The sequence below is a fragment of the Sorghum bicolor genome, chromosome 2 (assembly GCF_000003195.3).
Source record: "Sorghum bicolor cultivar BTx623 chromosome 2, Sorghum_bicolor_NCBIv3, whole genome shotgun sequence".
NCBI classification, from domain to species: domain Eukaryota; kingdom Viridiplantae; phylum Streptophyta; class Magnoliopsida; order Poales; family Poaceae; genus Sorghum; species Sorghum bicolor.
Window position 1 is genome coordinate 438780 of NC_012871.2, and position 138617 is coordinate 577396.

Below are 138617 nucleotides of genomic sequence, written 5' to 3' on the forward strand. Positions count from 1 at the left end.
AAGTCAGAGCATGCCTGGAGTAGTAGGACGGACCAGCGCATATGTATTCACTTCTATGCACACATCATTGGTAATTGCAAATGAAAGAGTTTTAACTCTGCGCTTCCTCATTATTCGTTTTCTCAGTTGATTAGCCATATCCTCTAGCCTTTAAAGACAAATGAAAAATTGTGGTTTCCTCAGTTGATTAGTCATATCCTGTAGCCTTTAAAGACATCAATAAAAAATGTGGAAGGGAGGGAATTTAAACTAAAACATCCATTCAGAGAAATACAAACTTCCCAAATGATTAGAGATCAACAGACCAGCAGCATAGCAAAGCATAAAAGACCAAGCAAGACACAAACATATGGTATAATTTTTAACATACTCCAACATAGCTCTATAGCTGGAGTCTACAAAACCTCTATAGTATAAAACAATCATTTTTAATAGATGCACTAAACACAAATAAGTAATTCATGTTCTACTATTGGATAATGGATAGTGACACAAGAAACCCACAAAATATTGTATCATACTATCATATAACATCAAATACATGGATAACTCTGGCCAATTTTTTATCAAACACGGAGGAGAGCTGCATATTTTATAATAAGAAGATTAGAAAAAGGGGAGGGGGTAAGGAGCCCCCACAAAAGAAGGCGCGGCCCATACCCAACAAAAAAAACCCTACAACAGACACAATCACAAAACTCTGTGCAAAAGTGCCCTCCATGACAGACTTTTTGATAGAGGTCAAGAACAAGTCTACATGAGATACTGCTATGAAGCTGTGGTGCATAGTGGTTTGTGGTTGGTGTTTATTCCCAGTGTGTTCAATTAATTGCAAAGCTCTTGCCCTCTGTTCAAAGAAGAAAAGACAAGTCCAAATGGAAACAAAAGAGAGGCAACTGTGATTAGATAGTGCTGTTTGGTTGTGCCTCCAGGCAGAGTTGCTTGGCCAGGCAGCAACCCAGGCCGTCGATTTTGAGCACCTGGTGGCTGGGATCACTGCCTTGCTGGCACCCTGCCTGCCAGGTCGCAATCCAAACAGCCCTGCTATCTCCATTCATAACTCAAGTGTGAATGTTTGATTTATTTATGCTAGGAGCTTGTAAGAATAAAGTACCATTAAATAAATATCATCTAAATCCAAAAAAATGCATAAGTAATATTGATGTTCCAGAATAGTACTTATCACCAGCAGATGGCAAATACTCGGTTATCTCATCTCCATCCAGGCCAATCAAATCCTGGGCAATTGGAGCTGTTCAGCAGTTAGCACATAGAGAAGAGAAAAAGGCAATTATGGATACTTACTGCATAAAATAGGGACATGTCGAACTGCTCATCAGGCTGGCTAAGTGGAAGAAGTTCAATAGACAGGCCAAGATCTTGTGCATCCTGGAGAAAAGAAAGTATTGTTATGGTAAACATAGGGCAAAAAAACATTTTGGGATGTGCTGGCAGCATGCAGCTTTAAATAGAAGAATTGCCTTTGCACGTTGAATTGTTGTCCTAATCATATCAGTTTTCACTGCTCCTGTAACAGTACCAAAAGGATCATCTTCATTGGTGAATATAAGAATTCGTTTACTGACGGTCTTCACAGATCTGAAAAGTTTCAAATGAGGAACATGGAATGACTAGATTCAAAAAGGCATCAAGTGGTCCAATTGAAAGAAGACAAAGCACTACTCACATGCTACGTTCACTGTATCAATCAAATAACTACACAAACTGATGCAATCTAGTTTGCATAATGTGAACAAATTTTAGCTTCACTGAGTGATCCTACATGAAAGGTTGATGTACAAAGGCTACATAACATGTCAATAGGCATTAGGCTATGCCCCCACGAAACAACAATTTGTTATCTATATCTATATACCTTATAAAGACAAACTCCACTAAGCTAATTCTCTTGCACCTCCTTGCGCCACGTCATCCTCCACTTCTCCTGCTGCCGCATGCAATTAAGTGCCCACTCACAAATGGTTTCAGTAGTGGATGCAACTACCTACACATGACCACGCATGCATACTGCTAGCAATTATTGTCTCACCTCTCACGTGACATCCTCTCTTTCTCTTCAAAAACTAACTACTAAAACTATATATAGCCGACTCAATAGACTACAGTGAGGCCATATTTATATTCCCCCTTCATACCCGCGGCAACTCGTGGGGAATCCTCCTAGTTGGATGCAAATTACATGACACCGCTCAAAGGCCAAAAGAAGGGAAGTAGTCATACCCCTTGCGCAGCAGCGCCTGAGCAACCCAAAGAGCATTATACAGGGTATTCTCCCGAGATCCAGCTGTTATTCCAAATCGACTTCCAATGGTGCTCATAAAAGAATCTGCATTAGTCGAAACAAGGTTTATAACCAGAGAAGAAAACAGGATTGCTGACTTTTTCCCTATACATACATAGATATCTCATTGAATTAATCAATCCAGACTAAAACAAAATTTATATCTATATATCTTTTAAAAGCAGTCCACACTACATATCTATCTCTCATTCTCTCCATGCAAACTATCCATGTCTGCAACTCGCTAGCATGCAATTACGAAAGCTATGTCTCCATGCAATCTATCCACATCAGCAAGGCACAACACCTGTTAACATGCACTTAGTTGTCCACATCAGCGAGCCACATCATACAATAACATTCATTTATGATAATTTACCCCTTCATGCAAGCTTTCCATACTAATAAATCACATAAGCCAATAACTATACACCGTCCCATTTTCATTCCAAACCATCTGCGATCCCACAGCAATGTGTGGGGGTATCCTTCTAGTTAACAAGAAAACCTGATGAGTATGATAATCTAGCCAGTATATACTATTACGCACTACACAGTGTCGAATTTGAGAACATGAACCAGACTGATGAGAAACTATAATGAGATTTGAGATTTATTTTTTAATTAAGTCTATATGTCTTATTTTTAGGCATGGAAGTTTTGTGCACGGGTTATGAACTAAAGTTACAGCATAAAAGGCATAAACTTTCTGTACTTAAGAAAGTGAGTGGAACTTGGAAGCAATATTAGTGACATGGGAAAAACAGGGAGACCCAAATAAAGACACACTGCACCGAAACGAAATCAAGGATTCTACTGGACAATAAATGATTTTAGCCAAAAATATTATCCACGAACCACATTGTACTGAAAAAAGTTGAGCATGCATATCCCTCAAACTTTGACCATGTGCCACCAAGGAACAATTCGTTTAGTGGGTATTACCTTCTATGCAAGAAAAATCTTTGATGAGTTTTGCAGTGGGTCTATCAAGTTGCTCTCTGTCTCCAACATTATAAACATAAACACCAGCTGAGTCCTGTAAATTCTTCTTCTCTTTCTGCGAGTTGTGAGCAAACCAGATCAAGCAACTGGGCACTATGCGCTTAGCAATATCTATGCAATGGTTCTACTTTAAATGCTATCAATGCATAGTTCATGAATAGTGCAAGGGACCTAAGCAGGCAAAGTTGAATATTTGTTAGAAATGACTATAATAACTAATACAAAAGGGACGTTTGCATAGTTAGCTCATTATTTCACTTTTAGGAAAATAAGCAAAATACTGCAACTCATCTACATCTATATTACAGAAACTGTCATTCCTGACACCGACCCTCTCACTTAAACTGTGTTATACTACTATTTAGCCTTCAAGTTCGCTCCTTATTCATCAAGCTGGTGCCCTAGCGTGCTCTACACTCATAGGCAAAACAAAACTGCAAACTAGGAAAAATTGCTAGAAGCAGAGGTGTATGCTTACTGATTTGATAAAGAGCTTACAGTGTTAAAGAAACATATTGCGACTTCATCATAAGATCTACCAATAATTTGTGTCTTGAGAGACTCTGTGATGCAGTTAACAATGGTATGAAAATATGTCTCCTGCTTTTCATTGTCCTGAAAAAAAAATGTTACATTGTTATTTAGCAATGATGTAAGCCCCTAAAAGAATGTCAGGGGCCACAGAGACTGAATAATTAGATAAGGGGAAACTAACAAAGTAGTAAATTTAGCATTGCATTACCTAAAGGCTAGAACTAGAAGAGTAAGCACCAGTTGCTTTGTCTTTAAAATCCTATATGGCTATGGATTGTAACAGACAAACAAACTAGTTGCAAAAATCCAGAACAAACTTAATGAGCCAACTTCAGACTAGGTCTTAATTTCGAAATAGAGACATAAAAAAATGATACCCATAAATAATGTCAAAATAAGTGGCGTAGACTGACTAGTTGTGGCTCACCTGGGTGGTAGCAGGGGTGAACATTTTGGGCGAGGCGTCGACAAGGTAGACAACCATATCCTTGTTAGCCTCCCTCTCCTGATTCCACGAGCAAGCAAGCCAGTACCCGCGAAGAATGCGGTGCCACAGCAGGGTCAAATTACTTTTTTCAGAACACTGATGCTCCAATAATAAAAGGGGGGAAAGAGGCGGTACGAACCTGGACGTTGTCTTCGTCTTCATCGCTGTCGTCGCGGAAGATGCCCTCGGGGTCTAGGTCCATGGCGCCGGCTTCCGAGCGAGGGGTCGGGCTTCTGGAAGGTTCTAGAAACTCGCTAGGGTTTAAGGCAGAGAAAGAGCAAGGGACGGAGGGAACTGCTCCTCTGTTTTCTCCTGCCAGGGAAGAAAGGGAAGCGAAACCCAACTGGGCCTACGGCGCAGGCCCGAAGCTTCAGATATGGCCCATGAGCTAGCCTACTCGCTTTGCGCCGGCACCCCGCAGCCGCCGCATGGATTCGCTGTCGCAGGACAGGAGGCTGCGCAACCGGAACTCCATCGGAACAGGAGAATTTGTGGAATGTTTTTTTTTTTTTTTTGCGATAAGGAATTTGTGGAATGTTGGGTAAAGTGGATGGTTGCTAGTCCTTAGATGGAAATCTAGCTGCCCACAGAAAACAAAAGACAAAAAAACGGGCAACTCCACAATAGACCTGTAGTGGATAATTTAGATGCAAGCAAACTATATAATATATATATATATATAGGCTATTTTAAAAACCTCTAAAGAACTGAGAACTGAGTTGGACTAACAAATCTCACTCACTCACTCACCCTTATGAACACCAGAGTTGACCGACAAATCCTATGAGCACCTCCAAAGAACTAAACTCAAATCTCGCTCATTCACCCCTTATGAGCACCTAAGCTAGACCGACAAATCTCGCTCGCTCACCCTTATGAGCAACTCTGAATCGAAGAACTAAGTTCGTTGTTGACAAACACGTCGTCTACCACTTAAAAAATAATAAAGTTGTTAAATCTTAGAATAAATTAAAATAAATATGAGTACTCATGTTAAATCAATGTCTTAAATATAAGTGAGCAAGTTCCATCAAAAAAAACCCACCAGTTGAGCTCTGCTTGGTTTGCTTGTATGATACTATGATTGCTATTTGCCAACAATGTGTAGGTTTACAAAATGGACCAGTAGATCCTTCTCTTTTTTAATGTATAAGATTTAATATTTCTCTAGCACACTAAGGCCTTGTTTAGTTCCAAAAATTTTTGCAAAATGAACACTGTAGCAATTTCATTTGTATTTGATAAATATTATCCAATCATGGATTAAGTAGACTCTAAAGATTCGTCTCGCAAATTACGGGTAAATTATACAATTAGTTATTTTTTTATCTATATTTAATGTTTTATGCATATGCCATAAGATTCGCCGTAAGATTCGATGTTACAAATAATCTAGAAAAATTTGTAAATTTTTTTAGAACTAACAAGGCCTAATAGGAGGCCGAACCATATGATTGCACATGATTGTGTTGATGTGTTTGAAACTTTGAACGGTGACCATGTGGTTAGCTAGCTAGGGTCAAGCGTGGGAAGCCATGCATCTGGATGGATCTACGTTTGCGATGTTCGTTGGCCACTCTGCCACGAGGAGCCTACCTAGCTACTGTGGTTAACTCGTAGGATAGGATATACTCACTCCGTTTCTTCTTCTAATTATAAGTCATTCTTTTTTTTTGAGAATCAAAATTTCTCATGTTTAAATAAAATTATAGATAAAATTATAAAAAAATTATGACATGAAAATTTGTTTGACATTATAAATATTATTATTTTATTATATAAATTTGGTTAAACTTGAAAGCTCTATCTCTATAAAAATTTTAAAATAACTTATAATTTAAGATGGAGAGAGAGAGAGAGTATGTCCGTTGTGCTCAACGTTCAAAGGCCGCAGATGTATTATGGGCAAGGCATGGCCTCAAATATAAAAAGTAATATAATAGAATAACTGAACATGAATGGGTCCCTCGCCGGCTCGCCCATGATACTGCAGTGACCATGAAGCAACAAGCAGGCAATCTACTGTTACTTTCTATACTACGGGTGTCGCCAAATCACATGGTCGAGGCCCATGATTCTAGGCTATGCAATTAGCAAGACGCGTGGTCGACGAGTAGAAGAAGGTATTAGCTGTTTGTGATGTCCTCCATATGCACGCATTTGCTGTCAGAGACCTTACTCTGGTCTGTCCACTCATCACAAAGTCCATCACAACAGTGTAGTTACCTGGAGAAAACCTGTCAGAAGCTAATGAAGACACATATAGTCAAAGTAATCCCAGAATCACCGGCCATGCATCATGCCATGCATGCCAATGGAGAGGTCGGCGTTGGCGCGCGATGCGAAGATTCTCTACATGCTAGCTTAGCAGCAAAGTCAACCGAGCCCTTCGCTAGAATCGAAGACGCAGCAGCAGATACTAAATTCAGTTATAATTTAAAATTTGATGATGCTTACTCTGCCTGCCAGCAGTGCCCAAAATATATCCCAGCTAGCTCAAATGGTGCTAGTATATGAGCATGGGCATCCATCTTCCATGCTGCCCGTTGGAGCACAGCCACTACAGTAGCAGCTGGCAGCAGCCAGAGTGCTTCGATCACTTTGCAGCGCGCAACACACTGCTGCCTGGCTTCGAGCTAGCTAGATGGCCGCGGCAGCAGCGGCGACCACCGCCACCACCAGGACTGCACCTCGTCCCATGGTGGCCGTAGCAGTGCTAATAGTCGTCCTGTGTGCTACATCAGTTGCCGGGCAGGGGCAGCTCCAGCTCCAGGTCGGCTACTACAACAAGACGTGCCCGGCGGCGGAGCAGATCGTGCGCAACGAGACGACGGCCGCCATCCAGGCCTCGCCGGACCTCGCCGCCGCGCTCCTCAGGCTGCACTACCACGACTGCTTCGTCCAGGTACACCGTTGGCGTGGCATTGGGTACTACTGCTGGTCTGCTGTCATCATATATATATGCATCTCTTGCATGCGCTCATCACTGTGATCTGTGACTGCATCGATCTTTCAGGGGTGCGACGCGTCCGTGCTGCTGGACTCGACGCCCAACAACACGGCGGAGAAGGATTCGCTGCCCAACGGCAGCCTCCGCGGCTTCGACGTCGTGGCGCGGGTCAAGGACCAGCTGGAGACGGCGTGCCCGGGCACCGTCTCCTGCGCGGACATCCTGGCGCTCATGGCGCGCGACGCCGTCTCGCTGGCCAAGGGCCCTACCTGGCCCGTCGCGCTGGGCCGCCGCGACGGCCGCACCTCCAGCGCCGCCAGCTGCGGGGAGCTCCCGCCGCTGCACGGCGACATCGGGCTCATGGTGCAGGCGTTCGCCGCCAAGGGCCTCGACGTCAAGGACCTCGCCGTGCTGTCGGGGGCGCACACGCTGGGGAAGGCGCACTGCTCGTCCTACGCCGACCGCCTCTACGCCTCCGCCAGCTGCGCCACGCCCGACCCGGCACTCGACGCGCGCTACGCCGCCAGGCTGCGGATGCGCTGCCCCAGCGCTGGCGACGGCAACAACGCTACGGCGGCGTCGGAGCTCGACCCCGGCAGCTGCACCACCTTCGACACCAGCTACTACCGCCACGTCGCGCGGAGGCGCGGCCTGCTCCGCTCCGACGCCTCGCTGCTGGACCACCGCTTCACCAGGGCCTACGTGCTGCAGGTCGCCTCCGGCAGGATCGACGGCCACTACTTCCACGATTTCACCGTCTCCATGGCCAAGATGGCGGCCATCGGTGTGCTCACCGGCGACCAGGGCGAGATCAGGAGAAAGTGCAACGTCGTCAACTGAACATCAATCTATTCTTTTCCTAGTAATCCATAATCCTCTAGCTCTTCTGTTTATTACTATCCTAGTAGTAATAGTAGCCGCCTATAGCTATATCGATGATATGATCCCTGCCTGTCATGATGAACTAGCAATTGCATTATTGTTTGTATTTTACTGATCGATGATATGATGAACTAGCTAGCTAGGAGATATATACACATTTTATTTTGTTTCTCTTTTGGGTACTATTAGTATCGATCGTCTCTCATGGGAGCTAGCCAGTTTTCACATAGTTGCTATTCGATCAATTTTGTTTGATGCGTTATATATATACTGGCCATGACCATTCAGTACCGTACCTGGGATTTGATGCATGAGTTCTATAGTTGCTATTTGATTGCATTTCAAGTTAGCTAGAGCCGTTTGGCTTGGTGTTTCTTAATGAAATCGTGCCTGCCACGTTCTCGAATCTCGAGAGAAGGTCCTCCTCGCTTGCATTGGGTTTTATATTAAAATCTTTCTTCAAGATTACTCATTCGTCCCTGCAAACCTATGTGGCTGGCAGAGCTTTAGCTTCTCTACAAATGGTGAAATCAGAATCAGAATAGACTAGCATATCGCAGTGTTCAGGGAGGCTTAAGCTTATTTCATATCTTTGTGGTTCTCGACTAAGGGCCTGTTTGGCATGACTCTTTTCCGACTCCGACTCTAGCTTCTCCAAAAAACCTTTGTCAAACGTTTTTCTGGAGAAATTATGGTTTCTTCAAAACGGCTCTAACTCCTCTAGAGGAATCCTGCCGAATAGACCCTAAGGCGCTGCCATGGTGAATTGTAAAAAAGAATTCTCTCTTTCTTAATACAAAGACGTGCAAATATTTTTTTAAAAAAGAAAAGACTATATTTTCAGTGGCTTCGAATTCTAGATCAAAATAGCTCTAGGTTCACCATTTTTTTAGGGATAATTGGCTGTGTGACATGTAGAATGGTGGCCATTTGCCAGCGGACACTAAGAAAAATTAGATTGCTCAAAGACACTCTGTTTCTTGTCAAATTTGTTGGCGGACACTACGTCTAATCAAATATTATTACAAAATAGATATAAAATCATATAAGTGCTAGAAAATTATACTATAAATTTTATTACACTCTACATGATGAGAACTATAGTGTAAAAATATTGTTTAGTATTTTTAGTATCTTACTAATATACTAACTAATTAACCATAGTTATCTTTGTCTATTTATGAAGAGGGGCAAAATGGTCACTTCAGTGCAAAACAATATTTTTACACTATAGTTCTCATCATGTAGAGTGTAAATAAATTTATAGTATAATTTTCTAGCACTTATATGATTTAATATTTATTTTGTAATAATGTTTGATTAGACGTAGTGTCCGCCAGCAAATTTGATAAGAAACAGAGTGTCTTTGAGCAATCTAATTTTTCCTAGTGTCCCCTGACAAATGGCCACCATTCTGCATGTCCCACAGTCAATTCTTCCTTTTTTTTTTTATTGGTTTCACAGGTTGTTTTCGCATGTTAGTGTTTGATAGGGCTTTTTCCAATAAACCACGGAAGCTTTTGTACCAGAATTTGTTCTGTAATTAATAAACCACAGTAGGGAATAAAAAAACGCTCCTGTTTTTGATAAAAGAAATGCCAAATCTCTTTTTTTTTGTTGCCAAGGTACATCTCAAAATACATCTTGCACCAATCTCGCCGTAAACGAGGATTCTCGGTATCAAAACTCGAGGGAATTCCAATTTGGGAAGAAAGAGCAAACAAGCATACATCTGATGGTGAGGGTCGGGAGCTGGTGGTTTTTTATACCACCATCCGGCCCATGGGCCACCATACGACCAGCCCAATAACAACCTTGCTTTTATCTGACTTCAACGGAAAAAACCTATTTTTCCTCTTTCTACTTTTGCGAAAAGGCAGTTTTTTTTGTCTGAACTCCAAAATCGAGCAAAATATCTTTCTTAACTTTAAAAACCATATGTTTTACCTTGCTGGCCCGGTTATAAGCGGTTTTGAAGACGGTTTTGTCCTTTTTATTTATTTTGATTGAATCTTTGAAAAAACATAGTAAATCATAGAAAATCATAAAATAGAAAATCTAATTTTGTTGGACTCTACATGAGTAGAGTAGTTCTACACAATGAACATATATATATGGTATGCTTCAGCACAAAGTTTTTGTTGTATAACTTAGCTATACATAATTTAGGGTTTATGCTTGTTAAATCTAATTAAATCTATAACTAAGTTATACATTATCCAATGAGTATAAAATTTTTACTACAGTTTAAGGATTCAATAATTAGGCCACTGTAGAAATTTTACCATAATTGAACCATAAAAATTGCAGCTATGAATTATTCTAATTAATTACAGAAAAGAATAGATCAAAATCTACAGCAAAAACTTTATACCAAAGCATACCATATTATATGTTCACTATGTAGGTGTACTCATGTGAAGTCCAACAAAATTGGTTTTTCTATTTTATAATTTTCTTTGATTTACTATGATTTTTAAAGATTCAACCAAAATATAAAAAAAGAATTAAACTGCCTTTAAAACCGCTTATAACCAGGCCAAAGAGGTAAAACACAGTCTCAAAAATTGAGGAAGGTGGTTTACCCAATTTTAAAGTTTAAGGAGGAAAATAGACTTTCGCAAAAGTTAAAGGAGGAAAAGTAGACTTTTTTGAACTTAATCTACGTCATGTTGCTTCCTCTTCGGTCACTTGTTGTGGTATTTGTGTTCCTAATCTAAAAAAGCTACAACTTGTTGTAGTATTCATGACAAACGCCAATCCAAGAATGCCAATTTGATGCTGCAGCTGCTAGCGCTCCTCTTTGTTGGCACCAGACACAAGCACTGTGTTCAGTTTCTCATGGAATACAAAGTAAAAAATAAAAATACCAACTATTTTGAAACGATGAAATGTAAAATGCCAATTTTTTTATGGATGTTTAGTTCTATCCAAAATGCCAAAATTTCCAAGGTCCAAAATCCATGAAGTTGCACGTTTGGTCTTTTTTTGGGCTATTGAGGTCAAAATCTAGATCGTAAAATGACAACCATTTTACCAAAATTTTTTGAATGATATTTAGTTCCATTTTGCAAAATGGTAGGCCAAAACCCAAAACTTTTTGGCCTAAATGAGGATCTAAACATGCCCTAAAAGGGGAACAAGATGTCAGAGCGAGAAAGAGAGTAAGAGACGGAGATTATTGTCCATTTGTGCTGATGATATATTCTCTTTGATATATATAGTAGGAGTGCACGTATGTATGTAGTCAAGTATATATGACACACATCATTGTTAGCGGAAAAGAGAGGAAGACTGAAGCTGATCCACTTAATTTCATACCGAATAAAATAACCTACTTCAATTGGAGTATGATGCATTATCAATTGGCAAGATTTTTTTTCCTTTTTGGCGGCGGATGAAGATGTCCGCGACTCGGATTACTGCAGCAGGGATATATATATCCATGATTCAGAATGCACAGCCATATATAATTAATGGCCACTGAAATGTACATACATATACTTCCTCTATATAGGATTTAGAAGTTGTTTAGGACAACGGCATAGTCTTCAAAACATAACTTTGATCTCTTATTTTTATAAAAATATTTAGCAAAAAATAATATATGTATATTTTTATAAAAGTATTTTTCAAGACAAATCTATTCATATAATTTTTACATTTACAAACTCAACAATTTAAAAGTTATTGATGATTTATTTCAAATGTTTAACTTAAACTTTGTCCAAAATAACTTTAGGGAGTATAATAATAGCCCAATGCAAGCGACCTGTCTCACTCTCACCCACCCTCCTAATACTGTATATGCCATGTATATATATGCACTATAGTCTTTGAATTTTATGCATCGGCAAATGCTCACTGATATTCAACATAATACTATTATGTTCTTGTTGGCACTATATTAGGTAGCTAATATACAACCTTATCTCCAGACAATTTTTCTATGAATTTAATTGAGAGGCGTTGACATTCTCTGGCCCCTTCATATATATCGTATCGATCGTGTAGTACAAACGCAGCAGCAGCTAGCGCAAGTACGTACTGTATATACTCGTGTCTTGTTGTACTTGTTCTTGGCGAGCAGCTGTATATGAATTTATATGTGTGTTTCTGTCAACGACGTACTCGTCTCTGTTCGATTACGATGACATGCGTGATGTACATGCAGTACGCATGTAGTATGTACTCAGAGGTACACTAGCAGCTATATATACATGTAGATCTGTAGTGTATACTTCTACTACTAGCCAGCTATCTTATCTAAAGCCAAGAACTCAAGACACGATCGATATGATGGCCAGCGTCACCGCAGCAGCAAGAGCAGCGGCGGCGGTGCTGCTCCTGGTTGTGGCGGCGCCGTCGGCGGACGCCCACTTGGCGATGGGCGCGTACAACAAGACGTGCCCGCAGGCGGAGGACGTGGTGTTGAAGGAGATGACGTCCATGGTGGCCAAGTCGCCGGACGTGGCGGGCGCCGTGCTCCGGCTCTTCTCCGTGGACTGCTTCGTGGGCGGCTGCGAGGGCTCCATCCTGCTCGACTCCACACCCGGCAACACCGCCGAGAAGGACGCGCCGCTGAACCAGGGAGTCCGCGGCTACGAGGTGGTGGACGCCATCAAGGCCAAGCTCGACGCCGCTTGCCCCGCCGTCGTCTCCTGCGCCGACACGCTCGCCCTCGCCGCGCGTGACTCCGTCAGGCTGGTAATAATTAACGTAACTCATCATCCAAGCATCATATGCTTCATGATAGATAGATAGATAGATAGATAGATAGATACTAGATACTATCAGTAAGAAAGAATTACTAGTACATACTGTGAAAATAGAGAGTTATTATTTGTTTCTCTGACGGCGACGACGACGACGACGATGCATATATGGGCAGACGAAAGGCCCGTTCATCCCGCTCCCGACTGGCCGGAGGGACGGCAACAGGTCGGTGGCCGCCGACGTGGCCCTGAACTCGCCGCCGCCGGGCGCCAACATCACCGACATCATCGCCCTGTTTGCTACAAAGTTCAACCTCACCGCCAAGGACGTCGCTGTCCTCTCCGGTATATATGTATCATTGTTGCCTGCTCGGCCATCATCGTGCATAAGAAGGAATTGAATGCTAATAAATCCTTGACGTACGGTTTTCAGGCGCACACACAATCGGGAAGGCGAGGTGCTCGACGGTGTCGCCGCGGCTTTACAACTTCGGCGGGCAGAACGGCGCGTCGGACCCCACGCTGGACGCCAACTACACGGCCACCCTCCGCGGGCAGTGCAAGCCCGGCGACAACGCCACCCTCGTCTACCTCGACCCTCCCACGCCGACGACCTTCGACACCGACTACTACGCCCTCGTCGCCGGCAACAAGGGCCTCCTTTCCACCGACGCCGCCCTCCTCCTCGACGCCACCACCAGCGCCTACGTCGCGCGCCAGGCCAACGCCACCGCCACCGCGGCCGCGGCGAGCGAGTTCTTCGCCGACTTCGCAACGTCCTTCGTCGCCATGAGCAAGCTCGGCGTGCTCACGCACCACAACGGCGAGATCAGGCAGGTCTGCTCCAAGGTCAACCCGCCGTCGCCGTCCAGCAGTACCAGCACCGCTGCTGCCCAGCTGACCGCTACCGGTGGGTTGGCAGTGGCACTACTCGCTCTCGCTGTGGCTCTCGTGCTCTAACTCTGACACGGACTCTGCAGTCTGCATGACCCCTGCATATACGACAGCCAGCGCATTGTGGTTGCTAGCTGCCTGTTTATTATGATTTGTTTCAATTGGTGATCTAATTACTTCTGATTTGTGTTTGCCTTACTTGATGTGTTGGTTTGCAAGATTTCTCCTTTGTGAATTGCATTGGCCAACAAGTCCAGTTTGTATTATGAATCCTCAAATAAAATGAACAGGCACCGCATTGGCCAACAAAAAGCTCTGACTCACCAAGAAATAAACTACAAACTAAAAAAATATGTTGAAAACAGCCTTTTCGATTTTTTCATGTGCGAAGAAGCTATAAATTTATTACAAAACCTTTAGCAAAAAGACGAGAGCTGAAGCTAAAAGTCAGAAAGGCCTCTTTTGAGTTGGCCACGTCATTCATTTGGCCTGTACTGAGACTAGAAACTATTCCAGCTAATCAATCTTAATACACATAAGTGTATCATTCAAGTAGGAATGTTCGAGGGAAACCGTTCAAACAAGCCCAAAAGCTCAAAAACTATAGTTCAAACAAACCCAAAAGCTAAATGGAACAATGTGTAGTGCATAATTTCTCAAATGCTTTAAATAATCAATAAAGTATATTGTTAGTTTTCCACTTTATATCTGATTTTACCGTAATCAACAATTTGAGGTGACAAAGTAATAAAACAGTCGAAGTAAAAAAAATCCATACCCGTATGCACGCTCCGACAAATAGGAAAAACATCTTCCACTACAATAAAAACACCTTCGCATGCATGGAAGCCATATGAGGTGCCCAAGAACAGTCGTTGAGCATTACCTAAATGTAAAACCCAGCTCTAAACCAGCCAAGCAATGCCTACGTCATTTCGATGACCATAAGCAACCTTGCCATATCCATTAACGAAGGCAACCTTGCCATCTTCATAAGCAGTTTGGAAATTTGAACCTCATATGGAAATGTAAGAGCATCTCTAACAGTTATGCAATTGGAATTTACCATTTGTTGGAATTTGCCAAGTCCCTAAATGTTTTGCCAAATGAAAAATAAGTCCATCTCCAAGTATTTGGCATATTTGACTTGGCATTTCCCAAAATAGTGGACCCAACTATTTTTGTCCGGGATCTTTTTTTGGTTGGCGTGCTTCGCGCGAGATTTTTCCTCTGCGCGGGAATTTCCGTCGCCCGTCGCCGCCAGTCCACGAAGTCGCAAGTCACCGCCGTAATCTCTGATTTTTCCTATGCGCAGGAATCCTGATTTGTATTTATATGGAAGCACCATGATGATTTAGTTTATTTTGTTATCATTGTTCTTTATAGTGTGTAATGAATTATAAAGAACAATTTTGATTCTTATTTGTGTAATACTTTTACAAGTACCTCTGTCTCCTCTGTCATTTTCTGAAGACGCCACCTGCTCCTCCAATCAGTAAAATGATCAGGCAATAATCAGTACTACACACAGCACCTGGTCGGCCACACCTGGTCCTCCAATCAGTACACACAGGCAGCAGCATCTTCACCTCACATCGACAACAGTAGCCGGCCAATGATGAACAAAGGAAATGGTATTTGCCGGACGTCGCAGCTAGCAGGACAAAGGACTCCACGAAACTCGAGATATCAAAATTGCCAAGTCATTGTGCTTATGCAAAAATGCCAAGTTTGGTATATCAAATGCCAAGTTTGACAAAATGCATAAGTCAAATGCATAACTGTTTGAGAGCAATTTTAAAGGTTTTTAGCAAATTTCTAGAATGCATAGTCTAATTGCATAACTGTTGGAGATGCTCTAAGGGGTGGAAAATGTTTCCCTGTCGCCGTTCTTCATTGCCCCGTCACTAGTTGGTTTCTTCTTTGACTCGAGCCGACCTCTTTGACAAGCATCCCCACCCCCTCATCCTTCTCCCTCTAGTGAGCTTCTAATTAACCATATCCACATCCCTTTCATATTCTCAATAAAAACTGACGCAAAAAAATCCATGCAATTACAAAACATAAAGGTCTTAATCCTAACAAAAGATATCTTTATCAACATCTAAAATTTTGAGTTCAATGAAAAAAATGACTCCATAATATCAAATCATTCTAATATCTTTTCATTTTTTATTTTATATGAATTTTAATGTTTTGTTGTGTAAAAATATTGTGAAAATTAAGGAGTCAAATAATGTGAATAACTTCACTCAGTTTATAAAAAATCAATTAATTTAATGAAAACCATTATTATACCATTTGCTTTTTGTCATCTAATATAAATAAAACATGATAGAAAGCTATATATATTTTGTAAAATCTATCTCCATTCTACGATCTGATTCTTTTGTTTTTAAGAATTACACGGTACTACAATGCAGACTCTCAACCCTATAAACACATATACACAAATTCTATCTCTATGAGCACCTCCAGAAGACTAGGCTGGTACATTATGAGATTCACAAAGTCACCCTAGACACTTTAGACATTGCTTACTACAAAGCATTTCTGCAATAAAGTTCCTGCCTAGGATCCCCATGTAACTACTCCCTCCGTCCCTGAAAGAATCAATTCCTAGGATCCGTGCCAGTCAAACTTTTTAAAGTTTGACTAACTTTATGGAAAAGAGTAACAACATCTATAATATAAAATACACATTATATGAAAATATATTTTATGATGAATCTAATAATACTAATTTGATACTATAAATCTTAGCATTTTTTTCTAAAAATTTGGTCAAAGTTTAAAAAGTTTGACTTAGGACAACTCTAGAAATTGATTCTTTCAGGGACGGAGGGAGTAGTATCTTGCTTGCAGTGCAAAGGCAGCTGGTAGTGCTATAAATAGACCTAGCTGTGGCCAAATATGATGAGCCAATTCAATCTTGGCTGCTGCCTAGCTCAGCCGTCATTCCAGATATACTCCTCCTTAAGCCAGTCATAAACAACAATCAATAGCCAGGAACAATCCCCAATTGCAATTCCCCATCAGTCAAGAGCCGATCAAGATCGGGCCGCCGCAAGAGCAAGAGCAATGGCAGCAGCAAGACCACTGCTGGGTCTTGCAGCGGCGGCCGCGGAGGCGGCCGTGCTCCTCCTCCTCCTAATCGGTGCGATAGCGGTGCCGGCGGCAGAGTGCCAGGTGCTGGTGATGGGCGCGTACAACGAGACTTGCCCGCAGGCGGAGGACGTGGTGTTGAAGGAGATGACGGCCATGGTGGCCAAGTCGCCGGACCTGGCGGCCGCCGTGCTCCGGCTCTTCTCCCTCGACTGCTTCGTGGGCGGCTGCGAGGGCTCCATCCTGCTCGACTCCACCCCGGCCTGGCAACACCGCCGAGAAGGACGCGCCGCTGAACCGGGGCGTCCGTGGGTACGAGGTGGTGGACGCCATCAAGGCCAAGCTCGACGCCGCCTGCCCCGGCGTCGTCTCCTGCGCCGACACGCTCGCGCTCGCCGCGCGAGACTCCATCAGGCTGGTGCGTGCATCACTACAAGAGCTAGCATTTATATTTTTATTTACAACAAAAAAAAAAACAATGCCATGGTGATGGATTTGCTGTTGATGAAACATGTACATGCATTGTCTTGTGGATGGACAGACGAAAGGGCCATTCATCCCGCTCCCAACCGGCCGGAGGGATGGCAACCGGTCGGTGGCCGCCGACGTGGCCCTGTTCTCGCCGGCACCAGACGCCAACATCACCGACATCATCAACCTGTTCGCTATTAGGTTCAACCTCACTGCCAAGGACGTCGCCGTCCTCTCTGGTATGCTCGTCGTTGCTTCATCATCATATTTTCCCATTTGTTGTTCTGTTGAAGAAATAGGTAATTTTATCATTGTTTGATTGATTTTTCGGTTTGACTGATTTTATCATTGTTTGGTCTGTTTCCATAAATTAAAGAGGAGTCTTTTTTGTGGTAGCTTGAGGTGACCCATCTTTTGTACAACGTCCATCAGAGCATTAATTCTCTGTGACTAATAATGCAACATATAGGCTGCTCTCCTGTCATCTGCAATTCTCTCTCAAGTCAAGTGTTAGCTTTGAAAACAGACCATTTTAGGTTATTCACAAATTGGTTGCTTTAATTTCTTTTTTGCAAAATTGCCACTTGCCTTAAGAAACCATGTTGAGTGCATATACCAAGGAAAAAAAAATAAAAGTTGTAGTCTCTCCATTCTATGGGCCATGTACTCTACTTTTCTTGGGCTGCTGGCCACTCTCAGGCTAGGCCCTCTATTTGAGAGCTCGATGGGCTAAATAGTAGGCCCACTATCATCAGTACTATTTCTATTTGCATCATGTGATGGATGTGTGTCACTTCACTCTTTTTTTTTCCAGGCGCGGTGCTCGACGGTGTCGCCGCGGCTGTACGGCTTCGGCGGCGACAAGGGCGCGTCGGACCCGGCGCTGGACGGCAACTACACGGCGACCCTGCGCGAGCAGTGCAAGCCCGGCGACAACGCCACGCTCGTCGACCTGGACCCCACCACCCCGGCCACCTTCGACGCCGACTACTACGCGCTCGTCGCCGGCAACAGGGGCCTCCTGTCCACCGACGCCGCGCTGCTCCGGTACCCTGCCACCCGCGACTACGTCGAGCGCCAGGCCAAAGCCGCCTCGCCGGACGAGTTCTTCGCCGACTTCGCCGAGGCCTTCGTCGCCATGAGCAGGCTCGACGTGCTCACGCACCACAAGGGCGAGAGAGATCAGGAAGGTCTGCTCCAAGGTCAACCCGCCGTCAGAGTCAGACAGCCCGCCGGTGGTGGTGCCGTCCCCGTCGTCCAGCGCCGGCGACGCTGCCGCTAGAAGCTACCAGCTGGCCGCCGCCACCGTCACCGGCGGGTTATTGGCCCTCGCTCTGGCTGTGGCTCTGGTGCTCTGACTATCGGACACTGACAGACTAGTCCAGCTCTGACTCTTTGTGATTTTTTGCTTCGATTAGAGGTTGTCTTTTCACCTGATTTCTGCTTGCCACACTTGGGCCCTGTTTAGTTCTCCATCCAAAATTTTTTTTATCCACCCTATCGAATTTTTGGACACATGCATGGAACATTAAATATAAAAAAAATAAACTAATTACACAATTTGGTTGAAAATCGCGAGACGAATCTTTTAAACCTAGTTACTCCATAATTAGCATTAAGTGCTACAGTAACCCATATGTGCTAATAATAGATTAATTATGCTTAATAGATTTGTCTTGCAGTTTTCTGATGAGATATGTAATTTGTTTTTTTATTAGTTTCTAAAAACTCCTTCCGACATTCTTCCAACACATCCGATGTGACACCAAAAAAATTTTCATCTCCAATTTAAACAGGACCTTGGTTATGTTCGTGGGCTTGCATGGTATTGCTTTGCGAGTACAAGTAGATTTCTCTCGTGCATTTGGGCAAAATTGTGCTCGCATAGCATAGAGGGCAGAGGCCTACAGTGGGCTGGCTAATTTAGACATCCAGTCTGATAGCTAGGAACTAGGATGGAGCTGGCCTACCACACTGACCAGTGACAAGCAAATTTGCGTTGATGGCCCCATTGGCTGTTCAGTTCACAAACTAGTACAAGGACATGAATCTTAAGCGTCATTTTTTTTTCTGGATGGAAGGAGTTCATGCTATTCAAGTGCAAATAAGGACTTGGCATTCCAACAAGTTCTTCCGTCTATTAAGTTTGCAAAGGGAAAACACTTTTAGGACCTTTGATCTTCTAGGTGCTCTAGTGTTTCCTCCCACCTTAATCTTCTCTCGCCACATGACCCTTCTTCTTCCTGCTACTTCTTGTTGTGCCACCCCAATCTTAATCTTTTATATCAGAAATTTTAAACTTTTAGAGCAAATTAATTTGTTCTTTTTAATTATTATCTCCCATATATGTTATTTGAAATCCAACTTCGAACCAAATCTAACAAGCCAAGCTAAGAGCAACTCCACCGAACTGGCTACGAACATTTTTTTGATAAGTCAATGGGAGAGAGGGGGGGGGGTGTTTGAGAGTCCCCCACCCGATTGATTAATTGATAGTGGCTCTCAACTACCCATATAAGTTTACAAAAAACTAAAAATAAGTACCTTTTCCAATAACAAGCAATTAAGGAGGTTGAGCAAAAAAAATACATGTTCCACTAGATCCTCTTTCTCTAGTCTTTTCAATACCTTAAAATTATCCCCCTCTATGTTAGAAAGGGAAAACAACACTGGATTTTCTCAATCCTCTTTCTCCCTTTCTCTCTCACTGATGTTTGGGCCTATACTATTGACCTAGGTAAGCATGCAAGCGTCATGCCGCCACCACCTCTTTATCACGCCCCACGCTAAGGCCTAAGGGCCAGCCCTGTTGTGTGTACCCCCCCATACTGCCATGCCACGCTCCAAGCGTCATGCCGCCACCACCTCTTTATCACGCACCACGACTCTATATCAGGCAGGTCGTTGTGCATGCCACAACAAAGAGCGACCGAGGACCAAGAGGCATCTTACATTGGGTAGGCGAGCCCTCCACCACCACACTTCAGGCAAGCGAGCAAGCATGCCGCCACCGCAACTGTGGCACCACATGCCCCGCGCTGGGCAGGCCATAACCATTTTTTATAAAACAGGAGGAATTTCCTCCTACCGAACTTATTAAAATAAATTTGAAAGTAAAGGTGGCCATAGTCGTGGCACCACGTGTTGGGCAAGAGAGTCCTGCCCCAGGTAGGCCTATGGCATTTGGAGAAGAGGAAGCAACGGGAGAAGGGAGAATGGGACGAAGGGAAATTTTTTTTTACATGTAACATGTAGGTCTCATGGATTAAGGGGTTGAAGCTTTCTCAATCCGCTGGAGCAAGTGTGGCACCTATACTCTCCAATTAAGTTCTCAATCCCCTAAATAGATTTTAAGAAAAGGGGACCGGTGAAGTTGCTGTGAGACAAAAAAAAAAGCAACTAATTTTGATTTTAAAATCTGTTCAATTTTGAAATAACCACCGACATTTTCTAAGTGCCAGGTGCGAGGGATACAACCCACAGCATTTCCCTTTGAAGAAACCGTGTTTGCTCATTCAGCAACAAGTGAAGCCTGATGGAGATGAACAATTGTTTTGCCAGGCACGCAGCCACGCAGACAGACATACCAAAGTCAAATGCTACTAGCTAGTTTCATAAAAAAAGAAGTCAAATACTACTATACTAGACCTGTAGCAGCTGAACAAGATGCATGCAGGGTCCTCTCTCCTCTGTGCCCCGGCCCATTCATCAAGGGCCTCGTCAGCTGAAAGATTATATTGGAAGCCGATCCAAATGTGTAGCAGCAGTGCATATTGTAAGTCTGAAACAAAAGACACTGCACTGCACGCACGCAAAAGGAACACGCAATTCAATCCTTTGTCCTGCGGGCAAGAATAAAGTGAGAACATGCATAGGAAGAAGAATTGTCGTCGAGAATAACAAGCGAGATTTAATCATTGGCAATAATTCGTGTGGCCACTACTGTGTTTAGTAATACCCCTCACAATTACAAGTCCTAAGTCCTAACGCATTTGCATATTGGTTCATCCCCTCCGATCCACCATCCATATCCAGGCTACAGCTACGGGCGGGTCTCGTCTTCTCATCTGTCGCCGTTTGTTGGGCACATGGCAATGGCAGGCACGTCGTCGACGGTGGTGCCAGTGCCAGTGCCAGTGGTGGTGGTGGTGGTCATGTCATGCCGACCATGAACTGCGCACATCTCCAGGTCAACTCGCGCGCGGCTGCCACCGCGGACGAATCAACATTCTTCTTCTTGATTTTGATTCCCCAGCCCTGTTCGATCTCTCGCACGTCCATCTCCACGTTTCTTTATTTCTTGTAAACAAATCAACATCGCCCTTCCAATCCTTCTTGTTATTTCATGGATAATTAGCCTAGCCTATAAATACACACATCATAGTCATCATCATCACCGTCACCATCCAAGAAAGAAGCAAGCAGCAGCCCACTTCTCGATCACCACGACGCCCGCCATGGCCTCCTCCAGCCTGTCGTCGTCGTTCCGGAGGCTGGTGGTGCTCCAGCTCGCGGCAGCGGCGGCGGCGACCCTGATCCTAACCCTGGGCGGCGTCGCGCAGGCGCAGCTGCAGTACGACTACTACAACTCGACGTGCCCAGGCGTGGAGGACCTGGTGCGCAACGCCCTGCTGGCCAAGTTCGCCGACGACATGACGCTCCCAGCGAGCCTCCTCCGGCTGCACTTCCACGACTGCTTCGCCGCCGGGTGCGACGCCACCATCATGCTCAGGTCGCGCAACGGCACGGCGCAGCGCGACGCGGACCCGAACGCGACGGTGCGCGGGTACGAGGCCATCGAGGAGGTGAAGGCCACGGTGGAGGAGCAGTGCCCGCTCACGGTGTCCTGCGCCGACATCATGGCCATGGCGGCCCGCGACGCCGTGAACTACACCAAGGGACCGGCGTACCAGGTGGAGACGGGGCGGCGCGACGGCAACGTCTCCCGGAAGGAGGACGCGGTGCGGTCCCTTCCCCCCGCCGACGGCAACGTCACCGTGCTCACGCAGTACTTCGCCGCCCAGAACCTGAGCATGAAGGACATGACCGTGCTGTCGGCGGCGCACACCATCGGCGTCGCGCACTGCTCGTCCTTCTCGCAGCGGCTGTACAACTACACCGGCGCCGGCGACCAGGACCCGTCGCTGGACACGGAGTACGCCAACAATCTCACGGCGGTGTGCGGGCCGTCGAGAATGGTCAGCGTGCAGCCGCTGGACCCGGTGTCGCTCAACACCTTCGACACGGGCTACTTCCAGTCCGTGTACAGCCACCGGGCGCTGCTCGCCTCCGACGCCGCGCTGCTCAATGACAGCTTCACGGCGCCCTACGTCACGCTCATGGCCACCAACGACTCCTACGCCCCGACCTTCTTCCACGACTTCAGCGTCTCCATGGTCAAGATGGGAAGGATCGCCGTGCGCACCGGCAACGACGGCGAGATCAGGGCCACATGCGCCATCTACGTCGACTGACGACCACCGTCGCTAGCTTGTTGCATCCATGGCATGCTCATCTCTCAGATTTTCATTCCATTCTCTACTCCTACCTAGCTTCTTCTTTCTTTTTTCATTTTAAGTTCGTCCTTGCACTCGATCTCATGTCGATCAGTCCTTACATGCATGGCATACATTTTGATGAAACATCGAATTGGCTCGATGGTTCATTGCTTGTTATTTGTGGTAAAGCAAAACAATTTGTAATTAACTTAATTATTACATGATGATGACTCTTGTTCTCAACTTTATTTATTCCCCACCATCACTGGGCTTCCCTTTCTTTTTAAAAACGTTCCCTATATATGGTTGGGCTGCTGGGCCTTTTTACATTAAAAACTCTGATCGACAGCACTCTCCAGGGGAATGCAGAAAAGCTCGCTCTCTATATCACTGGGGAATTCCATTCAAATGATGATATTGGGCTTGCTTGTTCTAGGCCCAACTGGAGTCCATGTGGAATTGTGCAAGAGATACCAGCTTGCTCTTGAACCCAAGGTCAAGCTTGGTACCGTGGTTAAGGATCTTCAAACAGCTTCCTAATTCCCCTACCTCATTTTTTTATTGACAAATTTTGCTTTAGTCACTCAAATTGTGCCGCTTCCCAGAAAGGATATACCAAACAGGGCCTTTAGTGATTCTATGGATAAATGGATATAGAGCTAAACAAAAACTAGAACCGTTAAGATTTTTTATTAAAAGGAAATATAACTATTTTTTATAAAGGAAGTTTTTATTAAAACCTCGGAAGCAATACATCGAGTTGATACAGAGCCAAAGAGAACAACTACCGGCCTCTGCCTAAGACGAGGCACACAACCAAAGAAAGAGAAGAAACCTGGTACAATCTAGTGCCTATCAATTCATAAACTAAACCGTCACCTATGTGCCTAGGAGAAAAAATCCTTAGCCACCTGCGTCAACTATTGTGATACTACTACAACTATTTCCTACAAATCCGGCTTCTGCAAAATAGCCTAAGTACATATTCAGTGGGTAACCAAATAGATAGTAGGAGCCTTTCCATCATCTAACGCTGCATATAGTTGTTAGTTAGATTTTTCGCGGTATAACCTTTTCACCAGGATTTTAGTCGTCTTCAACTTAGCATGGATGGTCTCATCTTCAATATTGAGACGTATGAGGCATTGTTAATCTCAGTGTCTGCCGGCCGTATCCCTCGCTTAGTAGTGCATGTACGAAGCATTGCCCTTACCCATGAGCTAATGAATTACTCCCTCCGTCCCTGAAAGCTTCAATTCCTAGAATCCGTGCCAGTCAAACTTGTTTAACTTTGACCAATTTTATAGAAAAGAGCATCAATATGTATAACATAAAATGAGTATCTTTTGAAAATATATTCAATGATAAATCTAATGGTATTAATTTGGTACAATAAATCTTAGTGATTTTTTCTATAAATTTGGTCAAAGTTTTAAAAAATTGACTTAAGACAACTCTAGAAATTGCAGCTTTCAGGGACGGAGGGAGTAGTCACTAGTCAATCTTGGAAGAAGCAACGGCACAAACAATGGTACTATTACTCACAATCTTGGTCAGCACCTCCGCTCGTTGCAATGCAAAGTTATGCACAAGCTAGCTGTGGATTGATTGAAAGATCACAAATCAAAGCAAAGAGGGTTAGCACATGGCGTGGCTCGAAAGTAAGTAGTAACCACTCCCACATGCACATAAACAAATTAAACATATCAAATTCATAGGCAGGCAGGGGAGGCAGGTGTATGCGACGTACGCGCGTTCGAGTAGGAGCACAACTTTCTCATTTGCATCGATCCACCAGCTAGCCTTGTCATTCATTTGTTAACAATCTCTGAGATCGATCACGAATCTTGCGGCCCCACAAAAACGCATGCCCAAACAACGTCTCTGTTTCAGAGTCACACTGTACACGGAGCCAATAATTCACATTCTCCATTTTAGACCATGGCTAAATACAACCCACTGCTAGCTAGTTGCATGTTCATTTACAGCTGGCTCATATAGTAATCGAGTATTAGAACATACTTTATCATTAAGACATGATCATTTTTCTTTTCTCATAATTTTTTTGAGCTTATGCGCACCAGTTAGCTATAATAAACTTATAATACACTTCTCTTATGTCTTTTCCTCCTCACTCTTCCTCATGGGGATGGCCCCCTCCCTCCCTCTCCCTCCTATATGCTCGCCAGGTCCTCCCTTTCACTCCCTCACAGGGGCAGCGTGAGGGCGCAAGGACCACACGGGGCGGCTCCCCTCCCAACGATCGACAGTGACCTAAATTTGGGCAAGCAACGACAATGAAAAGGCACAAGCTGTCACCAAGGGCCTTGGCCGAAATTTGGGCGAGTGGCGGTGCAACCATGGGAGGGAGCGAACTCGAGCAGCCGTGGCACACGGATGCAAGGAGCATTGCTCCACTAATTTTCCCGTCGGCTTCAATTGAGCGGACATGGACCTCCCCCATCACCGCTAAATAATATCATTGACTCAAAAAAATGACGGCGATGGGGGTTTGCGAGCCGACATTATTAGTGTAGTGGCATACAATGCTCGGGTCTAGGAAGCATATTTCCTGATGGGATGTGTCAGATCTGTCTACCTCAGAACCAAACACCATCTCAAATCAGGATATCCCACCTATGATACCCTGGTCCTCGAACCAAACACTAGCTTCAGTGGAAGGACCACTAAATAGTAATTGATTTTGGCTTTCATTACCACTCTCTCTATTCCAAATATAGTTCATCATAGTTTTTCTTGGAACATTCTTTTTAATTACTATGCACCTAGATACAAGCTATATTTATATACATAATAAAAACTATGTATGTAGAAAAGCCAAAACAACTTATAATTTGAAACGGATTGAGTATTATGATTATGAAGATATAAAATATATTTTCCAACAGTTGGAATGGAACGTTGAGACATGGTGGTCTAGAGTACAACGATAGTACCAGTATATATATGACTAACCAAAGTTGAATGCTTCAAACTGTCAATAGATATATGCCTTGACGAAGTGCATTTTATTTTTTGTGTTTCCCGGGCGGCCGGGATGATGCATGCATCATAGGTGCTCTCCCTTTTCCCTGGGTGCACACGCCTAGCAGCTGCAAAACGGCAATGTAAAGCAACATCATCATACACCAATGCTTAGTGTGTGGAAGCCATGACCACACACAGCGAGTATATAGTTTGCCGTACTTTTCGCCCTGCAAGTCGCCAAACTAACGTGGAGACCAAACTATGCCCAGCCAACCGACGACGGATGGATTACAATATGCATATATATACTAACCATATTAAACTAGTACTAGTAGTAGAGCTGATGATCGATGTACGTGTACGCGGAAGGGCATAAGGAATCATTGTTAATCAGCGCTAGTGTTGGGTTAGTTCACATTCATTCACATTATTATCATGTATCTGCACTGCACATGGACATGGACATGGACATCCATCCCTCCCTCTTCTTTGCAATGCAATGCAAGCCAAGCAAGTACTATTGCATGGCGTGCCCAATTCACAACTTTTTTTGTTGTTGGCAATAATATATGGCGGCAGAGGAAGCAACATACAGGAAGGAAGAAGGGTAGTTGAGTTGAAGTTGAACCCCAACAGCTCGCAGCTGCAAGGTCAAAAGAATTGCCGCGTCTGTCCGGCCACCAACCCCGGCCGTCAACCATGGTGGCCTGTCTCTCCCTGTCAATCAGTGAGTAGATCAGTCAGTGAGGCTCCATCATCAGGCTCTAACGACGACCACCGCCAGTTTGCTCCATCTATCTATCTGTCTATATAAGCGAGGCCACGCAGTGTGCAGGAGCCATCAGTCGTCCATTACCACAAGTCTCTCTACTGCATTATATTGCACCAGATCTGCACCAGGAAGCTAACAAGAAGAAGATCAAATTATCACATAGAGATAATGGCAACAATGTCCAAGGCCGCCATCCTCGCCGTCGTGGTTGCTCTGGCGGTGCAGCTCGCCGCCGCGGCGGACCACCCCGTGGGAGGCGACGGCTCCTGGGACGCCAGCGGCAACGGCTACGACGCCTGGTCCGCCAAGCAGACGTTCAAGCAAGGCGACACCTTGTGTAAGAAAACAAAGCACAATACTGTACATGCATTTCTTCCTCTTATATATGCTGCATTTGTCAGTTGTCATTGTGAAGCAGTAGCTGATGCTGATCCATGCTTCTCGTGCTGGGATCTGCAGCGTTCAAGTTCGCGTCGTCGCACGACGTCACGGAGGTGACCAAGGCCGGCTACGACGCCTGCTCCGGCGGCAGCAACGCCGTCAAGTCCTACACCGGCACCAGCGCCACCGTGAAGCTGTCCGCGCCAGGGAAGCGCTACTTCATCTGCAGCGTGCCGGGCCACTGCGCCGCGGGCATGAAGCTCGAGGTCACCGTCACCGCGCCCGCGCCATCGTCCAAGAGCAAGCCCCGCCACCAGAGGAGCGTCGCCCCGACCCCGGCACCCGCGCCGGCCACCGACGGCGAGCTGCCCAACGTGGCCTCGCCCGACGCCGCGCCGTCCCCCAAGTCGTCGGACGCCGCCACCATCGCCATGCTCGGAGGCAAGGCTGTCGTGGGGCTCGCTGTCGCCGTGGCCGCCGCCTTGGCCATGTGAGAGCGAGTCGTGACATGCATGCATGATTTTTGCAGATAAATATATACAGCCCATTCATTATTGCATTGTGCGGCGCACCGACGGTTGTTGCTGAGAAGTTTGTTGACAGCCTTGACTTTTGATTCGATTACTATATATATGTACTAGTAGTACATTACTACTTATTAGTGTATACAATGTATTTGTTGTCACTGTTGTTCGAATAAAATTATCATTATTCTTCAAACACACTTGGTATTTGGTGATCACGACCTGTATTTTTAACAGGTCTGAATGATATGCATGTGTGCGTGCTCAGAGTTCTTAAATGATTAATACTACTACTACTGGTACCGAACAATTTTTTTTTTTAAAAAAAATAGCTCAAGATAAAACCTGGATTCAAATCAAATCAAATCAAATAGTTGGAAGTCCGGGAAGGAAGTGACGAGTGTACTCGGCAGGCTTTTGATTTGGTGCACGTCGCCGCTTTGGCAGCACGGAACGGAAGCGCGAGAATGAAGCTAGCCGAGCCGGCCGGCGGTGGTCAAAGCAGTTGCGCGGCGCGGCGCGGTCACCAGAAGCAGGGCGACACCGAATGATCCATGCATGTGTAAGTGTATCATCCCCGAGCCCGTCAAGTCCTACACTGCTGCCTGCACTGCAGGCGCCTACCATGGCGGCCGGCCCCGAGCCCGAGATCGTTTTGTGCGACGAGCATTCGCGTGTTCGAGGCTTCACGCTCGCCGTACGTCAGGATGCCCAAGGTTCTCCACACTCTTTCAGCGTTAATTCGGTTCTGCTGATGCTTGGCCATTTCGCATTGCTGAGTTCAGAGCTCATCTGACAGCTACTCTAGTCCAAATACAAAACAGGCAGCATGCGCCTCCAGAGAAGCTACCTGAACCTGAAGCAAACGACACTCTGCCCTCCCGGCTCCCCCTCCTGTCATTGTCCTCACGCATGTCGCAGTTCCGATGTGGTGTAGCAAGCCTGTTGCTCTGTTTTCTTTTCCCCTAAAGATGACAAAGGCACAATCATGGGCTTGGTATGTGGCGACAGGTAAGGAATGCTGAATATGTATGTTTTTTTCCTTGGCTAACCTGCATCTGCATATGTATGTTTTCAGAACATAATACCAGTATATAATACAGAGCTGTGGTAGCTTTTCTTCCTTCATTCACAGGTTGCGAGAAAAGAAAACTCATCCTGATTCCCCACATCTCAGCATATCCCTTACTCTGGCTGTTTACTTTCTTCTGATTCAACCTTTTTCCAAGGTTAGCCACACCTTTGCCCTTTTGCACCATGCAGCAGCAGCTTTTGTTGGTTAAAAAAAAAAAGAACTGAACTCCTTAAAATGTTCTAATAATGAAAGGAGCTCTCATTTTTGTACTACAAGTGCTGTTGAGCTCTTTTAGTTAAATGATGATGAGCTGCTGTTTCATAAAAGTGGAATGGAATCTAGTAGCCGCCTTGCATTTCTTCAGGTATTGCAGGTACTCCTAGTCCGCTACACATGTTCATGCTATTGCATTCTTTAACTTTTTTTTTTTTAAAAAAAAAAACAACAACAACTGGGAGTGATTGAGTAAGCTGTAGCTCTGTGCATGTCACACTGTGCACAATTCTCCAAAAAATCATGCTAAACAACTGGGAGTGATTGAGTGAGCTGTAGCTCTGTGGATGTTGATGTTGAAACATCACCCTGCACAATTCTACTACGAAGATCATTGGGTACTTGTACCAAAGTACTCCTCTTCTCTTCACTCTTCTATAGCAGAATATTTCTGGGCAGCTCCTCTTCTCTTGTTTCTTTTCTAGCTGTTCTCTTGTTTCTTTTGCTGCAAGTGGAGGCGCTAGAGATCAAATTAGAGAAGCACTGCTGTCATGTGTGCTTTGGTAGGTTAGATGCAGAGTGGTGGGTAGATCTGTGGAGTGAAGGAGCCGAGGAATCTGTCTCTGTCAATCTCATACAATCATATACTCTCATCCAACCCACCAAGGTGGTCAACAGAAGTCAAGACCATGGACGCATGCATCTGTTGCTGTCAGACACTCTATGAGACCATAACCAGACCATGGTCAATTCATGTCAACCCAGTCGACATGCAGGTGTGAAAAGCAGTGATTCCTAGTACTGCTACATAACTGAATTTCGCGAGAAACAGTATAGGACTTTGCAGCAAAGAATGCAGATTCTGCACATTGCAACAAATGCAAAGAACACAAGAGATTTTTGGACAAGAGAGACGCGCGCAGACTGATTTTGTGAGATCCTGACGGTGACGATGAAAATTCAACAAAATTCCAACTGAATTATCAGACAAACTGAACAAGCACAAGCAGTGAGTACATCAACGGCAGCTAACTCCTCTAATAAATCCACCTCTCCGTCTCTCTGTGCAGCAGCAGCTCTACCCTGCTCGTCGGCGTCGAGGATGAGTCAAGACGCCGTCGGGCTGGGCGCCTCTGGGGCGGCCGGCGGCGCATCAGGCGAGGACGGCAACGCAGGTGGCGTTGGAGGCGGCGGCAGCAGGTCTGGCGGTGGCGACGCGAGTGCGGGCGGGGGCGACGCGATCTCCGCCGGTGGCGGCGTCGGTGACGGGAATGCCGGCGGGGGCGGCACGACTGGTGCCGGCGGGGGCAGCTGCTGCTGAGGAGGTGGGAGCACGGGCACCGGCACCGGCGACGGCGGGGGTTGTAGAGGGGTCTCGGGCACAGGCGTTGGCTGCGAGGGCGGCGGCGGCGGCGGCGGCCAGGTGGCGGCGTCCGGGGAAGGAAAGGTGGGATTTTGAGCGGGCGTGGGCGGTGGGCGGGCGGCCGTGGCGGGTTGCTGGACGGTAGGGTCGGTGTCGGGCAGGACGGGCTGGCACGCGTCGGCGGCGGCGCACGCGGATGAGGCGGAGTTTGAGCTGGACTTGGCGGCGGCGCGGTGGAGGACGGCGCGGAAGGCGAGGACGACGCCGACGACGGCGAGGGCGGCGAGGAGGGCGAGGAAGATCTTGGTGGCCTTGCCGACGTAGCAGCCGCCCCGCATGGCCGCTGCCGCTCAGCCGTCCAACTCGTCCTGCTTGGTGGTAGTTGACTGGGGGTGGTGGCTGCCGGCCGAGTGCTCTCACTCTCAGCAGTGCAGTGGTCCGGTGGAGTTTACTCGTGACGTCGCACAACACAAGACCGGTTCGGCTGGTGGGGATCAACTATTCAACTGTGCGGTCCAGATTGGAATTGGAAAATCACACACACCTTACTTCCACCCAAAAACTCAATTTTTTTAAAAAAATTTCGAATCTTTAGACGCATGCATATAGTATTAAATATAGATAAAAAAACTAACTGTACAGTTTGATCGAAATTGACGAGACGAATCTTTTAAGCTTAGTTAGTCTATGGTTAAATAATAATTACCACAAACAAACGAGACCGGTCCGTAGAGTGGCACACCTCCTTGGAGAGAGGCACCGCAGTAAATGAAGCACTCAAAAAAAGAGGCGAAATAAATGATTACCATAGTAGTACTCCGCCACATGGTACAGCGCTTCCCCTGAACTTTGGTTGTTTTGTTGGTATAAATTTTGTGCACATAGCGAGTGATGGATGCAAATCATGCGAGATTTGACCATAGGCAACAAAGTTATGACACTCCCTACTTAAGTTGCTGTCTTCTGGTGGCGTGGCAGTGCTGTTATTTCTTTCAATATAAAATCCATTTTCTGTAGAGCAAATTGGTGTACAATGCACTACTAGAAAGGAGTGATGCAAGATCTGATCATAGGCAACAAAGTCATTAATAATCAACTACAGCTTAAGGCCCATTGGGCGCTTCAGAAACTGACCACAAACGTAACACGGACTAATATGAGCGAGCCCAGTAATAAAACCCAATATAAGAAAACATTACAGCCCAGCCCAAATTTCCTAGATGCAATGCAGGCAAACCTCATCCGAACGGAAGGGTGTCGAAACGGCCGGCAGCCGCTTTCTTCCTTTTTTTTTTTCCCCTCCTTTTTCTGATCTGATGAATCTGATGATGCCGTCGCCCGTCGCCCGCTCTATCCACACTCCCTCCCTAGTCCCTCACTCACTCCCCCCAGACCCAGAGTCGTCCGTCCACATGGCGACTTATCTCAACGCACCGCCGGCAGCTACCACCATGGCTGCAAGCTACTGCCATGCCTTCTCCGGCGGCAGCCTCCGTCTGCTCCGGCCGAGCCGACCCACGCTGCACGTGACGTGCCAAGCCTCCTCGTCCTCCTCCCAGCAGCAGCCGTCCCCGTCCAGGAGGTCAGCCTGCCTCGGCCTCGGCCTCAGCTTCGCGTGCGCCGTCCTGCTCCGCCCACGCGCCGTCGCCGCCGCAACCGACGGCGGCGACGAGGAGCCGGCCAACAACGGCTGGTGGCTCACCGAGTTCCCCTTGCCAACGCCCAAGATCGTCAACAGTAAGCCGTCCTAGCTGCTTCTCACCTGCAGACCGACGATTGTTCATTCAGTAATAAACACAGTACTGACCAGCTTCATGAAAAATGGAATTGGCAAAGCAGAGGAGATCAACAACGCCGAGACAGGGACGCGGTCCTTCATCAAGAACGGCATCTACATGGCGGACATCGGCCCCAGCTTCGCGGCGCACGCGTACCGGCTGCGCAGCACGGCCTTCGACCTGCTGGCGCTGGAGGACCTGCTCGGCAAGGACGCCTCCAACTACGTCAACAAGTACCTCCGACTCAAGTCCACCTTCATGTACTACGACTTCGACAAGCTCATCTCCGCCGCCGACGACAAGCCCACCTTCGTCGACCTCGCCAACCGCCTCTTCGACAGCTTCGAGACGCTCCAGGAGGCCGTCACCGCCAAGGACGACGACAGGATAAGCGGCCGCTACGCAGAGACCAAGGTCATCCTCCAGGAGCTCATGGCGAAGATGGCCTAGCTAAGCCATTTCAGATTTCATTCATATATATGATATGATGATATGTATAAATAATCCCATACTTCAATCTTAGGAGTATATCTGTCTACAAGCAGAATTTCCAGAGCAGGAAAAATATAACTATCATATCACGCTGTGAGACTCAAGCTCAGCAGCCTGTGCCTGTCAGACAGTGATACAGTAGATATTGCCCAGCCCAGCCCAACCCAGAGGGGCATTGGCACTTGGCAACAACAAATCAAGACTAAGAATGAAAGCAAAAAGAAAATGGAAGAAACACAAGCTAACATACAAATCAGATCAGGTTAAGATTAAATAGGCCAGCACACCGCTGCCAGCCGTCAGCGCAATCAACAAGGCCACAAGCCAAACAAATTGGCAACTCACACCACCTCCAAACAACGGATGCAAATGATCGGTTGCATCACCAAATTAACACAAACATACACTGCCACACAGCCCACAGGCAGACGGAACCTCCACAGGCAAACAGACTTTGCCATAGTTCGTCATTGTGAGCTCCGCGTTTGGGTTTGGCGCCGGGGGATCCCGATCTCGCAGGAGTTCACCCTTGCAGCAAACCGGAGTGAGCAAAGAGACTCCGCAGCCGATGATACTTCAGGAGCCAGATTCACAAACATCAGCGTCTTGGAGTCCCCTCCGAGACACGGCTGTGTTGGAAAGGGGGCAAAAGGATCGGTTAATACTTGATACATTTAAACAAGTCAATTACTGAGGAAAAGGGAATACCTGAAGCAGATATGTCAGTTTTGAGTTCCTGAACGGAACATGTTCCTCTTTCTTTGCAATCGAGAAGATGACATCACTTAAGCATGACAAGCTTTTATTGATAGCCTATGTCGGAACAAGACCATGCTTATCCGTTATTACATACAGAATACATATATAAGTTAAAACACAAACAATGCTAAGGAACCGGATGGCAAATTACCAGAGTTTCTTTCAGCCGATCACCAGTGGCACCACTTTTGTTCAGACGCTCACTGCCTGCTAGATCTATAAGATTGAGCACTCCTTGCACTTGTTGATCCGTTCCCTGAAAAGAAAAATGGTCAGTTATAGACAAAAAAGACAACATGCCAATCAACGTTACATGTGAACAAGATATACCTCATTTACATGTTCAAAAAAAAAAGATATACCTCATTTACACCGAATATCCGAAGAGTGAAAACACAGTGACTTCTGGATGATTCTTCATTCATTTGTGTTCTCCCAACTGATCTGAAAACAAAATGAACAAAATAGCTGTTTTAGGTCCAATGCACCAGAACCGACTCATCCTGCAGCACTCAATTCTCAAATGTAGAACTCAAAAAGAAGTTTGAGAACACAATTGCAGTTATATTATCAAAACTTGAGGATATTACCATACAGGTTTAAGAAAATTAGCATCTGTGCTGAAAAGACAAAGTAGTATGGAGTACACAGTGAAGTAGATAGTGAAGAACTTAAACCTGAGCTGATTATCTTCAGCATACAGATTTACTTTTTGCTTAAGAAAATATCAATTGGTACCATGTTTTTTTTTAATATTTGAGAGTTGATCACAACCATATAATGGGTATCATCAAACAAATGACACGCCTGAAGTTTAAATACAAAAAACGATCCAATGAATACTAAAGTCTTGTCATGATGACAGTCAACAGAATATAATGTAGTTACTTCCTTACATAGCTACATCATATAACACATCTTCTTCTGCCTAATAATTATAGCACACAAATGAACACTAATGATCAGTAGAATTTTCCTACTATATACTCTTTCGACCAAATACTTAATGCTGAAACTTTGAAAATAAATAAGCGTATAACCTGCTCTGAGCAGCCCGCCTGAGGAGAGAAGAAACTTCGTTGATAGTAGTTACATCAACGACTGTAAGGTCTGACACGATTGTGTTACCATTGGCATCATGCTTGATACTGTACTTTGTAGGACCACCATCCTGAGCAGCCATGCGATTTGTCACAAGCAAGTCGCGTATGGTCTCATTGTAAATCTCCAACATTGAGGCCTGAAAGTTTAAAATACACCATGATAACAGTTACAGAAAACTTATTCACTGGTTAGTTCAATTAAATAAGTAAATTACCAAAAACACACCTGCATCTTATATCTCCAACCCTGTGAGTTAAGTGCCTGGCTTGCTTGAAAAATCTGCTCCAGAGATCGAGGTATCATTCCTTTTTGATCTTCGAACTCAGGATTGCCCATCATTGTATATGTTTTACCGGAACCAGTTTGCCCGTAGGCAAATATGCAAACCTAAATGATTTACCATTTTTTAGTTGCATTCTAGGAAAACTAGATATTGGAAAAACAAACCAAAAACATTTTTTTCTGGAGTTATAGCCATCCAAATGCTGTACCTTATAGCCATCTAGGGCACTTTGGACGAGTTGAGATATTTCTATGAACACGTGTTCTTGTGATGCTGAATGATCAAATACTTTATCAAAAGTAAATGAATATCCTTGTGCTGAAATGACAAGAAATGCAGCTAGATCATAATCAATATTCTAAATACACTATATCAAAGTCTAAAACTACAAAAATGAATGTAAACATGACTCTTACCATTATGTAACAACTCAATGCCTCGGCCTAAGTTTTCTCCACTCTTTGGATATGAGACCGCTCCTGATTCATTTGGCAGCAAAGGCCTTACTCTACAAAATACCCTGATGTTTCCCTTCAACTCCTGCAAAGAAACAAATTCAGGAATAGCCAAATAGAATATATGTATATATACTGGATCTTTGAGAGCTTAAGAGAATTCCTTACAAGAATTGTGTTATGTAACTTTTTCCGTAACTTCTCTCCATCCAGAATTGTTTGCTCAGCCTCTTCAAGGCGTGACAGAGCACTCTCCAACATTTTCTTCATGTTCTCATACTCAGTCATGGTTTCTGAGGCCGTCATATCAGACCTCTGTACAGTTAAGAGAAGGTTCAGGAAATTAGACATCTATGCAATATTTTCCCTACACAATGTGACACTTGATACTGTAAGAAACGTATAGATAAACTTGTACGTACTGAGATATAACACAACATCATTATATTTCATGATTAATGAAGAAATAGGCATGTACACACCTTTAACTTTTCATTGGCAGCTGCAAGCTTAATTTCCAATGTCTCTATCATCTTTCTTTGGGACGAACATGTTTCCTGTTTCATTGAGAACGTGTTAGCCAGTTTCAATTATCTAGATAATGATCAAATTATCTAGACACATAGTCATACCTCGAGAGCAGACGTTTTGGCCATGGCACTGTCTAACTGAATGGCAGTTTTTCCAGTCTTTTCTTTGTAAGTTCCAATTTCAGCCAGCAAAGAATCTACTTGAGCAGATTTAGTGTCACGTTCCTCCCTTACATGCTGAAGCTCCATTCTAAGACTTTCAACTTCCTTCAATAAATCGGTCTTTTGCTTTGCAGCTTCATTTTGCAAAGACTAGAAAGACAACAGCATAATCAAGACATCAGGATAATTCTCTATAAGCAAATCCAATAAAGAAGCATGGACAAAGAAAGGGCATACTGACAGGATGTAACAGAGATTTTACCTTTGCAATGTCTAGTTGCATTTTTACCGAGTTAGCATGATCTTTCAGACCATTCATTGTCTCAACCATAGTATTCTTCTCCTTTTGCAACTTTGCTATTGTTTCAGCATTCTTTGTTGCATCTGCTTGGAGGTTGCTATTGTATTGCTGCAAGCTTGTGTTATATTCTTGAAGCCTCTTATTTGTGTCCTGAAGCATCTTAATCTAAGGATAACAACGAGCAAGCAAAGCATAAAGAGTAGCAAATGAGGATTGCATTGTTGATAAATGATAATTCAAAGGAGTTTTTTTTTTATGGAAGGGGGGATTCACAAAAGGCATTAGCTTATACCTGGTCAGTAAGGCGTTTCTCCTCCAACTTCACCCTGTTCAGATCTTCCAAAAGTCCATTCCGCAAAGATTCCACACCCATCCTTGCTTCCCTTTCATCTCTTAGAGAGCTCAGGGCATCCTGCATTTTTAATGAAACTGAGAGTGACGCAAGAAGAGTAATAAGATGATATTAAGCCACAAGCACGAGTCACCCACCATTTTTTCGGCCTCCACTATCTTCAGAGCCTCTTGTAGAGATGCACATTGTTTTTGAAGTTCCTCGTATACTGATTTTGTTTCTTCAATATTATTCTCCAAGTCAGCCACTATATGAAGCAATAAAAATTCAGTCAGAAGAATGTAGAAGAAAGCAAGTATCCATGTCACGATTATTTCAAAAGGTTGGTATCCACCTATCTCAGAATGTTGTTTGTGTGTCGCCTCAAGCTGACCATTGATCCTCTTGATTTCAGCAAGATTTATGTCTTCCCTCTCAAGAAGCCATCTGATACAGGCTCGAACCTTCTTGATGTATTCCATCATCTGCTCGCTCTTCCCCTGCGCAACCAGGGAAACCGAATCACCAAAGGCAGGACGTCATTATAAATAAAATGGTGAAGTCAGACCTAAAATATCAGATGTCAAAACATTGCAAAGGTCCTAGGAGCTAGTTTCAGTACCATGGGTAGAAACTTATCATTTTTATGTTTAAATTAATAAACATCTCTGGTTTTACAGGTTGGAACCTTTACTTTCTTCTTCCAAAATACAGTTTGTTATCCAATTCACCGAAGCTTACATGTCGAAAGGAATAGTGAATGGACTGAAGTTGCTGGTGCCATTTTCTGTGGTTTCAGTAGTCCAGAAACACTGCTGCTACGCTAAGCAGCTCACAGCACGCATGAGAACAGTGTGTCAGAGCTGGCAAGTTACTAGTACAGTCAGCTAAGGGGGGGCATGCAGGTCATTAACCTAGCGTCAGAATTGAAGTGGGGAATGAGCATACGCCTGAAATTAACACAGCCAGTTCACATGACCGCAGGCAGAGGAACACGCGAGCAGGTATTTGTCTTTTTTTTTCCCCAAAAAGTAGCATCTATACAATCTGTCGAGTTTGAATCGATGCATCGACGAGTATGCTCACTGGATGTACACAGGAACAAGCGACGGGAAGGTAGTAATGGAAGCACGGCATCCAGGGACAGGAGGAGCGACAAACCTTGTAGTCCATCTTGTTCTTCCCTTTCATCTTCTCGTTGAGGAGGGCTTCGACGTCCTCCCTGCCCGCGAACACCATGGGCTCCTCCGGCGGCGGCGCGGCGGCGAGCGGCGCCCTCCCGGTCCCGGCGGTGCGCTGGCGCTTCCCGGGCTGCGCGTCCGCCGGGTTGTTCTCCTTGTGTTGCAGCACCCCCGGGCGCACCCCTCGCGCGGACATGGCGGGCAGATCTAGGGTTTGAGGAGCGGGGGTGAGCGGTGGTCGGCCGGTGGAGGCGCCTCTCTCTCTCTCTCTCTCTCTCTCGATTCGGATGGAACAATTGGAAAGAATGGGAGCGCAGCGCAACGGAGCCAAGCCGATGGGGGGAGGAGAGGGAGATTTGAAATCGTTCGAATTTTTGGAGGGACCCACCGGGAGGCGCTCCCCGAAGTTGGTCTGGGCCTGCCGTTGGTGTGGTGCCCTACGCCAGTTCAGCCCAGTTTATTTATTGTACGGAGGCCCATGACGTACTCGTAGCGGATTGGGTGGGCCCGTTGTGATCGGACAAGCTGGGTGCGCGTTGGGTGAGCCTTGGGCCAAAGATTTTGGTCGGATTATTTGTTCAGCGCTTGATTAGGTCCATGATAGAGACTGTCCAAAGCAAAGTAATGTTTTTCTATTATATATACTTTTTCTCCTAAATTAAGTTTTCTTTTTTTACTTTATTTAGCTTCATTTTTCTTATCTTATACCTGTCATTCTCCTCCTGCTCCCTAATAATATTAAAGTGAAAGAAGGTTTTTTTTCATCCAACGTTTTTTACTTCCACTTTACTTTTGTGGCCCAAGAAATACCTCTATTTTTTATTAGCGGTGGGTAATGTCACCTGCCTCTATAAATGCTACTTTAAGGTGTTGTCATCATTTTTCACCATGGAAACAAATTTCTAGGGGGTGGTTGGTGTTGCACATATAAAATCATAACTTTTTTTCCAATAAAATGTAGAATGAAGAGAAGATTTATATCAAAATTATAGAGGTCGATGAGATCTAAAAACTTTATAGTTGATTATATTTTTTATTTCATCATTTTGTTATCTAAATATACATTTTAGTTTCTTATATTTTGAAATGCATTTTTTTTAAAATGGAAACTGTAAATGACCCCGAACTAGACCTAAAAGTTTATAGTCGAAACTCTTTTTCATAAGATCTTTTCGGGACTGAAATATTAAATGAAATTAAGACTCATGTAAGGTCAATATGAAAGAATATCATTGTATACTTACCACACCATGGAGGGTAAGATGGGTTCAAAGTGTAGAGAATGTATGCAGGAAAATCACGTGTTTGGTTAGTGGGCTTCTCCCGGGATCAAAAATAAATTATGAATGCTTTTTAATCTCTTATTAAGCAAGTTTATTATTTCCGAAAAACGATCTTAATTTAGAGATATGTTGTGTCATGGATCATCATCCTCTAAAATCGATTTATATATGGGTGATTGGTGTTTCCGGGATGCTAGAAATGCATGGTTGATTCCTAGAGATGATTGGTTTGGAAGAAGAAGCTTTTAAGGCATATATATAGCTGGACAAAGCGAATTGTTCCAAACGTAACAACACACTGCTTGCTGTCGTGGGCAACACGGGAAAGAAACGAACGCACAGGGCAAAAGAGGAAAGGGGTCGGGGGCATTGCTCATCAGCGACTCATCATGCTGCATGCTATTGGTGGATATTAGCAAGTGAGGCCTTGTCTATTCCTTGCCTAAGTTTCTTCCATATGATATATGGACACATACATGAGGTATTAAATACAATAAACTAAAAAAAGTAATTAATTGTACAGATTGTGAATATTGTGCGAGATGAATCTTCTAAGCCTAAGAGCAACTCCAACACTACCCTATATGCATTTGGCAAATCCTAATTTTTGGCAAAACATGGAAAAAGCTCCTCCAACACTATCCTATATGCACTTGGCAAAATAGGATGCTTGGCAAATTTAGGAGCGTTGGGAGCGCTTGGCATCCTGCCTACGCGGTGGGACCCACACATTCAACATGCACGCATGCCTTAAATAGATTGCAACTTTTGTATAAAAGTCCCTCTGATTTTTTCAGGAATCACAAGATAGTCCAAATTTGCCAAAAAAATAGCTAACTGTTGGAGAAGCCTCTTTTTTTCACTTGGCATTTGAGCTTTACACTTGGCAAAATCCAAGATTTGCCAAGTGAAGTTTAGGGTAGTGTTGGAGTTGCTCTAATTAGTCTATATTTTCATAATATGATGCTACAATAAAGCTGCAGTAAATATGTGCTAATGATGAATTAATGAGACTTAGTAAATTTGTCTCGCAAAATACTAAATACTTTTATAACTTATTTTATTATTACTATCTAGATACTCTCATATTACACTCAAAAACTTTAAGCCCTGGTCTGAGTATATATGCCTTGCTCACATTGCAAGCAGGGGACACTGCAGCATGCATGCATGACTTTAATTTGCCGTACATACTACTACACTACTGATACTCCCTCCGTCCACGAAAGAGTCAATTTCTAGAGTTGTCCTAAGTCAAACTTCTTAAACTTTGACCAAATTTTTAGAAAAAACGCTAAGATTTATAGTATCAAATTAGTATTATTAGATTCATCATAAAATATATTTTCATATAATGTGTATTTTATATTATAGATGTTGTTACTCTTTTCTATAAAGTTAGTCAAACTTTAAAAAGTTTGACTGACACGGATCCTAGGAATTGATTCTTTCAGGGACGGAGGGAGTACTATACATAGAACTTAATTTGTTTCCCTCTCCTTAACTATATATTTATATATGCTTCTTTTATAAATATAAATCACCTCGTGCATGCAGCATGCATGCCTTGTGATGCACACCGATGTGATATTATTCTTTTTTGTCTGATCATGTGAGTGGTCCTACATACTACTATTAATACACTGATTACTTTCACTTTCTTCTTTTACTTTGGCAGAGAGAGAGAGAGAGAGAGAGAGAGAATAAATTGAAAGACACTTATTCCATGTGTTGGAGATCGAGTAACCGAGATCGATGGACCAGCAGCAGCAGGCCACAGCACTGCTACTCACAAACCAGTAGGACACACGCACACCACACACTGCAACACCAGTAGCAGTAGGGGGCGAGCAAGCATATAGAGAGGCCAGGCCGACCGCCTGGATGCATGGCCGTCACTTTGCTGCATTACACAGCATGCTCATATACTAGCACATACAGGCATATCATATATACGTGCATGCGTTGGAGTTTCAATCTCCTAGTCCTAGCTAGCTAGTACACATCAATTTATTTGGATCAGCGGAGCTAGCTAGGCGCCAAATTCATTCACCGGCAACCGCCAGGTGCAAAGAAACTGACAGGTACGGTGCGCCGCCACTTCTCTAGCTCTCACTACACACATGTGCGTGTTTTCTTATTTTATTTATTTCACAAATCATTAATTAAACAAGTGTTGTTTGGACTAAATTTGTTCATGTCTTGTCTCTTGCATTGGAAGCCAAAAGATTCATAAAACGCCAATGAATTGTTCATCATCATAACCTTTTGCGTGTGCTCTTCTTCTAAGTATAATTAATCTGCGTGCAAACACACAAATGAGTTGAGTACACATAAACCCGGCCGGTCCTTGATACGTTTTTTTTTTTTGAAAAAACATAAAACATAGACATTCATATACATGTACACAAACTCATCTATATAAATGCACGGACCTTAATTAACTTGAAACACCATTTTATAATTATAAGTAATCCAATTAGCCGACCTACACGCATTGCTCTTTGTTTTTCTTATTTATCATGTAATCTAATTTGTTTGACACATACTATTAGCTAGTGGTATTAATTTTTTTTGACTGACAAAATCTCAGTCAACTGAGTTGTTCTTGACGTGAAGAAAGAATCTCAGTCAGCGAAGTGGACTATTATATAGCAAAATGTATACCAGTCATGCATGCATACGTTTAAGGGAGTTATTATACCTGCATGGTTCTTGACTCTTTTAGAAAAATTCAGGATTTTTTTTACACAATCAACTAGTATAATTAAAAACAATAGTTCACAAAGGAAAAGTATAATTCTTCCTATAGTCAAATAATGACAAAATTGCATGGTCACTGAACAGTACTATATCATAACAACCGAGATATAGGAGAAGTGGATCACAGTAAGTACAGACATACTGTTGGCTGCATCGACCAATTGCTGATGAATATGCATGCATGTCCAGCTAGTAGCGGCGGCCGGCGGCGTCGACGATGGGTTTCAACCCTCCGGTGCCGCAGCAGGACAGCGACTGGGAGATCCGGGCGGCGGTGCAGGTGAGCCTGCTCCTCCAGGTGTTCCTCATCTTCGTGGGCCCCATGCGCAAGCGCTCCTCGTCTCCGACACCCCGCTTCATCGTCTGGTCTTGCTATCTCCTCGCCGACTGGGTCGCTGACCTCGCCCTTGGCCTCCTCCTCAACAACATGGGCAACATCGGCGGCGGCGGCGGCGGCGGCAACTCGTCCTCCAGCTTCGGCCTCAAGCGCGGCGGCGGTGGCGGCACCGCTGGCCCTGGCAGCAACAACAACAACAACAACGCTGCTAGCAGTAGCGGAAGCAGTAGCCCCATCATCTTCTCGTTCTGGACGCCGTTCCTGCTGCTCCACCTTGGCGGGCCGGACACCATCACCGCCTACTCGCTGGAGGACAACGAGCTGTGGCTCCGCCACCTCATCGGCCTCCTCTTCGAGCTCTTCTCCGCCTGCGTCATCTTCTTCTGTTCCCTGCACGGCAACCCGATGATCCACGCCACCGTGCTCATGTTCGTGGTCGGCATCATCAAGTACGCGGAGCGCACCTTCTCCCTCTACTCCGGCAGCGTCGACGGCTTCCGCAACAAGATCCTTGACCCGCCGGAGCCTGGTCCCAACTACGCCAAGCTGATGACGGAGTTCGACTCCAAGAAGAAGGCCGGGCTGGTGGTGGAGATCGACATAGCCAACGGCGAGGCCGAGCAGGCACACAAGGAGATGGAGAATCAGGAGACGACGCGGCTGGTGTCCAAGGAGAAGAGCGTGGAGGCTCGCGCCTACGACTTCTTCCTCGTCTTCCGGCGGCTCTTCGTCAACGTGATCCTGAGCTTCAAGGAGCGGCGGCAGAGCCAGGCCTTCTTCCTGGAGCGCGACAACATGAAGGCGAGCGAGGCGTTCGAGGTGATCGAGGTGGAGCTCAACTTCATCTACGACATGGTGTACACCAAGGCGCCCGTCGCCTACACCAGGACCGGCTGGGTGCTCCGCTGCATCTGCTCCGCCTGCCTCGTCTCCGCGCTGCTCATCTTCTTCTTCCTCGACAAGCCGGCGCACCACATCCAGCCCGTCGACGTCGGCATCACCTACGCGCTGCTGCTGGGCGGGCTGGCGCTCGACGCGGCGGCGCTGCTCATGATCTTCTTCTCCAACCGCGCCCAGGTGTACCTGGAGGAGCCCCGGCGGCGGCTCGGCTGGCTCAAGTGGCTGAGGCAGGCCACCAAGCGGTGGCGGACGCGGCGCTGGTCGGGGAAGACATCGCAGCTCAACCTCGTCGAATACTGCCTCGGCAAGCCGGGAATTTACAGTAACAGAGGTGGACGGCGGTGGCTCCACAAGATGGCCGAGAAGATGCACGTCGACGAGATCGTGGACGACTTCGTCTTCATCCGCCGCGTGCCGCTACGCAGCAAGCAGGAGGAGGAGGAGCAGGAGTCCCCTCTTCTCCTCGATTTCATCTTCGAAGGCCTCAAGCCAGCGGCGGAGATGCTGAAAGCCAAAGGAAAAGGGGAAATCATGGAGATGTGCAACTGCCGCGGTAAGCGTGTCGTCCAGCGCCACGCCGCGGAGATGAAGAAGGCCATCGAGGATAACGAGGAGGCGAAGCGCCTTGCCATGGATAGAATCAGCAAGTCCCTCGAGGAGAAGGACGAGGCGAAGCGGCTTGCCATGGACGACATGGACAGGATCAGGGCCGAGGTCGCGGAGGAGAAGATGGAGCTGATCCTGAACAGCGTGGTGCAGAGTGACTTCGACGAATCCCTGCTGCTGTGGCACATCGCCACCGACCTGTGCTTGCTCAGGGACTACCAAGGGCCGATGCCTCAAGACATCTCACGGAAGCAGGTCATCTCCGAGACCCTGTCGGAGTACATGCTGTACCTGCTCATCAAGCAGCCGGAGATGCTGGCGGCGACGGCGGGCATCGGCCTGCTCCGCTACCGGGACACGTGCGAGGAAGCGCGGCGGTTCTTCGGATCCATGGAGGCGTGGATCGACGACAGCAAGGATGCGCGGAGGATGCTGCTGAGCGTGAACACGTCCAAGAAGCCGTCGGAGGTGAAGGGCGACCGGAGCAAGTCGGTGCTGTTCGACGCGGTCATCCTGGCCAAGGAGCTCAGGAAGCTGGAGGAGGAGCTCATGTGGAAGGTCATCACGGGGGTCTGGGGGGAGATGCTCACGTACGCAGCGGGAAAATGCCGGGGGAGCATGCACGTCCGGCAGCTCAGCCGCGGCGGCGAGCTCATCACGCTCGTCTGGTTCCTCATGGCGCACATGGGGCTCGGCGACATGTACCAGATCCAGGAGGGAGACGCCAAGGCCAAGCTCATCGTCAAAGACCAGTAGTCGTAGCTAGCAAAAAGCTCAGCCCGGCCCTCAGCTCGATCGCTCATCGTCGTCGTCTATGAACCTTCTTCATTCCCTGCTCATCCCATCGTTGCTAGCTCATTTACCGATCGTTGGGTATTTATATTATCACACTGATTATTTGGTTGTTTGTCGCTATCTAATCCTCAGCTAGCACCCTAATAAAAGCTTGTTTCTTACTCCCATATGTATACTACATTCTATTATTTTTTTTCTCTCGAATACGCAAGAGGGTTGCATATTTTGTATTAAGAAGTGAGAAAAAATTCGGTACAACCCAGGCTGAGGCCGAGCACCCCATAGATTACATTGAATGACGAGTGGCAGCTAGCTACCCCCGACGCTAAACACCACAGATTTTTGGCGCCTGCATTCGCCCACTGTTCTACCTCCACCTTGATCATCATTAGGAGCTCTGGAATCATGGTGGTGGCGTCCAGCGCGCGTCCAACACGAAGAGGGAATCGAAGCCCTTCCTCAAGTTCCCTGTAAGTGATCCTCAGACGAGTCCACCAGGCTATGATTGAATTCCTCACGGCAGACAAAGGTCACCCAAGGGCCTAGCACAAGTGATGCCATACCTCTCTTATGAATGGGTAGGTACAAAGGATGTGGTCAATCGTCTCTGAAGATTGGTTGCAGAGGTAACACTCCTCTCTGGCCTCTAGTCCATGGCGTGTGCGTCACATGTTTGTCTAGTGTCGTCTTCGGAAGGACAACCAGAGGAAGATCTTTACCTTCAAAGGGGCTAAGGCCTTCCAAATTAGTTTGTGTCCACAAAAGGGATTTGCACCAGTACGCATCATCTTGTATGCGGATGTTGCGGTGTACTTGTCGTCTAGCGTCCAGCGCCATACGGTGCGGTCCGGCTGCGCCCTTAGTTGGATGAGCACTATTGTCTGCTAGAGGTCGAGGAACTCAGCAATTTGTGTGATGTTCATGCTGCCGGCGATCCCTCGAGTCCAGAACCTGTTGTCAAGCCCCTACCTAGCTGTGTGCAGACCAACTTGACCAGGTTGGACACTATGTCTGATGGCATCCTTCCCTTGATCCAGCGATCATCCCAAAAAAGTGTGTCGTTCCTATCACCGAGCTCGGTAAAAGTGGAAGCCCGGAAGAAAGCATGAACTTCACTATCCATGTTCAGAGGCAGAGAGCTCCAAGCCCTGCCGTTGTCTATCTTGTGCAACCATAGCCAGCAAGTTTGCAAGGCAAGCCCAGCTAGTCGCAGATTGGTAATGCCTAGCCCCCCCAGCTCGGTCGGCCCGCAAGCAGTCTTCCAGGCCACCAAACATTTGCCTCGAATAGGTTTCCTTGCCAACCCACAAGATTTTTCTATAAATGGCATCGATCTCCCTGATTGCCCAGGCAGGAGGTTGTCCACCATCATGGAGAGTAGACTGGCACTGCATGTAGTACAGATTTGATCCACACTAGGCGTCTGCTACGGGCCATCAGTGTGTCGTGGGGTTATGGCAGCTTGCATGTGACGGCCTCGGCGATAGAGTACACCTTGGCCTTGGCGATCTTCTTCGTTATGAGTGGTAGTCCCAGGTAGCGGATGGGGAACGCTTGAACTTGGCAGCCAAGAATCCCGACTATGTCATACTACATCCTATTATATGTGCTAAACTAGAAATGTGACTAACACAATTGTTGCTTAACTGTACGACCATCTTTATTCTTTTCACACTCATGTCCTGCTCTCAAATCAATGTCTTTGTTAGTGTTTATTGTAGCCAAAAGTAGTTGTTCCACCCATAAGCAATATTTCCATACACAGAGCTCTATTCTTATGTGAAGAACAAAAACTTGTCAGTCTTCTATGCATGACATGTTCCATCTCCCCCCTTACAGAGGAGGCCTTTCACCAATATCAGTACTTTAGTCTAACTTTAAACTCTGTCAGGTTAATTACTCATGAGTCAGACAAATAGGTTTATGAGGTTATGCCTAGGATTCTAATCTGTTCTCTTCTCATAGGGTTTATAAACATCTTGTAGGTCATAGACAAATTCACCCTGTTTTTTGGTGGATGTGGAAGTCAATCTGTCATAGTCAAATTCGCCCTGTTTTCGGGTGGATGTGGAAGTCAATCTGTCAGAACAAAAGGAAATTTTCTTGTGGCTTCTCCTCAAGGACAACGTTGAGCACAAGGGAAATTCTCAGGCGCAAGAATATGTATTTGCAAGATTACACTTTCTTTGTCAGCTGGGGTTTGAGGAAAATCTAACCTATCTTTTCTTATGGTGACTGTGTCAAATCAATGCTAGAGTCTACTACAATTGGACATGGCAGTTTGGCTGATCTATTTTCTATTTTACTGTGCTTGAAAACCCAACTGAATGTGCCTTTCTTCATGGAAATTCTAGCATCTTTGTCCTGGGCGATTTGGACCATCCGCAACGACAATATTTTTTCATGGAAGATCATTCTTAGTTCTAAGATGCAAAGTTATCTTCAAGGAAAATTTTTCTCGAGCTATCCTCGTAGCAAAAGAGAAATTCAAACACTCACTTCATTTATGGTGGAGCAGCACCATGATAGATCTAGGATGAATCGTTCGAGATATGTTTTTTTGTAGAGAGCCAGAGCTCCCCAAAACAAGGACTTTATTTGGGCTTCAATCATCGGATCCGTGGCCAGTGGGAGAATGTGTTTATATCAAAGGTGGTCCGAATCACACAATAGAAAGGACATTGGACGCCCGGGCCGAAGAACACAACGAGAAAAGGGCATATTTTGACAACTTTACAAATAGACAATTTTGGTTGTCAACAGAATGATAAATTGCTTGCAGTGCAAGGTTGTTGATGCACACTTTAGTGCCCTTTCTCCGCTCCGTCTCTTGCAAGAGGCAGAAAAAGCTTTATTCTTGCATCGAATCGAAGCTAGGACTAGGAGTGTCGACAACAAGCGAATTGCAATGCATCATGCAGACACACACACACACGTAACGTATTATTCCATTTCCTGCTACCCCACACACCTACCTAAAGTGCCTACTAACGATGGAGACACACAAACACAGCAGCAGCAGCAGCAGCAATACCACCAAGTCACCAACCAAGCACACAGACAGCGTGTGCATTGTGCTTCTCGTAGGTATCGGCGGCGGTGAGGTGAAAGGTGTACGTTTCAACCCTCCGATCGATCGATATATCCATGTCGTCGCAGCAGGACAGCAACTGCTGGGATGTCCAGGTGGCCGTGCTGCTGAGCTTCCTCCTCCAGGTCCTCCTCGTCTTCCTCGGCCCCACGCGGCGGCGGTCCTCCGCCATATGGTCCCGCCTTACCCTATGGTCCTGCTACCTCCTCGCCGATTCCGTCGCCGTCCTCGCCCTTGGCCTCATCCTCTACAACATAACCGACGGCGCCGGCATGACGCTGGCGGCGTTCTGGACGCCGTTCCTGCTGCTACACCTAGGTGGCCCGGACACCATCACCGCCTACTCCCTCGAGGACAACGAGCTCTGGCCCCGCCACCTCCTCGGCTTCCTCTTCGAGCTCTTCGCCGCCGCCGTCATCTTTTTCTGCTCCCTGCAGGCCGCAGCCGGCATCCCCGCCATGACGATCCACGCCACCGTCCTCATGTTCGTCGTCGGCATCATCAAGTACGCGGAGCGCATCTACTGCCTCTACTCCGGCAGCATCTACGGCTTCCGCAACAAGATGCTTGGCCGCCCTGAACCTGGGCCCAACTACGCCAAGCTCATGACCGAGTTCGACTCCAGGGAGAAGGCCGGCCTGGCCGTCCAGATCGACATAGCCAGCGGCGGTGAGGCCGCCGAGATGGAGAATCAGGAGACGACGACGCGACTGGAGAAGAGCGTGGAGGCTCGCGCCTACGCCTTCTTCCTCATCTTCCGGCGGCTCTTCGTCAACGCCGTCATCCTCAGCTTCAAGGAGCGGCGACTCAGCCAGGCTTTCTTCCTCAACCGCCAAAACCTCAAGCCCAGCGAGGCGTTCGAGGTGATCGAGGTGGAGCTCAGCTTCATCTACGACATGGTGTACACCAAGGCGCCCGTCGCCTACAGCACGCGCGGCTGGGTGCTCCGCTCCGTCTGCTCCGCCTGCCTCGTCTCCGCGCTGCTCGTCTTCTTCTTCCTCGACAAGCCGGCGCACCACATCCAGCCCGTCGACGTCGGCATCACCTACGCGCTGCTGCTGGGCGGGCTGGCGCTCGACGCGGCGGCGCTGCTCATGATCTTCTTCTCCGACCGCGCCAAGGTGTACTTGGAGGCTTCCCGTTCCCGGCGGCTGCACTGGCTGGCGTGGCTGCGGCGGGTCACCAAGCGGTGGCAGACGCCGCGCTGGTCGGGGAACACCTCGCAGCTGAACCTCATCGGCTACTGCCTCGGCAAGCCGGGAAATTACAGTAGCAAAGGTGGACGACGGCGGCGGTGGCTCCACAAGGCCGCCGAGAAGCTGCACGTCGACGAGATCGTGGACGACTTCGTCTTCATCCGCCGCGTGCCGCTACGCCGCAAGCAGCAGGAGGAGTCCCCTCTGCTCAAGTTCATCTTCGACGGCCTCAAGACAGTGGCCGAGAATCTGAAAGGGAAGCAGGAGGACACCATGGAGATGTGCAACTGTCGTGGCAAGCGTGTCATCCAGCGCCATGCCATGGAGATCAAGAAGGCCATCAATGGGAACAACGAGGTCGTTGAGGACAAGTTCAAGGTGATCATGGACAGCGTGGTGCAGAGTGACTTCGACGAGTCCGTGCTGCTCTGGCACATCGCCACCGACCTGTGCCGCTACGGCGGTGCCAACGACGTCATCGTGCCAGCGGCGGCGGCGGGCGGCGGCGCAGCAGGCGGAGAAACAACCATGTCCGTGCGGCCTGTGGGAACTAGTCTAAGCCAGAAGACCATGGAGATGCAGGCCATCGGCGAGACTCTGTCGGAGTACATGCTGTACCTGCTGGTGAAGCAGCCGGACACGGTGGCGGCGACGGCGACGGCGGGCATCGGCCTGCTCCGCTACCGGGACACGTGCGAGGAAGCGCGGCGGTTCTTCGGATCCATGGAGGCGTGGATCGACGGCCACGACGACGCGCGCAGGATGCTGCTGGGCGTGAACACGACGGAGAAGCCAGCGGTGGTGAAGGGCGACCGGAGCAAGTCGGCGCTGTTCGACGGGGTCATCCTGGCGAAGGTGCTCCGGGAGCTGGACGAGGAGCTCATGTGGGACGTCATCACGGGGGTATGGGGTGAGATGCTGACGTACGCGGCGGGCAAGTGCCCGGGGAGCATGCACGTCCGGCAGCTCAGCGGCGGCGGCGAGCTCATCACGCTCGTCTGGTTGCTCATGGCGCACATGGGGCTCGGCGACATGTACCAGATCCAGCAAGGGGACGCCAAAGCCAAGCTCATCGTCAAAGACCAGTAGTACGTACTACGTAGGAATGAAGCAGCTCGCTCTCATCATCTATATATGCATGCATGTTCATTCCATTAATTACCTTCCCTTCCCATCGATTGCTCATTCTTACCAAGCGTTTTTTTTTTTTTTGGAATACCTGATTTACCAAGCGTTGAGTACGTATTATAACACAAAAGTGATTATTTGGCCGCTGTTTGTCGCTAGTCATCCATCAGCTAGGACCATAATAAAAGTTTGTTTTCATATACATCCTATATATTATGTTAAACTAGGAATGTCTCACACAATTGGACGGCCACGATCGAGCATATATATGTTGTTCAGCTCTTATGCGGTTTATAACTTGCACCATCTTCATTCAAGGCAATACTCCTACATTTGGCTTCGTTTTTGGGCTTGGTTGGAGCACACTGAGGACCAAATGGAGGCTATCACTAGTGTAGAAAGGGGCTTCCGATTTTCCAACTGGGACAATGAATCCGGGACTAAATGCCCCTATTTTATCTTGGGCCATGGACCAGGATTGAAAGAGGAAGTGATCTCGATCGAGCCTTTGCCGGTGCCGGCACATTTAGTGCCAGTTCCATTCTAGTGAACGTTAAGTAGAAACTAATCCATCCAACGATCCAGACAGCGTCTTCCACTCCGCGACATTCCACTGACGTCGTTAAAAAATACAAATCATTTATTTTAAATTGCTATAACTTTCAAATGGTTTATCCAATTTTCATTCCGTCTGCACCATTGTATTCTTCGCAACGAGACGAACAAAACTAGATCCCACTTACATATATTAAAAAGATTTTTTTCATGTAGAAATTTATATGTGTTAAATTATGACATATAACTTTACAACTTATGCACATAAATTGTATTGATTAACTTATATACACAAGTTGCATGGAATAACTTATATACACAAGTTGGCTTTCATGACTTTTTATGTTTGTAAGTTTTGATATAAGTTAATTTGTTTCTTTGTGTGATAATAATTTTTGTGTTTGCAAGTTTTGAAATAAGCTATAACTTAGTTCATTCCTTTTACGTTTAATAACTTTTTATAAATAAAATGTGTTTCATAACTCTTGCGTTTTCAAGGTCTCGTATAAGTTATAGGTTATACATTATAAGTTATATATTCTAAGTTATATCTGATTATTTGGTACACATAAGCTATTATATGTAAATGGTGTGTTCTAAGTTATATGTTCTAAATTATATTTTCTAAGTTAGTACATATAAGTTATTTGTAGAACAAAATTCTTTGAAACATATCTAAGTGGGGTCTAGTTTTATTCGTCGCATCGTGTAGAACACACTGGTGCAGACGAAATTAAAAATGGACACACCGTTTTTAAGTTATAGCATTTTTAAAAAATATTTTGGTTTTGTGGGTTATGTCAGTGCCGATCATAGGTAGAGAAAGAGAATGAAGCGAGAGAGACAATGGGGATGGATGCACAGAATGAGTATTTCCTAAAAGGGAAAGAGGTGGAATTTTTTTTCCTACAATAGAAAGTTTAATCGGTCGGAAAATCGTTCGTCTGATTTAGTTTGACTGATCGTTCGCCAATTAGTGGTGTCGACATTTAGTCTTGATTGGTGACTAATTATTTAAATATTTTTTCCATTCACATCTTAGTGTGGGGCAATAATAAGTTAGACATATCCCTGACCCCCAATGATGTAATTTCGCACTACACAGGTATAATCAGGGAACAGGTCTCCATTATCATCCAGCTAATGAATGTCCAAACAAATGATTTTATGTATAACCAGAAGCAATGATGGTAACTAGATTAGACAGTGAAGAATGTCCAGCGGGAACACCACTGTTTTTTTCGCGATTGGACCATTCACCCATATTTCATTAAGAGGAGAAACAAAGTTTACAAAGTCACAAACAAGGCCCGTCAGCGAGTGGCCAATGAGGCACTAGCGAAGAAACACCCTACTAGAAAACAGAAGACAACGATTAGAAAACTGGAAGCTGTCGCGACAAAAGGGAGGCTAACACCGAGAAGCTCTTGAGGCTGGCCGCCACCCGGTCTTGCGCCTCGCATGGGAGCTTCAAAAGCAGCTATTGAGTGTTGCAAAGCTCCCCGTTGAAAGTCATGTCGTTCCTCTCCTTCCAAAGGATCCAAGCCACAGGGAGCACCAGGGAGTCGAAAGTCAGGCGTACTTCGCGTTGAAGACGGAGCCAGCTGGGCGGCCACCAGTCGACCAACTGGCTGCCGGGTGCCGGTACCAGCTCAGACACGCCAAGAGGCGCAAGAACTGCTAGCTAGAGTTGTCTGGCCAGACACAACCGGCAAGAAGGTGATCACATGTTTCAGTCTCCTGACCACAAAGAATGCATGTATCATCATCCTGTAAACCGTGCCTTTTGCGTCGATCGGCCGTCCAAAGCCTCTGGTGAAGAGCTAGCCAAAAGAAGAACTTGACACGTGCAGGCGCCTTCGTCTTTCATAGTTCTTTGGCTCCCATTAGCGAAACTGAACTTGAAAGAAAGCCTTATATGCCGAAAATGCCGAGTAATCGCCTTCTGCGTTCGATGTCCAGACAAATCGGTCCTCTTGCAACGGATCAAGGACGACATCGCGCAAGGTATTCCAGACTCTAAGGTACTGGCAGAGCACCTGCATGGTTGGCGTGCCGACGAAGTCCCTGACCCAGCGACCTTGAAAAAGGCCATCCCGAACCGACTTCTTCCCAGACGGAGTGATGGCCGTGAAAAGGTTCAGGGCGTAGTGCCATATATAGGGGACCAACCGAGGTCCACGAGTCTGTCCAAAGACGGCCAATGCACCATCGCCGACAGACACTCTCATACTACCCTGCACAGTAAAATCGCCTAGCTAGGGAGATGTCCTCACCAGCCACTCCCAGTGAAGGCGCAGCGCAAAGCCGGAGAATCTGATATCCGGCACACCGAGTCCTCCAAGATAGGTGAGCCTACACACAATCGCCCAAGCCACCTTGCACTTGCTGGCTGCTACGGTGGACGTCCCCGCCCAGAGGAATGTGTGGCGTATTTTGTCGATTTGGTTCATAGCCCACGTGGATAAACAACAGGTGACACCACTGTCGTGTTGCTGCTGAGTTGTGGGTTGACACGACACAACTATCGCATCTATCATTGCCAGTTCGTGGTTTAACTCGATAATGATAGGGGGTTCACCATTGAGTCAATAGGTTGCCCAATCATTATCCATATTATTCTAGGCTTATTATTACCCAGTAGTGAATGAAAGAAATTAACATTATTACTGTTGGCTCATGCACACCCGACAGTGATTGTGTGGGTTCTGCAATAGTTTTACCAAGGCACAAGTGCGGATTGGAGGCGAGGTGGGTTAATTCTTTGTTTTTTCGAAATCTACAGCTAAAGAGATATATCTCAATTCATACATGTCATAGATAATATTCCATGCATGGTATTTCCACCGATGTTCGATGGACAGTACAGCCAGAATGAAATATGCTATAGCTGCTTAGCTTGCGCAACAGGTAATATAAGGCCCCATTCGCTTCCATCAGCCGGAATGAATGAATCCTGGTGTCATACTGACGGAGACGCGAACGATCGAGCCCTAAAAGATATGCAGGGTGCATGAAATATCCACTTTGATGCATGCATGCATGTTCGTCTTATTTGTGCCTTGCTCTCCTTGCAATGCAATTGAAAGCACCGGCCGGATAGAGTAGATCATGTGATCGATCGAACTTGATATGCTTGCTTGCTGTCATCTCCACCTAGCTGGGTAGCTAGCTAGTTTCTATATATTCAGCTTCTTTTGTCTTGTCTATTACGTTTATGTGTGATGTGTGGAGGACAAATTATGGTAGCAAAAGAAGCTTGTTGATGATACACTTTTTTAGTCCGGCCGGGGACTGCCGGCCCTTTCTCCGATCCGTGTCTTGCAGAGGCAGAAAAAGCTTTATTCCATCGAAGCAAGCTAGGAGAGTAGGAGTGTCGACAAGAAGCGTTAATTAGCATCACCGACGCGCGGTCGAGGCTAATATATATCAGCAGCGTTACCACCAAAACCAAGCCCAGCGTACACATTGCATTTGCATGCATGCATATGTATAGAATTGCAGATATATAATTAAGGCCGGCTGACACACACCACCTTATATACTTAGATCGATCGACCAAATTTTGCAGCGGATCGATCGCATCTGAGGCGCCAAGTAAACAAACGACAGATCGAGCGAGGGGTCGCAGCATCAAGCAAGAACCGACTGCTATAGTGCGTATTTTGTTTTCCCCTTTCTTCCTTTTCGTTTAATAATTTGCATCAATAACAACTTGTCTTTTTTCCGATAGATCCTTATTTCCGACGATCAACTTGCATTATGATGATATATCTAGATGTAGCCCGAAATCTTTTTCCATCATTATCCTTGAAAACGCACCAAAAACTATAGCCGGAAGTTGGTACTTGTCCCATATTTTCACTTGTTTTTTTTATTTAAGGACCACTGTTTTTTTCCTCACCGTTAAGCAACTCCAGCCCAAGTACCTCTTAAACTTTTATTTACAAGCTATAATAAAAAAATAGGGGCTCAAATTAAGACTCAACTCCAATGAAAAAAAACAGACCAAGTCCTTATCTCATATATTCTTGTCTTGATTTTATGGGTGGGGAGAGGAAAGTGGCACTACCGGACTCACGAGCTTTGCCGTGTGCCTGAGGCACACGACAAAATGCCCAAAGCACACGGCAAAGAGTGCACGGCACAGTAGCTGACGGTGAAGACCATCTTTGCCGTGTGCCAGCCTCAGGGCGCACGGCAAACGTAATGCCGTGTGTCTTTCCGGCCCTCGGCACACAAAAGCAACGTAACGGTCGTGTGCGCAGTAACGGCCAGCTTTGCCGTGTGATGGCCTCAGGGCTCACGGCAAAGTAATTATTTTTGCCGTGCGCTTCCTAACTTTGCTGTGTGCTTCCTGACTTTGCCGTGTGCTTCCTGAGCAGGCTCACGGCAAAATTTGAGGCTTTGTCGTGTGTCTCCTTATCAGGCACACGGCAAAGAAAGTTCCCAGGTAACTCTGGCCAGCACTCTTTGCCGTGTGCTTCCTGACCAGGCTCACGGCAAAATTTGAGGCTTTGCCGTGAGCTTCTTGACCAGGCACACGGCAAAGGCAGTTTCCAGGTATCTCTGGCCAGCAGTCTTTGCCGTGTGCCTTAGGCTACAGCACACGGCAAACAAGCTCTTTGCCGTGTGCAACGCACGGCCTTTATGGTCAATTTTTTTTTGCTTGTTTACTTTCTTTGCCATCAAACACAAAAAGATATATATCACAGATCACACATATACATTCATAAGCATCACAGATCACATATATATCATAAATACGACAAATCCATCACATAAACTCCATGTCCATCTCACATGTAGGCCACAACCAACAAATAAACTCCATGAGCAACACATATAAACCCACAAGCATCACATAATGTCCATAACCATTACAAGTCTCACTCCATGCGTTCGACATCATGAATCACACTCCACCTACCTCGGCCCACTCCATGCGTCCCACCCCGATCCTCCTTGTAGCCTAGGAGGTGGATCGTTTGACGCCGCCGATTGATTCTCCACAAAGTTAAATATGTTGCATGTGTTAGACAAAGGTTATAAATAGAAGTGTTGTCTAACAACGGATATATGGACTTAACAAACATTATAAATAGAAGGCAACTCACAGGAGTGTTGACAGCAGGTTGTATAGGTTGGAATAACTCAGGTTGGAATAACTAGGTTACGTGACCTAGACCATGAGAAGGTAAGATGGATTATACCTTAGGTGGCGGTGGAGTAAGGATAGCGGGGCAGTGGCAGGTCGGTGCAGCGGCGAGGTGAAGCAGTGCAGGCAGACTCGCACTCGGCTCCCACGGGGTTTTCACTAAAAAAACACAATATTGTCAATTAAAAATTCGACAGCACCTCCCCTACACGGTGAGGTATCCAAAACCTGCAACAAACAACGACTCGATGGCCGCCAACCACATATACATATCAATGGCACGATGGCTCCATCGAATTTTCATAGATAATCAAGCAGACAATATTAGGAGCTCAAACCAACAGTATGCCACCATACACCACACCTTAGCCTATCATTTTGCCCAAAAAACAATAAACTAGTCATGGCAATAAGCTACAGCCCTTTGGTGTCCACCATACACTACAACTTAGCCTATCATTTTGCATTTGTTTACATCGGATATATGCAAGTATAAAATGACATTTAGTAAATGTGTCAAACGCATGAAATATAGGATTTTACCGGTCCTTTGGGGGCTTCGAAGTGCTGTCGGGGTGCCGGGGGTCGGGGTCGAGGAGCTTGGAGGCGTCGGGGTCGAGGGCGCCGAGCGCCGAGGGCCGAGAGCGGCCGGAGTGCGCGTGGGCGCCGAGGGCCGGGAGGGCCGGGCGCGGCGCGCGGAGCGCGCGGTGGCACGGGCGGGCGGAGGCGCGGGCGAGCAGAGGCGCGGGCGAGGAGGTGCGCGGGGGCGCGGCCGGAGGTGGGCGGGGAGGTGGGTAGGGGCGCGGCCGGAGGTGGGCGGGGGCGCGGCCGGAGGTGCGTGGGGGCGCGGGCGCGGGCGAGCGGCGAGCGAGCGGCGGCGCGGGGTGGGAGATGAGGGCGGCGCGAGCAAAATTGTGGCCGTTAGAGGCCTGGCCGGGTGTGTTATGCAGCCACTTTGCCGTGTGCCCGCGATCTAGCACACGACAAAGTTTCCTTTTGTTAAATAAGAATTAAAAACACTTCGTCGTGAGCCTAAGCTACAGCACACGGCAAAGGCAACTCTTTGTCGTGACCACGATCATAGCTTGCACCACCTCAGATCGATCGCAACTATAGCATGAATGCAACCTAGATACATGTTGTTTCAATAGCTAGAGTTGGTGAGCCTCTATTACAAGCTCACGTCAACACCATAATTTCCAGTTCTAACCATCAAATATTGTTTCTCATCCAAATTAGCATCATGAGCGAGCTATAAACAACTTAACTTAAGACTAGAACATAAGATTAGATCCGAATTACAAGTTGAAATAATAATTAAAGTCAAAGGAACACTAATTAACTAATAAATAAGAAAAAAAGTTATAGTTCACCGTGTGCTATTTATCGGGCACACGGCGAAGACAGTCTTTGCCGTGCGCCCCAGACTAGCACACGGCAAAGAACCAAGGGTTGCCGTGAGCCCCCCATTGGCACACGGCAAAGAGTTGCCGGCAGCCAACGGAGGCCGACGGCGTCAGAATTTTGCCGTGAGCCCCATTCTGGCACACGGCAAAGATTGGATTCAACATGTGTTTTATTTTCGCCGTGTGTTTTTTCTCGGCACACGGCAAATGGATTGACTTCACCGTGAGCTCTTCTGTTTAGCTCACGGCGCAGGACGTAAACGCCGAGTGTTTGAGCTTTGCCGTGTGCTGGTATGGGGGGCGCACGGCAAATCTTCTCTTTGCCGTGTGCCTGTAGGCTTGCGCACGGCAAACCTACAGGCACACGGCAACGTCCGGTTTTCCGGTAGTGTGGGTGGGATCACACTAGATAGAGGGGTTCTAGATGTGAGGGGCTGAAACTATAATTTGGGAGGGCATGGAAAATGGGAGCCCAAGTAGAAGGTGGGTTGGAGTTAATTTTTTTTGGATCAAGTCCCTAGATTTAGAATAGGGACTTGTTTAGGAGGTGGGCTGGAGTTGCTCACAAAGAAGACGCATACATTAGTTATAGTGATACTAAGGGCTTGTTTGGTACAACTCACAATAGCTTCATGAGCTGTTGTGAGCTATTTTTTTTGCCAAACACTTGTTTCTAAAACAGCTTTACAGCTTTATAGGTGAAGTTGTTTTTATTCTCCTCTCACAAAGACATGAGTTAGGATAAAACTGAAAAATGTAGCTTATTGTAGCTCTCTCTCCCTCATTTCTCTCTCATTTATGCAAAAAGTAGTTGATGAAGCTATTTTACCAAATATTTTTTTCAAAATAGCTCAGCTTTATCTAGAAAGTTGCTTATAAAGTTATTTTAAAAAAAACAACTTTACTGGTAAAGTTGAGCTGTACCAAACAGGCCTAAAACGAGAAACATGCATCATGGATCTAAGATTAGAGATGCATCTATCCACTACGTGTCTCTGTATATATAGTTTTCCCAGGGACATGTAGGATATATAGGAATCATTAGCGGCCTCTGTTGAGTGGATATCATGTACTCCTCTATTTAGGAACCATCTCTGGATATTTCGGAGACGCGCCTCTTTAATTTCATGCCCATCTTTACACAGTAACACATTGCAGACGGGTAAATTTTTGTGAAAGAAAGCTTTGTCAAATGTGACTGTATGAGTGGCGCCAGTGACCAGTTCCTCTTTTTTTTTTTTCTCAGCCATCAGAATTGAAGCGCAACACCAAAGCATTTTATTGGACAATTCTCTAGTGATCAGTATGTGCCATGTAAATATAATAAGCTACATACATGCATATTAATTAGATGATGAACAACGAACATAGCATACCAATCTAGTAGCAAATGTATCTTTACCTTTAAGAGCATGTGCCCTCACATATGCACGCCATTAAAATGTGTGCTAGCTTGGGGATGCACACACGCATCCAACGGTGATGCGTGTGAGAGGACAAAATTTCCACCTATATTTTTACTTATTGTATCTATATGCATACAGGCCAACGGCGACAATGGGTTTGAACCCTCCGGTGCCGCAGCAGGACAGCAACTGGGAGATCCGGGTGGCCATACTCCTCCAGGTCCTCCTCATCTTCCTCGGACCCATGCGCAGGCGGTCCTCAGCCTTATGGTCCCGTCTCACCGTCTGGTCCTGCTACCTCCTTGCTGACTGGGTCGCCGACCTCGCCCTTGGCCTCATCCTCAACAACATGGGCAACATCGGCGGCGGTGGCAACTCCTCATCTAGCTTTGGCCTCAAGCGTGGCGGCACAACCACGAGCACCACCGCAGGCAGCAGCAGCCCCACCATCTTCGCCTTCTGGACGCCGTTCCTGCTGCTTCATCTAGGTGGTCCGGACACCATCACCGCCTACTCCGTGGAGGACAACGAGCTGTGGATCCGCCACCTCATTGGCCTCCTCTTCGAGCTCTTGTCCGCCGCCGTCATCTTTTTATGCTCCATGCACGGCAACCCTCTAATCCACGGCACCGTCCTCATGTTCATCGTCGGCACCATCAAGTATGGAGAGCGCACTTATTCCCTCTACTGCGGTACGGTAGCCTAGAAAGGTTCCGTAGCAACATCGTAGGCACCCCTAACCCTGGTCGCAACTTTGCCAAGTTCATGACGGAGTTTGACTCCAAGGAGAAGGCTGGCCTTATCGTCGAGGTTGCCATACCAAATGGTGAGGCCAGCTATGCGCAGAAGGAGATGGAGAGACAAGAGACCATATGGAAGATGCAGGAGCAGGACAGGAAGAAGAGCGTGGAGCGGAGGCACGGGCGTACGAGTTCTTCCTCATCTTCAGGCGTCTCTTCGTCAACCTCATCCTGAGCTTCAAGGAGCAGCGGCTGAGCACAGCCTTCTTCCTGGAGCACGAGGACATGACGCGCACGGAGGCGTTCGAAGTGATCGAATTGGAGCTAAACTTCATCTATGACATGGTGTACACCAATTCAAGGCGCCGGCCGCCTACACCAGGACTGGTTGGGTCCTCCGCTCCATCTGCTCTGCCTGCCTCATCTCTGCACTCGCCATCTTCTTCTTCCTCGACAAGCCCAACCACCAGATCTTGCCTGTCGACGTAGGCATCACGTACGCACTGCTGCTGGGCGGGCTGGCGCTCGACTCGGTGGCGCTGTTCATGCTCCTCTTCTCCAACCGCACCAAGGTCTACCTAGAGAAGAAGTCATCTCACCGGTTCTTCAAGTGGCTTGCCCGGGCCTGGATCATCATCAAGCGGTGGAGGCCCCGGCGCTGGTCGGGGACGGTAGCGCAGTTCAATCTCATCAGCTATTGTCTTGGCGTGCCTGACAGCTTTGGTGGCATGCGTGGGTGCTGCCTCAAGGTCACCAAGATGTTAGGTGCCGTCCACGGACTAGCAGAGCTCCCTGTCCTCCAAGACTTCATCTTTATTCACCACCAGTCACTCCGCATCAAGTACATAACCGAAGATTTCTCTGGTTACATCGAGGAGTCCCAAATCCTCAACACATTCTTCGACTCTATCAAGCACACTGCCTTGCAGCTAACTCGTCATGGGGATTACATGGAGATTGAGAAGGTCGATCTTCAACTGCCGAGGCTCGCTCGTCATCAACAGGAACGAGGAAAGGATCAAAGAAAGGCAGTGGGTGGCTGAGGGACACACAAGATATTCAGTGTCATCATAGACAGCGTGGTGAAGGTGAAGGACTTCGATGAGTCCCTCCTGCTGGGGCACATTGCCACAGACCTGTGTGTTTGGTCAGGGACTACCAAGGGCCGATGACTACAGATGACTCACGCAAGCGGGCCATCTCCAAGACCCTGTCGGAGTACATGTTGTACCTGTTGATCAAACAGCCGGAGACGGCCAGGACGGGCATCTGGCTGATGCGGTACCAGGACACGGTCGCGGAGGCACGGAGGTTCTTCGCCTCCATGGCGGCATGGAACCCTAGCCCTAGGGATGCGCGGTTGATGCTGCTAAGCGTGAACACGTCGGAGAAGCCATCGGTGGTGAAGGCCGACGAGAGTTTGTCGGTGTTGTTCGACGCGGTCATACTGGCCAAGGCACTGAGAGAGCTGTACGAGGATGTCATGTGGGACATAGTGGCCGGGGTCTGGATGGAGATGTTGCTATATGCAGCACGCAAATGCCCGGGCAGCACACATGTGCAGCAGCTCAATCACGGTGGTGAGCTCATCACCGTCATCTGGCTCCTTATGGAGCACATGGGCTTGGGCGACATGTACAATATCGAGAAGATGGACACGGTCGCTAAGATCATAGTCCATGACCATTAAAAGTACTAGCACTGTATTCTCGGGAAATCTTTTTGGTGAGGTTCTTATATATATTTGGTGAGGTTCTTATATATAATATATTACACTCATTATAAGTAGCACCTTTATACCCCCATATTCTCTCTGATATTGCATGAAATTAGTGTTGCTAGCCACAAATACATATGAAATGTAGTCCATTTTGCACTATATGTATGTTTGTATTTTGTGCCATGTTTGATTTTCACAGTGTATGATTTGGACCAAAAACAAGGCATATATGATTGACAATGTGGTTTATATGTGCGCGCCATTTCTTTCCCGTCAGAAAAGTTTCCATGAGCTTCGTCTCATGTATTTTTTTGTATAGGACGACTCTAATCCTATGGAACACTTCCTTAATTAGCTTTTCCTATGAACCAAAGGCTAGGAAAGAAAAAAATTATCTAAGAATCTGAATCCTACAAAATTCCTTTTGCCCATCTTATGAGCCAAAGGGGGGCCTTAATTAGTAGGAATCGAAGCAATGGATTCGACAAAAGGGAATGAAGCAAGGAATAGAGAAGAGCATCGAAGCAATAATGATACTTATTTAATATATTATAAGTGTAATTATTTTATTATAGAAATTTGATCAAATTCAAGACTTTTCAAAAAGTTATAATAACTTATAATTTGAGATGTAGAATAGATATAGTAAGCGGACACACAACCGGCAGGAAGAAGATGCCGACACACTCACACATACAGAGAGAGAGAGAGAGAGAGAGAGAGAGAGAGAGAGAGAGAGAGAGAGAGAGAGAGAGAGAGAGAGAGAGAGAGAGAGAGAGAGATCTCACAGCAATTTGCGCGGCAAATGTATTACGGATGACGAGTTCAGTTAAGTATTGATTGCCCTTCATTCAGACTCATCAGCAGCTTGTGCTGCTGCTGCTTCTTCGTCAGCCTGATGGATGCCCTCGCTGCTTTCTGTGCGAGTGTGACCCCCAGCGGCTGCGGGTGGTTTATCCTCTGCCGCAGCAGCTTCTTTCAGTTTGATAGTATCATCCGGCAAATCTGGCAAGGGCTCCAGGCCGGCGAAGCCTTTGGCCGCCTCGATGATGGCCACCGGCAGGCCGAGGCACTTGTCCACGATCTCCTTCTTCATCTCCCCCAGCTGCTTCAGCAGAAGGTCCTCCTCCACCTTGCCGCCTTCCTTCTTGCGCTTGTCGTCCTTGGCCTGGTCGTACTCCCTCCTGAAGAGCTTCCAGGCGTCGCCCCCTTCGAGCTTGGGCGGGCGGACCACGAGGCCCGTGCGCGCCATCATCTTGGCGTCGTCCTCCTTGCGGCAGGTGACCAGCACGGCGCCCCTGTGCTCCCCCTTGGGCAGGCCGTAGGCGAGGCGGTCCCCCCACTCGCCCTCCGCCGGCGGCTGCAGCGTCAGGTTGCTGTACCAGCACCCGTCGTCGTCGTCGTCCCGGCGGTATGCCCGGATGTCGTCGAACACGATCATGTACGACGTCTTGGACAGCGTCATGTTGAGGATGTAGAGCAGCACTCCTGTTCAATTATATATTCCATGTTTGCAACTTTGCATTGCATTGCCTTTTCGCCAATTGTATTGTAAGTAGTGCGAATTACCTACCGATTTTGGATGTCTCGACGGCACGGCTGCTGTCGATCTTCTCCTTGAGCAGCTCCTTGAAGATGCGATCCTTCTCCGCCTCCTTTGCCTGCTTGTTGTTGGCGTCTTCACCAGCGCCGGCGCTCCCCTCCTTCGGCGCATCGCCGGGTGTCTCCTTTCCGGCGGTATCCTCCACCGCCTGGTTCTGCCGCCCGGCACCTCTGGCTGCGCCCACCATCTTGGCCGCCTTCTCGCGGAGTTCCTTGTCGACGGCAGCGGTCTCCTTCGCGATGGCTTTTGTGACGACTTGGGATTTGTCGACGATGTCCTCGACCTTGGCGGTGTCGAGGCCGAGGTTGTCGAGCATCCGGTAGAGGAGGTTGAAGCGGTCCTCCGAGTCCGGCGGGCCGACGCAGACCCACAGGCGGAGCGCGAAGTTGTCCTTGGCCTTGTCGTGCACGAACACCTTCTGCGCCAGCGCCGTCTTGCCGCTGCCGTGGATGCCCGCGATGCCCGCCGCCCGGAACATCCGCTCCGAGCCGTCGGGGGCCACGAGGGCGTCGATCACCTCGCCGGCCTCCTTGTCCCACCCGTAGATCCTCTCCTCGTCCACGTAGCTGGTCGTCCACTCGTAGTACTGCTCCGGCTCCAGCACGTTCTTGGTCAGCCGGAGCAGCAGCGTCAGTGACACGCGGCTTTCTTTCTCTTCCTGCTCCTGCTCCTGCTTCTTGCTTTGCTGCTGCTGCTGCTTCGACGCCCGGGGCTTGCCGCAGGGGATGCAGCCGGTCGTCGCCGGCTTGCTGTCGTCGGCGCCGCCGGCGCCAGAGCTCTCCGCAGCGTCCTGCTGCTCACGCGGCCACTTGCAGTGGTCCGACGACGCAGCGCCGCGTTCCACCAATGCAGCCCTGAGGAGGCGCACCAGGTTGTGCAGCTCCTCCCTCTTGCTCCGGGGAAGGACATCGTCGTCCTTTACCTCCTTGCCATCGCCTCGCAGTGCGATCTTGGCCTTGATCTGTTCGAGGACCTTGGAGATTTCAGCCAGGACATTCCTCTCACTCTCATCATCCAGAGGTTTGTCGGCCATGGCGTCCAATTCCTCGAACAGCTTATCCACTTCGGGCCGCAGTTTCTGCAGGTCGTAGCTCTCTTCTCCACTCTCAGTCTGCTTCGCCATTGTCGTCGTTTTGTGTATAGATGGAGATGGATGTCACTCTGATTGATTGCCCATGCTTCATGCTTCATTTATATATATAGCCATACACATAACAGTATGGCATGTATGTGATCGTCATCAGATGCTTGCTCACTTGATGAGCAAAGCAAAGATGCGAAGCTATGATGATATGCTTGCTCAGTATGATATGCTTCCTCTCCCCCAGGGCTTTAGCTTTAACATTGGACAAGATACAAAAAGACCTTGCATCGCACACCTGCGTCTTTCTAAAGACAAGGCGACTTCAGCAGAACTGAAGCCGGCCAGTGTGGCTTCTTCTGCTCACCCAACAACTTTGAACAAATGAGTGTAACTACCAAAGACTAGAGTGGCACCCAAGTAAGGAACCAGCATTTGATCTCACCTTGATGGATCTTTATGTACCTTTCGGCCTGTTTTGATGGATCTCCCAACAAGAACAAGCGATCCCTTATTAAAACAAAAAACAAAAACAAAAACAAAACAAAACAAAACACCACCGATCATGACAGGCCAATGTACCAGGCTGGATCATCACATGGTTCCTGGACAACAAGCCAAAAAGGAGAAAACAGAATAGAACCAATCTTTAGTAAATCGAAGAATCGATTCATCCATTTGCTTTCTCAAAACATTCTTCTGTAACACTCTAGTTCTATTTTTTTGTTACATTCCTTTGATTGAATACAAGCAGTAGGCAGCAGGTGAATTTTCTTTCTATACATACAGATTACAATGCTGCAGGTGAGGTCAGTAAAGCAAGGACGCCAACAAGGGTGGATAACCCAGGTCCACCTAAGTTGGCTGGATCATCAGAAACAAAAACAACAGTGTGTGATGAAGCTAGTTATTGTTAATTTTTCTAGCTAGCAGTAGCAACTCCTCGGAACAGCAAGGGCTGCAGAATCAGGAAGAGGGCTCCGTATCTGAGGTTCTTGTTCTTTCAATGGTGAAATGGTCGACAACCCGTACAGATCTCACAGGGTCCGGTGATGAGGCTGACCTCCACTTGCTTGGATGCTTCCGGTCATGGCTGAGCTGATGAGGCCCTCTTCCCTCTGATTCCCACCTCGGATCCAACTTCCAGCCCTTTGGGACCTGTTTATTCAGTGGAGCAAAGAAACATTTTGTTACAAATGTGCAATTACATAAGGCGACAAAGTTATGAGCAGATGGGAGGAAAGGAACGCAGGCTGATCTGTTACCTTGTCAACTGCAAGAGTAAATATTTCCAGATCACCATCCTTCTTAATATGAAACCTTGTGAAAGATTTGTAGTTTGCAATGCGCAGTGATGAGAAGGCTTCATCAAAGTGTATGTGGAACCAGTTGATGCAGATGTACAGGTAGCTACCAAATATGAGAGAAACAACTGGGGTCGAGAAAATCCAGAAATAGATAAACACAGAAGTATAGTACATGATCAGAACACTACGTGAAAGAGACATCATTCCGTTCTTGCATATATTTATTCTTGTCACAGCCATGACCTGAGCAAAGGTATAAGCTGTTAGATGCTTGCTCAAATCTACAAAACATGGATTGGAAAGGAGACAGTAATATGCACAAAATCTAGAAAAAATTAATCTTCTGTAGTGTAATGCATCACATTTTCAGCACAGTTAAATTCTGAATTTGTGAAGTTAGATGACTAGTTCTTTTCCATTCCACATATAATTTTTTTTTTACAGTAGATCATCATTAATTCCACCAGATCCATTCCTCAAGGAATGTCCAGACAAGCACACTGTAACATTTCCCAAAAAAAAAATTTATTACCTCAGGGACGTCAAAGGCTGACATAAGGTATTTTATACATGCTGGGTACAGTCCCAGAGTCCATTGCTCCAAACGAGCACGAAGACCAGTAGGATCTGGAAAATGCTCACTTTCCATGGATCGATACCATTCATACAAAGTGTGATAACCTACAAAAAAAAATATTTGTAATAAAGCTTTCACTAGGATTTTGACCCATCACCTATGGTAAGAATTCAGGAAGCACCACTATGGCATGGCATACCTGAAGTTGCCAATAAATGATTACGAATACAAATTTCAATGCCCAACTCCAGCAGCAACATTAAAAGTAGCGCTGCAGTTAAATGGGCCAAAACATGGAGGCCGCCTATAATAGCTCTTCTCCTCCTTGATAGTTTGGATGGTACGAATGAATATGAGGCCATCAGTAAAGTAAGACTTCCTACTGAAGAGACATAAGAGTGCTCAAAAATATAAAGCAAAGCACTCCATATTGTGCCTGAGAAGCTTTTCAGACGCCCAGACCAAGTTTCTTCATTTAAGATATGAACAAGATTACACTGGAACAAATAAAAATAAAATCAAGAATATGAATACAAATCGATATGTTGGTCAATTTGACCTTCCAAGTGGTAGTAGCAATATGAATACAAATCAAGAGACCATAAAGGGTAATGGATGATTTATGTGATGCAAAGTATTGATCTGAGGCTGGTACAAAGAATATGACATGTCCAGTACCAACCAGCTAACTTTTGGTCAACAAACATACTTCAAGATTTACAGTAATTACTAACATTCTTCAAAAAGAAAAGGAAGAAATAAGCAAATTAAAATAAATCCATATCCATAACAGAGGTCAGCCCACAGAAGCAAGAAAGGTGCAAGTACTACTTAGTTTACAAAACTGGGAATAAATTTGCTAGTGGTGGCCGATTGGTACAGTCCAACTGATGATGACTAAATGCTCTATTCTCAGTTCTTTAGCCCTTCTTGGATGAATTGAAACCCTTTGACGTTGTCGGTTGTTCATCTTCTTACATGAATATTTTACAGATGTGTTGGCAAAGTTCTAAATTCTTCAAGAGATGATTAGATAATTTATTAGAGAGACATTTAATGAAGTGGAGCTCAGTTTTTTTAAGATGAAAGTGAGAACAATTTTACTATGAAAAAATGCTTCCAGATTTTGATTTCAGAAAAATCAGAGGAGAAAAACTGAGGCTCAAGATTACTATTAGCAACTAACCTCCACAGTTACTACTAATTCAAATGTGCGACAAAGGATAATCTTTCAAATAAAATGGCCATTTTGAGAATCTGCAACTAACCTGCGGGAACATTGAAAACACCAGTATGAAGTATATAAAACCACCAATGATGTCAAACTGCCAATTCTTTTTGCGGAACTTCAATATGTTACCCAATGCAATCTGTGAATTTAGTAAATTAGATCGTGCTCATCTCACAATTGATAGTATAGTACACAAAGCTTCTTAAGCTGATCACTGAACTAAATAAGCAAGAATTACTTCATCAACATAGGAAAAAAACATACCCCACTAGACTCATCATAAGATGGATAAGCTGCCTTGCATTCATAGGTGGTTCCAGAGAACCTCTCAAAGTTTCTGAAAACATGTGTTGGGTGCAAAAAGGCGCCACCACATCCATTGACAAGTAAGTGTTGCACAAAATTAGTTTTTTCTGATTGAGTGGCAGAGTGCCTCATAAAATGGTGTAAATCCCCTGCCATGCGAAGTTTACATCTTCCTTTCAGGTATTCCTGAATTAAATGTGATACATTCTTGCCTGTAGTCTCATTCCAATACCAATCAAGAAGCCAGTTTGGCTCATGTGTTACTACAATCACAGAATCATTCTCTCCAACCTGCACAGCTTTAGTATTGAAGTCAATCAATTAAATCTGGAAATATTACCTGCAACTTCCAAGTTCCAAGAGATACTCTGGAAAGGTAAGAGGGATTCCTTCCAACTAGAAAGCAAAAGGGGCTAAGAGCCTATCAGCCTAAGACTACAAAGAATTTGCAACAAGTCTCTTTGTGTTTATGTACATGTAAATATTAGCCGGCATACATGGTTGAAGACTTGAAGCAATTACTAATGCATGTTGTCCCATGTGAAACCAAAAATAAGGAAATGAAACTCGTTTAAAAGAAAAAAGGATGAGCAAGCAAAGAAAAATGCACCTTATTCCGACAAACATCAGCAAAGAACTTGAATTGGTACACATCAACATCGCCATGGAGAGATAAATCAAGACCAAATATCCACCAACCCTTGGGAAGATGCAATGCAAAATAACTCTTCTTCTGAGGCAGAAACCATCCACCTAACCAGCTTTTATGACATATATATCTCATAAAAGTATGAAGCCCATCAAACCAGTCTGTTATAAAAAAAAGTATCAGAAATTGGGAAAGGAACAAAACACAAACATGCATTGTGTATTCCTTACATCATTGACCAAGTACACAAGAAAGAAAATAATATGAGATATCATTAGTTAATCAAGAATGTTTACAAACCATGGTTTCCAGGAATTATGAAACACTGTGGCCCATCATATTCAGTCATCTTTGATACACCAGGAGGAAGCTCAGGCTTATCCAAAGCTATATGTTCATCCCTGTACCAAGGTGGAGGCTGTAGAGCATACTCAAAAGGCCTAAAGAAGCGCCTCTCATATGTAAATGATGAAGGGTTTGGGTACCTGCAAATTGAAAAACGACAGATCTATGACTATGATGCACTAATGCAATGGAGTAATGGACTAAGTCATATCTAGTTTATAGATTATGCCATATGTATGGGCAATATTCAGTAAAGATACAGATCTCAGCATGCAAGTGATATGAGATGATATCTAGTGACTACAGGCCATCAAGTATTAGGAATCATAAACTAGAAAAGTTTAAGCTGTATGGAGCCAACGGAGAATGCCAAAGGCACAAAGAATCCTATATCTAAAATAATATCAGATTTTCCTCCTGAAAAAGAAGCATGTAATCTTATCCACATGTACTGTTGCTTGAATCATACAGAGGCAACCAGAATAACCTTTCAGTCAGAAAACAATATGCAAAATATAATGGCGCACAGAGATCAATAAAGCATTTTCAAAATAGGACGAAAACTCAAGCCAGACTAACTAGATATTCCAACACTCAGTTAGAACTTAGTTACATATAATTCCAAAGGTATTAGGAAGAAGTGAATCATGTGTTCCTAATAACCAAGCAAAAGCAGACAAGAAATGCTTTGCAAATATGCACAAGTAGATTGACTGCAGAGAAGAACCAGGTTTGGTTAAATATGGTACAGTCTTACGCAAGATCTCCGCCGATAATAAGTAAGTTCCCACGTGGAAGAGTATGCATAGAGCCACCGATAACAGTCCTAATAGATGGTTGGGCTAACAGCCGGGCAACTGTATATGACGAATTCCCTCCATCACCGGTGTCTGCAACAAAGTCAAACCAAAGGTCTTCCCTTTCATTGAAGTAGTCATACAATAGGTCATCATTTGAAGTATTGTCTGTTGGTCCTTTCATTGCAGCCTACAGAAGGATGTAAAAAGTAGTTTGAGAAAAAGAATAATTTGACACAAAAATGTGCAGACACAGATAACAAAGCTGGAAATTGGAAATTTACCTGCATCATGCGCATGTCAAATCGCCCGACAAAAAGAGTCACAGAGACCATAAGATCAAATGCTGTCTTGAATAAATCAGCTGATGTCCTGTGTAAATATAAATTCAACATGTCAGATCTTTTTTGTTGGTTTCAACTAGCTTGATGTAGTTAAAGTTGTAGACGGGCCTACCCTGAATACCAAGGTACCATGTCCAGGAAATCTGGTTTCATATGCCTCTTCAGCTTCTCATCCTCCAAATCTGTTGACGGGTGGGTAAGAGCCCATCTGAAAGTATTTATGGAACATAACCAAGAATTAGAATTACACAATTACTAACCATTCAGAGAGAGAACTTAAGGTATCAGAAAGAAACATTAGTAGCCTCCATGTGGCAACAACTAATTCAGCAATATTAGTACGCACAGTGTGAAAAACTAAAGGCATACCCAGTCGATCTCTCCACAACAAAGTTAGCGATATAAAGGCCAACAAATGTAGCCCACAATGAGTACAAAGGAGATATTTCATCTGATGGGCCAGCACAGGATCCACTGCAAACTAACTGGAGAAAAACATGATCAAAGAAGTGAAACATGGATGTCACCATAAGAAAGTGCAACAAAGGAGAAGCAAGCAGTACCTCCCCGTAAATAACCCATTTTGCCAGAATAGGATAGTCACTTGCAGATCCAACAGGAGCAAACCAAGATGAACATATCTCATCTTTCAACTGATTCATACGGAGAAAATTTGATATCCAGGTGCTTCCGTTTTCATTTTTAAGGAAAGCAAGCAAACTGGGATCAGAACTACTACCAAAAGATTTGCTCTTGTGCACAGCACGATTCCCACAATGACTGTAGAATACACAGCATGCAATACTGATGACCTGAAAGAAAAAAAGATGAATCTTGCTAGGATCAATACGGAGGAAAGAATATAATGGGCATTCTAGAGAACTTACTGTACAGTTCTGGAGAATTGTCCATATTCCTGGCCTCGTTCCTGCCAAGCGTGCAACCAACCCAATGTACCAGAGACCAATAAATATGATATGAAAGGCAATGATGAAAAGGACCGAGGAGAAATAAATTGTCAAGAAAAGTGAAAGGTTCATGCGCATATCAACCCCCATTGACTGGAAGCTAGGAAGATGGTACAGGGATGCAAAGCAAATCCAAGCAACATACCTGCAATTGTGCAATATTACTATGCGAATGGTGTAATAACAATTAACATAGAGTTTCTCTGGCCAATGAAGAAAAAGCCAATGGATTGAATATTGATTTTTGAAGAAGTCTGGAAGCGGATACGTACCAACGGTTAAAATTTGAGTAGCTTGGCTGAATGGTTCTTCCAAGAAAAGGAGACGAGAAGAAATAGAAGAAGCCAATGAGGCAAACATACATGGACCACCACTTGATATTGTTGTCCAATTTATGTATCAGCGTATGCATGTTGTCAGACGATATAAAAAAGAGACAGGCAATAATCACTGCAGTCATAATATGCCTGGAGTGCTCGTGAGGGTACGGGTATGTATGTGTCAGGATAGTCCTGACTCTGCCCATCTTGAGGGTTCCCAAGAGCGGGCGCGGGCTACCAATCTGCTTGTCTGAACCCATCTGGACCTGGATATTTTTGCACGAGCAGACCAGCTGTTTTGGTGTAAATGCTGTGCTACTGAACTTCTCCTTCAGGCATCAAGCTGAACTGATGTGATGTGATGCTTGCCTGAATGATTACATAGTATAATATCAAATCTGTGCAAAAGTAAAAACTGATTATACAAAATTGGAAGTATCAGAGGAAATGATTGATCATTAATGCCGATGCTTATTTCATATTGATGAAGTCATTAGTTAATACCTATGTGTTGCACAGTTCTGAAGCACACAAGGTACGGTTTCAGGATGGCGATACTTATTTCAGAGTTTGGCAGCAAAGAAAATGCAATCCTTAAAACCTAGAAGAAGAAGTGGCATCCTAGTACGATTGGTAAGCAAGGATCCAGAACTGTAACACGTGGGCAGAGTCAGGTGTGGCGAAGCAAGGTATCATGAGTTTACTCAACAAGTAATAACTAGTGCAAAGTGGGCAAATATACTAGTAGTACCAATGTCTGTTTACTTATTGTTGTAAAAAAAAATATATGTTTGTTCTACTTATTAATTATATGATAATAATAATACAAGTCAACTTGCCCGTTTGTGTTATTATAACCCACCAGCGCCAAAGAGTTTTTTCTTTTCTTTTTTGCCCCGGAAGGAAAAAAGAAAAGAAAAGAAAAACAGGCACTCCACATTGGAGGGGTCCGAAGTCAATAGCCTGCCCAATCACCCCATGTGTGGGCGGGTGGATGGAAAAAAGAAAAGGAGTAAAATTTAGTGCTACAATGCAGCAAGAAACGAAAATCCTGAGCAGTTCCTGTGGTGCCTCCTCTACTACTTACTAATAAAGAGTTAGTGGGTTTCGGAATCGATTGCTCACCACTGTTGTGTCTGTACTATGCATGTACCATGTATGTAGTGGAAAAAGGAAACACCTAAGAATGGAGGAAGGAATGGAATGGAATGGCAGTTGTGCGTTACCAATAAAGCGCAGCGGGCGGGAAGGAACCGGAGTGCGGATGGATCTCCACCTCCTCCACTCGACGGCCGGGCAATCCAATCCAATCCAATCCAAATGCTGGAGTGGCGGGGCAGCGCAGGGGAGGGCAGGCGAGGGGAGGAGGATGCGCGGCTGTGTGCTTCGTCTGCTTGGTTGGGTTCGGAAGGAGAAGAGAAGAGAGGTGCGCATCCGCAATCCGCATCGGAGGGGGCAGGTAATAACACGAGAGAATATCCCTCCCTCCCTCCCTGTCGCTGGCTCCCGGGCGGGCTTGGGCCCAAAAAAAAAAAAAGACTCATAGCCCATACTAGATGCTTTGGATCTGGACCTTACGTCTATTCATGTGCTGCATGGAACAGAAAGTGAATTCAGACAATTTACAGCCGTGTCAAAATAGAGTGAGTACCATTTAATCTGCTACAAACAAGCTCATAGAGTTTTTCTTTTTTTTCATGCTGCCATTACCTTTTTAATTCCAAATTTTTTACTAGATTTTTTTTTTTGACACGAACTCTCCGGTTTAATGTAGGAGCATTTATTGCATTAGATGATCGTAAAATTTAGCAATGCAGGCTATATGTTATCTCTTTTACTATTAGTACAGTGATAACCCCTGCTTTGTGCGTGTATATATTATATGGATCCTAGCTATCACTAAGATTGTGAGCCAATCTCTTGTTAACAAACAATGACAAATAAATAAAAGTACCAAAGCTTGTACAGTGTAGGAGTAGTTCTTGGTATGACGTGCGCCTAACATCTTTTTTCCCTTTTAACGTTTACAATAAAATAAATCTTGATCAATAATAAGGTAGGGGATTATTATTTATAAATAAAGACAGGCTGAGGCACGATGAAATGAATATCATCAAGCTGACGCTGAGGCTTCGGCATCAAGGGCCGCGGCTCCGACCTTAAGCTTCTTGGCGATGCCAGCGAAGTAGGTGCCCTGGTGTCTGGCCACGGCGAGCTCGACCTCGGAGGGTGTTCTGCTGCCATCGGCACCGGCAAAGGTCCCAGCGCCGTAGGGGCTGCCACCCCTGACCTCGTCGACGCCAAACATGCCAGCGCCGAAGGTGTAACCCAGAGGAACGAAGAGCATGCCGTGGTGCACGAGCTGCGTGACGGCGGTGAGCGCGGTGGTCTCCTGGCCACCACCCTGAGTGCCTGTGGAGAGGAACACGCCGGCGGGCTTCCCCGCCAGTGCCTGGCTCTGCCACAGCCCACCGGTGGCGTCTATGAATGCCTTCATCTGCGCCGCCATCATGCCGAACCGCGTCGGAAAGCCCAGCAGCACGCCGTCGGCGTCTGCGAGGTCTCGTGGGGAGATCACCGGGTGATCCTCATGCGCCGGCGCCGCTCCCATCTTCCCTAGCACGTCCTCTGGAAGCGTCTCGACCACGCGCCACACCGTGGCCTCCACGCCGGGGACGGCGTCCGCGCCTTTCTTGATCTCCTCCGCTAGCGTCGCCACGTGGCCCCACGTCGAGTAGTACCTGCAGGTGGATGGTGCATGCATGGGCATATATAGCTAAAGTATAATAAGCATACTGTGATACTGTGCATGGAGGCGATCATATATCGTATAGGAACAAAGATGGGGACGGTGCGCTACTCGCGTTTCTTCTCTAGTGTAACTAAATGAAAAATAGTAGAACCGCGGATATCTATTTGGAGGGTCATCTCCATCCTTATATAGGAATTAGGAAATCGGTGCGAATTGCAGGGTGCTTACACGATGTAGATCTTGGTGGCCATTGCTTGACTGGACCTTGTGATGTTTTGCACGCAGGAACAGAAGTTGATCCTCTGCTTTGAGTTGAGCTCCAAGGAAGTGTCTGGATTAGCTCACCTGCTCCTGCTCGATCTGCTAGTTGTTTTGGTGTGTGCTCTGTTCTTATGTGATGATGATTATTTATAGAGGACGAGGGCAGGGGAGGGCGGGGCAGGACAGGAGGGGCGAGGATGATAGTTTGACTTGGACCACGATGGTGATGGTCCATGGCTGCCTGAGTTTGTCAACCGTCGGCGGCTGTCCATAGTTTCTTTTGATTTGTGCATACACTAATTAAGGTGCCAGACGCTATCATGGTGTCATCCTGACGTCTTTCTTTTTCCTTTTTTTTTTTGAGCCTGTGTCACCCTGACGTCTATTTTTTTTAAGCGTGTGTCATCCTTACGTCTCCGGGAGTCCGCCTGCCTCGTTTGCACCTTGTTTCACTCCGATCCGGTTAACAATTCATCCCATATATTTTACATGAATTTTAACTGATTGGAACTAATGCTAGTGGCAAGCTGCTTTCGGCTCATTGGCTACTGGATAACATTAGTGTCAAAATCGACCAACTAACCTGCTACTCTACACACGTGATCGTAGCCGATTGGGACAGTGGCCACAGCGACATCTAACTCCGGCTTGCCGTCATTACCCCGCAGTTGAACTATATATATCTACTCAGTTGAGTAGCAAATTTTAATTGTTTATGTATAAGATGAATTATGTATATAAGTTCAAGCTTTTTTTTTCGAGACCCAACACATCTACAACGCTGGAAGTATACCACACTTTTGCATACAGTAGTTAGTTAACCCGTGCTTTGCACGAGACAGGATCTTAGGAGATATAAGTATTAGAACTTCGTGTTTGGTACCTTACAATAGTATAAAAAATTCAAAACTAATTACCTTTTCCTCTTTTTCTTAATTTATTTTGTATAATATATATAAAACCAACATATCTATACCTATTTATAAAGAGCCAAAATTTCAGTCTACCCCTATATTTTCTTCCGTCTCTTCCGTCTGCTCCTGTTCACGTTCGCTAATCCGTCGCCTGTTCACGTTCGCTAATCCGTGTGACGTTTGTAGAAGGGTAAAAAACAAAATAAAAAACATTCTAGGGTTCCCAATGTAAAATCTTATATTATCGATAGCCTCGCTGTCAGCAGAGACAGCTCGTCTATCAGCACAGACAGCCCATCGGGAATCGGTAAGAAGAGAGGAAAAAGAATAAAAATTTTTCTAGGGTTTCCAATGTAAAACCTTCAATTTACTTTTCTTTTATTTTATAAATCGGTTGAAAATTGATAAATGCATATTAATTTATAAAAAAATCTAAAAAATTATAAAACAAATTTTGTTCAGCTCCACATACGTAGATCTATGCAGTAAATAAAAATATCACAAATTTTAGTACACTTTTTTTTGTTGGAAATGCTTGCATATGCTTTTTAGTGTAAAATTAAATTTGTAGTTATCTTGCTCCAAATTCATAGAAAAATCTAAAAATTATAAAACAAAATTTTTTCAGCTCCACATATGTAGATCCATGCAGTAAACAAAAAATATCACAAATTTTAGTACACTTTTTTTTTGTTGGAAATGCTTGCCTATGCTTTTTAGTGTAAAATTAAAATTGTAGTTATCTTGCTCCAATCATTATAAAAATTTTATGGTAGCCTATTTAATGTGATGCTTGATTCATATTTCATAGCAATCCTAATCTAAACAAAAAAATAATGCTAGCATCAAACTTCTCATGTTTTAATATAATACTGAGGTATATTAAGAGGTAATATTAGAGTGAGATAAGGTTTAACTATTTTCTATTTTTATTATTAAATTAATATGTCTTCAAGCTACATATATTATAAATATTAACTATCTAATACCATAGATGTTATGGTTATCAATAAAATAAATTATGGGCTTTAAATTTTATAAAAAAGATAAATATAAATAGATTTGTAACATTATGTCATCACTTTCTAAGGTCATTTGATGTTTTTTTTCCGTTGCAACGCACGGGCATATTTGCTAGTACCATACAATATTTGTCCGGTTGTGATAAAAATATTAACTCTCATGTTTTTCCCATCTATATTAATAATAGATTCTCTCCTACATAGATAGAGCTTTGTATGTTTTCAGTATGTCTTGAGTAAAACCTCAACCAATGCGTGAGAAGCACATGATCTAAAAAATATTTCTTTTCTTGGTCAGTCTCTTTATAAGAAAAGACAAATTAATTTACTCCAGTGACATAATCAATATCAAAGGTGACTACTCTTTTTTTTTTGGAAAATCAAAGGTGACTACTAGGTGAGGTAGAATGGGGAGTCTAATATATTTGTATGGGCCATCCAACCAAATCAACCTTGTCTTTAAAATGGGGCCTGTTTTGTTAACACAAGCAAAAAGGTGAGGCAAAGCTCACCCTATTAACAACGGGACAATGTCTTGAAAAAATCCCAAAGAAAATTATGGATGCATAGAAAATGTAGTTATGCACCAACAATCCATCATGTAAAACTTGAAGTTTTGAACTATAATAATGCACACACGCACAAAAAAAAAGAAACCAGATCTTCATGTTAAGGCCGCGTTAATTTTGCCCCCAAATCAAGAGATTAAGGGGGATTAAATCTAATATACAAGTAAAATCCCTCCTCATTCCCCTCCGATCCCCAAATCTCCATGGTTGAACAAGGCCTACAAGTGCAGATTGCTATTAATTATCTCAAACCAACAACCCTCTAATATTTCCACTAGATTTCCCCCTATTGTTTTTGTTTATCCTTTTTTGGGACAATTATTTTTTCGTTTATTCTAACAAGAAGCCGTTCCTCGTATTTTGCATGATTGTACATGATTACACATATATCTATTCAATGATATTTTTCCTTTTCAAAGGTGATCATAATTTTTTTCGTATATGTGGCTTATCATGGCACTGGATAAGAACACTTGAGTTTGAATGTGAGGCATGGTTTGCCAACATGTGAATTGATACTCCTGTTCACTACATAATATGGGCCTATTTAGATGCATAGGACGAATTATTACGCAAATAACTTAAGTCCTAATCCATTGAATCAGTGGATAATATGTCAGTTAAGTAGTTGTTTAACGCTAGCTAATTTAGGTTAATTGTGAGACAAGCTAGCCATAACTGATAAAATATATATCCAACCAAAATGTAATTCGTACACGCTTCATAGTTTGATGTACTATAAATGTATACTAAAAACACTTTATGGTAGTTGGACAAGCGGGACCAACAGTGGGGTATATATATATAGTACTCCCTCTATCTCAAATTGTAAGTCATTTCAAGAATCTTGGAGAGTCAAACTTTTTTAAGTTTGACCGAATTTATATGATAAAATAATAATAATTATAATATCAACTAAGTATCATTAGATTCTTTTTTAATTATATTTTCATAGTATATTCACTTTATGTTATAATTCTTAGTATTTCTCTCTATAATTTTGGTCAAACGTAAAAATATTTTGACTCTCCAAGATTCTTAGAATGACTTATAATTTAAGATAGAGGGAGTACTCCGTATATGGGAGTGGTGTAGATGTAGATGAGCCCCTGGGTATCAACTAAAATTAACCTTATTTTTTTTAATATAGAGTAATATTTTTTTTATAATAAATCAACGTTAATATTAATTAGAAAAACAGCCAAATCGACGTACCATCAATCATCACAACTTGCAAGCTGATTCTGCATCTCGCTTTGACGGTAGTGAATAGTGATGAGCAGCTGCTGTACGCGGGCTCATGTGCACCACACGTGTATTATAAATTTTTATGTGCATTTTTGTATATAAAAAAAAGAAAAAGACAACCCATGGACGGATCTTTAGAAATTGGACTAAATTGCATATAGGTACATGGATGGGATGACCCATATCTATAACTAACTGAATTATAAACAAAAAATCCAGGATTTACCCTGAAAAATTAACGAAAAAAGAAAAAAAGAAAAAGAAAGAAAAGGCGCAGCAGGCTCTTCCATTCCATCCTTTTCCCTCCCGTCCCCGCCCCACGTTCGTCTTCCTCTTCCTCACTGCCGCCGCCGGAAGCCACCCCCCGCCCCCAACTCTCTCTCGAGGAAGCTCCTCCAATCGCACCACCCCGATCCATCTTCTCATCACCCCCCGTCCACGGACGGAGCCGTCGTTCCCGTGCCTCTGGAGATCCATCCATCCATCCAACCAACCAACCGGACTGGACTTGGATTGTTTTCGAATCTCCTGGTAAGATTCCCTTCCCCCCTCACCTCTCTAACCTAGATTATTACTCGACGCCATGGATGCCGGACGGATGCTTCCTTCCTTCCTTCCTCCCGTTCTACTACTCGCTTTTCTTCTCGCCCCCCCAAGGAATCCAAATCTTTCTCGCCGAATCCATCCTTCGACCCGGATCTCCTTTCTTACTACGTGCTGCTGCTGATATTCGTGTTCATATTCATCCACCAGATTATGAGATTTCATTGCCTTATTTGATAGCCGTCTAGGAGTAATCTCGATTCAGCGATTTGCATACAAACGGCATCCGTCAATTCCAATTCCATTGAGCTCATGCTCCTGCCGACAGGAATCATGTGCGATTGACGCACTAATTGCGCTGTCCTTGTCCCAGTACAATGCGCGGCCCACCTCTCGCGTCTTTCCCTTGCGCTGTCGCCGACGCCGGCCCCCCTCCCCCCTGAGATGCGTTTGGCACCCAAAAGTGCAGACTCGCGTCACGGGGCGAGAAAAGGAGAGCTCTCCTTGTCCTCTATACGTCACCATTATGTGTGTGTGTGTGTGCTGCTGATCCTCTGGTGGAGGTGGAGGTGGAGCCTCCGCCTGTGCTGCCTGGACCTACCTCTCGGTTGCAAACAAATGATTAACATCCCCACCTAGTACTACTGCACGCACCTTTTCGGTTGCAAAGCAAACTGTCATGCTTGATGGGGGTTCCTTTTTCTAGTTCTGGGATCTTGCCATCTAAAAACAACACCCTTCCATCTCAAACAATTCAAGATGGCGTAAGCGTGCTATGTCTGAGCTGAGGAATAATATGTCATCCTAAATGACAGTTGGGGTTGGATAGGTTCATAGTTACTGAATGTCCTCCGCCCTATGCTCTGATCCTAAATTTTGCATCATGTGATCATTCAGTCTTTTTTTTTGGGCTATCCCTTTCCTTACATTAAATTAAACTGAATAATTTTGGACGTACTTTAATTCAGTTGGATGCTAATTGATCCATGTGTTTTGGAATCAGTAGAGAATGCTTGCTGCTAGTGCTAGCTGAATTTATTCGCAACTTACTGGCACTGCTCCCAATGTAGCAGAAAATAATCTGTGCATGTTTGCATTGGAATAATGTTTTGCATGGTAGAACTTAGCTTCATGAAAAACTGTATAATGTAGCAATCATAACTTAGCTTCATGTCTGCCTATCCCCTTTTTTTACATTATATATAAACCGAATAATTTTGGACATACTTTATTTCAATTGGATGCTAATTGATCCATATGTATTGGAATCAGTGGCTAGTGCTAGCTGAATTTTTTCATTAACTCACTGGCTGCACCGCTTCCAATGTTGTGTGTATGTTTGCATTATAATATTGTTTTGTATGGTAGAACTTTGCTTCATGAAAAATTGTATGTGGCAATCTTAACCTTTTTTTTTTTGCCCCAATCACATATTTCATATCTGCTTTGTCTGTCAAGTTTTTTCTTTCAAGTAATGCGTGTTCCCTCATATATGCCTTTTTGTTTTGCAGGATTTTCCACCACACACATGCATCCTTTTGGATTTGTCTAGTTCCTAAACCCTTCTTTCAGACTGGCAGGTATCAAGAGGCCATACACATCTCGCACCTCTAAGTGGGTGTGGGCCTGCAACAATTCTGCAACCACCCTATCCTTGCCTTTGGGAGTAAGCCCGACTTACATCTGGAGGCTGCGCCGAGCCTTGGAAGGCCTTTTTGTTGATTACGGCTAATTCCCAACGGCAGCTGAGATGTAACAAATTTTGCTCAGCTCAGTTCTCTAGAAAAAGGTCCTTTGGTTCAGCAATGTGATTGGTTTCATAGGGTTTTTGGTGTGTTGGTGATCAAAGCAATCTGGTGTGAGCTTGCACAGTTGACATCAGAGCTTATTTCTTATGGTTAGGTTCTTTTGCTTTTCATCCTCTACTGCACAGCACAGATCCAAGGTACAGACAAATACCACTTCCTATTGCATTCCCACAAAGAAGAAACTAGTTTAGATTATACTATACTACTTCTTAAATCTTCTTTTGTTCTCCTGTTAGGAGGGGTTTTCCCCAGCAGATGAAACCAAGCGTGCAGTGTCTAATAAGGATTCTCAGTTGGAGACCATGACTGGCTCAGCTAGTCCAAACCAGATGGCAGATAACCGTTCAGCTGTTAGCGGGCATTGTGGCACTAGCCCATTATCTCATCAAGAATGCTGCAGATCAGAAGACTTGAATAGATATGTATGCTCTGATGAGAGCAAGGAGGTTGGGCACCTAAAGAAGAGCCAGTCTCTTGGAAACATGCTTCAAAAGGATCATGATCATAATTCTAGCGAAGGCTCTGAGTTTGATGTTACAAACCATGAACACAAATGCGACCCCTCTAGTTTCGAGAGAGGTGAAGTTGTTGGAGAATCTACTAAGGCGTGCAGCCCAGAAAATGAGGACGATTTTGATGCCTCATCTGACCTAATCAGCCATGATTTTTGTGAACCTTTGGGTGATCACACTGTTGATTCGGATAGCCATCATCGCATGTCTTATTCCCAAAGCAAATTCCCTAGATCACAATCTGCAATATTTCAGAATGATTGCACCAGTGATCCAGAAGGATCTGTCGATTCAGAGATACTAGGGTCTCGTTGCAGATCTGTTGATGGTTTATGTTCACTGATTGATGAGAAGTTTGACTACCTGAGCGGTGGTGAAATGCATCGCAGTAAATCGAGTTTGGATGTTTATTGTGCACCTTCTTCTCCAAATGTGTACCGGGCATCAAACATTGACGACCGTGGTTCAGTAGGTTGCTCTGATACTGCTGCAGAGGGTCAACGGTCCACTGAAAGCACAGAAGAAACTTTTGTCAGGGATGGGATCCTAGTATGTCATGAATACTGGGGTAGCAAATACATTTGTGGCGATCACTCACTGGATCCAGTTGGCACTTTCTGTGCAGATTCAGGGGATGTTTATCACCATTCTGGGAATGACGGTGACCTCAGTGAAGCTACAGAGCAAGAGAGAGAGAAGCTGTGGAACAGAGATAGCACACTCCACCAGTCCCTAGTAGTTGAAATGCCTGAGTCGGCGAACGTTTCTGATACAAATGACATTAGTGGGGAACCTGAACACAGTAAAACTGATATTGATCAGGACCCAAGTGAACTTACTCCAAGAACCTACAATATTAAAAGAATTGAGGATTGGATCAACCAAATTGATATCAATGATATCGCTTTTGATGAACAAGGAGAAAGTTCAAATTCTGCTTTGGCCAAATCTAGTGAGCCAATGGCTGGTGTTCCTGCTGTGCGGCCTGATGCTAAAAGCCCACTTGGCATGGAGATAGCTTACACTTATATTTCAAAGTTAACTCCTGCTTCATCATCGGCACAGTTGGCAAACCTTGGTTTGGTTGCGATTCCAAGACTGAGCGCATTCTCGGGTTTGCGTGTATTGAACTTATCAGGGAACTCAATTGGTAAGCCCTTTTTCTTTATTATTATTTTTATTAGTTCAGCATTAAGTTATTAGCAGCATGCTGTATGCTGTTGTCCTATCCTTCTTTTCTTTTGCAGCTGTACTGCTCATCGGTTTCAACTTTCAAGAAGATAACATAGTATTTATAATGTTTGGGTTTTTCTGTGCAGTGCGAGTAACCGCAGGAGCTCTTCCAAAAGGCCTTCACATGTTAAGCCTCTCGAAGAATAACATATCAACAATTGAAGGCCTCAGAGAATTGACACGACTGCGCTTGTTGGATATCAGCTATAATAGGATATCTAGAATCGGTCATGGTATGTGTTTTAGCATCTTGTAGTTTGCTCCTTACTTTATTTATTGTGTTACTTTAATTATTTACGTGCTTCACCTTGGTTGTAGTCACTTGATAGAACTTATATCGCTCATACCCCGTTTTCCCCATTTTCATCTTCTGACTTGGCGAGTTGTTATGCTTTAGATTCTTAACCATCTTGAAGGGTGTGAGAAACCATTCATGGATGTTTCCTGAAGACTGAAACTGAATTATATATGATTATTCAACTGAAAAGATTTTTTTTGCTTATATTGACTTTGTTTTGGATTATTTGTTAGGACTGGCCTCCTGTTCCTCATTGAAGGAGTTATATCTGGCTGGTAACAAGATCAGTGAGGTAGATGGTCTTCACCGTCTGTTGAAACTTAAGGTTCTGGACTTGCGTCACAACAAGATTTCTACATCAAAGGGCCTTGGGCAGCTAGCTGCGAATTACAACTCTCTAGAAGCCATTAACCTTGACGGCAACCCTGCACAGAAGAATGTAGGTGATGAGCACCTGAAGAAGTACCTGCTTGGTCTCCTGCCAAACCTTGTTGTGTACAACAAGCAGCCAATTAGGGCGACTGGCTCAAAAGATGTCTCAGACCGCCATACCCGCAAGATCTCTTCTTCGCACCGTTCCGACCGTGGTGGTAGGTCAGATCGCAAATCTTCCAGGTTGGTGGGTGCCTCATCTTCTCACAAGCCACAGAGCTCACGGCACGCACGCTCTGGATATGCCTCAAGCTCAGCGCTGAAGTACACAAGAGCCCGCAACACGCCCATGACTTTGCTGGGGTCAAGACCCGTTGAGCATGCGAGTGCCATAGATCTGGCGAAGCAAACTCTGACAGAGGGAAAGACACAGTAAGATAAGTCAAGTACGACCATCATATACCATGTCAGTGCTGTGAAATAAATGAGACACCAGTTTTGCTGATCGATTTTTTTTCTCACGTGAATAAAGCTGGAAACAATAAGCAGAGCAGTGCTTTCATATCAGCACATATTTTTCTAATATTGTTGAGTGGTATTGGTGAAAATTGGGAATTGTATGATTTTTTCCCCTTATGAATAAAGCCTGAATGAAACAATAAGATTAGCATTTTTTTTTCAAGACGTATTCTGTAAGACTAATGTAATATTGGTTGGTGATAAATTTTGTGAGCATTATTTGAATTTTGTGAGTTGTTCCGAGTCTATGCTTTGATAGATATACCTTGGGATGGACAACTGGTGGTAGATTATGTATGGCTAATTGGTATTGCTTGCTGAAGGCAAATAATCTCATTGCTTCCAATCTGGAATGTGTTTACCTACTGGTGCTGTTAGCAACTTAGCATTGTACTGCGGTCATATATTGCTGTTGTATGGAATGACACCATCCAAATGATTGATTCAATTCATTCATCATGTATGTTCATTATACTCTAATATAATAGCAACAAGCAAATGGATCTGATTGAGGTGATAATTGACAGTGGTACGGTACATGTTTTTTTTCATCAAGAATTAATGGGCGTAACAAACAGCACAAACAAATACTAGTACTAGTAGGAGAGCATGGAGGAGAACTAACTCAAGAAGACTTAATGGGCGTAACAAACATTACACATGTACAATCGATGGATCAATCCGGGGACATTTCATCAGTTCTGACGATAGATAGATAGATAGATAGAACAGATGACGATGATCTAGTAGGCATTCATTCAATTCATCAGGCGTCGGCCCCCTTGACGTTTTTGTCCATCTGCAGGTGGTTGCCGCCGACGTGCACGTCGTCGTCGGCGATGAACTTTTTCCAGAACCAGTGGGACTTCCAGACGAGCACCATCTCCTCGATGGGCACGTTCTTGGTCTCCGGCAGGAAGAGCGCGATGAAGACGGTCATGATGACGACCCATCCGGCGAAGAAGTAGAAGAGGCCGAACTTGAAGTGGCAGAGCATGGTGAGGAAGGCCTGCGCGATGCAGAAGGTGAAGAACATGTTGACGGAGACGTTGATGCTCTGCCCGGCCGGCCGGATCTCCAGCGGGAAGATCTCCGACGGCACCAGCCAGCCGAGCGGCCCCCACGACCAGGCGAATCCGGCGACGTAGGCGCAGATGAACACCACCACCACCGCCGCGTAGCCCCTGGCGATGTCGCCCGTGCCGCTGGTCCCGAACTTGGCGGCGATGAGCGTGCCCACCACGAGCTGGCACACGATCATCTGCGCGCCGCCCTGGAGGAAGAGCTTCCGCCGGCCGACGCGGTCGACGGTGACGATGGACACCACGGTGGCGAAGACGTTGACGAGACCCGTGATGACGGAGGACATGAGGGAGGCGTCGTTCTTGAACCCCAGCGTCTCGAACAGCACGGGCGCGTAGAACATGATGACGTTGATCCCCGTCAGCTGCTGGAAGAAGGGGATCATGACGGCCATGGTGAGCTGCGCGCGGTACCGGCGGCGAACGATGTTCCGCCACGGGTGCTGCACCTGCCGGGCCTCCTCGCTCGCCGCCACCAGGTCCGCGTACTCCTCGCCGATGTCCTCCGTGCCGCGGATGCGACGGAGCATGCGCCGGGCCTCCTCCGGGTGGCCACGCTCAAGGAGGGAGTTGGGGGTGTCGGGGAGGAAGAGGGAGCCCAGGGTGATGATGGCCGCCGGAACCGCCGCCAGCGCCAGGCTCACGCGCCACCCGTACCCGGCCTTGATCTTGTTGGTGCCGTAGTTGATCAGCTCCGCCGCCAGGATGCCGATCGTGATCATCAGCTGGAACCCGATGTTGAGCATGCCACGGAGACGCGCAGGCGCCATCTCCGACAGGTACACAGGAACAGACTGCGCCATTATACAGTACATGCATGCGTACACGTTAGAGATCAATTTTCATTCATTCATTCATTCATTTATTATTACTGGTACTAGCTACTGTACGTAGTTGCCAACCAATATCGATCATTAGCATGCAAAATCTGAACATCATATAAAATTGATGCCAATTGCGATCATTCAAGAACACAAAGTTAGGCATTGCCCTGCAGTTCAGTACTACGTACACTATTACTCGTCCTGCATGCATGCATATTCCATATGCCGACATGTTGGACAGGCAAGCAAGCAAGTCAAACATGTGACGCCACTATCTAGGCCCGTTGATTCATTGACCATGACCTGAACTCGCATGTTTAAAGATATACTGTATATGATTTTGCAGAAACGTTGCTTCTGTAGATCCAGTTGTACTGTATTTTTTCAGTTAATATAAATTAAAGGTTTAAGTATACTTTTGGGCTACTTTGCGCTTAGATACAGTTAATAATGGTTTTACAGCTAGTTTAATTTCTAATTAATAAGCTGGTTACTGTCTCATTGTCTGCCCATCTCTGTTCATGCATGTTTCTAGATGCAATAAAATATCTATCTTTTCTGTATACCTATATATAGCATATATATGTACATGCACTGAAAATGACAGTCCAAGCCAAGTCTTTGAAGGATTCGATCAGGATAAAGAAAGCAATGCCTGCCTGCCTGTGGAAGAATTCCTTGCAACTTGCATTGTGTCCATATTACTGATAATCGATAATCAATCACTTTAACAAACTTTGATTAGTTTGACGACCGAAATTCCCAGTAATAATGGTTCTATGATAGGGGAGGCAGCAGATAGAATCTCCCATCCCACATGCAGGATGTTATGGTCCACCAAAAGTCTGCGTGGTTGAAATTTGAAGCTGGGAAATCCCAGGTCCAAAATTGGCCAAGATTCAGGATATTTTTCACGGCATCTTTGCATCGTTTGCGTGGACAGTGAAGTCACAATCACAGTGCTGTCTGATGTTATTTTTTAAAAGCAAAAGGGCATGGACTGTGCCATTCAGTTGTTGAGAAGAAATGATCAGCAAAGCTAAGGTCAAATTGAAGGTAGCCAGCAGTAGCTGTGGTTGCAAATTCAAATACACTAGTGGTAGGTGGATGTGTGTTTTTTTAAATATATATATTTATTATCTGTTGTTATCCCTCTCCAGGGCTTAACTAGTCTGGTCTGATCTTATCTTGTAATCCATCCATATATAGGGTCACATGAAACCATGGGTTTGAATGATCTTTGGAAGGAAAAAGAAGTTTGCTTTTGTTTGAGAGAAATTAAGTCTTGCACGTGAACCTTGGCGATGTCGACCGACCTTAGCTTACTGTCACAGCTAGCTAGCCAGCTAACGACGACCATGGAGTGTATATACAGTTAATGGATACAACTATATACAGTATAGTGACTATAGTCTATGTAACAGCTATATCGTTGCTGCCAATGACATGAACATAATAGTGTCGTTGAAAATACAATTAACACTTAGTTATATATAGCTAGCGGCTCTGGTATATATATATATATATATATATATATATATATACTTGAGAGATATATATGATAAACAAATTAAATTGTTGGCAACAGGTTGCAAGCATAGTAAAGGGGTCAAGCTCAGCAACTAGCCGAGCTGAGAGCGAGGCCAAGGAGGAGGACAATCAACAAGCAAAGGTAGCAAGAGCCAAGAAACCGGCGGCAAGCTAGCATAGTGACGATGTGAACAAGCTAGGTGGCAGATAAACATACAGAAGAGTCAACTTGCATCATTGCATGGTATACAAGTAAAAACATCTTCAATTTGTCTCTCTCTCTCTCTCTCTCTCAAGGAAATTAAAAAGAAGAAGAGAAGAAAAGTAAACATCCATCTTTGAATTGTGTTGGTACCTAGCTTGGACTTTGGGAAGCATGCATGCATATGCTTCCAGCGGTGTATGAGGACAATGGAGATAAACTATTATATACACATGAACCTTGATTGTTGTCAAATAAACTAGCTTACTAGCTTGGACTTTGCACATGCACGTTATGTAGTATGTATATATGTATATATACAACTTGCTATATTATTATAATTATTTATTTGTTGAACTACTAGTACTGTTAGTATACATGCATATACATATATATATATATATATATATGTGTATAGTTTTCGTTGGTTAACTGGCACCTAATGAAGAGAATCTCATGTCGATCATCTTTTCAAAACTCAAGCAACCCTTCTTGGACAGCTATGTATATATGTCCTTATCATGTACGCAAGATCATTGACGAATCGCTACGGCCTCGCTAGCTCTTACGTAGCTGTCACTACCGCTAGTCACGACACGGTAGAATGAAGAGATTATTTATGGTGTAACATTGTTAATTATCATATACTTATGCATATACTCTTGTATATAAATTAGAGTAAAATACACTGGCGGCCCTTTAACTTGTCAGCCTTTGCCACTTTGGTCCATGAACTTGCAAACCTGAAAAAATGACCTCTGAACTTGTCCGCCTGTGCCACTTTGGTCCATGAACTTGCAAACGCGAAAAAGTGCCCCCTAAACTTGTCGACCTGTGCCACATTGGTCCATGAACATGCAAATACGAAAATAACACCAGCTGCATGGCACTGTTCTGCCACATGGCCGCCTCTGGTAGGCCATGCATGGCACTGTTTATGGTGTTGACATCAGCTGGGTGCCATGCATGGCCTACCAGAGGCGGCCACGTGGCAGAACAGTGCCATACAGCTGGTGTTATTTTCGTATTTGCATGTTCATGGACCAATATGGCACAGGTCGACAAGTTTAGGGGGCACTTTTTCGCGTTTGCAAGTTCATGGACCAAAGTGGCACAGGCGGACAAGTTCAGGGGTCATTTTTTCGGGTTTGCAAGTTCATGGACCAAAGTGGCACAGGCTGACAAGTTAAAGGGCCGCCAGTGTATTTTACTCTATAAATTATCTTATAATTTAATTATTATAGTTATATATACGTTGTCTCACTCTAGCAGATTCAGTAGTTCTTTTAATTTATTACCAGCTGCCGTGCACAAACAACAGGCAGGACAGAGTAGCCGCATCTCGATCTCTACTGAAAGCATCGGAGGCATCCAATATTACCGTATAGTACTACGTATTATTGTTACGTAAAATATACTGTACGTATATATTATATAGAAAAAATAATGCAATAGTTATGTATGTACTCTAGCTAGCAGAGAGTAGTAGCAGCAGCAGTAATACGTTGACTGTACCTGATTGGCGAATCCGACGCCGACGCCGAGGAGGATACGACCGATGATGAGCATGGCGACGTTCTGGGCTGCGCCGTTGAGGGCGGCGCCGACGAGGAAGGTGAGGCCGCCGACGAGCATGGACCACTTGCGTCCGAGGACGCGGGTGACGGTGGCGGCGAAGAAGGAGGCGACGAGCGCGGCGAGGTAGAGGGAGGAGGTGAAGGTCTGCAGCAGCTGGTTGTCGTACTTGCAGTACTGGTTGGTCTTGGCCTCCTGCTTCTTCCGGAACACCTCCGGGAAGAACTTCTCAAGGAACGGGTCCATGGAGGTCACGCCGCCTGCACGCACCGCACGGCACGGCCATCGATCGATCGATCAGTATACGGCCGGACACCAGCAGGTTTTCACCGGACACGGCCGGAGAAATTAATTAAAACGACGATCGATCGACTCACCTGAGATACCGATGTCATATCCGAAGATGAGACCGCCGGTGGCGGCGACGATGCAGGTGAGCAACACAAAGAGGGTGAGCTTGCCGGGGTAGTCCTTGCCCCCGCCCGTGTTCACGATGGCACCGCCGGCCATCGTATCCGGCCTCTTGGTTTCCTCTCGATCGACTGGAGAAGACGATTGATCGAGGAAGACAGGCTATAGGCTCAATCAATCAATGTAACTTGGATGGATGAAATCGAGCTGAGAAACCAAGGAGAGTTGTAGCTAGCTGTTATTGTCTTTAAATATAACAGAGTCGATAATAAGGGCTCGACGCCGGGCCGGGGTGAGGAGAGAGTGCACAATGCATAAGGAGAGGAGGAGGGCTGGCTGCTCCTTATATAGCCACGGACATGTATGTGTGGACACAAGCACAGCACAGATACAGTACACAATAGAGGATTATTCAATATATATATAATTCCCCTCTTCATCTAGCTAATTAAGCTATTAGCTAGTACGCTGATGATGATGTTGTATTGTATATATGATTGACATGTAGTTGCATGATGCTTGTGTGTGTACATGGTTTAGTGGTCCATCACTGATTGCAGCTAGCACGCAGTCTCTGATCGAAATATGGATGGTTGGCAAGTCAACGCTAGCTTATCTTGGGATGCATACACACACATGTGGTGCTACGGTGATTGCATATATATTGAAGATAAGATACATACTACATGGATGCATGGTCAGAGCAATTAAGCAACAAGTTTAATTTAATTAAGGTCCAGTTGGAGTAACCGTTACGGATGCATTGCCTAGCTGTATGTGTGCGTGCATATGTATATATGCGGCGCGCTGTGCTGAGTTGGAGAAATTATCTAATCCGTTTGACCGTTTCAGTTCGCATATGTAGTATCATCTCGTCAGATTATGAGATGATGAGCTAGCTAGGGTTGACTTGCATTGCTGCCTGCTGCCCTGGCCTACCTCATCATCAACATATATCTATCTATTATATCTATATAAAAAAAATCTGTCCTCCGAGATCCGCCTATTGCGTTTGCATTTTGCTCAATAATATCTCAAGGTATCGAAACTCTGATTGGTTAGCTAGTTGGATGATCAACAAAAGTAATGAACAACAGTATATATATATACACCCACATAACATGGATATACAATGCAAGCTAAGGAGTCAATTAATTCAAGATATATGATGCATGCATGAACAACAGTATATAGTTAATACATGGACACATAACACTGGTTTTGGTTTGGATCGAGGACATGGTCACCGCCTCACCGGTACGTGGCCATGTGAGAGCGATCTACACTAGTATTTCTGTGGGTTCTAGCTGTAAAAAAAACTCCTCATTGGTGAATATGTCAATGGTTCTACTTCCACGCCTTGTGGGGGGGGGGTTCTACTGTGTGTTGTCCCTGCATTATATTGTCGCATCATTAGTCATCCTTTTGTTTTTTTTCTTTCTCTTGTCTTTTTAGCACTTTACATAGGTTTCAAGGATCGATATCCACTTTTATTTATTTCCGATTTTATTTGTTACAGAAGTCTATTTTTCAAACTTCAAACTATTACACAGAATTATTTTCAAGCATAAACAATAAAACCAGAGACTAGACAATATCATCCATCGGAACCAGGTAAAAGTAAAACACAAAACCCCACAGTAACCCCCGGCCACTAGTTTTTAACTTTCATGCTAGTTACGGGCTGATGTCACATAGAATTATCGTGTTACATCTGAAAAAAAAGTTCCAATATATTTTTCTTTAAGGTCCATTTAGATTTATGCTGAACATTTTTACTTTTGGCATTGAACGTAAGATATCAATCCCTTGACTAACACATGATTTTTGTAATATAAAGTTTGTGTTATTAGCTAGATTCTTATTAAAACCACCATTGATTTTATTTTATGTCCCATAGATGATATACTTCATGTTGTCAGCCTACTATTGAAAAGCCAGCCCAAAATTTCAACCTTTGGTTTGTTCAGAAGACTAGGAAAAGTCTGTTGAATATATCAACGGATATATACATACTTTAATAGGAGTACATGTGAAAGCCAGAAAATGCATATGCATGCTATCCAATTAAGAATAGTAGCTGATGAACAATCTGAGGCTGTCACATCATCACTTGCCTAATCGGCGATCATATACATGTAGCCTTGTTTAGTTCGAAAAAAGAAAAAAATTTAGTTATTGTAACACTTTTGTAACTATAGCAATTAATGTCTAATTATAGATTAATTAGGTTTAAAAGTTTCGTCTCGCAAAATACATACAAATTGTATAATTAGTTACTTTTAAAATCTATATTTAATGTTTCATGTATGTGTCTAAACATTCGATGTGATGGGGCGAAAAATTTTTGGATGAGAACTAAACATAACATGGCGCCTCATATTCTAGACCTTGTTCTTTCACAATATAGGACATGACCGATCACATGAGTATACGTATATAGATAGGATCATCATCGATATAATGCCCGTGGTGCAAATACACCAAAGATAGAGAATCTGTAGTGCAGAAGCAGTTCCCTCGTGACTGGAAAGACAAAGGCGACACCTTTTCGGTTTTGCTGCATGCATCAAGCATAAATTCTGATCTGATCCCTAAAAGATGGAGGCTATCTCGTGTGTCATGCCTGCACGTAGGACATACGTATTCACGCTTATCCTGCTCCAGTTTTCTGTGTGCATGCATGCATGTTTCTCTGGTTTTCTTACTATTGTTGCTTCCTTCGTTCCTGAAAAAGAAAAATCAAAGTTTAAAAGTTGTTCCAAGTCAAACAGATTAATTAGACGATGATATGATTTGGTACCAGCCGATCAGCCATCCAACCACTCAATAAGAAGCGTTTAAAATCAGATTCTGAGTGAAAACAATTGAGAATTCCACCCAAACTACAGTTCTGTTTGGGACTGCTTAAATTCAGATTCTTGGTGAATCTAATCAAGAATCCCATTAAGTAGTACTTAATTCTTTCTTGTCTGAGGATCAAGAGCTAAAAAGAATATAGAATTAATTGAACTAGAACGCTCAACAAGCTTGTACCATGAGAAAGATCGGCTGCATTTTTTCCACTGCGACCGATCATGGGAGCTCTCGATCGGTGGGGGCGGAACAGCGGCCGTATGGAGTGATGGAGATTCTGAAATGGGTGGTGATCTAAGGAAGAAGGACATGCCAAGCACCTCAGTTTTTTACACTAGAAATTTTTTAGACCATAACTTATAAGAAAACTCTGATTATATTAATAATTGATTTGTATATATATAATTAAGCGGTTCCAAACGGGTCGGTTAAGAATCAGGAGGTGAAAAGAATCTAGAACTGAACTGGAATAGGAGAATCTTGTACTGCTAAAACTAATAGGTTTATTTCACCTTCACTAGAACACGAATTTAACTAAAGAAATACATTTAACACATAATTTATAAATTTTGATATTATTTAGATCAGGAGGTAAAAAGAGTCGACATGCTATTCCCTCCACTAGAACTAATAAAAAGGCTTTTTTTGCCTTCACTACAACAAGAATTTAACTAAATAAAAATATTGTTAGCACATAATATAATTTATAAATTTGCTATGGTTCAGATCACATGGTTTGCTTCACACCTTATATAGTTTAGTTCTCCGTATATTATCGACTTCGTCATACCTTAGATTTATTCTGTCCTCGACCACTGTGTCTGTGTCCAAGATCGAGTACCTCAAGTTAACGTGGAGTGTAGTGGAGGTTTAGTCTGCCGCTAATAACGCATAGAAAAGCTGGCTTTATTTTCTTCATCAAGCGTCGACTCTGAAACAGCCGATGGCGATAGGTAGTATAGTGCTATTTATATATAGTGGTCAGCTGCAACTACATTGTTTATTGGCTGTGTGCACATGCATATATTCATTCGATCCGAGTTGAGGTTAGGATGATATAAAAATATATATGGTGATTAATATTGATGTACACGAATCACGGAGCACAATTAGGACAAGCTAGCCAAAGTGAAGCAACTTGAGGTGTACTAGTATATCCAGATGCACGTGCTGCCTGTGAGGCACAAGCTGTATGTAGCCTGCAGGCAGAGACACTGCAGAGAGACAGAGAGGAGAAAGGATGCATGATGGACATGGATCAGCCATCAGTGTCAGGGCCCGATCAAATATATGGTCATTAGCCGCCAGTAACCCTATGTATCCGTTGTCACAGAAAATTTTATATACAGTACTTATACTGGTGGCACAGAATCAAGTGCAAGTGAAGGCAACGGCTAGCTACTGTTGTAGCTGTCTGTGCTGTGGATAGGATAACGCCAATTCGTTGGATACAGTTAAGGCTGGACAAAAAAACTCGTAACTCACTAACTCGCTCGTTAATAGCTTGGGCGAGCTCGACTTGTTTTATAATGAGACAGCTCGTTTTATAATGAGCTAGCTCGTTTTATAACGAGTCAGCTCGTGAGCTGCTCGTGAGCCATAACAAGTCAGTCAATTATCATGCTAACAACTAAAATTGGCTCGGCTATATGCCCAAATATTTCTCAGTAGCTGGACCTAGCCTATTCATGAATTTCTAACTTTATCCGTCAATAGATGATGCTTAAACCTTATGAGTATGACTATCATGCAGTCACAATTATGGTTGTAGTGGGCTGGCTGGACAAAACTCTAGTTTTGTTTATTGAATTGTTAAATCTATAAGTACTTTATTTAGTTCATTTTAAGTATTCATATGATGTATTTGTTGCTCAATTGTTTTTATAAATTTATAGTCTCTCTTTGTACTATGTTTTTATGATTTGGCTCGCGAGCCAAACGAGCTTGCTCGAGCTAACGAGTCGAGCCGAGACAGCCTTATAGCTCGTTAATATAACGAGCTATAACGAGCCGAGCCACAAAAGAACCGAGCTGCCTCGATATCCAGCCCTAGATACAGTATCGGTGCCACCACCCGGTCATCATTAATTGCTTCCTTTTGTCGCATATCCGAGGGCACCCGCAACAGTTACCGGATCTAAGGCCTTGTTTAGTTCACCCCGAAATCCAAACAGTTTTTCAAGATTCTTCGTCACATCGAATCTTGCGGCACATGCATGAAGCATTAAATATAGACGAAAACAAAAACTAATTACACAGTTTGTCTGTAAATCACGAGACGAATCTTTTGATCCTAGTTAGTTTATGATTGGACAATATTTATCAAATAAAAACGAAAGTGCTATAGTAGCGAAATCCGAAATTTTTTCGGAAGTAAACAAGGCCTTGCCTGTTAGCTTTTAGTAATACTAGCTCATAACGTAATTAGATCAACGTGATACTCTCACATATTCTTGGAATGTGTATGAAGTATGAACCTAGCTCTTGATCAAGAGTTAGCATTTCTATCTCTTTTATTAAAATATGAAAAAAATACTTGATCAAGAATTAGCTTATGATCAACCATTACGAGTGCCTTGAGTGTATCTAGGTTTGTTCTAAGATGTAAATCATTTTTAACTTAATTTGATAATTAAGTAGTACACGTATAAAGATACTACTATCTTAAATAAAGGGATTCACTGGGGTGGGAGGGGGACTGCATGAAAACCAAGGGGGTTAAGGGACACCCGGATGGATAGTAGGCTCCCAAGGCACACACACGTACGTATCTAGGAGAGAGATATCTACCAACAAGTGCATATCTCTAGCTAGAAATTTGTTTTACAAAACTATTGGAGAACCCTTTCTCTCCTTTTGCCAAAAAAAAAGAATTAGGGAGTTGTTTTAAGGAGCTTTTGGAGATGTTTAAATTATGAAAAACATGTGCCATGTCATAATGTATCAATGATGCAAATTTGATTTTGTAAATATTATTCTTCTTTACCATAAACTTGGTTAGACTTAGCATAGTTGTTGATTTGATACAAATTAAAGACGGGTCACGTATATCTCATGTCGAGAGTTTAAATGTTTTGAATGCAATTTGTGAGAAAGCTTATCTGTCGAATATGTCAGTTATTCAACAGTATTTTTCTCTCATAACAAATCAACGAACAATACTTTTAATCATGACTTTTAAGCCAAATGAACAGGATTAGCACTCCATTTTGTTGACCCGTGTGTACGTGTATGAAGTAGTCGCCGCCGCGATATATGCATGCATACATGAGCCAAATTGTAAAACCACAACATTTTTTTATAGCAAGCATAAATTAAGAACCCTTGCATATTCGGTAAACTGAAATTTTTCTCTTAGGCGATCGTATGCTTGAATTTGGCTCATGTATGCATGCAAATTGTGGTCTATAAGATCTCCTACTTCTTATAATTTAGAATGCAAGAAGTAGTATATATATAGACCTGAAAATTGTGAATGATGCTATCTGGATACCACGATTGTTAGCCGGTGAGCATTCAAATGAATCGACTAAAAAGTGAGGCTAACAATTAGCCTCTGTCGGGACCGACGAAGATGATGTAAATTTGCTCTCAATGTGCAAAAAGTTTCTATCACGTGTTCAGAGAATTTAAAACAATATTTAGAATGGAGGGACTTAACACGAGAGCATGCATAAGAGACCCGTATATGTAGTGGTGCTCCTGCACAAGTCCTCGGCGCCATCGAATTACGTGACTATAGACCCATTAGTCTCATCCACTCGATCGGGAAGCTCTTCGCCAAAGCCTGGCTTTGCGACTTACACCACGGATGAGCGAGTTGGTAAGGGTCAACCAAACTGCGTTCATAAAGGGCAGGCGCATCCACGAGAATTTCCGAAATGTGCAACTGACGTGCAAATGGTTGCATGTGAGGCGGATTCCGACTATCCTGCTCAAGATTGACCTCGCCAAGGCCTTCGACACGGTGGCTTGGCCCTTCCTACTTGAGGTCCTGGAGCGCATGGGCTTCCCACAACGTTGGCGGGATTGGATCTCTTACCTGCTCGCCACGGCCGCGACCAAGGTGTTGGTCAACGGGCGTCCCGGACAGAAGATCTACCACGCGCGCGGGCTACGACAGGGGGACCCGCTATCCCCGCTGCTCTTTGTGATCGTCATGGAGGTGCTTAACGCGCTCATTGCAGAGGCTGATCGCCAAGGACAGCTCACACCCCTTCCAGGGAACGCGATCAGGTACCGTGCGTCTATATACGCGGACGATCTCGTTGTCTTCCTCGCCCCGTGCCTGTTGGACTTCAGTTGCATGACAACTGCTCGAGCTGTTTGTCGGCGCCTTCGGCCTCGCCACGAACCTCGACAAGTGTGCGATCACGCCGATTCGCTGCGACGAGGCAGCCGTGGAACAGGTGCTGCAGGTCTTCCCCTGTTGGATCCAGCCGTTCTCGGTCACCTACCTGGGCGCGCCGCTCTCCATCTCCAAGCTAGCGAGAGCGGATGAGCAGCCCATCGTCGACAAGGTCGCCGCGCGGATCCCGACATGGAAGGGAAACCTTCTGACCTCGGTGGGCCGAGCCACCTTGGTAAAGTCCACCCTATCGGCGATCCCGGTGCACACGTCCATTTGCTATGCCCTCTCGCCATGGGCCATCCGGGAGATCGATAGACGACGGCGGGCTTTTCTCTGGGCCGGCGCGGACATGGTCCAGGGAGGCAAATGTCGTGTGGCATGGCCGGTGGCATGCCTCCCGAAGGAGCTCGGCGGTCTTGGCCTCCCGGACCTGAAGACCATGGGCGCCGCGCTTAGACTACGCTGTGAGTGGCAGAGACGTACCGACCCCTCCGTGCCGTGGGCGGGACTACCCTGTCGCTCAGATGCGGCCACCATCGCTATGTTTCGCGCCTCAGTTCGGGTGGAGCTCGGTAGCGGCGATCTTGCCCGCTTCTAGACAGACAGTTGGCTGCCCTGCGGACCGTTATGCCTCACCACGCCTGACCTGTTCAGCGCGGTCGGCCGACGGCGCCGGGATCGCTCGGTTCGTGACGGCCAGACGCTGGGCTCGCGACATCACGGGCGCTAGGACGACAGCAGTGATTGCCGACTACTTGATGTTGTGGGATGCCCTGCAAGGGGTTGAGCTACAGCCTGGGATCAACGACAGATTCATCTGGAGATAGAGCGCCGACGGAACGTATGGTGCGGCAACTCCTTACCGCGCTTTCTTCCATGGGACCACGGGGCTCGCGGGAGCCCGTGAGGTTTGGCGAGCGTGCTGCCCTCCCAAAGTAAAATTCCTCTTCTGGCTTGCGCTACGAAAGAGGCTGTGGACGGCGGAACGGAGATGGAGGCATGGTCTTCAGCAGCATGCAGACTGCCTCCTGTGCGGCCAGGAGGACGAGACGTGCGATCACCTCCTTGCCGCATGCATCTTCACGCGGGAGATATGGTACCACATCCTCAGCACGGTAGAACTTCAGCACACCGTGCCATCGCCGTCCGACACGCTAGTCGACTGGTGGCTCGAGGCCAGGAAGCAGGTACCAGGAGGAGCCTTCACGCGGGGTTTCGATTCGCTCGTTCTTCTAGTTTCATGGGAACTATGGAAGGAACGGAACCGACGGACTTTCGACGGAGTTTGTGCAACGACAACTCAGGTTCTGCATCGGATCCGGACTGAGGGCGAGAGTTGGATTGCCGCGGGGTTCTCTAAGCTCGCCCCTCTTTTTGCGATAGCCTCAGCTTAGTGAACTTCGCCCCGAGTAGCACACATAGTTTGTTCCCTTAGCACGCCACTCGAAGCTCCACCGTTTCAGCCGGTGCTTTCTGTTCGTGTGTTTTGTTTGCTTGGAATTGGCACCTCGCCTACCCCCAGCAAGCTGTGTAAAAAAACTCTTTCTTCTCTTAAAGCAACACGGGCCAAGTGCTCGTTTTCAAAAAAAAAATATATGTAGAGGCGGTGGGGACTGCACAACACAGCCATCTCGTAGGTCATGTTCGTCTTGTTGGTATGGCACAATAAGTTTTTGCTTCGGTCAAAATACGACCCATGGCACGTCGGATATGTTTTCATGTCATACTAGCCCAAACAAGACCCTCAAAATACCATTGTTAGTCTTAGGCCTTGTTTAGTTCACTCCAAAATTTAAAAAATTTTCAAGATTCCTCGTCACATTGATTCTTGCGGCACATGCATGAAACACTAAATATAGATAGAAAATAACTAATTGCACAGTTTGCCTGTAATTTGTAAGATAAATCTTTTGAGCCTAGTTAGTCCATAGTTAGACAGTAATTGTCAAATAAAAACAAAAGTGTTATTTCCACGAAATATGTTTTCACCTCCTCAACTAAACAAGGCCTTATTTGTCTACTTGTGATATAAAAAATATGTTTTGTATGTCCTATTTTCACCAAAGTTTCAATAGTTTCATACTCTATTCAAGAATTAGTTTTTTAAAAAAGAATCTACAAGATGAGATGTAATATTGTAAATACTAGAAAATCATATTATATGGTTATAGATGTGTTTTCGTGATTTTCATGCTATGCTGGTCCAACACATGGTCTAAAAAACGGATCAGACTGTATTGCCCATCATGCTTTAATGCTAGGCACGGCATGGCCTTCGTGTTGTACCGTGTTTAGGCTGTGTCATACGATCAAAGTCTCAGCTCTAGCTATATATCACGCAATTGCGCCATCTGAGGCTTTGTTTAGTTTCAAAATTTTTGGTAAAATAAGCATTATAGCATTTTCGTTTGTATTTGACAAATATTGTTCAATCATAGAGTAGTAGCACTTTCGTTTGTATTTAACAAATATTGTTTAATCATGGAGTAACTAGGCTTAAAAGATTCGTCTCGCAAATTATTCACAAATTGTATAATTAGTTATTTTTTTATCTATATTTAATGTTATGCATGCATCTCGTAAGATTTGAGGTGACGGAGAATCTGAAAAATTTTGCAAAATCTTTTGGAAACTTGCCTGAATATGTTAGTGTGTACTATGTAGGTCTGAAAACTCTGAATTAGGCCTTGTTTAGATGCGAAATTTTTTTGGATTTCGCTACTGTAGTTTTTTCGTTTGTTTGTGGTAAATATTGTCCAATCATGAACTAACTAGGATCAAAAGACTCGTCTCGCGATTTACAGTTAAACTATGCAATTAGTTTTTATTTTCGTCTATATTTAATGCTTCATGTATGTGCCGAAAAATTCGATGTGACAGAGAATCTTAAAAACTTTTTGGTTTTTAAGGTGAACTAAACAAGGCCTTAATAGTACTATCTGATCTAGTAGGCCAGTCTCAGTGGAGTTTCGTGAGAGTTTCATGCACATTAAATATGCTGATGTGGCGCTATAGTAATAAAGAGAGAGATGATAAGAGTTTCATGGGAGTAGAGAGAGTTTCATGAGAATGAAACTCCAATGCACTGTTTTTAAAATATAGATGTGTTGGAAACTGCATTGAGAATGGCTGTATATAAATGGCGATGGACGTGAATATATATAATAAATTTCAGACAGACAGACACACAGAAAGCAACGACGCATGCACGCTGAATTTTCGTTAATAAGGCCTTGTTTAGTTACGGAAAAATTTCGGATTTCGGTACTGTAGCACTTTCGTTTGTTTGTGACAAATATTATCTAATTATGGACTAACTAGTATCAAAAGATTCGTCTCGCGATTTCCAGCTAAACTGTGTAATTAGTTTTTGCTTTCGTCTATATTTAATACTTCGTGTATGTGCCGCAAGATTCGATGTGACGGGGAATCTTGAAAACTTTTTGCTTTTTGGAGTGAACTAAACGAGGCCTAAAAGTCTGCGGTCAGAGGCACGCGCGCGCGGGTGCGGCGGTGAACACGGCGGTCAAAGTTCTCCGGCCGGCCACTGTCCTGTCTCCTCCCAGCATCCATGTCATAAGGGTTGAGCCAAATGGGCAAGCAACTAGGCCTTGGCTTAGTTCACTCAAAAATTAAATTTTTTTCAAGATTCTCCGTCACCATCAAATTTTACGCCACATATATGGAGCATTAAATATAAACAAAAACAAAAACTAATTAAACAGTTTGCCTGTAAATCATAAGATAAATCTTTTGAGCCTAGTTAGTCTATGATTGAACAATAATTGTCAAATAAAAACGAAAATACTACACTAGCAAAAACCAAAATGTTTTCATACCTAAACAAGGCCCTTGTTTAGTTTCTAATTTTTTTTAAGATTTTCCGTCACAGATCTTTAGACATATGTATGGAACATTAAATATACATAAAAAGTAACTATTTGTATAATTTATCTATAATTTAGAAGATGAATTTTTTTAAACTTAATTAGTCCATAGTTATCAAATATAAACGAAAATGCTCTAAGCTAAAAAATTTTCCGGCCTAAACAAGGCCTTAAGGGTGATGGGTGCACGCCTGCGGTAGCCATCATGTATACCGCTCCCTTACATGGCAGCGGCAGCAAGTTGGGCTTTGTTTAGTTGTGAAACTTTTTGTTTTTATTTGGTAATTATTATTTAATTATAAACTAACTAGGTTTAAAATATTTATCTCGTAATTTATAGATTTTTTATTTTTATCTATATTTAATGCTTTATATATGTTATAAGATTTGATATGACGAAAATTTTTAAAAAATTTTTGGTTTTTGAGTGAACAACTCCTCTTCACCTCGTGAGCCGTGTCGTCGTTGTCTGCCACCTTAGAGCATCTGCAGCCACACGGGCCCTAAATCAGACCCCTACATTTCTATTTGGGAGGTGGCCTGCAAAATTTGAGAGCCCAAATCAAAGCTCAACTCCGGCCATAGCCACTGTCCCCTTCAACATAAAAAAAAACTCTCGTCCTTTCCAGCACCCACCCGACGCAAGCGACGCCGACGGCCGGCCTTCGGCACCGGCTGCGCCTCACGCCCGCAGGCCGCACGCTGCTGGGGAGCCACCCCGCCGCGGGACACGCGCCTCTGGGGAGCCGCGCCGCTGGGGGCCTGGGGTGCCACGCTGCCGCCGGGGTGCCGAGCCGTTGCCGGACGCGCGCCGCTGGGTCCTGGGGAGGCCGTGGCCGTTAGCGGAGCGGCGCGGAGGAGGCACTCGGCGTGGTTCTTGCTCATGTTCGTTGGAGAGGACGATGTAGCCGCGGGGGGGGGGGGGGGGGGGCGTGCTCACCGGAGAGGAGGGAGGCGGCCGGATCCCGGAGGGGAGGGGCACAGTGGAGCCGTAGAGGAAGAGGCGCGGCGGCGCGACGTTCGCCGGAGGGGGGCACGACGCGGCGTTCATCCGGCGCGAGGTCGGGATAGGAGGGCCTGATTTCAAGGGACCCAAAACTATAATTTAGGAAGTCTCCTAAAATAGGAGCCCAAGTAGAAGCCCCATTGAAGTGGATTTTTTTGACCAAGTCCCCTAGATTTAGATTAGGGGTATGTTTAGGAGGTGGATTGGAGTTGCTGTTAGGCTGATCGATCGATATGTGTAGCTGCTAGTCTTGTTGCACTCTACCTTCCTGACCATGGCTTGTTTAAACCTTGTTTAGTTTATCCAAAAATCAAAAACTTTTTAAGATTTTTCATCATATAGAATCTTGCGGCACATGCATATAATATTAAACATAAATAAAAACAAAAACTAATTATACAATTTGCCTATAAATCACGAGACAAATCTTTTATGCCTACTTACTCTATGATTGGACAATGTTTTTTGTCAAATAAAAACGAAAATAATACAGTGTCAAAATCCAAAAATTTTTTGATCTAAACAAGCCTTAGTTCCTAATTTTTTTGGTTCGAGTTACTATAGCAATTTCGTTTTTGTTTAGCAATTATTGTTCAATCATGGATTAATTAGGTTCAAAAGATTTATCTCACGATTTATAGGCAAACTGTACAATTAGTTTTTGTCTATATTAATTGCTCCATACATGTGGCATAAGATTCAATGCGACGGAGAATTTTGAAAAGTTTTTGGTTTTTGGATGACTGAACAAGGCCCATATGATGCATTCCGTTTAACCTGGGCCTTGTTTAGTTCAAAAAATTTTAAGAAATAGACACTATAGCACTTTCATTTGCATTTAACAAATATTGTTCAATCATAAAATAACTAGGCTCAAAAGATTCATCTCTCAAATTACAGATAAATTATGCAATTAGTTATTTTTATCTATATTTAATGTTTTATACATGTGCCATAAGATTCGATGTGGCGAGAAATCTCAAAAATTTTGCAAATTTTTTTTAGAAGTAAGCAAGGCCCTGACCGGCCGCCGACGCGCAGTTATTGGTCCCGTCGTCACTTAGGTTTCAGCCCAAGCGGCCCAATTCTTGTTGCTTTACCTTTCCCATTTAGAGACGAGCCAATTCAATTGGGGTTCCCAAGCGGCCCAGTCGATTTCACTACGGGGCCCAGGTCCAGGACCTCTGGGCCTCTGCGGCCCACTTACGCACGTTGTTGCCCTGCCCTGCCGGCTGCTCTCTCGCATCGCCTCCAACCGGAACGGAACCCTGTTTCTCTCTAGCAGTCACCACCACCACCCCCGCGGCGGCGCGAGCGTCACTGTCCTATCCTGCTCCTTTCCCCTGCGCCGCCGCCTCAACTAAAACCCTAAAACAGCTCCCCTTCCCTCCGCCGCCTCCACGGCCGGTCGCCATGGCGGACACGGTGCAGTACCGCCTGGAGCGGATGACGGACGAGCTGGACGACCTGGAGCGCAGGGGCCTCTTCACGCGCGCTGAGCTCTCCGACGTCGTCCGCAAGCGCCGCGACTTCGAGTACCGCCTCCGCCGCCACTCCCCGCTCCGCCAGGACTTCCTCGACTACATCGCCTACGAGCTCCGCCTCGACTCCCTCCGCAACCTCCGCAAGCGCGCCATCATACGCGCCGCCGCTGACGAGGATGACGAGCCCCGTGATGGCGCTCGCAGCAGCGACGACGAGGAGGGAGGCGGGAGGAAGAGGAAGAAGAAGGATAAATCCAAGAAGAAGTGGAAGAAGTCCGTCTCCGACGTCGCCGGCGTCCTCCGCGTCCTCGACATCTACCGGATGGCCACCGTCAGGTTCAAGGGCGACCTCGACCTCTGGTTCCGCTACCTCGAGTTCTGCCGCGACAAGAAACACGGCAGGATGAAGCAGGTATGCCGTATGCCAGCCCACCACCCACAGTCCAACACCAAACCGGTTCCGTTTGCATCATTCCCTTGCGAATTGGATCAAATACTACCTCAGTATCTTTAGTTGGTTGTTAAGTTCAAAGTCCACCTCTGTAACTTGCTGCTGCTCTGCTCGATTTCAACTCGTTTTGGACTATCCACTGACATTGTGCTCTGCTCACGAGAAATCGGGGAAAGTTGAAACCTTTCTGTGATGTACCCGTAATGTGCTATTTCTGCTGCACATTTAGTATGACATGGAACCACGCGCTGTAATCTTGAAAAGTATTAACCTTTGTATGCCACCCATTTAAGTTCAAACTTCCATCTCTGTTACTTACTGCTCCTCTGCTCAATTCTAATATTTGTGCCCTTTTATGCTGATATTGATGCTCACAAAAATCTGGGGAAGTTGACACCTTTCTATGCCCATAATGTGCTATTTCAAGCTTTCAGCTACACATTTAGTATGACTTTGTTCCACACACTGTAATTTGTTGGCCAACAAGTTGCCAAATCTAAATTGCATTGTTGTACATTCTTTCATGTATTTCTTATCAAGTAGGAAAGTTCAATTTGGGCTATGATCTTAAGGATGACCTTTATTTGCATATACCGGCAAACTCTAATGTTATCTGTCCTTGCGCTTGTCTTTGCACTTCAGGTTCTGGCACAAGCTATTCGCTTCCATCCCAAGGTTCCCGGGCTTTGGATCTACGCGGCAGCATGGGAATTCGATCAGAACCTGAACGTCGCCGCGGCACGTGCACTGATGCAGAGCGGTCTCAGGTCTTGTCCTCAGTCTGAGGATATGTGGATCGAGTATCTTCGCATGGAGCTTACCTACCTTAACAAGCTCAAGGCTCGAAAGGTTGCTCTTGGAGAGGATGTCAAGACGCTGCAAAAGAACGATAAAGATTCAGGCCAGTGGAAAGAGGAAAACAAGGAACTGTTTATGCCACTGAATGAACAGGACGAAGATCCCAAGGAGCCGGGCTTGTCTGGAGATGCCCTGGAGGAGAAGGAAGACCTGTTTTGGCGTCAAGGGTTGTTAATCATTCAGACTATATATCAAGGTGCAGTGGAAGCTCTTCCATCAAGCTTAACCTTGCGGAAGAAGTTCTTAGAGATATTAAACAGTGTTGACTTGGCACATTCTGATGAGTTGAAACTGGAGGTCCTGGATGACCTTAAGAGAGATTTCTATCATAGTGAGGACTACTGGGATTGGTTGGCTAGGCTTCAGCTTAGCAACTCGAACAGTTCCAGTAATTCGAATAGAAAGGATGCTATATCGAATAGGTTGAACAGATCAATCCAGGTAAATGAATTATATCACCGCTTCCCTACAAATATAAACCTCCATCATGATTATTAATGAAATCTCAAACTTGCTTGCTATTTAGCGAAAGAAAATAAAAATATAGAGAATGTAGTTGAATGCACTGTGGCTGTCTTGCACTAACATTTTTTTTATATGTCAATTCACTACAGGCAATTCATATCATATATGTGAGAATTTAATTATGGTATTGTGTACTCACATGCTTAGTGCATGCTAGTTTGTGTAGGTGTATGCAGTAGATTGATACCTAATTTGTTTACGAGGTAATTCTTATTGCATGCTTGTTATGAAAGCTTTCTTTAATGTCATTTGCAATTATAGTATTAGAGCTTGACTAATCTGTACATCATATTGTGTAACCTTTAAAGCTGTCCTTTTGTAATATCCTTATAGTATGTCTGTCTGTTGCAGTTTAGAGCACACTGGTAGTTTTCCCATTTCTTATCCAGGATCTGCCAGCTACACTGCACACTAGGTCTGATACACCTTTCTGAACATTCTTATATTGTCGTGTCGTGTGGATTGTAGGTGTATGATGAAGCTGTCAGAAGGCTATCAAATTCCAAAATGTACTCATTGTATGCAAAGTTTTGGATGGATGTTCTATACCCTGACAGAGAAGATTCCATCACATTATTCGAGGATTCTGAGTTTGATGCTTCAGAGTTCACTTCATCCATACTGAAAGTTTATGAAAATGCAGAATCATGTGGATGTCTTACTGAGGATCTTGCTTGCCAATACATATCACTTTACTTGAAACTAGAAAGACTGGAGGAAGCTAAGACTCTTGCAGAAAAGCTTTGCGACGGCCCTCTTTCAAATGCTGCAAAATTGTGGAGCCTGAGAGCTTCAATGGAGATAAATTCAATTGCGACTGCTCCTGGCAGTTCTTCCTTGAGCAAGGAGAACTTGAGCTCTCTGTTTGATCTATTTAGCACTGTACTTTCTAAGTTGTCTGTAACTGAGACTGAGGGATTGTGGCATATGGTAAGTTCCTTAGATTAACATTGGCAAACTTTGGTTTTACCTTACTACTATGACTGTGTTTGAAATTGTTCGTGATGCATTTCAGGCCATGAAATTATTTTTCCATGATAAGGTCTTCTTCGAGAAGTTGGTGAAGATTTCAACGCTATCATTAAGTTTGGCAGGTGGCAGTGATTCAGGAGCATCTGTTTCTTCTGCTATCGTTGGGTGGTATTTGCAAAGAGATGGTATGAAGCATGCTAGGAAGATGTACAAGAGGTATGAAAACTAACTGTACACTTGCCATGTTGCATACAGTATGTAATAGTGTGCTCTTGCATGATGATGTTCTTCAATTATCATTTCCAGCAGCCTATGTACTTCCTCCGTTTCAATTCATAGCTCGTTGGCTTTTCTAGATACACAACTTCCATTATGTATCTAGACATATCTTATGTCTAGGTGCATACCAAAAGCTATGTACTTAGAAAAGCCAAAGCGGCCTATAATTTGGGACAGAGGTTAGTAGGTAATATTGACAATGTGAACTACATTTTAGATTTCAGAGCAGATGCCATTCATCTGGCTTCTGTTTCTGTCTCATTCAAATAACAATTGTTCGGTGCATAGTTTCTTCTTTAAATATTTGTAGTATTTGTTTAATAGGTCATGTTTATTTTTCTGTCTTTTCGAGTCCTTCCCATTGCTAGTGCATTGAAGTTAAAACAGAAAAATGTAACTGCAGTCAATGTTGCCTCCTTAGTGTTGGGACCTGATGACATGACACCTTGGCCTTTGCTTGTTGAATCCAACACAGATTTCTTGCTTTACCTCGGCCAAGCCTCAAGTTCATGCAGTACTGCATAGAGCTGGAGGCGAACCTTGCATCACTCGGAGACCATGGCGCCCTTACAAATGCTCGGCGGCTATATGATTCAGCGCTCGACCTGTATCCCCAGGAAAGGGAAGTGTGGAGGAACTACTACAACCTGGAGCTGAAGGTGAGACTACACATTATACTATATAATATATGCTGTCTCATTTCATAAAAGGCTAAAATGGTTGCCATTTTATCTGGAATCACCAACATTCTGCTCTTGATTGTATTACCAGATGGGAACATCAGAGTCTGCCAACGCCGTGTACTCGCGTGCTCGCAAGGTGCTCGGTGACTCCACTGCCCTGACAGCTCCCCGGAGCTAGCTAGCTACCAGCAGCAATGTATTTCGATATGTATTGCAGTTTCTGTTTGGATTATTTTTTTAGTTCTCTGTGTGAGCATGTTTAGTTTGGGTCAGCAAGTAATTAAGCTGACCATCAAAATTTTGGCCCTAAATCATTGGGTGGTAACTTGTGACTTACAATATGCTGAGGTGCTTGCGCTAAGCATATTTTGTTTTATAAAAAAAAGGTAATGCAGCTGCTCGTCGGTGTCTCCCTGTCCCTTTTCTTCTTTTTTTGAGCAGTAGCTGGACTGTTGGTGTTAGACTGTTATGGAGTGATAGTGTCAATTGCAACGTGAATTTTTGTTTGTTCGCTTGAGATTATCTGCTGAATCTGTCAGTTATTTAGTAGTGTTTTTTTCTTATAACAAATCAGTGAACAGTACTTACCTTCGGCCATAACTTATCGATGGACCCATTATTGCCCATCGACCTGTCGTCTTCCTCGTGGCAACAACTACAGTACTGTACTGAGAGCTGAATGCTGATGGATGGCAATGGCATAATGAACAGCTAATAAAAACTTCATTTGGAACCAAGAATAAACAGCTAGTAAAAGCATCATTTGCCCATCTAGTAAGCCTGCTGCTACACCCATTTGGCCATTTCAGCGAAATGCAGCCTGTCCTGTGAATGAGTTGCAGACTTGCAGGAGGAAGCAAGTGTTCTGAATTTGTATGTGTGAGGCGACTCGGGGACAATGGTTTTTGCTGGTGGAGCCTGGCTTAGGCCTTGTTTACATGTGAATAAATTTTAGATTTCGCTACTGTAACATTTTCGTTTGTTTGTGGTAAATATTGTCTAATCATAGACTAATTAGAATCAAAATATTCGTCTCCTGATTTACAGTCAAACTGTGTCATTAGTTTTTATTTTCGTTTATATTTAATGCTTTATGCATGTGCCGTAAGATTCGATGTGACAGGGAATCTTGAAAACTTTTTGGATTTCGGGACTAATTCGGTCGGTGTTGGCACACAAGCATGTCACCGAGTGTCTCTGAGGATGATCGATATGTATGACATGATGCAAGAGGGAATCTCACTTGTGAGCGCGACGATAAACAGGACGACCCCAGAGCCAGAGCCAGAGCTTTGTAGATCGTCACATGACCCTGTGAACTAGGCTGCAATGATGAGAAGTAGAAAAAGTTTTCGGCTACTGTTTAGCGTTGGTGAAATGAAAAGTTTTCAGCGTAGCACTTTCGTTTATTTATGATAAATATTATTCAATTATGGACTAACTAAGGTTAAAAGATTCATCTCGCGATTTACAGATAAACTGTGTAATTAGTTTTTATTTTTGTTTATATTTAATGCTTCATGCACGTGCTGCAAGATTCGATGTGACGGGGAATCTTAAAAACTTTTTGGTTTTTTAGTTGAACTAAACAAGTCCGGGAAAGATGAGAAAAACTTGACAAAAGTACACTATTCCTGTAACAAACTGCAAGTTTTTTGTATTCTAGAAAAGAAACTGCAAGTAAGTGTTTTTTAATAATATATCTCCAGTAGGGGCTCCTTACCCCTCTTATTTTTTCAAAAAAGAAAAATAGAGGAGGATTTTGATTAAACTGCCTCTCTTCAAGAATATCTCTGATTGTGTGTTGTCAATTGAGAGTCACCTTCTCTATTTATGAGGGTGGCAGGACTTCTTAAGATGTCCCATTTACGGAGTGCTCAAGAGTTCCTAAACAAATAGAAATGTTTAATTTGACTCACAAACACATATGCATACTTGCCCCTATAAATATATGCACGAAAATACTATCCCTAGGGACACCTCACAATTAAAGATTCCGGCACAAGCATCTTCAATATAATAGTTTCAAATCTAGAACTTGATTTAGATGGACATAAAGTACTAAGGTCATGTTTGACAGAGCTTGCAGAGCTGATTCTCTAGTGAATGCGGTAGAAGCTCTACCAAACAGTCTTTTAGAGAGAAGTGATTCTTTGCTGATTTCGTAAAGTGATTATCTGAAATGAACTAAGAGGTTGAGAGCTAAAAAAAATAACTTCTCCTAATTTTGGGAAATGATTCTCTATCATGATTTTAAGAGTTTATGATAAAGAATAAAGAGAATCACTTTTAGCTATAGAATCACTTCTCACTACAGTTAGAATTAGCTCTAGACGGGCCGCATCATAACATTGTCCGTGAAACTGTAATATTTGAGCTTGTTTATGCGCTCCACCTGGGATCAAAAAATTAATGAACTGCTACGGCATTTCATGGCCTGTTTTCGGTTGTCTATCTCGAGCTAATTGCATTATTGTGCGCTTGTGATTATAAAAAGTAAGCATGACGGGCGAGACACAAATAGTTACTCATTAGAAAGAATTAACATTCAAGCTATATTCTACATCTACTAGAGTTTTTTTTTTTTCGTCACGCGGTAAGCATGCATGATGGGCGAGTGAGATGCAAGGAACATTGATTGTTGAGGCATTACCAACCTCATCCACTGCCAGCTTCAATTTCTCTCATAAAACTCGAGGCCACATTTTTAATCATGTTTGGTTCCTCTTGCTAAATTTTAGCCAACTAAATTTTAGTCACTTTAGTAGCTAAACTTCTAAACACACTAACTAAAAAGGTGCTAAAATAGTTTAGTCACACTAGTTACCTAAGAGTAGTTAAAATAATTTTAGCTGACTAAAATTTACCAAGAGAAAACAGCAACATCAATATACAATAATAAAATTGTTCTTCCACAGCACCTTATTGTAAAGTCGTAGTACATTATAATTCAAGTTTCAAGCTCCTTTTATTTTTTTCATGAAGCTGGCAACAGCAACAATGGGATCGGAGAGGTAGACAGAGATAGAGAGGCCCATACATGCATGTCAGCGTTACACATCGCTGCTGGTGCTGCCAAGAACAAGAACGTTGTCGTCGTCGTCGTCGTCGTCGTCGTCGGGCATCAGTGGCACGGTCGCGTGCACGTCGAGCTCCAGCACCATGTGCACGTCCGACCAAACCTTGGCCGTCGTCCACAGGACGTACCCGGAGGCCCCACGGAGGTGGCCCGTGCCGCCGACGACGGCGAGCTCCCTTACCTCGTCGTAGATCCTGTCGCGGCCGGCCACCACGAGCGTGCTGCCGTTGTAGGGCCCCGCGGTGAGGACGACGGTGATGGAGACCACGATCACCTCCTCGTGCTGCGAGCTCAGCATGTAGGTGCCCTGCGCCCGGCCGATGGGCCTGGTGTCGCCGTCGCCGTCGCCGACGCCGACGATGCCCGGCCCGTCCGTGACGAGGTCGTCGATCGCCACCGTGTCGCCGAAGGTGCGATTCGGCATGGACTCGTGCGGCAGGCCTACGCCCCAGATGAGCCGGATCGCCGTCCGGTTCGGCCCCCCGATCACGTCGTGCATGTACAGCTGCAGGTGCACGCGACGCCGGCCACAGCCACACGCCGCCGACGAGGCCACGGCTAGCAGGAGGCCCAGCACGGCGACTGTGGTGACCAGGAGCATCGTCGTCAGCTTCTTGTTGTTCGTTCTCGCCATTGCTGCTGTGAAGGAATTATTTGTGTGTGTGTGTGTGTGTGTGTGTTTTTTTTAATTTGCTTCTTGTCTTGCTGGTTTTAAAACCGGCCGGGCACGTATATACGTACGGGTGGATGCAATCATGCAAGTGAATGGGATGCAGCCACGAGAGGCACGAGGTTAGCTCAGACAGAATAAGACACCTGTGTCATGTTTATGTTTTGTGCAGGGCTCAAGGGGCTCCATTATTTCTGTTAGTACTCAATTAGTTTCAAAAATACAAAGGATTAAAGCTTGTCCTAAATCAAACTATCATTAGTTTAACTAAATTTATAGATAGAAAAGAACCATAATATTTACAATGTCAAACTAGTATTATGAGGTGTAGTTTCATAATTTATCCTTTAATTTTTGTAAATATTAATATTTTTATTTACGAACTAAGACAAACATATGATAGCTTAACTTCAGACAAACTTTGATCTGTTAAACTTCAGGATCACAGATGAATGAATGCACCGGGAATCAGTTTTTCCACTTCGCTAGTGTATTTTGTGAAGAGAGAGGAGAAAAGCTCCATGATATTAAGATTATTTATGATCAATTAAAGGATAATCTTGTACTGCCAGTCAACTTAGTTTAAATTTGGTCAAGTTTGTAACGAAGAATCGCACTTTTGTGGATGGAGAAAGAGTATTGGCAACCCACTAACTGCATTCTCCAAATAAAAATAGATTCAACGATCTATCCAATGATACTAATTATATACCATAAATATTAATACTTTTTGTGTATATTTGGTTAAAGTTGAGTACATTTGATTTTACAAAAAGTGAGAATGGCAGTTAAAGACAGAGAGAGTAGCAATTTTTAGTACTCGAATTTTCCAATTACCCGACTCAAAATTTTCGAACTACCTAAGAATCTTGCACTGAAAATAATCGCTAGTATGAATTGAATGTATACATGACCGATGAGTGTTCAATTCAACTGAATGGAATAATGGAGCATGCAATTTGATTGGGTAAAGACTGAATGATTACAACTGAGTTTGGGTAAAAAGAAAAAAGAGCAGAGGAGACGCATATGGTTCAATAAGCAAATACTCCTGCTCTAAAAAGAGTGGATTAAGTTTAATACAAAAGTACTAATATTTAGACTATTAAATAACTATTATTTGATTAATCAAGAAATATACATACATACATACATACATACATACATACATACATACATACATACATACATACATACATACATACATACATACATACATACATACATACATACATACATACATACATACATACATACATACATACATACATACATACATACATACATACATACATACATACATACATACATACATACATACATACATACATACATACATACATACATACATACATACATACATACATACATACATACATACATACATACATACATACATACATACATACATACATACATACATACATACATACATACATACATACATACATACATACATACATACATACATACATACATACATACATACATACATACATACATACATACATACATACATACATACATACATACATACATACATACATACATACATACATACATACATACATACATACATACATACATACATACATACATACATACATACATACATACATACATACATACATACATACATACATACATACATACATACATACATACATACATACATACATACATACATACATACATACATACATACATACATACATACATACATACATACATACATACATACATACATACATACATACATACATACATACATACATACATACATACATACATACATACATACATACATACATACATACATACATACATACATACATACATACATACATACATACATACATACATACATACATACATACATACATACATACATACATACATACATACATACATACATACATACATACATACATACATACATACATACATACATACATACATACATACATACATACATACATACATACATACATACATACATACATACATACATACATACATACATACATACATACATACATACATACATACATACATACATACATACATACATACATACTACATACATACATACATACATACATACATACATACATACATGCATGCATGCATGCATGCATGCATGCATGCATACATACATACATACATACATACATACATACATACATACATACATACATACATACATACATACATACATACATACATACATACATACATACATACATACATACATACATACATACATACATACATACATACATACATACATACATACATGCATGCATGCATGCATGCATGCATGCATGCATGCATGCATGCATGCATGCATACATACATACATACATACATACATACATACATACATACATACATACATACATACATACATACATACATACATACATACATACATACATACATACATACATACATACATACATACATACATACATACATACATACATACATACATACATACATACATACATACATACATACATACATACATACATACATACATACATACATACATACATACATACATACATACATACATACATACATACATACATACATACATACAAAGTACTATTGGCTAGAGACATAAATGTTGATACTATTTTTTAATAGAATTTAGTGAAGCTTAAGAAAATTAATTTGATCCGGTCTAGACCTGGATTCATATATATAGTAATTTTTTAAAGATGTAGATATTGATGTTGTTTTTACTAAATTTGTTTAGTCAATGTCTTAGTCCAAGACTTAGACTCTGTTTAGATTGGAGATGAAAATTTTGGGTATCACATCGGATGTGTCGGAAGGATGTCGGGATGGGTTTTAGAAACTAATAAAAAAAACAAATTACATAGCTCATCAGAAAACTGCAAGACAAATCTAATAAGCATAATTAATATATCATTAGCACATGTGGATTACTGTAGCACTTAAGGCTAATCATGGAGTAACTAGACTTAAAAGATTTATCTCGTGATTTTCAACCAAACTGTGTAATTAGTTTATTTTTTTATGTACATTTAGGGTTCCATATATGTGTCCAAAGATTTGATGGGATGTGTGAAAAAATTTTGGGTGGGGAACTAAACAGAGCACCTCCAGTGTGTAGAAAAAGCGAACCGTGGGCGAACCATCGACACTCTATAGTGTGCGAACCATAATTGTCAGTCTTCAAATCGGTTGCTGCAGACGGTTCGGATCAAAGGGAATAAAATAAGGGGCTGCGCATACATGCAAGCTAGGGACGCATGCTGGAGATGAGAAGAGAACTACTTTTAGATTTGTTTATTGTCATGCATGTCAGACTCATCGATTTAGCACTAGAGCGGTCGAACTTCTATCCACCGAATCCAAGTGTGTCAGTTCGGTTCGATCTCCACACTAGAGGTGCCCTAAGAGTGAGTACATGCTACTGTACATAGCAGGTGAAAGACAGTGATAGTGCAACAACTTTCCACGAAAGGAGACAGTGACAAGAAGATCCACCAACAATAATAGAATACTGTATGCTTTGATTAGCAGCATAATTGGACATCACATCACTCAGCCTCAGCTCAGATTAATTGCACACAAGCTGAAGAGCACACAGCCATGGCCATCAGCAGCAGCAGCAGCGGCTCGGTCGTCGTCGCAAGCAACAGGCGCCTCCTGCTCGTTGTCGCCTTCGCTCTGGCCTGCCTCTCGGCGTCGCCGTCGGCGGTGGTGTCGGCCCGCCGGCGCCCCGTGCGGCTGCGCCTGTACATGCACGACATCGTGGGCGGGCCGGGGCAGACGGCGGTGCGGCTGGTGAAGGGTCCGGGGCCGGAGAACCCGTCGATGCACCCGGGGAACTACTTCGGCGACACGGTGGCGGTGGACGACCTCCTCACGGCGGGCCTCGCCGTTGACTCGGCGCCCGTCGGCCGCGCGCAGGGGACCTACATGACGGGCTCCATGAGCCGCCCGGTGTTCGTGGTCGCCGTGACGCTGCTGCTCACGGCGGGGCCCTATAACGGGAGCACGCTCGTGGTGGCCGGCCGCGACGACACCTCGCTGCCGGTGAGGGAGCTCGCCGTGGTCGGCGGGACGGGGGCGCTGCGACGGGCGGCAGGGCACGTGCTGTGGAGCACGGCCAGGGTGGAGTCCGCGCTGCACGCCGTGCTGCTGCTGGATGTGCACGCGTCCGTGCCGGCGCCGAGCAAGGCTGCTGCTGCGGCGGCGGAGTTGCTCGTCAGGTCTGCCTGACCTGACCAGTGTGATGTGTGATTCAGATCGAGGTCAACGGCGCGTGATCGAATCGATGAAATTAACGAATTTGGTTCCACGAAACTGTGTGCTTGAGTGGTTAGTATTTTGTTGGCCGTTCTTGTTCCAATGTGCTCTTGTAAACTGTACACAAGAAAAGGAATAAGTGACCTTTTGCATTGTCCTGAGTCAATGGTTCAAACGTAATATTGTTGTATATATAGGAGGCAAAATTTGTTATAGGAAAGTAAAGTTTTTACTAGTGGACACCGAAAAATAATGGATTTGCTGTTTGACACACTAGTTTGTGAAAAAATTGTTAGAAGACAATGAGCACATTAGAATATTAATTTCTTGCTTAGGATGCAAGAGAACAGCTGTGAAAATGTTGTATTTGCCCCTACAACCCTATATTATTTTTAGAATATCAATGGTCTCTAATAATAAAAAAAAATCAAAACTTGATATCATTAAAAACTATAATTTTCATATAAAAACCATCCCATGCATCTTCATCTGAGGTGGTACATAAAAAGAAATATGATTTTTCTAAGACGTAGCCTTGTCTCTTTGGACCTAGGCGAGACTACATACAACTTGAGAGAGTCAAAAATATATTTTGAGACCGCGGCCGGGTATTACGGATTAGGTTTGTGGTGTACAATAATTTTCTTTTAATGGTGTACCACGGGCCAGGGAAAGAAGAAAACGGGCGCCCGGGGTCGGCCCACTACTGTTACGACCGTCATCTTAGGCCTTGTTTACTTCCTCAAATATTTTGCAAATTGAATCTTGCAGCATATGCATGAAGCATTAAGAAGGTGTTTGAGACTGCTCTGCTTCACGTTTTTCAGCTCCGCTCCACGTTTTTTTGCCAAACGGTTTCAGCTCCACGCACTCAGTTCGAGGAAAAAGGATAGAGTTGTGAGAGCACATAAAGAGGTACTCCACAAACTCCAGTTTTTTGTCAAGCTGCTCCATGGTGGAGTTTATGAAGCAGAGTTTGTGAAGTAGTCCCAAACACCCCCTAAATATAGGTAGAAAAGATAACTAATGTTTGTATATAATTTGCGATCCTATTGAACAATATTTATTAAATACAAACAAAAATTGCTACTGTTTACATTTTATAAAAATTTTTGTAAGTAAATAAGGCCTTGCATTTCAAGTTTCTAATGCAAGTTCCAACTTGTTGGTATGCATGCATGGCAGAAGACGGCGATGCTCGGGCGGCGGAAGCACCCGTACGTGTTGGTGATCGAGGGATGGTAATGGCAGTCGACCTCTTCCATCGCCGCGGCATTCGTCGTCGATCGACGAACCCGACACTGTCATCAGCTATTCAGCTATATAATCCCTGTGTTCAGTGCTACAAGCGTGGCTTTATTTCGGATTATTTCCTCTTTGTTTCTTTTTCACATGAAACTTTTTAAGTTGGCCACGAACACTAGGATATTTTTCCAATAATTGACCACATTCCCTTACTTGCAGCTGTAATAAGGGATGAAGCCGAAATTTGTTTTCTTGTGTCACATCACATCTCCTATGCTACGTGCACCTGAGGCCTTGTTTAGTTCCTAAAATTTTTCAAAATTTCCCGTCACATCGAATCTTGCGGTACATGCATGAAACATTAAATATAGACGAAAACAAAAACTAATTACACAGTTTACCTGTAAATCGTGAGACGAATCTTTTAATCCTAGTTAGTCTATGATTGGCACAAACAAACGAAAATGCTACAGCAGCGAAATCCAAAAATTTTCACAAACTAAACAAGGCCTGAATGCTACATGGGTTGTCCTCCTTCCCAACGAAGCATTCAAGTTCGGGCTCCCTGTGCGTGTGCTCTATGGGCTTACAAAGGAATTTGCCGCTCCAAACTTTTTTTTTTTGGAAGCATGCCTTAAAATAAATTCAGGTCGGCTTACCCGAACTTCTAAATTTTATTTTCTAGAGGGGGTGAAGTTGTGGTTCACTTCTAGAAATTACTTTGTTTATAGTACCTACAGGTCCAGCAGCTAGTTGTTCCTAATAGAATCATCAATCGAGTTCCAATCGAGTTCTTACAATGGAAGAGGAAGAGACATGGTTGTAGGAGAGCGCTAGCACGTATTGATATAGAGCAGAGGTGGAACCAGCGATTTTAATTAATTGGGGGGAGGGGGGGCAAACAAATATAACTATATTTTTTGTATGACAAAATATAAATAGTTATATGTTTAAAAAACTTTTAAAAAATACACTATTTCTTACTAAAATCATTATATTGTAACAAAATAAAAGGTGAAATTGTTATTCCTTAGGCTATAAATACCAATATTTATATAGGTATTAAATAAATCAACTATGCTTAGGAGGGGAGGGGGCGCACGGTCCGCTAGCCCCCCTGGTTCCACCTGTGATATAGAATTTTCTAGGATTCGTTCTCCTCTAGGGCCTGTTCGGTTGGGGCTATTTTTGGCTAGAATATATCGTAGTGATGCATGGTTGTACAAAATACAATAGCGTTCTTGGCCGGATCTATTCCAGGACTTGAATACGTGAAAACCGAACAAGCCCTAAGAAAACCTTTGCCTTGCCTTATATGTTGGAGGGCAAGAAAAGTATAAAGAAAGTGGGTTATTTTGAAGCTCCTTTGGCAGGAAAGGGAGCGCTAGGATTTCATGCCTTAATCTTAGAGTTGTTGGTGTCGTTGGGCGTCGTCCTCTCCTAGTGGTCATGGCTGATAGCGTTGTACTACCTCTGACACCATATGCGGGAGCCTAGGGATGACATCTAGGGACCTGAGTTGTTGTTGTGACTCACCTGAGCTTACACTCCTCATGGTGTCCATCTCAGCTAAAGAGAGCGGGTGCATGCTTGGAAGAAACTAACTAGTGGGCCCGTGCTCCCTCCTCTTTTCTCATATAGAGTCTGCAGGCTCGCTCTTGTCGTGTTGCTCACACCCTAGGTGTGACCCTAAGCTGGGATTAGTCGACATAGCCTCACAAGGGCGAGGAAACAGAGCTTCAGCAAGGCCTGGAGCCCTGCGGTTATACCTGTGTATTAGGCCTAGGCTTCTATCGGAACCTAGAGCAATATTTCCCCCATCCACCCTGGGCGAGCAGTTGATCAGGTCGGTGCTTTGGGAGCGCATGGCTCCTGGCCTTCTATGGTCGATCGAGGCTATCATATCCAAGCCCGGGAATACCTCCAAGCCCTAAGGCTCGATGACATGGTTGTGGGCTTTGCTCTGAAGCTTCATTCTAAGGTTTAGGCCTGATAGGCTTTTCCATTATGCAGTATCGGTGTATTAGCGCACATGATAGATGGGTATACAACCCTTGAGCTCGTGGCTGATTAAGGAAATCAATCAGGGAGTTAATTAAACCGTCATGGCATCAATTGAGGAGTTTAGGTAACTCATCTATTAGATACTCAACAATATCTCATAACTGAATTACGTGTCTCTTGTGCTACCCTTCTATTTCCTTGCACAGAAAAAATGATCTACCGTTGGACTCGATCTAAATTCATGACACATTAATAAGGCCGATGTAATACACAACATAGTAGAGTAATAGGCAACCAATAGAGTTGTGTCTTATTAGTTTCGTGTTTTAGTTTCCCATGAAAAATAAGATACACTATATAGCTACTATGAAAATTATTTTGCCATGATCAAAATCGATTTTTAGATACCGCTTCTCCCGTTGCCTCTACCTATGTGTCTCTATGAACCAAAGATTGCACATAAAAAAGTAACATATAAAGGTGTAGATATCTTAGAGTTCTATAAAACTATGATATAAAGTTTGTCTTTTCATCCAACTTAACTAAAAAGTTAGTTTTTTTTTTTGCACATGTTTTTAAGAACGGGTCATATTGTCGACCATCCCTAGAAATCAATTTCTTATTTCTAGATATATGTTCAGCCGCTTCTAGAAATGCCTCTATTTCTAGAGGTGGTAATAAACACAAACGACCTTTATAAATTGATTTTCTAGAGACAAATAAACTGTCTCTTAAATTACTTATTAAGAGGCGTTTTTTTGAGACAACGGTCGAGGCCAAGAAAGAAGGGCGGCTCTCAGAATTGTTTTTGGCGTAGTTAAATGTAATAGAGCAAGCACGCACGAGCATGACTGACAACAAGCAATAGTAAAAATCACATATAGGAGTATATTGCAAGTAGCAGAGGAAAAAGCTACTGCTAGTAGAAATGATGAGCAGCGCAATGCAACAACCATCCATACACACAACACCAAACCCCACCAATACACCGACAATCTCATCTCACCTAACTTTCGGACCAATCCAACCAGATTATCATCGCTGTCCAAGATTCTCCTGCTCCCCACTACTCTCCCCCACCACCACCAGTCATGCTCACCACCAAACCCATGAGGATCCAACCACTGCGGCGACGACCCACCCGGCGGTCATCGTCCTCGCCGTGGCCGCAGACCCGGAGCTGGACTTGGACGACCCTCCTGACCCCGGCGACCCTCCGCCTCCGGACGACGAGTCACCACCACCAGACGCAGGCGCGAGCGCGTCGACGGCGTTGCCGTCCGTGGTGACATACACATCGAGCTGGACGGTGGCGTCGGTGCCGTTGATCCCTTCCGGCGTCTTCCACAGCACGTACCCGGTGGCCATCCGGAACGTGCCGGTGCCGCCGACGACGGGGATCTCGCGGACATCCTCGCCGGTGTCGTCGCGTCCCATCAGCGCGAGCGTGCTCCCGTTGTGGGCGCCCGACGTGAGCAGCAGGTTGGCGCACACCATCAGCGCCGCGCCCGACTGCGACGCCAGCATGTAGATGCCCTGCATCCGGCCCAGCTCCGCGGACGTCGGCGACGAGGTCGCCGTCACCGGGTCGTCGATCACCGTCGTGTCGCCGAACGTCATGCCGAGTGTTGGCGCCGTCAGGGTGGTGCCCGGACCCTTGATCACCTTCACCGCCGTTGGGTTGCTGCCCGACGTGATGTCGTGCATGAACAAGCTCAGGTGGGTGGTGCCGTTGCTGTCCGCGTCCGCCGCCAGCGTCGTCGTCAGGACGGCGGACGACGTGGAGAGGAGGAGGAGGAGGATGAGGGGGAGGATGGGCGCGGTGGTGGCCATGGCTCACGGCCGCGTGAAGGAATGTGCGTGCGTGGTTCCGGCCGATGTGCTAGCTAGATAGCTTGTGATAAGCAGGCTGCCTGGAATGGATTAGCTGCTACTGCTTGTGTTATGTATGGGACAGTGTATATGGGCTGGTTGTTGCATTATTATTGGGTTAGTTTTTAGGAACGAAGAGGACATGTAGTATGATGGATGATGATTTAGACGATGACATTGACAGCATGTGCACCACTGTACCACTGTGTCAAGGCCTCTACTGACTACTAGTATCTCTCTGCAGGTCAATTAATTAGCTACTAGCTAGTGTGATGGTTGTTGAGCTAGCTACTGATGATGATTTGTAGTAGTAGCAGTAACCAGTTACCAAACCCAACAAATCTGAAGATGGATGGATGTAGTAGTTGTTGAGCTCACCTACCAATATATGTACGAATATAAGAGATGGATGGATGGATGGATGGATGGGCAGGGGCCCAAGGGCATTGCTTGCTTGCTTGCTTTGTGCGCTGCCTCCATGCTGTCCATCTCAGTCCATGTGCCGTCAGGTTCACGTTCGCTTTTTCTTTTTTTAAATTAATCTTCCTTTCCTCTTTTTTCCATTGATTCGAGAACACTTTATTGTTTGTTTATCGACGAAAGGCTCACGGCATTATTACAGCATCACCACCACTGGCGATCTTGTAATCAGTCAACTGTCGTGTCGTGTGTCCCTTCGCACCAACTTTTGTACCGCGTTCGGTGTTTTTTCGAAGACTTAACTTATATTAAAAGTATAGTAAATATTTATTTGCATAATATCTACTATTTGTAATGCATAATGAGTAATATAAAATTAACAATTGAATATGTTTTCATAATAAAAAATATATAAACATTGATATTTTTTTACAAGTCAAGTTAAATAAATTAAAAAAATGGTCTGTCAAAAAATATATATCCTTTTGGAACAGATGGAGCAAGAGACCTATCCATACTGTTAATAGTTACACTCTCTCTGTAAAAAGAGATAAAGAAATCATTGTAACATTCAAAATTTACCTAATCCTCATGGTTGCATGCAAACTCCTTAACTGTAGCTGCAAGCAAAACGAACTGCATCAATTATCCATGTGAGAACCAATCTTTCTATATGAGATGTCTAATAAACAAGGCATTATGGCTATTTTTGTTCCACACTAATCTATACTCCCTATGTCCTGTAGTTACAGTGCATCCTAGGAAGAACATAAAAGATACATGTACCCTTATTTTATTTCCTAATCAGGCACTTTTTATCAACATGATTGATGGTGATTGTTGATACATGGAAAGTATTTAATTCAAAGTTAGTTTTTGTCCTCTAGGATGTATTATATTTGAGGACAAATTGTAAATGCTACAATGCACTATATTACAGGACGGAGGAAGTATGAAACAAGACACCGGTAATTTTATAGCCTTAAAAATTCCCAAGGGAACTTCTTTTATTGGCTAAATAATAATGATATAAATATAACATGAAGAAACTTAAAATTTACATCCAATTATGATGAGAACGTCGCCACACTTGACACATCTACACCATCATTTTTTTCAAGTTGCAATTCATCTCCAACTCAGCTGCCACGTCACCGTCGGATTCAGCAGACACGTCGTCAATGTTTCGATCATAACTTCTTCATACGGTATTGAAACGGGGTGATCTTGGACTCGTTGGAAAGGGAACGACGACGTCGTCGTTTTGGATCTATTCTTAGCTCCAGATCACCCACGGATTAATCTGTGTGACCACGGCAAGGTGTTGCGTCACCTATTTTGAGCCAACTTGGCCATGTATCGAGTCGGCCTTAAGCCCAAGTTGTGGGCGTCTCCCCTTGGTCGCCTATAATTCTAGAACATCTCTCTTTTATATTCCACGCAGTCGCCGCTGTTTAGACTTAGGTTTTGTTTAGAGTTTAGTTTTCCATCGAGAAATTGAATCGTTCATTGTAACTGTGGTGATAAATCCTTTTACAGTGATTCAAGGCCCCCGTTCTTGATCTCTTCCACTGTGTCGATTAGTCCTTTGGAACCGAATTCTTGAACCCTCGTTTGATATTCGCATCATTCATATTTGCAATTTTAGATTGCGTGTTTATACCTTCTTGCTTGTGTTCTTTGATTCGCTTGCAGGAACAGCCTTCTTAAACCCTCGCTTGATAACCAACAGAGCAGTGGTGTAACGGTTGAAGGTTCAAATCATGTCTGTTTTGAAGTCGGATCGTCAACGTCGAGATCTCCACAAATCAAATTTACTAATTACCTCTCGGAAGATCGAGCCTGATTTTCATCAAATTACCTACCTTTGCATTTAACAAAAAAACACAGTTCTCCTATATAAACCTCTCATTACTTACTTATACCTTAAACGCATATCCCAAGCTAAGGTCACAACTAAACCCATATCAAAACACATGGAGAAATTATGAGTGGATAAGAAGAAGGACATACATAAGTGTGAAATAAAATCTATCACAATAGGATAACAATTACTACAGAGGATTCATATTGTGTTAGAATATGGGTAAACGAGAGAAAATTAACAGAGATAAACAAAGGTCGAAAATTCTCATATCCTTTATGAAAATTTAAAGAAATATATTTTTAGAAATTACAAAGTATCCATCCATACTTAGAAATTACTCATAGCCTTTATGAAAATTTAAAGCAATATATTTTTATTGGAAACCTAAGATACCCTTACTCCTATCTATAAATTATCAATGCTTGCACATTTTATATAGAGGATAAAAAACACAAAGCACCATATATTCATATATTTTTTACCACAAATAAAAAGAAAACCACCCAAAATACATTTGCACCAATATTTTTTAAAATAATGTTAGGTGCTTGGTGGAAAAAATGGAATGATTTCGTCAAAGAATAAGTTCATTAAATTGAAAGATAAGCGAAACCTAGGAAAATAACCTCCCAAACCTAACTTGAACGCTCAATCTCAACTCTATGTAACACAACATATTGATCGTTCTCTGCTCAACACTACTATACTCCCCATCCTGAAAATATAATGGATTTTCAGTTGTCCAAAGTCAAACCATATTTCACCTCTTTAATGTAGTAGTAGGTGTTACTATGCTTGTCTAGAAAAAAGTTAATCAAACTTAAGATAATTTGACTTCGAACAACTAAAAGTTTATTATATTTGAAGACCAAGGAAATAGATTACTAATAGAGGGGGATTGTGACTGAATGAGCGAATTGGGATGAGAACATGAGAAATGTCAGCCCACGAGAGAAGGCGGTAGTGAGTGTGTTTAGAAAATGAGTTTTTTTTTCCAAGCAGTTGGCAAGAGATTTCCTGAGGTAAATTTGTTAGAAGGAAAACAGGAATATTGTTTCAAAAATAGAAGGAAAATAGGAATTTTTTACAAAACAAAACACAAGAGAAAAAAAAAAGGAAAGGAAACATGAGCAATGAGCAACTTTTCATGTGTGTAAAGAGCATGTTTGCTACCGCTCCAACTTCAGCTAAATCAGCTTTCACATGATAGCTCGACCTGGAATGACAACCGACCAAAAAAAACAGCAAATAATAAGCAACCAAAAACTGAGCCAACAGTAATAATCCGGTACATATCCATTCTGAAGGCTGCTTGATTGATGGTAACTCCCTCCATCCCAAATTATAAGACATTCTAAAAATTTTGGAGAATCAATACATCTTAGGTTTAACCAAAATTATAGAAAAAATATAAAGATTTATGATATCAAATAGGTATATAAAAAATATAATTAATAAAGAATCTAATAATACATAATTAATATCATAAATGTTATTATCTTATGATATAAATTTAATTAAACTTAAAATACTTTGATTTTACAAGATTTTTGGAATGCCTTATAATTTGGGATAGAGAAAGTGTATGTAGCTAGAAAAGGAGAATGTCCACGCGCCAGAAAAGAACGTACGCAGGGACGCACACGACACATGAGCCATCTCCAACTCCAATACACACGATCGACCAACACCATACCACGTACTAGTACATTGCAAGCAAGTATATATATACGTACATGGACTCATGGAGTCATGGACATGCCACCAGACACTGCACGATAGCTGATCACCATACCCCGGATCCAACTACCGCAACAACAACGGCGACGACGCACGCACTGACCCACCCTGCTCCAACCCGCTTGGCGCCGGCGGCCGAGGAGGCACCAGTGGTGATGCTGCCGCCGCCGCCGTCGATGGCGGCGCCGCTACCCGTGGCTGCAGTCGCCGTCGTCCTCACGTGCACGTCGAGCTCGATGGTGGCGTCGGGCCCGCTCATGCTGGACGTCTTCCACAGCACGTACCCGGTGGCCATCCTGAACTTGCCCGTGCCGCCGACGACGGAGAGCTCCCGCACGTCGGCGGCCACGTCGTCCCGGCCCACCACCGCGAGCGTGCTGCCGTTGTGGTCCCCCGTGGTGAGCAGCAGGTTGGCGCACACCATCAGCACGAGCCCCGACTGCGACGACATCATGTAGAAGCCCTGCGCGCGGCCCACGGCGGCGGACGTCGGCGACGACGTCTCCGTCAGCGCGTCGTCGATCACCGTGGTGTCGCCGAACGCCAGCCCCGGGACGATCGACCCCGTGGCGGCGGGGCCCTTCACCACCTGCACCGCCGTCGGGTTGCTCCCGGCCACGATGTCGTGCATGAAGAAGTGCAGGTGCGTGGTGCCGTCGTCGGCGTCCGCCGCCAGGACGACGACCACCCACGGCGGCGACGACAGCGCCACGACGAGGAGGAGGACGGGGAGGAGGGAGGATGCCATTGCTGCTGCTGCTGCTGCCATGTTGGACGATCGATCGAGGTGGGGTACAAATGAACAACTTATAAGCACCGTCAGTGTGTGTGACGATGCATGTTTGGTCGAATAGCCAATGTATATGATCCCAGCCCAGTTGTTGTTGTAGGTAGGTTTCTCCATATACTCCAGGTGTGATATGATGTCCCAACCCACAAACAGCACCATTAGGTGAGATGCATGGGACCTAGGCTAACAACATCGTACTGTCTAGTAAATTAAGTACCATTTTCTGAATTATAATTCATGAATTTTCGTTTTCATACATAATCATGTATCTAGATCTAGCATATATCTAACTACATATCTAGAAAAATCAAAACATTCTATATGTTGCCATGCATTTGGAAGCTAGGGAGTGGTAAATTCTAGAGCTCAAATTATGTACTGTGATGATGGAGCACACCCAGCAATACTTGTGGACTGTAAATGTTCAAATGGATGAGCTGCGTAGTAAGAAGCCCACCAAGATCATATATTGTTTAGCTAAATCAGCTACTAGCTTTTGCTCTAAATTTCTGCGATTCTTAAATGGGCGAAGCATGGATGCACCATTTGACTTTTATTAATAAGCTGGCTCAAACGACATGTGGTAGCTATATCAGGGAGAGAGTTGATGAAGACTCATGTAACAGTGACGATTGGCTACAAAACAAAATGTTGTGGACATCACATTTAAAATACCATTTTTTTAGTGTTATCATGGTAATATGTTGTCTCAAAGGAAAGAAATAAAAAATAGGAGAGACATGACTCCCGTCTTGTATCCTTTTGCATTCCTACTAGGCGTCGTAGTAGATAGAATAGGTGCTCCAGCTTGTCGCTACTCTTCATCAGGTGGTATGGATAGGATCCATGAGTCGATCGTATGACAAAGTATGTTCTGAGAAAGGGTGTAGCCTCAGCATAATTAAGTTCTACTTCCTCCTCAAATGCATCATCGACAGTAACCAAGGCGCTTTGTATGACTAGAAGGGGCTACATACTATTTAAGTCCTACACCATCATGGCCACTATCGACAAAGTGCGTCCCGAGAAAGGGTGTGGCCTCAGCGCCACTGGCAAGTCAACGGTTTGCTTGAGCATGGAAACAATGTTATAGTCCTCATAACAGCACTCCCAATGTAGAAACCATCGTAGTTTCTATAGACATTAATTATGGTGTCACCTAAGCATTTTGCTGATGTGGCAAGGTAGTTATTGAAGAGAGAGAGCAAAAATCATAGAAACTGGGTCTAACTTAGGCCAGTCTCAATGCATGTTTCATGGAAGTGTCATGCACATTAAATAGGGTGCCACGTAAGTAAAATTGCTGACTTGGCAATGTCATTAAATGAAGGAGTTTCATCAGATGAGAGAGGAGTTTCATCCCCATGAAACTCTTATGGCTCGGTTATCTAGTTTATAGTCTTGGTAACTATGCCATAAAACTATGCATTGAGACTGGCCTTAGAAACCATGTCTACGCGACATCCAAGACATGAAGTGATATGATTGGTTGAGAATAGAGAAAAAATAAATGTGATTGGATAACAAATTATTGTATAGAAACTATCTATTTGGACCATAGTTTTTATACATAGTGTCTATAGAAATTAATAGAGATAGAAACTACATGTAGTTTCTAGCATTGAGAGTGCCCTAAAGTGACCTAGTAGAGCCGAAGATAAAGTCGACAGTGCCCTTGATGGTGTTGGACTGGGGCATACAAAGCGTCTTGGCCGTCGTCGGTGGTGCACTTGAGTGAGGAGTACAACTTAATTACACTGATCCTGAGATGGTTTATAAATGATACCCGTCGCTGGCTCTTCATTGCTGAGACGGTTGGTAGCCGTCTGTAGCCTAAATTATCACAGACGGGTGTTCGTAAAACCCGTCTCTTATAACAAATAATCTGAGATGGTTGTTTACCCGTCACTAGGTCTAGCACATCAGAGACACAAATTTTTAGACGCATGGCCTATCCGTCTCTAAGAAGCGTTGACAACCGTCTGAAAAGTGTTTTTTCTGTAGTAGTGTGAGGTCACACCCTTTGTTAGAACGTACTTTGTCTTAGGCAACTCAGGGATCCTCTCCATACCACCTGATGAAGAGTAGCGATGAAGCAGAGCATCTATCCTATCTACTATATATATGAAGTTTAGTAGGAATCCAAAAGGGAACATGACGGGAGTCGTGTACCTCATATTTTTTCTTTTCTTTTCTTTGGAACAAAATAATACAACCACAAATTATGTTTAAACGTGTGTTGTGCTATTACTACAAAATGTTATTCTTTGTCTGATATCCACATCATTTTATTTAATAGCTAATCATCACTGTTGCCTTGGATCCTAGCACCCGTAATAGGTGCCTCATCCTCTCCATCCTCATCACTGTTACTTGCAACGAGCAGGAGCAATGCAAGTAAGCAGTGGTGTTCCGCCATCAGGGGCGGAGGCAGCTATCTGGCAAGGTACGGCAGCCATACAAAAGACTGAAAGACTATTATGTATATACGTAAAATACTATACAGTACTGATGGATTTAATGGCTGAGCCGCTGTCTCCCATGTCTATTTTATTTGCTGATCACAAAGTAATATAAATATTTTGATAATGTTCCAATAAATCATTTCCTAATGTCCTTGTATATTTGATAGTTATATTATACATTATAAACCGCCACACCTATAAAATATTCCTACCTCCGCCACTGTCCGCCATTTTAATTTGTTGCATGTATGCATTGCCCAGGAACGGATCCGTATGGTCATTATTAGCGGCTATATATCCCCATGGACGGAGCTACATGTATTATTGTGGGTGCGGCCGCACCCTAGAAAAAAATAAAAAACAGTGATAAATGTCTAATTTTCACCATATTTGCACGCATAAATTATAAAGACTTGTACCCACAAGGTAAGCGCACCCCTCTCAAATTTGTTCTAGCTCCGCCAATATCCCTGATCGATTTAATAATAACCTAGCTAATTTTAGATCAATCTAGGCCAGTAGGCATGAATGGTGATGGTGCCGCAATGCTCTCTTGACGTGCCACCTAGTAACTGAAAAATTCCCATTCAATCAAATAATACGTAAAAACATAATGGACCAGGAGACGGCAACCACTTATGTTAGGCCAGAAGCTCTCAGCCCATGGCAAGTTTGTTGGGCAGCACACATTTCCTTCAAGTTGGGCCGAACCAGAATATGCCCAAAATGTACAGATCGTCCTTAATGAACAAGATACTATTGGGCTAATAACATAGGCTTTCAGTGCTGATTTTTTTTGGTTATCGATTCAGACATTTTGTTGCTCAGTAGGGGATAGAGTGCGTGCTTGTTTCTCTGGAGGCGGAGGCATAGGCGTAGGTGCCGACGCCAGCGGCGGCTATGGTATTGTTGGAGATGAAGGCAGAGGCGGAGCCGATGGTGCCAACAACAACTCTGGCTCAGCGGCGGCTATGGTGTTCTATGTTACACGGATACTCCAAGTGGGGTGACGTATCCGTATCCGATACTCGTCGGATACGCGGATACGGATACTCGGATACACCATTTTAGTGGGTTTTGTTTTTAGAAAGTGTGTATCCGCGTATCCTATACGTATTGTATCCGATACTCGTACCCGTACTCATGTAACGTAGATGGTGTTGTTGGAGATGGAGGCAGAGGCAGCGGCAGAGGCGGAGGCGGAGCCGGTGGTGCCGACGACAACTCTGGCTCTAGCGTCACTGTCGGTGAAGGATTGTGCTTCTCATAACTTGTCATATAAATTCTAGAGTACCTCATGTTTGAGAACCGATGGACCATGGCGGTGACAAATAAATCCTACCGTCACGCTCGATCTCTTTTCATAATGAAAGCTTAGTTGTACTTGATACAATGCTTGACATGAATCTTGTACCTAGTTTGATGCAAAAACAGAACAAGCCACAATGTCAAATAATAATGTTGTAAGCCAGATGTATGATTGATGGTGAGCCTAGTTTATAATAATCCCTTTACCTCATAAAGAATACATTTCTAACATATGTCAAGTGAAAACCATGTTAAGTTCTAATCAAACTTATCATATAAATTCTAATAATATGTATAACTACAAATTTATAGTTGTAGTTATAGACATTGATATTATTTCTTATAAACTTAATTAAATTGGAAATACTATCTCCATCTGCAAAAGAATGCAACTCTAACATAGTACCAGGTTAAAATGTCTTGAGTTTGACTAACTATAAATAAAAAATATCAATATCTAAAATATCAAACAAGTGTCATTAGATTTGTCAAGAGATATATTTTTCATACTATACTTATTTGGTGTCATAAACATTAATTTTACCTAAATATTTGGTCAAATTTTAGACATGCTAATAACAAAGGATGCACCTCAAAAATTTGTATTCTTTCATGGATAGAGGTAGTAACTTGATCGATTCATATCAAACATAGAATGACAGCGACAGATACTATGTCTAGATGCTATAGGCCGGGGTGGCTAGGCTAGCCACCCCTATCAAACCAACGCTACAATAATCATGAATTTGTAGAGAGCGGGCAGGACTGATTTATAGATACGACTAGTGATCTAGTCGTTCCTAAAAATCAGTTTTGTAGAGGTAGTTGGTAACTTTAGCCGCCTCTAATATTATACAGTACCATATGTATAAAGTTCATTATCTTTTGAATAAAGTTGGGTGTGAGAAATCAAATCGCACTATGAAAACACATGTGGTGAGTTGCCTTTTTGAGTATGTGCGAGGGTTCGGGATCGCACAACTCGCAAAGCAGAGCAGATCCCCATGCATGTGTCCAGTTTTCCTTTTCCTATTATGGCAAAAGCACCAAAAAACTGAAAGTGTGTGTTTTGATGAACTTGATGGAAGACGGCCGATACTCATGCATAATGTGCATATCACTGCACGCATTATCGGTTTTTGCTTTCACAAAACTATTGAATAAATAAAGTAGAGATCGAGGAGATAGATAGGGTCGTTGATCCCATGCGTTCTTGTCTGCAATGGAATTCTAAAACATCGATCGTGACCGCAGTGATGTACCTACAGGTGCTGCGTACGTGTATATATAGACATAATATATAGTAACCACACAGTCATACACATCTCCAACACCGTCATCGAGCAGTGTAGTAAGTGTAACAAGAAGAAGACACGATGTATCCTGCAGGCTTCACACGCGGCGCAGCAGCCCTGCTGCTGCCGGCCATTGTTGTCGTTGTGCTACAATGGCCGTTGTTGTTCCCGCCGGCCATTGTTGTCGTTGTGCTACTGCTCGGCCATCCGCCGGCGGGAACAACAACGGCACGCAGCACCTGCACTTGTTCATGCACGACGGGTACCCCACCGCCGTGCTGATCGTGAACGGCAGCACGGCGGCTCCGGTGCTTCCCGGCAACCGTCGGTTCGGCGATGTTGGGCTAATCCAGCTTGCGTGCGTGTCAGCTGATGTAATTACTTTGAACGAACGCTTCTGTTGTTTACTTTGAATGCGTCTCTTGTTTTCTATTCTTAGCTAATGGATGTAATTAGCTAGCACTAGATAAACCCCTGGTTGTAAGGGAGTGTGCGTGTGTTGAGTTGCCGGATTTAGGCACCTTGTATTCACCACCATTCAATAGTGAAAAGGGCACTGCATGTCAACCTGTGGACAGTCGCCAGTTCGTGCTCAATTCTGTGTCCTCGATCGTGTTTATTCATTTGATCTCGCGTTCTTCCAGTTTAGCCACCAAAATCACACCGTGATCCTGATCCTAATCCTACAGGCGACACGCTGGTGATGGACGACGTGCTGACGGATCGGAGGGGCCGAGCCGGGCGTCGAGGCCCGTCGGCCACGCGCAGGGCACCTACGTACGTGCTGGCGTCGCTGGAGGAGGCCCGCCCCGGCCGCCTTGCTGCTGTCCATGAACCTCGTGCTCGCCGACGACGGCAGCACGGTGGCGGTCATGGGCCGCAACGACCTCACGGCACCCGTGCGCGAGCTCTCCGTCGTCGGCGGCACCGGCCGGTTCCGCATGGCCACCGGGTACGTCCTCTGGAAGATGGCCAGCTGGCGCGCCGACAACGCCGCCGTGCTCGAGCTCGATGTCTTCCTGCGCGCCTGATGATGATATATGCATGACACGCAGTTAGCGTTCGTTCGTGTGTACGTATCACCCGCCTGCGCGGCTGAATGAATAAAACTCGACCTCTCAGTGTTTCATGGTTTTCTAAGCAACTGCGCAGTAATCCTTTCAGGAGGGCCCGGCCGTTTGCTTCCCCAGGACGGAAGAAAGAATTCCGGCACAAAAAATAGAGAATATATAGACTTCATAGTTACGTTGTTTTAATTAATTATTAATCAACGGCAATGATTGAGTAGGGGTGTCCGTCCACGCCCGACGGACCGCACGCCTACTCTACTCCTTTTCTTTTCTCTGCTTGCCTTCGGTCAGCGCGGTGCCCTCTCCTACACCCTGCCCCGTGCATGTTGCCCTTCCACCGTCATGCATGCGGTACCCTTCCCTACCACAGGCGCGGCACCCTCCACCCCCAACGAGTTAAGGCGCGGTGTCTTTCCCTCGCCTCGGTGTCTCCCCTGCCGTCCTCCCCCTCTCCCAACGCCTTCCCCTAGCATAACGTCCTCCCCTGGCGTGGCATCCTCCCCCACCGGTAACCGCTGAACCTAGCACAGCACTCTTCCTCACCCTCGCCCGGTATCCTCCCTAGTCCTGGTGGCATCCTCTCTCACACCCAGCGATCGAGCTACCCCCATCCTGGCAGCCATGGTGCTCCCCGCGTCAGGCTCTCTCTCTCTCTCTCCCTCTATGTTGCAATTCTATGTTTCAATTGTTTCAATCGCTTCAGAGGCATGTTGAAATTGAATCATATAGATGTTGCAAAAGTAGATCGGGGGATGTTGCACTTGTTGCATATGTTGCAATACTTTGAGAGGCATGTTGCAGTAGTATGTTTCGAGTGTTTCATATATTTCAGCGGTATGTTTCATTTGTGTTTTCGGAATGCATGTTGCAATTGTTTTATTTGATATTCCAGATGTTCTACACATATGTTTGCATGTGTTTTATTCGGATGTTGCATATGGTAGCAATAGATTTTCAAGTGTGTTTTTAAGTGTTTCATAAACGTGTTTTAACTGCTTTTAGACGTATGTTGCAACTGTTAAATTTGGATGTTTCAAAATTAGATCAGGGTGTTGCATTTTTTCTTCTCCCACCTTGTGTTGCATCATCTCTCCCGGAGCCGGCAGGGCATCCATACAAACGAGGGATGGGCGATGGACGCGATGGGCGAGCCGACAGGGCCAATAGGGCTTCCGTACGGACGAGGGATGGGCGGTGGACGCGACGCGCGAGCCAGCAGGGCGTCTGTACGGCGAGAGATGGTCGATGGGCGTGGTATGCGTGTGGTGTGGGTTTTTTTTATTGAAGCGTACGTCACGATTGAAGCGGGCGCGGGCAAATGGAAGTCGTGTCCGGATGCAAGACCAGGGCTGGACGTCCGGACATCAGGACGCTAGACTTACCGTTTAATCAAACATCTTACAACTTTTTCCCCACACAAAACTCACATATGAGCTTTTCCATATATCACAGCTGAACCAAATAAGTGTGCATATCATAAGCCAAATAAGCATATATTTACTCCATCCTGAAATATAAAGTATCTTGATAACATTTAATTTTTTCTGAAATTATAAAAGATTATGGATGAAATAACCATAACTTAGTTTGAAAAGTTTGTGTTCACATACGTATCTATTATGGCCGGCTATCACCAATACAAATATGGTAATCACAATACCTCATCCACCATAATGTCTTATATAAGTAAATGACCCAAACTATAAGAGATTTTATGAGTCATTTGCATTGTGTTTTACCTCATAAGTTGTGCTTGTATGATGCATGGTGCAGCATTGCATGTATGAATGTCGATCGTCACATCCATGCTTTTCTACTTATTAGGGCGTCTCCAACAACTAGCTATTCTGATGTGGATAGAGAAAAAATAGAAGAGAGTAGTCACTAGTGGTAAACAAACAACTGATCTATTTCATCCAGTCCAAGAATCTAGGAGAGTAATATGTGGGTCCAATAATATATAGAAAAATAAAAATATGTAAAATAGTATTTGCTTTTGTCTCTCACCTCCACATAAGCTAGCTACATAGTTAGCACCATTACCAATGCCCTTAGGAATATATATAGCTTGTTGCAAAGAAAAAAAACAGAACTGGATGACGACAAAAATAAAGCTGCAGTGCAGATGATTGACCGCGTCTTGGGCATGATTGGCTTTCCATCAAGCCAAGGGTTCATACCGATCTTGTTCGCTTCGCTAATAAGTCATGGCTTAAAATATTATTCGTTCGGAATATATATAGCTTGATGCAAAAAAAAAAACAGAACTAGATGATGACAAAAATAAAGCTGCAGTGCAGATGATTGACCACGTCTTGGGCGTGATTGGCTTTCCATCAAGCCAAGGGCTCGTACCGATCCCGTTCGCTTGGCTGATAAGTTATGGTTTAAAATATTATTCGTTAATTTATTGTGAAAAAAAAACACTGCTGAACTAACAGATTCCAAAGATAGGCTTAAACGAACAGGATGCTTGTTTGGCTATCATCTCTGTTTAGCCAAACCACAACAAGATGCATCTGGTGCCTCATGTGGGATTAAATTGCTTTTTTTAGAAAAAACAGTAAAAACTTTATCATAATTTCTATTAGACGACATAAAGAATGTGGCCAACCAATTAAGCCCATAAAGAATATATTTCTAACATAATATAATTGTAAGCAAAGACCTATTATATTTAACTATATAATAGTATAGTATTTATCATACTAAATAGTATTTTTTGAGTTGTAGATATTGATATACTATTTTTATAAATATAGTCAAATTTAAAATATCTGATTTAGATTAGACCAATAGTTGTACCCACCTCATTTAAATATCTGAGATTAAACCTATAATTGTACCCGCCTAATATGTATAAAATTCTTTATCTTTAAAAGTTGGAAACATGACTAATTGAATCGCCACCGCTATACATATATATACAAAACACAACACAACAGGGATAGGAAGGGGTGCAGGCCAACCGCTAGGGAAAATATGAAGCCTCGCGCAGCCTACGAACGCTCCAGACGTAATTGGCTGCTAAGACCTGAATTTTCCTATATCTATATATGGGCTTGGATGGGCCGTGGACATGGTAGTCCGTGGACCACCCGGACCACTCTGTAGCTTCGCTAGTGATTCGGTCTAATGAAAGAAAGTACTTCTTTTTTTGTTGCGAATGAAAGAAAGTACTTCTCGTCCCAAAAAACTTTGAAACTATAGTAGAATGTAGGATGTCACTTTTAGAAACTATAGTACGAAGGGAGCAGAGCGTACCTGTAACTTAGAGTAGTTGTGAAGTTGGCGCATGTGTGGTTGTGGTTGGTGGGTTTAGTTGTAAGTTTAACAAGATGAAGGTCAGCTTATAATCCTTGTCGGTTCTAAATGGAACATCTTCGGGTTAATCCTTTTGTAGAAGTAAGAACGAAAGTGTAACAGAGGTAGATGGGACTAAAACAATTGGAATGATATATCCATGCATCTTGACCCTCATCAAGGCGTTTCGCATGAAGAAATTGCACTACTACTATGAGCATCCTCGACTCTTGATTCCTCCCTTTACATGTTGGGTCTGAGGTGACTTCACATTGTTCCCATTCCTTTTTTGGGGGAAAGAAGTATCCTCGATTCTCGATTCCTCCCTTTACATATCGGATCTTAGGTGACTTCACGTGTTCCCATTTCTTCTTTTTTTTTGGGAAAGAAATCCTAGGAAAATAGAACAAAAACCAACTGTTGACACTAATTGGGGTTGCTAGAGAACGTGTGTCACAAGGCTTGCTCGATGTTAGATTCATCAATCCAATGGATCAAATTGCTGATGGTTTTACAAAACCAGTGAGTCTGCCAAAGTTGATTCAAAACAATCTCAATCTTGAAGCCAGTTGAGATTGAGTAGGGGTGTTAAGATGAGGTCTGTTAGGGACCATGCGCCCAGGTTGTCGAGGACTACATGTCTAGGTGCAAGTATGACTTGCCTTGTAATCTAAGTAGATATGTTTGTTAGGATCTACTTGTAAACACAATCAAATGTAATCTCTATCCTTGTACATGCCATGCCATGGGGTTGTTCTTGGCTTATATAAACATGTACCGAGAACCTGAGAAGGTATCTCGTTCACCCACTTTAACAATCTTCTCTAACCAGCTGCTTCTAGTCCACCATAGAATTTTCATAATAGGAACATTCAAGTTAGGAGATGGTACTCAAATAAGGTTATGCGAAGATATATGGTTTTGATTAGGCGCACATCCTCTCAAAGCGTAGTATCCAAACTTGTACAATATATATAGTACGATATAAACTGCTGCTGTATCTAGGAGCATATCCTCTAAATATTTCCTTAAGAAGATGGAAAGGTTATGCATTGTCTTATCAGTTCTCTTTTCTTTTGAATTTTTTGGATGGCCAAATAATGCTAGGATTGAAGTTTAAGTATGGTTATGTGTGTTGCTCAATATTCATAATCGCTATATCTGATTGTTTCATGGTTATACGAGATGAATCCAGATTATTTTCTTTATTTAAAAAGGCAGTGTCACTGTAAAGTTACACTTTCCTATGAGATGGACTGCAAAGCTAAAAATGAAACAGTAAATATTAAAGCTAGTACGTATAAGAATCACCAATCTCGATAACTAACTGATCGTTTAAAAAGTCATGGCTGAAAATACCAATCTCAGTAAATATTAAAGCTTGTTCGCTGGTCTAAAAAGTCATGGCTGAAAATACTAGCTGATTTATCGTGAGAGAAAAACACTGTTGATTGACAAAAAAAAATACGGCTGATAAGACAAGCGAATGATTTCAGGCAGCTAACTATTAGCTAACTATTTTCACCGGGTGTTTTAATTCAGGCAGCTAACTATTAGCTGTGTTTGCTAAAAGAAATCAACTAATAGCTACTAATTGTTAGCTGGTTGACAGATAACTGAGTTTAGCTCTGTAATTATTGCGTGCGGCAACGCTAACCACTCGCCACGACTAGCTAGAGAAGGGGCTTAGTGGTTTTTGGGCTTTAGTTTGATGGGAAGCAGCCGCATTTTTGGGCCGGGCTGTACTCAAGAAATCACAACAGGAGGATGAACAAATAAAAGCCCACGTCAAACATTTCCTTGTCAGAGCTTTCGTTTGTTAAAATACGAGATGCCTCAAATTTTCTAGTGGGAGTTCATTGGAAGGAGCAAAATATATAACCTTCCTTGTCGTTTTAATTTGAAGAAAAAAAATCCTTGTATGGCTAAATGACCTGTCTTGTTGTTTTATTAGTTTCTGTTTCTTGGCACTGATGAAGAAAGGAAGTCCCTGACTCCTGAATGTGTGTGTGTGAGCTGGTGGAGCTTCCTGAGCCAATCACAGCCCATCCATCCAAATGCAGCTCTAGAGCTGCAGCAGCAAGGAGATATTTGTGGGGGCGAGAAAGAGAGAGAGAGACGTCCCAATCACAGTTTTGTTTTGTTTGTTTCGCATCTCTATCTTGTGTTTCAGTCCATTCAAGATTTGCATGAAACCTAGTTGTCAAAAAAAAGAAAAAAGATTTGCATGAAACTAATGGAAAGAGATGAGGAATGCAGGAGGAAAGAGATGAGGAATGCAGGAGGAGCAGCATGCAGTTTTTGAGATGAAAAATGTGTGGCGGCTTGTCGATGTCACCATCACCAACCAAATTGCTCTGCTCTGAGTCTTGTGTTTTGTATGTTTCCTATATATGATGATTCTGTCCTGTCCGGCGTATTGTTTGTTCAAAGAATCAAAAGGCACTCTCTCATCTGTTTGTTAGTTCGTTTTAAACTAAGGAAAACGAGACAAAGGCTGCATCTTTTGTTGTATAATATGGTAGAATATAGAGACAAAGCTAAAGGTGTAGAAAAAAAATCTTGGAAAGCAGTGGCACGCGTAATATTTTAGCTTTTTTTATTTATTTCATTCAGTCGGGAAGAAAGGAGAGGAGGGGAAGCGAAGGTGAGTTTGGATTCGTCAGCTGGGCAGGAGCAGGACTGCACCATGCATCCAATCCAATCCAACCGCAATAAAAGTATGGTCAATCATAAAGCTTAGTGGTTGATTTTAAATTAACTTATAAGAGTCAAACTATACAATATTTTATCTTCTATTTATCTATAAAAAGTTCTTTATTGTTATATGTTTTATATTCTCTTTTTTCTATTCTTCTCACATACATTTCTATTGAGATTCAGTAGTGCCTATACTTACATGTTCAGGTTGTTACTTGCTTGAGAATCAAACTCTCTTTTCTCTTCTTTCTTCTACTTTAGTAAAAATATCAATTAGCTTGACTAAAAGTCAATCATTGTACTAGCTCTAACCATGGCATGCAGTTGAGGTCGGGAGTTGGGACTTGGCTGCTTCTCTACCTTAGGCGTCTCTGTCAGATAAGGAGGAGACAGCAGTGAAAATGGATGGATGGATGGAGGGGTGAGCAGAGCAGCCCACTTGCATTTGGGCCGCCCGCACCACGAGTGGTAGTGGAGTGGCCCATCACTCCCCCCTCCTTCCTCCATCCATTTACCACCCCACCCCACCCCGCCCCGCCGCCGCCGCCACCCCCCCAACCCTCCTCTTCTCCCTCCCCTGACTGGAGAGAGAGAACCTGAACCTTCCCGAGAGGATAGATAGGGGGGACGGAAGGCACCCGCATCGAGGAAACCAAAAGAGAGGCAATCTCTAGAACCCTCTCTTCCACCTCCCTCTCTCCCTCCCGCGCCGATCCATTCCATTCCATTCCAACTCAATCCCCCCCCACCCAGCCCAAACAATGGCGTCGGACGGGAGCGGCGTGGTGACGGTGTACGGGAACAACGGCGCAGCCCTTCTGGAACCCTCAAAGCAGCCCAAGTCGGCGACTTTCTCCGTCAAGGTCGGCCTCGCGCAGATGCTCCGTGGCGGGGTCATCATGGACGTCGTCACCCCGGAACAAGCCCGCATCGCGGAGGAAGCCGGCGCCTGCGCCGTCATGGCGCTGGAGCGCGTCCCCGCCGACATCCGCTCGCAGGGCGGCGTGGCGCGGATGTCCGACCCGGGCCTCATCCGCGACATCAAGCGCGCCGTCACCATCCCCGTCATGGCCAAAGCGCGCATCGGCCACTTCGTCGAGGCGCAGATCCTCGAGGCCGTCGGCGTCGACTACGTCGACGAGAGCGAGGTCCTCACACCCGCCGACGACGCGCACCACATCAACAAGCACAACTTCCGTGTCCCCTTCGTCTGTGGCTGCCGTGACCTTGGTGAGGCGCTCCGGAGGGTCCGTGAGGGCGCCGCCATGATCCGCACCAAGGGGGAGGCCGGGACCGGCAACATCGTCGAGGCCGTCAGGCATGTGCGGTCCGTCATGGGCGATGTCCGTGCGCTCCGGAACATGGATGATGATGAGGTGTTCGCGTATGCTAAGCGCATCGCCGCGCCGTATGATTTGGTGATGCAGACCAAGCAGCTGGGCCGCCTCCCTGTTGTGCAGTTCGCGGCCGGGGGTGTGGCCACGCCTGCTGATGCCGCGCTCATGATGCAGCTTGGGTGCGACGGCGTCTTCGTCGGCTCGGGAATCTTCAAGAGTGGCGACCCTGCTCGCCGCGCGCGTGCCATCGTTCAGGCTGTCACCCACTACAGCGACCCTACCATCCTCGCCGACGTCAGCGCCGGACTCGGGGAGGCCATGGTCGGCATCAACCTCAACGACCCTAAGGTCGAGCGATACGCCGCCAGATCCGAGTGAACAACCCTATCCGCTCCACCATCGTCATCTTCTCTCATATATTTGTATCACCCATCCATCCATCTGCCTTCGATATGCATCTCCACTCCGCCGGCTTCATCCTTCTCTTCTTAATAATTTTTGCATTACAAACAGTAGCTTATTTTGTCTCATGTCTCTCCATCAGTAATAACGGGACTGAATCAATGGTAAGAAACAAAGCTATGGTACTATGCAGAACCTCTTTATTTTTGTGTCTTCTTATTAGCTACTGTATTAAGTTAGACTAGGCTCCCCTGGTTTATCATGTACTCAATCAAATGTTGAACGGTTTGTATGTCTGTCGCTCTGCCAGCCCTGCTTATGGCTTATGAATGATGAATCAATGAATGAATCACATGTTCTTCATCCGGTCATGTCATGTCACTTTCTTTTTTTGTGGGATGTTTGCTTCCTGGATGAGAGTATTGAGTTATTATTTTTAGGATGATTTGATGCTACTCTTTGATGCCAGTAGCATTTTCCCCCCAAAACAGTTTCTCCATGTCTCAAAGTCGGGATATGTTAAACTGATGCTGCATTTCCATATATGACTGAACTTGTACTCTTCGATACTCAAAGCTGCTGATGCTTGGGAAAAACTAGTTGAGTGAAGTTGCTCTGGAAATACAGTCATCACACCAGTTTAATTTAAACATCACAGGTTTAATTGGTGTTCTGTCATGATGTTCTGAACATTCTGCCAAACACATATAGACATGTTGATTGGAGTTGTTCAATTGCAGTTTAATTTCAGTAAACAGATTATTTTTAATTCAGTTCACAGACTGAATTCAGTTCAGCAGATGTTGGTGATATGTTGTTGTGCAAGGTCTAGGGACACATAATCTGGTGTAAGTAAAGTAATATAGAGTTTGTATTTCAAATTTGGAGATGAGAAGAGATTGAGGAGGGATTAATTTGTTTTGGAGCTGAGAAAGAGAGGAAGGGATCAGGGAACATCAGGGAAACAGAACCTTGTTAGCTAGTGTGTGTGTGTGTGTGTGTGTGTTGAATTAGGATAGGCTAGCTCCGTTAACCAGGCAGCCCTGTTGGTTGCTTATGAATGAATTGGCTTCAGATTGATGTTGATCTTGTCAGCCTGCATTGATTTGTTTGTTGGTTGCGTGTTTGCCTATTTCTTGGGTAAGTGTTATTTTCAGGAGGATTGATACTATATTTCCATAAACCAGCTTGGATGAGTATGAAATTTGTGCCCTTTTTTTTGTATCTCGTTGAGCTTGTACTTGGTACACAAAGTTGCATTTTCATTGAAGCTTGAGAACAAAATGAACACAGCTCTCTGTTGGAGTTGCCTAATTGCAGTTTAATTTTTAGTAAATAGATATCTTATTTCACTTCAGAAACTGAATCCAGTTTCAATAGAGCTTGGTGATATGTTGTTGTGCAAGGCTAAGGGTCTAGGGCCACATAATCTGGAATTAGTATATTCAGATATCAGGATTGGTGATGGGAGCTTGGAAAGATAGGAGGGGATCAGGGAACAACAGCGCAATGTTCTTGTGTGGTAAGGTGGTTAGCCCACAAACAGATCAACGTTCAAACTGATTTGAGCCTGCCTGCTAACAAATACT

At 44.3% G+C, this 138617-nt stretch overlaps 23 protein-coding genes and 2 pseudogenes across 25 annotated transcripts in view; 14 read left to right on the forward strand and 11 right to left on the reverse strand.

The window, feature by feature from the left end:
- LOC8081583 (ATP-dependent DNA helicase 2 subunit KU70) overlaps nt 1–4776 on the reverse strand; it is a 10187-nt gene extending 5411 nt beyond the window's left edge. Inside the window, exons 1-9 of the mRNA XM_002461257.2 lie at nt 4468–4776; nt 4269–4346; nt 3806–3922; nt 3248–3362; nt 2242–2347; nt 1482–1599; nt 1306–1389; nt 1180–1238; nt 15–148 (exon numbers count right to left, since the gene is read on the reverse strand). Of these exons, the coding sequence (XP_002461302.1) occupies nt 15–148; nt 1180–1238; nt 1306–1389; nt 1482–1599; nt 2242–2347; nt 3248–3362; nt 3806–3922; nt 4269–4346; nt 4468–4530 (874 nt within the window). The 5' untranslated portion in view covers nt 4531–4776. The remainder of the gene's footprint in view (nt 1–14; nt 149–1179; nt 1239–1305; nt 1390–1481; nt 1600–2241; nt 2348–3247; nt 3363–3805; nt 3923–4268; nt 4347–4467) is intronic.
- LOC8054498 (peroxidase 1) lies at nt 6856–8422 on the forward strand. The gene is made up of 2 exons (XM_002459158.2): nt 6856–7233; nt 7345–8422. The coding sequence occupies exons 1-2, from the start codon at nt 6973–6975 to the stop codon at nt 8116–8118; spliced, it is 1035 nt and encodes a 344-aa protein (XP_002459203.1). The 5' UTR covers nt 6856–6972; the 3' UTR covers nt 8119–8422.
- Nucleotides 12208–14075, forward strand: LOC8081584 (peroxidase 1). The gene is made up of 3 exons (XM_021454545.1): nt 12208–12867; nt 13052–13220; nt 13309–14075. Exons 1-3 carry the CDS (start codon nt 12457–12459, stop codon nt 13833–13835), a joined length of 1107 nt encoding a protein of 368 aa, XP_021310220.1. The 5' UTR covers nt 12208–12456; the 3' UTR covers nt 13836–14075.
- Nucleotides 16745–18797, forward strand: LOC8081585 (annotated as a pseudogene).
- Nucleotides 21320–23091, forward strand: LOC8081586 (peroxidase 3). Its single transcript, XM_002459161.2, has one exon. The coding sequence runs from the start codon at nt 21803–21805 to the stop codon at nt 22817–22819; it is 1017 nt and encodes a 338-aa protein (XP_002459206.1). The 5' UTR covers nt 21320–21802; the 3' UTR covers nt 22820–23091.
- LOC8081587 (uclacyanin 1) lies at nt 26650–27704 on the forward strand. The gene is made up of 2 exons (XM_002459162.2): nt 26650–26940; nt 27063–27704. Exons 1-2 carry the CDS (start codon nt 26772–26774, stop codon nt 27476–27478), a joined length of 585 nt encoding a protein of 194 aa, XP_002459207.1. The 5' UTR covers nt 26650–26771; the 3' UTR covers nt 27479–27704.
- Nucleotides 29744–30736, reverse strand: LOC8081588 (vegetative cell wall protein gp1). Its single transcript, XM_021452832.1, has one exon. It carries the CDS (start codon nt 30495–30497, stop codon nt 29904–29906), a length of 594 nt encoding a protein of 197 aa, XP_021308507.1. The 5' UTR covers nt 30498–30736; the 3' UTR covers nt 29744–29903.
- On the forward strand, nt 31501–32518 carry LOC8054499 (photosynthetic NDH subunit of lumenal location 3, chloroplastic). Its single transcript, XM_002459163.2, has 2 exons — nt 31501–31896; nt 31999–32518. Exons 1-2 carry the CDS (start codon nt 31572–31574, stop codon nt 32385–32387), a joined length of 714 nt encoding a protein of 237 aa, XP_002459208.1. The 5' UTR covers nt 31501–31571; the 3' UTR covers nt 32388–32518.
- On the reverse strand, nt 32496–37867 carry LOC8081589 (kinesin-like protein KIN-14N). The gene is made up of 16 exons (XM_002461259.2): nt 37516–37867; nt 36710–36854; nt 36513–36622; nt 36316–36435; nt 35985–36188; nt 35663–35872; nt 35513–35587; nt 35199–35345; nt 34992–35115; nt 34784–34893; nt 34518–34679; nt 34229–34428; nt 33551–33632; nt 33340–33444; nt 33138–33242; nt 32496–33058 (listed from the first exon to the last, which is right to left on the reverse strand). Exons 1-16 carry the CDS (start codon nt 37729–37731, stop codon nt 32897–32899), a joined length of 2277 nt encoding a protein of 758 aa, XP_002461304.1. The 5' UTR covers nt 37732–37867; the 3' UTR covers nt 32496–32896.
- On the forward strand, nt 40633–44442 carry LOC8054500. The gene is made up of 2 exons (XM_021452505.1): nt 40633–40902; nt 41771–44442. The coding sequence occupies exon 2, from the start codon at nt 41799–41801 to the stop codon at nt 44178–44180; it is 2382 nt and encodes a 793-aa protein (XP_021308180.1). The 5' UTR covers nt 40633–40902; nt 41771–41798; the 3' UTR covers nt 44181–44442.
- On the forward strand, nt 47245–49664 carry LOC8081590. Its single transcript, XM_002459165.2, has one exon. It carries the CDS (start codon nt 47367–47369, stop codon nt 49593–49595), a length of 2229 nt encoding a protein of 742 aa, XP_002459210.1. The 5' UTR covers nt 47245–47366; the 3' UTR covers nt 49596–49664.
- On the reverse strand, nt 55404–57888 carry LOC110432285 (atherin-like). Its single transcript, XM_021452382.1, has 3 exons — nt 57843–57888; nt 55891–56320; nt 55404–55506 (listed from the first exon to the last, which is right to left on the reverse strand). The coding sequence occupies exons 1-3, from the start codon at nt 57886–57888 to the stop codon at nt 55404–55406; spliced, it is 579 nt and encodes a 192-aa protein (XP_021308057.1).
- LOC8054501 lies at nt 60039–60895 on the forward strand. Its single transcript, XM_021454678.1, has one exon. The coding sequence runs from the start codon at nt 60068–60070 to the stop codon at nt 60587–60589; it is 522 nt and encodes a 173-aa protein (XP_021310353.1). The 5' UTR covers nt 60039–60067; the 3' UTR covers nt 60590–60895.
- On the reverse strand, nt 61215–63408 carry LOC8081592. Its single transcript, XM_002461261.2, has 2 exons — nt 62193–63408; nt 61215–62107 (listed from the first exon to the last, which is right to left on the reverse strand). Exons 1-2 carry the CDS (start codon nt 63343–63345, stop codon nt 61467–61469), a joined length of 1794 nt encoding a protein of 597 aa, XP_002461306.1. The 5' UTR covers nt 63346–63408; the 3' UTR covers nt 61215–61466.
- LOC8054502 lies at nt 63933–71593 on the reverse strand. Of its 2 annotated transcripts, none has more exons than XM_002461262.2 (16): nt 71374–71593; nt 70100–70516; nt 69747–69972; nt 69423–69671; nt 69229–69344; nt 68972–69067; nt 68800–68887; nt 68476–68705; nt 67674–67858; nt 67335–67534; nt 66683–67015; nt 66456–66557; nt 65387–65684; nt 65143–65291; nt 64569–64853; nt 63933–64461 (listed from the first exon to the last, which is right to left on the reverse strand). In XM_002461262.2, exons 2-16 carry the CDS (start codon nt 70405–70407, stop codon nt 64270–64272), a joined length of 3057 nt encoding a protein of 1018 aa, XP_002461307.1. In that variant the 5' UTR covers nt 70408–70516; nt 71374–71593; the 3' UTR covers nt 63933–64269. The 2 variants fall into 2 exon arrangements, with proteins under 2 accessions (XP_002461307.1, XP_021308850.1); XM_021453175.1 differs by having other exon boundaries at nt 70100–70545.
- LOC8054503 (probable NAD(P)H dehydrogenase (quinone) FQR1-like 1) lies at nt 72168–73281 on the reverse strand. Its single transcript, XM_002461263.2, has 2 exons — nt 73128–73281; nt 72168–72888 (listed from the first exon to the last, which is right to left on the reverse strand). Exons 1-2 carry the CDS (start codon nt 73148–73150, stop codon nt 72261–72263), a joined length of 651 nt encoding a protein of 216 aa, XP_002461308.1. The 5' UTR covers nt 73151–73281; the 3' UTR covers nt 72168–72260.
- LOC110432537 lies at nt 77203–82444 on the forward strand. Of its 2 annotated transcripts, none has more exons than XM_021453176.1 (5): nt 77203–77444; nt 78968–79401; nt 79501–80926; nt 81096–81242; nt 81541–82444. In XM_021453176.1, the coding sequence occupies exons 2-5, from the start codon at nt 79351–79353 to the stop codon at nt 82113–82115; spliced, it is 2199 nt and encodes a 732-aa protein (XP_021308851.1). In that variant the 5' UTR covers nt 77203–77444; nt 78968–79350; the 3' UTR covers nt 82116–82444. The 2 variants fall into 2 exon arrangements, with proteins under 2 accessions (XP_021308851.1, XP_021308852.1); XM_021453177.1 differs by having other exon boundaries at nt 79029–79401.
- LOC8155361 (sugar transport protein 1) lies at nt 82719–88155 on the reverse strand. Its single transcript, XM_021453179.1, has 3 exons — nt 87789–88155; nt 87352–87671; nt 82719–84074 (listed from the first exon to the last, which is right to left on the reverse strand). Exons 1-3 carry the CDS (start codon nt 87919–87921, stop codon nt 82965–82967), a joined length of 1563 nt encoding a protein of 520 aa, XP_021308854.1. The 5' UTR covers nt 87922–88155; the 3' UTR covers nt 82719–82964.
- On the forward strand, nt 101174–105588 carry LOC8054505 (U3 small nucleolar RNA-associated protein 6 homolog). Its single transcript, XM_002459167.2, has 6 exons — nt 101174–101818; nt 102500–103156; nt 103709–104170; nt 104256–104428; nt 104967–105150; nt 105263–105588. Exons 1-6 carry the CDS (start codon nt 101336–101338, stop codon nt 105350–105352), a joined length of 2049 nt encoding a protein of 682 aa, XP_002459212.1. The 5' UTR covers nt 101174–101335; the 3' UTR covers nt 105353–105588.
- LOC8081593 (dirigent protein 1) lies at nt 108066–108969 on the reverse strand. The gene has a single exon (XM_002461265.2). The coding sequence runs from the start codon at nt 108885–108887 to the stop codon at nt 108228–108230; it is 660 nt and encodes a 219-aa protein (XP_002461310.1). The 5' UTR covers nt 108888–108969; the 3' UTR covers nt 108066–108227.
- Nucleotides 112487–113476, forward strand: LOC8054506 (dirigent protein 1). The gene has a single exon (XM_002459168.2). The coding sequence runs from the start codon at nt 112551–112553 to the stop codon at nt 113181–113183; it is 633 nt and encodes a 210-aa protein (XP_002459213.1). The 5' UTR covers nt 112487–112550; the 3' UTR covers nt 113184–113476.
- Nucleotides 117325–118671, reverse strand: LOC8081594 (dirigent protein 1). Its single transcript, XM_002461266.2, has one exon. It carries the CDS (start codon nt 118290–118292, stop codon nt 117555–117557), a length of 738 nt encoding a protein of 245 aa, XP_002461311.1. The 5' UTR covers nt 118293–118671; the 3' UTR covers nt 117325–117554.
- Nucleotides 122301–123427, reverse strand: LOC8054507 (dirigent protein 11). Its single transcript, XM_002461267.2, has one exon. It carries the CDS (start codon nt 123305–123307, stop codon nt 122405–122407), a length of 903 nt encoding a protein of 300 aa, XP_002461312.2. The 5' UTR covers nt 123308–123427; the 3' UTR covers nt 122301–122404.
- On the forward strand, nt 128369–129379 carry LOC8054508 (annotated as a pseudogene).
- Nucleotides 135814–137391, forward strand: LOC8081595 (probable pyridoxal 5'-phosphate synthase subunit PDX1.1). The gene has a single exon (XM_002459170.2). It carries the CDS (start codon nt 136051–136053, stop codon nt 137002–137004), a length of 954 nt encoding a protein of 317 aa, XP_002459215.1. The 5' UTR covers nt 135814–136050; the 3' UTR covers nt 137005–137391.

Excerpts from the sequence above, each read along its gene's own strand:
- LOC8081593 (XM_002461265.2), bottom strand. The coding sequence starts at position 108,887 with ATGGCGAGAACGAACAACAAGAAGCTGACGACGATGCTCCTGGTCACC.
- LOC8155361 (XM_021453179.1), bottom strand. The coding sequence starts at position 87,921 with ATGGCCGGCGGTGCCATCGTGAACACGGGCGGGGGCAAGGACTACCCC. Across the intron at positions 87,672-87,788 it reads ATATGACATCGGTATCTCAG|GCGGCGTGACCTCCATGGAC; the intron begins GTGAGTCGATCG and ends CGGTGCGTGCAG. Across the intron at positions 84,075-87,351 it reads GCGTCGGATTCGCCAATCAG|TCTGTTCCTGTGTACCTGTC; the intron begins GTACAGTCAACG and ends ATAATGGCGCAG.
- LOC8054501 (XM_021454678.1), top strand. The coding sequence starts at position 60,068 with ATGACTACAGATGACTCACGCAAGCGGGCCATCTCCAAGACCCTGTCG.
- LOC8054500 (XM_021452505.1), top strand. The coding sequence starts at position 41,799 with ATGGGTTTCAACCCTCCGGTGCCGCAGCAGGACAGCGACTGGGAGATC.
- LOC110432285 (XM_021452382.1), bottom strand. The coding sequence starts at position 57,888 with ATGGGCATGAAATTAAAGAGGCGCGTCTCCGAAATATCCAGAGATG. Across the intron at positions 56,321-57,842 it reads CTCCGAAATATCCAGAGATG|ATCGCGGGCACACGGCAAAG; the intron begins GTTCCTAAATAG and ends GTCGTGTGCTAG. Across the intron at positions 55,507-55,890 it reads TCGAAGCCCCCAAAGGACCG|TGAAAACCCCGTGGGAGCCG; the intron begins GTAAAATCCTAT and ends GTGTTTTTTTAG.
- LOC8081584 (XM_021454545.1), top strand. The coding sequence starts at position 12,457 with ATGATGGCCAGCGTCACCGCAGCAGCAAGAGCAGCGGCGGCGGTGCTG. Across the intron at positions 12,868-13,051 it reads CGCGTGACTCCGTCAGGCTG|ACGAAAGGCCCGTTCATCCC; the intron begins GTAATAATTAAC and ends ATATATGGGCAG. Across the intron at positions 13,221-13,308 it reads GGACGTCGCTGTCCTCTCCG|GCGCACACACAATCGGGAAG; the intron begins GTATATATGTAT and ends TACGGTTTTCAG.
- LOC8054505 (XM_002459167.2), top strand. The coding sequence starts at position 101,336 with ATGGCGGACACGGTGCAGTACCGCCTGGAGCGGATGACGGACGAGCTG. Across the intron at positions 103,157-103,708 it reads GGTTGAACAGATCAATCCAG|GTGTATGATGAAGCTGTCAG; the intron begins GTAAATGAATTA and ends TGTGGATTGTAG. Across the intron at positions 105,151-105,262 it reads ACTACAACCTGGAGCTGAAG|ATGGGAACATCAGAGTCTGC; the intron begins GTGAGACTACAC and ends TTGTATTACCAG.
- LOC8081587 (XM_002459162.2), top strand. The coding sequence starts at position 26,772 with ATGGCAACAATGTCCAAGGCCGCCATCCTCGCCGTCGTGGTTGCTCTG. Across the intron at positions 26,941-27,062 it reads CAAGCAAGGCGACACCTTGT|CGTTCAAGTTCGCGTCGTCG; the intron begins GTAAGAAAACAA and ends TGGGATCTGCAG.
- LOC8054498 (XM_002459158.2), top strand. The coding sequence starts at position 6,973 with ATGGCCGCGGCAGCAGCGGCGACCACCGCCACCACCAGGACTGCACCT. Across the intron at positions 7,234-7,344 it reads ACCACGACTGCTTCGTCCAG|GGGTGCGACGCGTCCGTGCT; the intron begins GTACACCGTTGG and ends TCGATCTTTCAG.
- LOC8081586 (XM_002459161.2), top strand. The coding sequence starts at position 21,803 with ATGGCCTCCTCCAGCCTGTCGTCGTCGTTCCGGAGGCTGGTGGTGCTC.
- LOC8081594 (XM_002461266.2), bottom strand. The coding sequence starts at position 118,292 with ATGGCCACCACCGCGCCCATCCTCCCCCTCATCCTCCTCCTCCTCCTC.
- LOC8054507 (XM_002461267.2), bottom strand. The coding sequence starts at position 123,307 with ATGGTGCTGTTTGTGGGTTGGGACATCATATCACACCTGGAGTATATG.
- LOC8054502 (XM_002461262.2), bottom strand. The coding sequence starts at position 70,407 with ATGGGTTCAGACAAGCAGATTGGTAGCCCGCGCCCGCTCTTGGGAACC. Across the intron at positions 69,672-69,746 it reads CAATTCTCCAGAACTGTACA|GTCATCAGTATTGCATGCTG; the intron begins GTAAGTTCTCTA and ends TTTTTCTTTCAG. Across the intron at positions 64,854-65,142 it reads CAGCCTTTGACGTCCCTGAG|GTCATGGCTGTGACAAGAAT; the intron begins GTAATAAATTTT and ends ACCTTTGCTCAG.
- LOC110432537 (XM_021453176.1), top strand. The coding sequence starts at position 79,351 with ATGGTTAGGTTCTTTTGCTTTTCATCCTCTACTGCACAGCACAGATCC. Across the intron at positions 80,927-81,095 it reads CTTATCAGGGAACTCAATTG|TGCGAGTAACCGCAGGAGCT; the intron begins GTAAGCCCTTTT and ends TTTTCTGTGCAG. Across the intron at positions 81,243-81,540 it reads GATATCTAGAATCGGTCATG|GACTGGCCTCCTGTTCCTCA; the intron begins GTATGTGTTTTA and ends ATTATTTGTTAG.
- LOC8081589 (XM_002461259.2), bottom strand. The coding sequence starts at position 37,731 with ATGTCCGCGCGAGGGGTGCGCCCGGGGGTGCTGCAACACAAGGAGAAC. Across the intron at positions 36,189-36,315 it reads AGAAACGCCTTACTGACCAG|ATTAAGATGCTTCAGGACAC; the intron begins GTATAAGCTAAT and ends TGTTATCCTTAG. Across the intron at positions 33,445-33,550 it reads GGATATTCGGTGTAAATGAG|GGAACGGATCAACAAGTGCA; the intron begins GTATATCTTTTT and ends TTTTCTTTTCAG.
- LOC8054506 (XM_002459168.2), top strand. The coding sequence starts at position 112,551 with ATGGCCATCAGCAGCAGCAGCAGCGGCTCGGTCGTCGTCGCAAGCAAC.
- LOC8081595 (XM_002459170.2), top strand. The coding sequence starts at position 136,051 with ATGGCGTCGGACGGGAGCGGCGTGGTGACGGTGTACGGGAACAACGGC.
- LOC8081588 (XM_021452832.1), bottom strand. The coding sequence starts at position 30,497 with ATGCGGGGCGGCTGCTACGTCGGCAAGGCCACCAAGATCTTCCTCGCC.
- LOC8054503 (XM_002461263.2), bottom strand. The coding sequence starts at position 73,150 with ATGGCCACCAAGATCTACATCGT. Across the intron at positions 72,889-73,127 it reads GCCACCAAGATCTACATCGT|GTACTACTCGACGTGGGGCC; the intron begins GTAAGCACCCTG and ends ATCCACCTGCAG.
- LOC8081590 (XM_002459165.2), top strand. The coding sequence starts at position 47,367 with ATGTCGTCGCAGCAGGACAGCAACTGCTGGGATGTCCAGGTGGCCGTG.
- LOC8054499 (XM_002459163.2), top strand. The coding sequence starts at position 31,572 with ATGGCGACTTATCTCAACGCACCGCCGGCAGCTACCACCATGGCTGCA. Across the intron at positions 31,897-31,998 it reads AACGCCCAAGATCGTCAACA|AGGAGATCAACAACGCCGAG; the intron begins GTAAGCCGTCCT and ends TTGGCAAAGCAG.
- LOC8081592 (XM_002461261.2), bottom strand. The coding sequence starts at position 63,345 with ATGGCGAAGCAGACTGAGAGTGGAGAAGAGAGCTACGACCTGCAGAAA. Across the intron at positions 62,108-62,192 it reads CGTCGAGACATCCAAAATCG|GAGTGCTGCTCTACATCCTC; the intron begins GTAGGTAATTCG and ends ATAATTGAACAG.